The sequence below is a fragment of the Sphaerodactylus townsendi genome, linkage group LG08 (assembly GCF_021028975.2).
Source record: "Sphaerodactylus townsendi isolate TG3544 linkage group LG08, MPM_Stown_v2.3, whole genome shotgun sequence".
NCBI classification, from domain to species: Eukaryota; Metazoa; Chordata; class Lepidosauria; order Squamata; family Sphaerodactylidae; genus Sphaerodactylus; species Sphaerodactylus townsendi.
This window is the reverse complement of record NC_059432.1, coordinates 64401068-64526172: the sequence shown is the minus strand read 5'-3', so window position 1 is coordinate 64526172 and position 125105 is coordinate 64401068. Positions and strand designations below refer to the sequence as shown.

The window sequence follows — 125105 nt, the reverse complement described above, 5'->3', positions numbered from 1 at the left end:
ATTGTGCCTTACGTCAGGTTTAAAGCGACTTGGATTAGCTTTAAAAGGGGCTTGGACAGATTTATGGAGGAGAAGTCGATTTATGGCTACCAATCTTGATCCTCTTTGATCTGAGATTGCAAATGCCTTAACAGACCAGGTGCTCAGGAGCAACAGCCGCAGAAGGCCATTGCTTTCACATCCTGCATGTGAGCTCCCAAAGGCACCTGGTGGGCCACTGCGAGTAGCAGAGACCTGGACTAGATGGACTCTGGTCTGATCCAGCTGGCTTGTTCTTATGTTCTTAGGGACCATGATTTCTTTTCCCGTTCCACTTGTAAGCACTGGAAAGCTCACCTTCAGAGATATCAAAATGAGTATGTTTTCCTTTATTTTCTAAACCAAGTAGGACTTCCAGCTTCAGTCAGAAAATTCACATGATCCTTTGAACATGCCAGCCACAAATGCAAGCAAAACGTCAGAAGAAAATGCTACTGGAACACAGCCATAGAGCCCAGAAACCCCACAACACCCTAGTTCACAGATGGCTTCTTTTAAAACCAGTCAGCCCTTGGAATTTTGATGCTTGATTTGCAAGTACATTTATATGTGGCTATGCTAAACTCCGCTGCTTCATATTGATGTATTTGGGGCTGTGTAGGGATGGGTGGAGGAAGGGGAAAGTGAGGATGTTGTATGAGTCTGAAATTGTTGGCATCGAGGAATGCTGCTGTTAATTTCGTTGTGCGTGCACAATGACAATAAAATGCTTATGCTTATGCTTATATCAAACTGTCAGGCAAAAACCAACTTTTGCTCTTTTATTAGTGGCACAGACGTTACGTTTACACTACAGAAATAGCTAAGGAACTCCATTTCCTTTCTCACATGGTGAATTGCCAGTGGAGTTCAATGACACATCTAAGGATACCCTAGTTGACAGCATATATCAAAACAAAATGTTTGGTTTCCTGCCATGTGTGGTTTGGAACTGCCTGAAGATTGTTTTAGAAAGACAGCTGGGGAACAGTCATCTATGAAGAATAAAATACATCTGCTGTACCCACCCCAGTGTAGAATTTCTAGTTGCGGAAGTCTACCAGTCCCCCTGCACTTTTGGTTTTCTACAAAATTATTAACAATATTTTGGTTTCCTATAAAATTATTAACAATATCTAAAGGATGGAGTGACTCTACAAAGGTAGCCATGACTACCAGTATGCAAGATCTGAACAAGGCTGTTAATGATAGTGATATTTATTTTAATTCGTTACACCGTTGTAACAATAGGCGGTTTGGGAGGACATTAATTGATAGGGTTGTCATGAATTGGAAGCGACTGTATGGCACTTTGCACACAAGACATAGTTATTCTTTAAAAATTAAATTTGTTTTGTCATCTATACACTGAACATTGTTGGATAATACATCTCTGAACATTCAAGCATATTTTTGCTACTGTTTATTAGGATTTCCTGCTGTACCATGCTAGCATTCCCTGAGCTGAGGGTATAAGCATTTCACAGGAAGGCTTTGTTTGAGAGAAACCAACCACCAGAAACTGATGCATCTCAGGCCAGTATATTGTCCTCTGCTGGATGGAAAGCAACATTTGATTGGAAGGGAATCTTATATCTCATCCAAAATTGCTGCTATAAACAATAGAACTAGAAATGTCTGCCCCAGTCCAAGACTGTCAGAAAACACTGCATCTCAGGCTTTCCTACAAAGAACAAACCTACCTGTGGGACTCCTCTCCCACTGTGGTCTGCTGCAACAACTTTGCTCATCTGAGCAAAGCTTTCTAAAGTGAACACCCTGAAAAAAGGTAGTATCAGTAGTGGCTCATTCATGTCATTTGCAGTGGTGGAAACAGCCTGCCTGAGATCATGAAGGCACCAACTGTCATTCCACAAGATGTGAAAAACTGTAATGTTCAAGTGCACATTAAAAAAAACCCACTTAACTGTAGAGGAGTGAATGGCCCAGGAAAGCCTTTTTATAAACGATGTAAATAAAACAAATAAAATAATAGAATAAGACTGTATTGCAATAATGACTATAGGTATAGCCTGTTTTTACTGCATTACCTTTACCTTGTAATTCACCCCCCAGTAATTTAAATGTATTTATTTACAAAGAGTACTTAAGAAAACAACATAACCAAAACAAAATCTAAAGCTTGCTACATATAATGACAAAGCTTTTCTAATACAGGTTTCCAAATCAACTGTCTGCTTATCGTCCTTCCCATTCTACAAATCAGTTAATTTTATCAAATACAACACTGTACAGCGTAAAGCTTTCAGAACCTTAGGGACACAGTTGAGCAAGAGCCTTGCTTGACAAAGGTGAGTTTAAGCCAAAGCCAGCTACCATTATATTTGAGCAAGCTTTCCAGCAATTCACTTTCTGTAGGGTTTATAGTACACCTAGCCTTAGATAATTGTTCATATTATCTATATATCTATTTCTCAAGCATGGGTTGATCTGCAGGCATCACAATTTGCAGATAGGAAATTTTTATCCAAACTTGGAGGACACTCCAGATTTGCCAAAAATCTTAAGTTTCAAAAAATACATTGGGGGTGTTAGACTCCCCCGCCCCCAATGTGTTTATCTGTATGTAGGCATGACTTCCAGAGGCTTCATGATGAATGTAGTGTTTCCTGATGAGCAGGCCACAGCAGCTCCCAATGGTCAGCATAGCAGGTCCTGACAAACAGGTCCTGACAAACTGTGGTGGTTCCAGGGGCTGCCACCACTGCAGCTCCCAACAAGTAGGTCATAACCACAGCCTGTTCCATGGGCCCTGCTGCAGGCACCATGGCTCATAAGGTAGGGGGAAAAGAAAGGGATAGAGGAAGGTGGAGAAAAGGGGAAAGAGGGGAGATGGGCATGTGTAGTGGTTAAAGCTTCACAACAGAGTTTGGGAGACTGAGGTTCAAATCCTTATCAAGCTGTGGAAGCTCACTGGGTGATTTTGAGGCAATCACATACCTTGCAGCCTAACATATCTTGCAGAGTTGTTGTAAGGCTTAAAAAGAAGAATGTGGAGAATAAATGAAATAAATGTGGGGACTAAATGAAATAAATAAAAAATATAACTGAAGATGGGAGGCAGATAAAAGGTAGGTTTTTGAATGGGAAGAGAATGAGACAAGGAAAGGAGGGAGGATATGGTGGTTGCCAGGAGGGAAAGAATAAATAATGTTGAGATGGGGATACAGGGGAAAGTGAAGAATCCTCCCAAAAAGATGTCAAGAGTTCCCTGCCAAATAAATATGGAGGACAGAAGGAAGGAGGAGAAGCTATGGGGATTGTCAGGCAGTGGGAAGAGAGAATACTGGGGGGGGGGGGGGGGAATGAGATGCTTCCCACAAATTCTTGCAGGTTCCTGCTTGTTGTTGTCTAATTCTCTAACCCTAGTCTAGCTGCATTGTTAATTAGTAATTTGATGCTATCTGCACTATTTATATCTTGTAATCCATCTTGATATCAGTGCGAAAGACAGACAATAACTAAAAATAAATACAAGTGCACTTTTCAATTGAATGATGCTGGAACCTTCAAGAAACTAGAACCAAGCAAACAAGCCTGCTGTTTTTACCCGATGTTAATAGGACTGTGCTAGGCTACTTGAAACTTTCCATCTCCAGTCATATTACTGATTAACTGCTGTTTGATCCTCCCTTTCTTTATTACTTCATTTTTAAGCTGTTCCTTAGACCTTTGCCACTTTCAAAGTTCAAGAATGAAAATGGGACACAATTGCCATCCTAGAACAGGAGCTAACGTGCAAGTACAAGGCCATAACTAACGCCTTTTTTCACCTCAGGCACACCACAACTTCAGAATTCAAGAAACAAATTCAAGGTTTTGGGCTTTGTTTTTAAAGCCAGTATACCATCATTTTTCTCTTACCTGGGTCTTGCATGCAGCTGAATCTTGACTGACAGCCCATGCTGCAGAGCTCTCATAAAGGTAGGTAGCTACTAGCGGCCCCCACTTTGTTCAATATATTCCTTAGTGATCTAGTGCCAACCCTCCAGAAGGCCAATGGGCATGTTCCCAAACTAAGTGCTAAACACGTGCCCGCGCTACTTTATGCTGACGACACCGTTCTTCTTTCCCACACTAAAGTTGGTCTCACTCGTCTCTTAAATTGCTGTGCTGAATATTGTAAGAGGAACAAACTGGTAATTAACTATGAAAAAACCAAAATAATGGTCTTCGCTAGAAGACCCCCCAGTCATACATGGACCATCAATAACAGACCCATAGAACAAGTTAACCAGTTCAAATATTTGGGCATAACTCTTACCAGCAACCTTAATTGGGCAGTACATAGGAAATTAGCACTCGCTGCAGCTAACAACAGTGCCCTAGCAATTCAGCGTTTCTTTTTTCACTGTGGGCCACCAGTATATACCATCCGCGTGAAGGTGTTCAATGCTAAATCGCGACTCTCATCTGCTCTATGGAGCACCAATTTTGATCGGATCTATAAACAAAAATATAAACACAGCCCAGTCCCGTTTCTTCCATAAAATTATGGGCTTACCAAATTGTTAGCTTCATATGCAGCCCTATGTTTTAGAACTTCGGGCAAATATCATATACCACAATAGCCTGGCTGAGAACTGTCAGATACTGACTCACGTATCCACTATTTGCAGGATTGCTCCAGTTTGCTACACCTCATGCTTTCCGACTATGCAAATTCTAGGTGGCTGAAACTGGTTGAGGGAAAAATCAAGCACGTTCTTGGCTTTTCATTAGAGTCGTTAGTCCCTCTTTCCCTATCAAGAAGCATATAGCTGCTTGAAAACAAAGCTATTAGAACAAAATTATCGGGATATGATATGATAGCGAGGAAAACGTGTTCCCCCCTGACCCTGCTTATTCCAATTGAACAAGGACACATGGCCAATTATTTACATTGGATCACCAACCCTAAATTAAGAAGAGCTTTAATGCTGGCCAGATTCAATCTAATGCCTTCTATGCTGCTCTATAGCAGATATCAACAAATTGATAAACAGAGGAGGCTATGTCCATGCAACATGGGTCAGGTGGAGACACTCGATCATACCCTCTTTCATTGTGTAAGGTTTGCAAAAATCAGAATGTCACAATCTGCACTTATCCCATTTCTGTATAATAATCTAAACGATGCTCTTAAGATACCTATGCTTTTGAACAACATGGATCCCACAGTGTGCGAGAATGTAGCAAAATTTCTGCTAACGATAATAGACGTAAGTCTAGATGAATACCAATCAATGTCTATGTATTATGACCACATATAGCCAGCAGTAATTTTTCTAGCTTCTATCAGTATCCAGTGACGTTTAAGTGAGTCAACATAGCTGAAAGAATGTTTTATAGTTACAGAAGGACCATGTATATATTTTAGTACCAGTGTCTATGACTGTGAGCAATGGTGGGCAGGTTTTGTATGCTTGTTTTGTATGTTTATTTTATGCCAATAAAGGCTTGTTACTTACTTAGGTAGCTACTAGGGAGGTTGAATTTTTTTAAAGAAAGCAAAAGACACACAGCACAGTAGACCTTTACTCACCTGAATAGTTTGTGAAAACAAGCAAAGAAATTAGGCTCATGTGCTTAGACTGGTCTTATCAGAAGGTTCTGAAAAAATAAATGTAGACCCAAGCTGCAATCTTAGAAGTTTTTTTCCCCCAGAAATAATGTCTATTGAAGGGCCTCTACTTCAGCACTATTGGCCTTTTTTGCATAGAAAGTGCATGAAACTCGCAGAATCTGCCATCTGAAATATCCTTGTTTGAGGTTAGCAGCAGGTATATGGAAAATCAGCTTTCTTAAAGAATGGAAATTGTGGAGCTGAGCTATTTCTCCAACTAGGTGGAACTAGTGGACATACATTAAGTTATATGAAGCAGTGAAGCCACAGAAAATAATATTGACAGGGGAAATTACTTGAGTATAGAGCCCCCAAGGCCACCTACTTTCTCTCTTTGTGCCAGGAAAAAGGGGCAATTGCCCAAAGAAAATCTTGGCCAGAAAGGTTTAAACAAATATGGGCATATTTCTATTGATTCCGGAAGCCCAAGACCAGCCTTATATCACCTGTAGCTTCTGCTACTAATAAGTACTAGGGGGTAGGTATAAACATCATGCAGAGCCTTAGTATTATCCTTAGCCAAGGAAAAGGAAATCTCGAATTAGGTGAACTACTTTAAGTTCATAAAAAGGTCCACATTTCCATACACCTCATGCAATCAGTAGGATTACTGCCTTAGCTTAATCTACTTTACATTAAAACTATAGCAGGTTGGATCGATGACAGGCATGCCAAAACTTAATACAGCATCTGTTTATATTCCTGACTCAGCCACCAGATAGGAACACACACCTCAAAGTGTATTCACACATTACTGCATTCAGTAGTGGTTGAAAGTAAATTGCATCCCTATTAGTAGCAGCTGAGACACAATGTATGTTTTAAGAAACCCAGTCCATCATATCATTTTCAGGATAACTGACTTTGTACTTTGCCTCTGGAATGTCCATCCTGCCCCCCCCCCCCTCCCATCCCAATGTTACTTTCTTTTAGGTATCAAACTAAAACACATATTTTAACCTAGGCTTTTAATTAGATGCCTCATTTCACCAGCTTTTTAAGTGGTGTTTCCGTTTTATGGATATTTTTATACTGTTTATATTCAATGGCTTGTTTTTACATTGTTACATTGTTTTAGTTGCAAGCCTTTTTGAGCAGGATCCTGAAGAAGTGGCAGAAAAATATCCTACTAAATAGTTTTTGCAGGCACACAGTAAAAAATGTGCTACAAAAGCATTTTGCAACAACTGTTGCATTATTGAAGAATTCAATGTATGACTTGGGGCAAGCGTGCTAGACTGCTAGGTTCTAGTGCTCATTAGCCTTCAACTTTAACTTATGATAAAAAGGAAGGAACAATTCCTGCTTCGTCTGACTGAGAGGCAACTCTCTGATGACGAATTCCTGCTTCCTTCTCCTTCAGGACCCATGTATTTAGAGAAAGTAGAAACCATAGTAGACGTTTGAATTCAATTTTTGAGGCACAGCTCAAAATAGATGCCAGGTTAGAGCATGTTGTATAGCCCCTTCTAGAGCAAAACAACCCCACTGACCCATCCGCCACACATAAGCAACTATCAGTATTTACACAGACAGGAGAGGAAAGGATATCACCTAAAAATATAGCTTAGTATAACTCTTGCCATGAACCTCCAATCTGGCAGCTTGTTCTTTGCAAAGCAGGACAGCACACTTACTACCTAAAACATCTGCTAGATTTTCACTGTTAGGAATGGCGTATGGTGCTGAGCTCTACAGAAGGGATAGGGAGAACTGCGCTTCCAGTGGTGGTTCACCAGGTGAGGGTTGGGATCCCAAAGCAGATCTTCAGTCTCTTCCAGATGGGTCTCAACAGCAGAAAGGAAGAGGCACAGAGTAAACTGGGAAAGGAGGCTGGAGGTCAGGTTTGGGTTTGCTAATGCACAATGTGCAAAATGATCATGAAATCCAAACAGTTGCTTGGTAACACTATATAGTTATGAATACTAAGCATAAAAATGTATGTTTACTCAGTAGTAACTTGTAATGGAGAAACATTGTAGTACTTTGTATCAACTGAGTTCATATCTTAAGGACCGTCTGTCCCCATATGTCCCTGTTCAACCTCTGCATTCTGCAGAGGCAAATTTGCTGGTGGTCCCAAGCCCCTCCATGATACGACTGGCCTCTACCCGGGCCAGAGCCTTTAGTGCCCTGGCCCTAACCTGGTGGAACACTCTCCCCCCAGCCATCTGGGTCCTGCAGGACCTAGAACAGTTCCGCAGGGCCTGCAAGACGGAGTTGTTCTGCCGGGCCTTTGGGGAGGTCAGCCGTTGAAAGTGCCGCCCCTGCACCTCATATTCCACCTTGGGGGCTTGTCCATATTATGCTGACAGCCCAATGAGTTTTTCATTGTTTATGTTATCATCTGATTTTAAGATGGAGGTTGATGGTTTTATTGGTTGTACACTGCCCAGAGCCCTTTGGGGATGGGACAATATATTAAATCTGATAGATAGATAGATAGATAGATAGATAGATAGATAGATAGATAGATAGATAGATAGATAGATAGATAGATAGATAGATAGATAGATAGATAGATAGATAGATAGATAGATAGATAGATAGATAGATAGATAGATAGATAGATAGATAGATAGATAGATAGATAGATAGATACTAAGTTAACTTTGTGAGCATGTCTCGAGAAGCACAATACATTTAGAAGTGGGTTCAACTTTTCAAAACAACTTTTAAGGATTGCTGGCTTAACAGTATTATCCAATTTCAGTGCTGCCACTGGTCTGCTTTTGATTTTTTTATGTATACTGCCACCAAGTGGCGAGTAGGGTGAAACCCATTTGCTGCAGTTTGTCTTGATCATCTAGTCCAGTAGCTTTACAGACAAGCTACTGGACGAATCAAAGGAGAGTGAGAGACTTGGAAGAGCAGCAAGTTGAGACCCTTGTACAGAAACCTTTTCTTTTAATCCCTCCAAGTTCCTGTATGCTGTTTTTTCCTTCATGAGGTATAAAATAATTCATAGGGCAAAAATGTAACATGCCAGACCCTAACCTGAACATGCTGCCGCTTAGATCAGTTGGCAAACACAATCGTTTGCAAAGTACAGACCCATTTTGGTATGTGGCCAAAGGGTGCAAGATGCAAAACTGCAAAGTTTGGGAGAATGTGGAAAATTCTCAGAATGTTGCGATGAGCAGAAAAATCCAGCTCTGAGAGAATCAGATTTTTTGTTTTCAAACACGTTTACGCACCCTGAGCAAGATTTCTGCCACTCTGGTTCAAAAATATGCTATTGCAGTCCTGGGTGTAGTCCTGGGTTCAGCAGTTGCTGAACAAATTTTTCAGTAGTCAGGGGCAGATCTTCGTTGCATCTCACTAAGGCTAATAAAATCACAGTAAATTATGCAAATATACAGAATATACACTGGTGGCTAAACTGAGCTTCTCTGAACCTGCTGACATTAAACGATAGATGCCACACATCCATTTTCCTTTTCTGACAACATTTTAGCTTAGAAAAACACATGATATTTTCAGAGCTGGTGAAGTATGTGGACACAACACACACAGATTAGGCAGACAAGGGTGTGACAACAAGTGTGAGTTGAGCAGGAGAATAAAGCAGCGCACTCAAGGCCTCTAGTGATGCATAAGAACATAAGAACAAGCCAGCTGGATCAGACCAGAGTCCATCTAGTCCAGATCTCTGCTACTCGCAGTGGCCCACCAGGTGCCTTTGGGAGCTCACATGAAGGAGGTGAAAGCAATGGCCTTCTGCGGCTGTTGCTCCCAAGCACCTGGACAGTTAAGGCATTTGCAATCTCAGATCAAAGAGGATCGAGATTGGTAGCCATAAATCGACTTCTCCTCCATAAATCTGTCCAAGCCCCTTTTAAAGTTATCCAGGTTAGTGGTCATCCAAACACCAATCACACGTTGCGTGAAGAAGTGTTTCCTTTTATTAGTCCTAATTCTTCCCCCCAGCATTTTCAATGAATGCCCCCTGGTTCTAGTATTGTGAGAAAGAGAGAAAAATTTCTCTCTGTCAACATTTTCTACCCCATGCATAATTTTATAGACTTCAATCATATCCCCCCTCAGACGTCTCCTCTCCAAACTAAAGAGTCCCAAACGCTGCAGCCTCTCCTCATAAGGAAGGTACTCCAGTCCTTCAATCATCCTCATTGCCCTTCTCTGCACTTTTTCTATCTCTTCGATATCTTTGTTGAGATGTGGCGACCAGAACTGAACACAGTACTCCAAGTGGGCTCGCACCACGGCTTTATATATGGGCATGACAATCCTTGCAGTTTTATTATCAACTCCTTTCCTAATTATCCCCAGCATAGAGTTTGCCTTTTTCACAACTGCCATGCATTGAGTTGACATTCCCATGGAACTATCAACTAAGATGCCCACATCCCTTTCCTGGACTGTGACTGATAGCACTGACCCTTGTAGCGTGTATGTGAAGTTTGGATTTTTTGCCCCTATGTGCATCACTTTACATTTTGCTACACTGAACGGCATTTGCCATTTCTTAGCCCACTCACCTAATTTATCAAGGTCCACTTGGAGCTCTTCGCAATCTTCTTCACTCATAGTATCTACTACAGGCATTTTTTGGCCATTTGGCCAAGCTGAGGTGGCTTTTTCCATACTCCCTGGAGCTGCTTTAGTGAACCAGGAGTAATCAGACAGAGCCTCCCTGACTGAGACAAAGAACCAGGACTGCAGCCCTACAGTTATTCTGACTTCTCAGAAGGCAACAGGTCATGACTTGGACGCACCCAAGATGGATCCTAGAGCTCTCTGCCAAGTGTGTAAAATTGTAAGGAGCAGCATAGTTTTTCATACCTTTGATCTTCCACCCCCTCCTATGACAGATGAACAAACAACACATCTGGCATTTCTATAGTGGACGTTTATTTCTGCATAGTGATTACTTGGGAAGAAGGTGGTTGGGGGTTATGATTCCAACCCCACTATTAAAGAGAAAATGTCCTTCCCCTTAAATAGTCCCTAGAAAAACAAATCAAGATAAAAATTGTTTGTGGGGGTTTTTTTTGCATTTCATTACAAAACCACGCTGGACATAGCAGCTAGACTGAGGGGAGGGGGGTGGCACCTGCCCCTGCAGCCCATCTGAGGTAAGGCTGGTGTAGGCAGATGCCCACTGGGCACACTGAGCCCAGGAGAGCCAGCGTTACCTCCGCAGACTCCGCTGAGCCTGCTTTAGTAAGGTGTCAAAGTCAAGGGAGTCAAACTTGCTCTTCACAGGGGCAGGCTCGAACTCTTCTCTGTTTAAGTCTGAAAACAGAACAGAAAAAAGGCATTCACTGGTAGGTCATCTAGGACAAGCGCAGTGGTTCTAAACCTTGTGGCTTCGCAGAGAGGTGCAGTTGCAATCAACCAAATGTGCCATATTTACTTCCCTCTGTGGCATGAGGCAGCCATCTCAGGTAGCTCACAGCTTACCCGTTCCTCTGATGGTGGCTCTTTCAAGGCAGGAATCACCTGCCAGAACCAAGCCCCACTGGGCAATGGCAGTGACGAAGGGAGAGGAAACTGCGCACAGGACATGAACTGCCTGAGCAACCCCTTCCGCTCCAAAATGCCCCACTCCGCCCATGACACGCCCCTGCCCCCGATACATGCCTGCAATGGCGGTGTGTGGGGCGAGCCGCCCCAGATGTCCTCACTGCAGCTCTGCCTCTGGGTAATGGCCTTACCCACTTTACTAAAATGTGGCTGCATAGGGCACAGCAAAGTGCTACATATGGCTCTTGAGCCACTGAGTATCACTGGACTAGAGAAACCAGAAATAACCCTGAAATGGAAAGGCAAGCACACCATTCCCTACACGCCTCCCCCCCCCCCACAAATATTGCCCACCAAGATCATGTGACAGAACCCCAACTGACAGCCTCACTGTTTGAATGACTGAAGCCAAGCTTCCCACTTTCTGTACTTAAGTCACTACCATGTGTGCTGCAGGGCTACTTAAACTGACACAATTTACGAAGTCTGCAGGAATGCAAAAGTAGAATGCTCCACTCCTGCACAAAGTTACCAGCGGCTTGGATGGCACATCAACGTTACAAAGCCTCAAAGAAAATTCAGGCTAACTCTGTTTATCCACGCTCACAGTAAATGTCTCTACAAACTCACCCAAGTCAACATAGCTCCTTTTACAGAATTGCCGACGCCCTCCAAAGCATAAGTCGAATGGCTGCTCATCAGAGCGATGAAGTGTATGTCCACCCTCTATGGCAGCAAAGGCTTCCTCAGCATAGCGGTATGTCACAAAACCATAGTTATCTCTGCCGGGCAGGAAGAGAAAAGCAGTAAGACTACTAGACACCCGAAACACACACACATGGAGAAAGGAAAATGGATCATGTGTTGCAAATCCCACTTCTCATTAGACCAATACTGCTAGGGAAGATGTGGATCCTTCTCTTTGGGGCGGCACCTCTTACCCCTGTTCACGGAAGTGCAGGGTGCAGTCCTCAATGTCTCCAAACACAGAGAAACGGTGCTGAAGCTCCGAACGAGTCATCCTGCTAGAAATCTTCCCAATGAAGACAACACGGCGTTCCTCCTGGGGGGGAGGGGGGTGTTTAGTCACAGATTTAGGACGCAACCTTCTTGCTCCTGACAACTCCTCCCCTCAGAAACACTCAGAAGAGACTATTTTTCAAAGTAGTACTCCCTGATCACTGATGTGAAAGTTACTTGAGGCTTATTTGTCCTAATCCTTTCCAGGGTGCCTCTCCATACCATACAGAAAATACAGGAGAATTCTGAGTTAGCCTTGAAAGACTTTACTGAAGCTGATCAGTTACTGAAGGATACAGTGGACAGAAGGCAGGCAGGCAACCCTGTGATATTGCTGCAGGAGCACCCCCCCCCCCACACACACACACACACAGCCATGCCCTGACCAAACAGAATGCTAACTACTACAATGGGCTCTGATAATGTTGAGCATTCTTTGAGGGAAAAGATCAAATAAACTCAAGCAGGAGCACATTCCTTCCATATCTTAAAAGGATGCTTGTGAGCAAACAGATAAGGCCAGTTGCAAGTCTATACCTCAGGTTCAGAGAATCTAAACTCCATGCCAAGGAATCCATATTTTGCAACCTGCACACATTTTGAAAATCTACATATTTCTTATTAGCACAATTTTATTCTTTTTTAAATTAAATTTGATTCAGTAATTTTTTCTGGATTTTAGATTTCAAGCAGATACTTCCCACACTCAATCACAATGAACTTTGAAATCATAAGAGTGAGAAATGAACATTCTTGAAAAGTTGAATTCATTATCATGTTCTGCATAATGGCCATAATTATGTTCTGCACTCTCACAGTACTGCGATTTGTACATGCACACACGTGTCCCTACACAAAGCTAAACCTCCTAAGGAAGTCGATCTCTTCCTTTCTGGATAAGCAATCTAAGAGCTTCTGGCCCAGAGGAGGGAGGCCACAAACTCGCCCTGAAGCAGCCAAGACAAAAGAAAGCCCAGTAGACCATCTCCATCTCCCATCATTCCTTTCTGCTCAGAAATACTCACTATTGCATGTTCTTTGTGTCTGAATTTCTGCCTTTGGTAACGTTCCCGGGAACTGCTGGAGTCATATCTAATTTTTTTAAAAAGACACCAGAACACAGGGAATTAGGATTAGGCTTCTTTGTGTATGTTACTTTTGATTACATCGTTACCTTGACAATCTTGTGGGTAAAGATGGAACAGTCCCGGAGGGGAGAGGGTGCAGAAGCCCCCTTAGTCCTGTGTCAGGGATAAGATTCTGCAGACTGAAAGCAGCTTCCAAAACAATGCATACTTCAGGGTATCAGGTGGTAGGACAAAGAAGTGAGAATTCACAGAGAAAGGAACGTGCAAGCATAGCTGCAGTGAACTCACAGCCTTGGACTGGCAGCACAGACACAGATACAAAAAGCTGCTCAATTCTTAAGTTTTGTCTTCATCAGGCAGCAGCCAATATGCTGTAGTGAGGCTAGAACATTACGCCTGGCAAAGAAAACCAGGATTCAAACTCAGTTATGATGCTCAGCAAATGATATGGCCAAACCATTGCTTCTCAGCCCTCCTACTTCAAACAGAGTTGTTGTGATGCTGAGAGCACTGTTCGGAGATTCTCAGAGAAAAGATAGGATACAAACATAGCACGTAATGATTTTTAAAAAAGAGAACAGGTCTCTATGGGGATGGGCTGTCAGTTACACTAAGAAACGAGAAGGCCAAACTGGTGGAGGAGAGCATTTTAAACTAGGCAGGATTGTATGGTATAACAGGGACATCAGACTGTGCAAAACAGTGCAGTGGTTAACTTTGAGATCTGCACACTATTGTAAACAAACAAGAAGGCAAAAGGACCCAAACTGTACATCTTGAACTCCAAAACTGAGAACCAGTTACGAAACATTTGCTTTGTAGGGATCTAAAAACAAAGGTTAGGTGACCGTCCACATAAGGCTGAATGGACTCCTTCTCCCCTTTGGTTAATTTTCACCCACAGAACACTAGAAGCAGAGATATTTATACTGGTAATTGTTTAAATAGATATCAGGGCACAGAAAAGAGCAGTGGCATGGATGTTTCACCAGGATTTTGAAAGCTGTCCTGGATACGAGGAATGTGCTAACACAAGGGCTGTGAAGTGAGGGACAGAGCGCTGCTAGACTGCCTCACCTTTTCCTGCAGGTGCTCCTCCTGTGCAGAGACGGCGAGCGCAAAGATGACCTTGATAAATAGGAGGAACATGAAGATGAGCGGGAACTGCTTCTTGACCGGCTCCTTACACTGGAAGAGGAGCGGGAACGTCTTGAGCGGTGTCTAAGGTGGAGACAAAAGTATCTTTGTCTAAGGAGATGGCATCTCTGCGTGAGTTCACATATCCACGGATGTGCATGCAAATACACTCAGAGATGATTTCTGAGTACTCAGACTCCTGCAACAGTGCAGTGTGATTGGACCTGGGCATTTTGTCACTCCCCAAAGCCTGACAGGTAGTCAAAATCTTTGGGGTGCCCACCTATGGTGATCAAAGACTAAGATGTAATCAGATGCTTCTCATTGAAACACTCACCATGACAAGTACTAAAGAGGCTTGCAGACTTACTCCCCACAAGAAACAACTTGCGTTATCAGCCAGTTCAAAGGATTGTGGCTCAGCAAATTACCAGTTTTTGCACAGCTGTACTTAACTCTACCCCAGGAATAAAAGGAAAGGCCAAACACAGTAAAAGCTAAAGAGACTTGTCGAACCTGATACTGAAAACCTGAGACTATCTGCAACCTCAAGCAGACTGAGAAGGAACAGCCGTATATTAACCCTCAGAAACACACCTAGGGATGAACGGAGCAGTAGACATAACCAACAGAAAAGGACCAACTTGCTCTGAAAACACAGGAAGCAGATTTTTTCAAAAATCCAGCCTAATGGCTGCTCTACAGAGCCAGAGTGATGCAGTGGTTAAGGACAGCAGACTCTAATCTGGAGAACAAAGTCTGATTCACCACTCCTCCACAAGATGCCTGCAGGGCAACCCTGGCCCAGTCAACAGTTCTTGCAGAATTCTCTCGGCCCCACCTGCCTCACAGGGTGTCTGTTGTGGGTAGAAAGGAAGGAATTTGTAAGCCACTTTGAGACGCCCTTAAAGATTGAGAAAAGTGAGGTATAAAGATCAAGTCTTCTTCTAGAAGGGAGTGGATCAGAACAATCAGATCTACTTAGTGAGAGATCCTTGAAGTTACTAGCTTTGGCAAAGGGGACTAGTCATTCCCCAAAAGACAAGTAGGTCTGCCAAGGGAACAGAAGCCTCGCTTTATGGAGAACTGAGAACAGAGACCACAAGACAGGGCCAGTCAATGTAAACTGTATCAGCCATCCTACTCCCACCTGCTGACTTCCAGCCACAGCAGTACAACTGAACCTCCTCCAAAACGCCCACCCCAAATGGTTAGCTGCACATTTTGACAGCAGGAAGAGAGTTTCTAGTCACACACCTTCGCCAGCGCTTTGATGGGGGAGACAGAGACCGGGAGCATGATCTTGATGAGGAAGACAAGGAGGAAGAAGGGGAGGAAGAGGAGGAGGAGTCACTGTCACCATCAGAGCTAGAGCTGAAGGACTGGCTGGCATGGTTTCGGCGGCCTCTCCAGCTCCTTTTGCGGGGACTGGTTGACCTCTGCCTGCTCTGGCAGCATCGCAGAGAGTGTTTGGAAGCCAGACGCTTCTGCTGAACGTCAGGAGGTTGTTGCAATGCTGGTTCTTCTGCATCCCGGTATGGGGATGCAGCTGGGGACAGAAGTACAGAACATGGCCCTTCTCTGCCCCTAGTCATGGACCTTGGTGTACTAGTCCGGTGGTCCAGGGGCTCTGTGTGTAGCCTTGTACGCATGCTCTCTGACAGCGGAGACACTGATCTGCCAGGGTTTGAGCTGGCTGCAGCATGGCTAAAGGCTTGGGTCTTGTCCTGACAAGCATCAACAGGGCTGAGAGCTTCTTTGGGATTCTGGCAGGCAGCAACCAGGCTGACTGTGCCTACAAGGCTAGTTCTGGCACCAGCAGCAGCCAGAGGCTGGTTTGTAGCAGACTGATCCGGCTCTTGATCCGTCAAGGCCTTGATGGGCTTGATAGTGATGTCCATGTTGTGTTTGACATTCCATCGGGAGCCCCCCTTTGGTGGGGCAGCACTGAGCTGACAGTAGTCATGCTCACCGGAGCCCACATGATGACGCATTAGGGCTTTTCTGTGAGGTTTGCTCAGGAATTTTGCAAGCCTGACACCTTTGGGTGAGCCAGCTTTGCTCAGAAGTGAGACGGCTGCTAGAGGCTTCCACAGCTGGTGGGGTGGAGTGGCTGGAGGGGTTAGGCCTACAGAAAGACACAAAGAAAAGATATCAGGAAATGCAGCAATACCCATGAGCTGAAGAAGACAAGTACAGCATTCTTTGTTAGGGTAGATTAGAAATCACACTCCCAAATCTATGAGGAATGTCTCCCTTCCTGAGGAAGGACCATTCACACCTCATTTGCTGTAATAGTGCAAGCTCTTCATAGGAATGACTTGAGGTAGGTCTCTTCATTCTCCTCAACAAAAGGACAATGGGCAATGAAAAAGGTGCATGAGTCCATATACCAATTTGACAGTCAAGCACTCCTCACACAATGCCCATTAAGTAGAGAAAGGCAGCCTGCAGGATCACCTGACAACACTCAATTCTAGAGCTCTTAATTCTAGAGCCCCCACCTGCAACATTGGTGAGCTCTGGAGCCTGAAGCCAATCCACCATCTTCTTTTCCTGTGGCGTCTCAGAGCTGAAAAGAGGACAACAGTGCTTTGTTATCAATAGCTCATAAGTACAGAGTGCTTGTTGCCAGTGGTGTGGGGGAGGGGGAACGGTGGCTGGGGCAAAATACCACCACCACCACCACCCCACTTTAGTTCTGACAGCTGCAGCCAGCTGAAAAAACAGCCTGGCTGGGCTGCTGCCTGGCTGGTGGGGCAAGGCCAGCCAGGGGCACCCAGCAGCAGCTTCTGTCGGGCCTGGCGAAGCGGGGCAAGGGGCATGGGAGAGATTTTCCGCGCCCCCCTTGTGACCCCAATTGCACGCGCTTAGGGTGCGCTGTCCCCACCCCCCTAATGGTAGCTACGCAAATGTTTATTGCACTACTGCAGCTTTTAAGAGGCTGTAAAGGCCAAGATACTTTTGATCTAGCAAGCAATGCTCCTCAGCTCCATGTGTCGCCTACCTCCAGAAAGGCAGTGCGATCCATGAACCAAGATAAATACAGAAGACAAGTCTCAGTCCTGGCCAGGTACTCACCTGCACTTCCCGGCAGCGATATTTCTCAAGGATTTTGCCACACTAGAAGTTCCCTCTTTGGCTGAAGAGATCAAAACCAGATATGTTAGTAGTCATAAGCAGAACAGGCAGTGGGGGCCCCAGAAACACTTCCTAAATCATGGTGCCTGGACAAGTGCAAGACCTCCTGGACATTATAGCATTATTTAGGCTATGAGATTACCCAGCTTGAAGCATAGCCATCGACCCAAGTTTTGACAGTTTAAAAAGTAAATGTCAAATCCAAACCCAACTTTAAAAAGCAGGAAACAGACTGCTAAAATTGCATTAACACATGCTTGAATGAAGACATGGAGCTGAAGTGTACTGAATCATACAACTGCTCCACTGCGCACAGTACTGACTGGCAGCAGCTCTCCAGGGTCTCAGGCAGAGTTCTTTCATATCACTAACTGCCTGATATTTTGGCTGGAGATATCAGGGATCACACTGGAGCCCTTTCTGCATGCAAAACAGATGTTCTGCCACTGTGCCACAGCCCTCCCCCCCCCCCCAATGCATTCAAAGGGGCATTAGATGGGGCAATCATTAAAGACAGGAAGATTTTGCCTACAGCTCTATCTCTTGGCTTGATTTCAAGCAACCGGCCTGGACACTTTGCCTTACTTGCCCTTTCTGATTTTTTAAAAGATGCAACAAAAGAACTAATGCTGTGAAACTCCAGGAGCCAACTATATTAATATGCATGCTGAGCAAAGATCTACCAATTTGCTGCCATGCTACAAAGCTTGTACTTTTTATGTGAAGACCAGGGATGTTTTTCATGAACTGAAGCCAGTGAGCGCACCTTTACACCTGACCGTATCTTCAAAGGGGACTGTTTCTCATTCACTTTCCAAGGAATCTTCTATACTTTTCTATACTAGACGAAGCGTGCAATAGTGTTTAGAGACTGGGAGTTACTCTACTGCCCCTTGGGAACTCTAGGCAAAGAAACTGCAGGATGTGTCAAGGCAGTGCAGGGGTCAGAGTCCTGAACTCCTTTTCCACTATTTAGCTCCTCACCTTCTGTTTTTTCAAATTGCTCAAGGAGGCTGGACAGGTCAGAGGCCTCAATTCCTGAGGAAGAAAAAAAAAGAATTACTCAAGTATGCACAATCTATACATGCCTTTGTTCACTGGCAATAAACTGTATTACTAATTGTGCACAATCATTGGGACTTGGGAGAGGCAGCTCCCTTAAGCTACACCAGGCCAGGGTGAGGTCATGAAGACCAGGGACTAGGAACTACAATCAATTTTTTTTGGAAAGGATGGAATGTGGGGAATATTTTATTCAATAGACGAAAGCTATTCATAAACAGCAATATGTTAACTTAACAATAAATGGAAAAATGACCCCTCATTTTAGAATAAGTAGAGGTTCTAGACAAGGATGTCCCCTTTCTCCATTATATTATACTTTTTATTATATTACAAATATTTATTATATTACAAATATTATATTACAAATATTATATTACAAATATTGATTAACAATATTAGAGAAGAGATGATAACAGGACCAAAAATTAGAAATGAAGAATCTATGATTAAAGCTTATGATACTGATTTGATGGTAATTTTGGAAGATCTCATAGAAAGTATACAAATATTTAATATTATATTAGAAATACAGGTTTGAAAATGAATAGAGAAATCTAAAATTATTGTGAAAAATATTGTCCAGAATTGGGGGCAGAACCCCTCCCCCAACCGTGACAGCAGGCCTGGCATGGAGGGAGAGGCCAACGCCACCCACAGCCGGCACCGCAGCAAGGAGCTGGGTGGTGCCACCACTGCTGTGCGAACAGAGGAGGGAGGGGCTGGTGTGGCTCCTTGGAGCCTCCGCCAGCCTCCCACAGAAGCCACAGGACCTGGGTAGGGCCGCCTGGCAGCCCGACAATGTCCCCGGCCGCCTGGCACAAGGCCAAGGTAACACCGGAGGGGCCGATAGTCCCCCATCTAAAGGAAAGGAACCAGGAGGTGGTGGCAGGCTGACAGGATGGCTCGTCGACAATTTCGTGGGAGTTTGCAGGGCAGGCAAGGCAGGGCAGGGCCTGGCACTGGAGCATGCAGGGCTCGCTAGAAGCGAAGAGGGGAGGAAGCCAATTGGGCGACAGAGCTAGGAAGGGCCAGAAGGAAGCAGGAAGGGGATAAAGGGGATAAAGGGGAAAAGGAGCAGTCTTCTAAATGGATATTATGATCAATATTTCTTGCCCAAGTTATCATGAATTCTTTAATAAATTCCGTTTCAGTTTATAAAGACATTCTTTATATATTCTACCAATCATTTTTTCATCACTCTTCATTAGCTGTGTTAGTAATGTGGTGAATTTACTTTCAAATCTATATTTGTTTTTATCTTTTAAGTCAAGGAAGCCATGACCCTCAGTTTGCAAAACCTGAGCAAAGCTGTTAGCTTTGTTGTTCTCTTTCTCTCACTCTTCCACTAAGCTTTCTCTAGATAGGACTGAAGAAAAGCTAAGGCTCTCTTCATTGCATTTGCCGTCCAAAAAAAATGCATGTGCTGTATGTTTACACAAGACTGGATATAAAAAAGGACACCCTAGCATTTCAGAGGAATTGCCTCCCATCCAGAGTGTTGAACTACTGGGGCTGTCTGCCATACACTAGTAAAAAGGTACTGGTAGAGCTATATCCGACATAGCATGTGAACATAGGGATGGAATAAACACCAGCATTACTCCACCAAGGTTAATTCCCACTTCTCTGCGCCAGCCTGCTTGGATCATGGGTGCCAGACATGCTAAGTAACCAGTAGTAGAATAAGCACTCACCAATCTCAGTGACAAAGGCCTGAACAATATCCTTATGATGGCTTTGCTGTGCAGTGCTGATGAGAGGCTGTATCTTCCACATATGGGTGGGTGTCTTGTGTGGGTGGATGTCACCTGCTGTCACAGGTGAGCTGGGAACTACTGGGGCAGTTTCCTTAGCATCCACCTTTACTGCAACTGACATTGTTAACTTTTCTGGCACCAAAGTGGCAGGATGGGGAAGAAGTTCCTCTTGAGACTGGGCAGCAGCCGTGTCTTTGGCACTTTGAACTGTGACAGGTACAGTAGAGGCCTTCTCCACAGGCTCAGCAAAGCAGGGCCCTTTTAGAGATTTCACTGTGCCAGTGGAGTCCTTGACTTGTGGGGAAGGAAGCACAAAATTGGGCTCCCCTGAGAGCTGCAGATCGGAGCTGTTCCTGACAGACTGAGTCAGTGTTAGTTTTCCTGAAGGTTCCACCACTGATGGAGGGGCAAGCAGCTTTCCCAAGGGCTGAGGTTTTCCAGAAGTCCCTTCTGCTTTAGACTCAGCAGTACAAAGCCACGGTTGCCGCCTTGGGTCAGATATCTTTCTGGCAGAAATTTTGGCTGTTGAAGGCAATTCCATGCAGAGTAGCGGGGCAGGTCGGCCTGCCTTCTCAGTGGCTGTCAAGTTTTGCATACCAAAGTGGGAGGACTCTAGTGTTGGAGCTATACTCTGCTGGTCTGGGGTCTCTTCAGAGAAGGGCGGCGACAGGAAGGCACCCACTGAGGAACTCTGCATGAGGACTCCCCGATCCGCATAAGGCACAGGAAGTACTGGAGGTGGTACTGGGATACCAGGCCAGCAAGGCAGCTGTGGACCTGCAGCCCACTCCATGGAATTGTAAGGAAGCCCTGGGCCAAAAGAGGGCATGGGGACAGGTGGGGGAGGCCATGTGGGAAGGGGCACCGGAGGAACTGTATGGAAGGCAGCGGAACAAGCCTTTGTGGCCAAAGGTGGAGGTGGCAGGTTTTTGTAGCCAGCTGGAAAAGGGGCAAACGGAGCCCAGGGAGGCACTGGTGGGGGTGTGCTCAAGATGCTGGTAGGGGCTGGTAGAAAAGCTCCAGGGACTGCAGGGAGATATGGCGGAGGAGGCATCGGCGGCACCTGAGCCCCAACCAGGGGAAAGACAGCTGCTTTACTAGGCTGCAAAGGGACAGCCAGAGCAGGTTCTGGGAGAGGAAAGGTGCTCCCAGTGTTGTTCTGGGAACAAGGAGCAAGAACTGGTGCAGTTGTGCTTTGCACTGAGAGGGAAGAGGCAGTTGCTTTGCCAGCAGGAGCAGAGGTAGAGGCAGTGCCAGCAGGCTTCTCAGTCTCCCTTTCCGACCCAGGCACCAGGAGTTTGTGGGGAGGTGGAGGCACCGACAGGCAAGGAAGGTCAGCCAGTTCTGTGGGGAGCTCAGGCAGACTGGGCCACTTGCTGGCACCCTGCTTCTCTGTGGTACTACTTGTACAAATGCTGCTGGCCTGGCGCTGTTGTCTGCGCTGCCGGTATTCACTCAAGCTGAGAGGTCTGGGTTTAGCCTCCTTGGGAGGGCAGCTGACTTCCTCGCTGCTGAGAAGAGTCGCAGGTGGCCACCCTGCAATGTCTGCAATAGTGCCAGGGAGCAAAGGGGAGGCATCTTGACCAACCACTTCATTTGCAAGTGAGCCAGCCTTGTTCTTGTGGTTGGATTCCGGGACACCCCTCTGGTCTGTGGGCAATGTGGTGTCTGCATCCCCCTGGTGCTGAATGGATGGACATTCCTCTATACATGGCAAGGCCTCTGCACTCTCCAAGCCTGGAATCAGTGGGTTTTTGGGCTTCAGCTCTGCCTCATGCTTGAACAATTCCTCCTCCTCTGCAATGCCCAGCTTCTCTTTTGCATGGGATGCTTGATCTGGAGAAAGCTCAGATCTTCCCCCAGCTTTCTCCTGCTTCTCACCATTGTTTGGGTTAGTCCTGGCCTGCTTTTGAGGCCTGCTGTTCCTGGCATCCTTGTACCTCCTTTTCCCTTTGCAGCATTTCTTCCCATTCTTCCTAGTATTGCCACTTCTCTTATCTGATGCCAAGGCACCGAACTTTATGTTTACTTGTCTTCCTGGACCACACTGAGATGCACTTTCATGATCATCCACTGATCCCAAATCTTCTTCCTTTGATGTCAGATGAGCACCTTCCCATCTTTGGAGAACAGACGTGCCAAACCCGTCAGCCTGGCTGCCTAAGGCAAGATCACTTTCCAGGCCTGCAGTCTTGGTATTGTCTGAAGAGACGTTGTCCAGGGAAGGGACCAAGAGGTCTGTCTCCTTTGCCTGGCCAGATGTGTTGCTGCTGTCAGTTCTGCAGGAGAGCTCTGTGTCCACATTCTGAAGGACCCCTGAGGTCTCCATGCTCTCCCTGCCATCAGGTATGATTTCTGAGACATCTGGACAAGCAGCCAGCTTCCCAGCAAGGGGCCGACTTTCAGGACTCAGGCAGATGGTGAAGGCAGGCTGGCAGTAAGAATGCATTGACCTCACTAGCTCACTGAGAGAGATTCTCTCTGGAGCAATGATGTAAAGGCCATCACTTGGAGGCAGGTCTTTTGCCACCACCTTTACTGCTGATGTTTCAGGGATCTCTTTCACATATGCCACAAAACTCTGCCCACAATCAGTTATTTCCTCCTCCTCCTCCTCCTCCTCCTCCTCCTCTTCTTCCTCCTCTTCTTCTCCATCACTACATTGCAGTATAGGAGGCTCTTGCTCTCTGTGCCTAAAGACCCTCCGTTCCCCACAGGGCCCTTTACTATTGGCTTTGTTTGGAGAAGCTCTGTCTTTGGGACAGTTTGGAGTCACTGCCAAGGGGAGGCTGGTAGCACAGGCTTCAGCCTGGACAGAGAGAGAGAGAAAGATAGAGCGCAGGTTACACAATAATATCTACTGCAATTGAGGTGTCTGAGATATTTAAAAAGAGATCATGGCTACGGCAGAGCTGCAGTAGGTCACATTGCACCAAACACATTATTATGAAAGATAATCTCCACAAAGAAGGTGTAGACACAGCAAATAGCCCATGGAAGGGAACAGACTAAACAAAGGAATTTGACTCTTCAGCAAAAGGCACGGCCATCTGATCAGGACACTGTGGAACTTAGAACCCCTCCTAGAAAGTCTTTCTGTTAGTGGGCAGAGCAAAATCTTTGCTACTCCTCTACAGAAGTTCCCTTTTATCTATCAGCAACTATTGCTTAAAGAATGATTTGATGCTTACACTGTAGTAGTAATAAGGGGCAGGTCAAATAGCCAAAGGAAGCCACAGCCACAGCTTGATTAAATTTACTGTAAGCCCATCATGCCTTTCTTCCAGTACGCACAGTTCTCTTCTCTGTTTTTTTCACCCTTACAAACATCCCTGTGAGACAGGTTGAGATGAAAGGCAGTATGAACAGCCCAAAGATTTGACCTTGGGCCTCTGCAGTCCAAATCAAGTACCCTGGCCAATATATTATTTATTCTAAATAGAGAAAGAATGCCCAACAGGTCTAATTCTGCCTGTGTGCCCACAACACACTAGGAGATCAGCTACACTTTCAATTCTCCTGGCTATTAGCCTTTTGAGAACCCTCATGTAGTCTCTTACCTGCTCAGTTTTTAATTCTCATAAGGGTTGGACTGTATTAAAAAGTGCATACTGTACAGAAATACCTTGCAAATCCTACAATAGTTTGAAGTATGCTGGATTTTTGTAAAGAAGCTGGGAAAGTTTCTATTTTGCACATTAGTAAAACATCTTTAATACTATGCATTTTAAAAGCCAATTCTGGAGTTATTCCTAACCAAACCAGAGCATTCAAATTTAGATATATGTGCATAAAAGTCTTCTCAGGAAAACAACTGGCCATTGCAGCAGCTTCCTTTTTTCCCCCAGAGCATATCACAGGTACAAAGTTACATTTTTACACACTGACAGGAATTTTTTTTTGAAAGAAAAAAAATGAACACTGTGAAATTAGCTTTCAAACTAGGAGATTAACAATAAATAAACACATAACTTCACACCTGGCGAGCCACAACACCTCGAGATCAACTGCATTACATTTGAGTTCACTGTGTTACCCTGACATCATGGAATAGCAATAGCAGAGGTCATTTTCTCACACAAGCTAACTGGAAACCAATCAGGGTACGTCAGAGTCTCTGAAATAGATTTTGTTTCCAGAAAATGGAAATATTTTTCGGTGTAGAAGAAAAAAGGCAGAAGGTCTGTAACACGAGTGAAGAGGATTGGGTAGAAATTTTTTTCTCATTTTTGATCTCTCTTGCTCTCTTATCAAAGGATGTTTGAAACACAGCTACAACCCTACAAAAGCTGAAGCACAAGAGAATGACTTTTGCTGGATATCTATGGGCTTTTTAGGATTGCCAGGGCCTAACCTAAGGATGCAGCTGTGCCTTTCAATAGCTAGGTAGTAGGAAGATCACCAAGTGAAGTTTTTCCCATCTGCAATCCTGAAGCAGATGAGCTTGCACTTAGCAGCTCTTTTCTTGCCGTACCACAACCCAGTTCTCCGCACATCTTGATATCAGACCTGTAGCCTGAGAATGAGGACAGGAGAACTTCAGGGAAACGAAAGCCGGAAAGAATGGGTTGCTCCTGGAAACATTAGTGCTCATTCCATGCAGAAGGTCCAACATCTCTTACCTTCTCAGTCATAATGGTGCAAATTCTAGGTTCTTGGAAATCCTCAACGGCGCGAAAGTCTTGTTTAGGGGGGGTCCTGGACAAGCTGAGAAACCTTTGAAACTGCCAGGAGAAGAAAACAGTTTGTAAATAGGGAGCGAATTCCTCCATAATAAGTTTCTCAGTGGCTGCCCCTTAGCTGTGGGACAGGCTTCCCAAGGGGGTAAGGAACACTCCAATTTTGCACAGGTTTCAGAGGCTCTCTGAAGCAGAGTGTTATCCATGGCACGTGGGTGGAGAAGGTTGTGGTCTGCTCCCTTTTACTGGTATTACGACGGTACCTGTTTTAATTTATTTATTTCAATCTAAAATGTATTTATTATTTCAAGCTATATCCTGCCCTCTCCCCACAAAGTAGGGCTCAGAGCAGCTAACACTGATTAACAAAAAGCTTTTGGTTCACCATAAAAATACAATAACAATTTTAAAACACTGTAAATAAATACTATAAAATACAATGTAACATTTTATAGGACAGTGTAACACATTTCAGAGTTCCATTGACTGGGAGGACAGCAGGATAAAAATATTTTAAAACAAAAAAGTATTGGAAAATGGCTGAAGGTGCCCACCAGAGGGTGATCTAATGCTACAAAACTGTTACAGTGCTTGACAAGTTACATATCAATGCCAGTTTTCAGGGACCCTTGCCAGAACTTGCTGAACACTCATACACCTTCCTCAATCCCCCAAAGTTGCAGGTAGGAGAAAACAGTGTCAGTCTCACCAAAACATAAAAAATAATGCATCCGTGAGGAGGCTTTTCATCCAATGCTGATGGAATTATGAGCTCATAAGTGCGCAGAAGAGTCTCTATTATTTCCAGACCTGATGATAATAATGGTGCTGAACACTGTCATGGAATGATCTCATCTACAAAGAATGAAGGCCACTAGCTGAGAGCAAGAGGCTGTTACTCACGCATTGCCTAACGTGGCAATAGCAATGAGATTAATTCAAAAATGCCAAACAGTGCCTATATACTACCAAGGGGTTGTTGAAAGCACCTGTACCTAAATCTGCTCTCCATGGGAAAAGTATATACCAGGCGGGACACCCCTAACTGGAATAATGTAATCCAGGAATCACAGGTAGCATTTGTCTATGATCTCTGGATGAACCTCACCAGAAACAGGTGATAAAACAGGCTTGGCTTCTAGGGTGACCCAGCATTCAAATGCCTGCTCCAGAAAAGGCAAGGAACATCTTATAAGGTAGCTTAAATTTCATAAGTCAGATGACTATGACATCCAGCTCAGTGCTGTGTATTCTACTGCGTTTCCCCCCCAAAAAGACAGGGACTTATATTAATTTTTGCTCCAAAAGATGTGTTAGGGCTTATTTTTGGAGTAGGGCTTATTATTTCAAGCATCCTCCAGAAATCCTGAAAAATCATGCTAGGGCTTATTTTGGGGTTTGGTCTTATTTTCAGGGAAACAGGGTAACTAGGACAGAGTCCCCATAGTCTCAAGGACATAAGAGTTCTTCCCTGCACATGAGATCCTTTAACATCAGGAACTTCAAACCTCCTGCACCCAAAGCATGGCTTCCAGAAGGGAACCAGGGCCCTCTCACACAAGGAAACTTTCTCCTCTGATGCAATGCCAGAAAACACATCATACCGAAGAATTATCAGGCTCCTTGGATGATGTCAACAATTCAGAATCAGGAATAGTGTCAAAAGGAGACAGAGACTCATCATCGGTGCTGTCCAGAATCTCAGTGATTGCAGTCAACAAGGAAAGCTCATTATCCGGATCTGCACGGCCTTTTGCCTGTTTCAGTAAGAGAGTAGAAAGTAAACCTGAACTGGAAGAAGCACTCCATTCATACACAATATTCATAGATGCTTATGCTTGTTTCAGCACACCTGGGGCAAACCAGAAAACAAAATACAGCTATGCTGATGGAGCTCATTTACAATATAGATTTAATTTAAAGGAGCAGCAATGGCATAGTGGTTAAGAGCAAGTGCATTCTAATCTGGAGAAACCGGGTTTGATTCCCAGCTCTGCCGCTTGAGCTGTCTGGGGAATTCAGATTAGCCTGTACACTCCCACAAATGCCAGCTGGGTAACCTTGAGCTAATCACAGTTCTTCTGAGCTCTCTCAGCCCCACCTACCTAACAGGGTGTTTCTTGTGAGGGGGGAAAGGAAAGGAGATTGTAAGCCCCTTTTAGTCTCCTACAGGAGATAAAGGGGGGATATAAATCCAAACTTTTCTGCTCCTAGTTATTTTTAAAATGACACAAGAAAGAGACCAAGCAAACAAACAAACTTCTGAAACCTAGGAACAAACCAAGCAAACTAAACAAACCAGGACCAGCTTTAAACTGCAGGTTTCCAAGGTAGACCCTCTATTCCTATGGTGGCGAACCTTTGGCACTCCAGAGGTTATGGACTACAATTCCCATCAGCCCCTGCCAGCGTGAATTGGCCAGTGTGCATGGCGTGAGTCCTGCTTCCTGGAGTGCACGCCTGCCTTCTAAAGGTGGACCACCAGCCCGGGCCGAGGCCCAACTTCGAATGGCTTCTCTCTGCCACCAATTGGGCCACAGCAGAGATAGGAGAGGAGGAGAGAGAGGCAAGGAGAAGGAGGACAAACAGCCACAGGCTGGATTAAATCATTTGGTAGGCCAGATGTGATTTACGGGCCATATTTTGGAGACCCCTGGCACAGAGCATTCCATACCTCAGTCAGGCCACTGAAATCCTCAATGATGGAGATGACAGAAGAGTCTAAGTAATCTTGCATTGTTCCCAGGAGCTCTTCTGCTTCAAGGATGGTTTCTGCCTGCAGTGCCTCCAACGACAAGTGTAAATTCTCTGCCAATAAATACTAGAGGTGGAGGGAGGGAGGAAAAACAGCAAATCAGAGCAGCAGAGGAAACAGTTGAGGGGCAACAAGTGGATATTGCAAGAGCTCTCCTAACAACAGGTCATCATCCAACTGTCCTTTTTAAAAATCCCATGCGGCACTCTCTTCTTGGGACTCTCAGGACCCCCGCCATTTTCTTTTCCTAAACCCTACTGGAACTTCGATTGGTCAGATTGCTATCAAGCAACGGCTGGAGGAAAGGCCACACTCAAGATGTTGCACAAAACAGCCACTGTAAGTGGATCTTACCCATAGACAGCTATTTTTAAAAAGCCAAGCTCACAGAACCTAGTTCATCATTTATTTAAAAGACCTGCAATCGGCTTCTGTGTGATGCTCAAAGTGGCTTCCAAAAGAAACAAGAATTTGAGGCTGCAAGGATCTCCTTTCCATTTCAACACAGCAGATTCAATGGGAGCAGTATTAATGCTAACAATTGGGCAGTATTCCCCTGGCAGTGGTTAGTGACTCTGAATCAGAAGTAAACAAATCTGTATCATCACCGGGTGGAGCCACCCCTTTTCTCATCACAAATGTTTTTTGGCAGCTCAGCCAGTACATTGAGATGGGGAGCCTGTCCAGTAGCAAAAGCAGGCCTTCTTCACTCCTCCAACAAAGCTCACTGATTTGAGAGGTCTTGGTCTAAAAGAGAACCTGAAGGTAAAGGAGCAAGAAAGGATAGTTGCCTTGGATGGGCTACATCAATGGAGCAGCAGTGGCATAGTGGTTAAGAGCAAGTGCATTCTAATCTGGAGGAACCGGGTTTGACTCCCTGCTCTGCCGCTTGAGCTGTGGAGGCTTATCTGGGGATTTCACTCCCACACATGCCAGCTGTGCACTCCCACACATGCCAGCTACCACAGAGTGACCTTCAAGGCTGCAGATCCGGGATTCTTCGAGGGGGATCGAGGCGATTATAGCAAATTTAAGAAATAAATAAATAAAATAAAATAAATAGTCACAGCTTTTTGGAGCTCTCTCAGCCTTACCCATGTCACAGAGTGTGTTGTTTGCCAGAGGGAAGGGGCAAAGGAAGGTGTAAGCCTCTTGAGGTCTCTCCTACAGGAGAGAAAGGGGGGATATAAATCCAAACTCTTCTTCTTCTTCTTCTTCTTCTTCTACATGCAAATTCAGATGGCCTCATGCATCAGATGAGCAGCAATGACAATTCTATTTATGTCTCTTTACACGTTAGGAATATCATCATATTCCAGCCTAAACCCATCCTATACAGTCATCAATCGAACCACGAACATGTCTGTTCTATGGGCAGCACGAATGTAGCAGAACGTATCTTTAATTGCTTCTTCTATAGGTTTACATAGCACCTCTCCTGTTCTTCCCAGATGACAGAGAGATGCCTTTATCAGTTTCTCTGAGTCTGCACTTACATCACTATCACAACACTCTTTTGAGGGGCATGTTAAAAACTTGCAAAGAATTCAAGTCCACCAACAAAACTGCATCCTCCCAACAAGGCTGCAACCTATGCTTACTTATAGCAAGCTGATGCAGCAAATATTTGCTATTTGCAGAAGCAGTGCAGGGAGTTAGGACGTGTAGAACACCTGCACCTTTTCAGTACTATAAATCAATCAAGGCTTCACAATGCCAAGCACTCCAGCAACGATCAAAGTTCTTCATCAGATCTGTTCTTAAGTCAGGTGTCAAAAATCCTGGATTTCAGCCTGCAGCATGATATGTTGTTCGTATGTGGGTAACTGTTTTCTCAACTATAGTCTAGAGTGCAGAGACCACTTCGCATACCCCATCTGTGGAAATCTAGTGGAATCTTAACTTTGTGTTTCAGCAAAGTGCTAGACTAGATGGTCTTTTGGTCCATGTCAACACTGCTATTCTTAAGGGACTCTTATTCAGCTCCATGCCAGCATCTCAACTGCACAAAACAGACAACCGAGACTTTCATCACAGACTCCTACCTTTCAGAAAAGCAGGGCTAGACACTGATGCATAAACAGTCAGCTGCAGGGAGGGGAAGAATGTGCCAAGCTGGTTAGAAAGTAGTCATGCAACAAATCCTAACCCAAATCATGTTTAGCAGCTTCCCTCCCTAGATAAATTGCACTGAAATTACTGGGCTTTGGACAGCAAGATGAGGCTCTAATTACAAAGCGTTGGCAGTGAAGGCCTGGGAGACTCCTTTGGATTTTCGGCCACAGTCACCAAATTTCTTCATGGCAATTCCTCAGCTAGTCAACTGCAATATTTTTTTCACATTCAGCAGCCAAAGCAGAGTTACAATGAGCTTCTTCGTATTTCTATATGGAACTGTTAGAAGGGCAGAATGCTCAGGTGTTGAAGAATTCCCATAGCTAAGTTTGGAAACAAATATGGTGGGCAAACCAGCTGTTTCAGAGGTGGTCAAATGGAGACCAGCACTGACCTTGGACACAGGTTCAGGGTTGGACTTACTGTGTGGCCCCCAGCAAACCCCTTGCTCAATTAGGTGTATAAAATGGCAATTACTGACTTTTTCCAAAGTGTAGTCATGGCAATAATGCACTCAAGAGCCCTATAGAAGGGTCTCTTCGTTGGGCAGCACACCAAAATCTTAATTAGCTATTAATCAACTTCTTAGCCAACAGCAGCAAAAAAGCAAGTGATTTATTGCTCCCTTCAATGCTTTTTACTCTGCATGAAGGGCAACAGGAATAAGTGTATTATGCTTTGAAAAGTGAGAAGTGCCAACAACATGGAAGAGCAAAAGAGATTTCACTATGGGATACACTACACCAGTGAAGTAGTTAAGAGCAGTGAACTCTAATCTGGAGAACTGGATTCAATCCCTCATTCCTCTTCCACATGAGCAGCGGACTCTAATCTGGGGAGCTGGGTTTGTTTCCCACTCCTCCACATGCAGCCTGTGTGTGATCTTGGGCTAGTCACAGTTTTCACAGAACTCTCTCAGCCCCACCTACCTCACAAGGTGCCTGTTGTGGGAAGAGAAAGGGAAGGCCACTCTGAGACTCCTTAAAGGTGGAGACTTTTCAAACTTTAAAATACTATGTTCTCTTCCACCCTATTTTTGATTGCCACAGCACAATTTCACATATTGATGTAGTTATGAGTGGCATCGCTGGCTGAAAAGTCATTTCCCACCTTACAAATGAAAGCGGCGACCTGAAAAATGGGAGCTGCATCTGAATAGCTTGAAGGATTGCTAATACATCAACGTACACACACACACACACACACACACAATGAAGTGGAATGAATCCAGGAACAACGGAATATTGTTTTTAGGAAAGCAGATCAGCCAAGCAGAGAAACTTGGGCCTTTGTGTTATTTTTATTTTTGACATTTTGGGTGGGATTAGACCCGCATTTTGAGCTAATGAGACTTATCGTCACTCAGTCCTAAACCCCAGACATTTGCTATGCCCCTCTATATCCTCCACGCTGAGAAAAAGAATGGCAAAAGACCAAGGAGCTCAGAGTACAGTGACTGTAGTAGAGTCACTGTACTCTGCCAATGACCAAAAGGCATGGCTAATGATATCCCCGTATTAGTCATATATGAAAGCAAACAGCCAATGCATGCCAATAGTGCAGTGGTGGCGAACCTTTGGCACTCCAGATGTTATGGACTACAATCCCCATCAGCCCCTGCCAGCATGGCCAATTGGCCATGCTGGCAGGGGCTGATGGGGGTTGTAGTCCATAACATCTGGAGTGCCAAAGGTTCGCCACCACGGCAATAGTGGCATGCTCCATCATCCATTCTGCCCTGCCCAGATACAGGTCACAATAAGGGAAGGAAAACAGGAAGGACAGCATCCTCTGTTGTAGGGAAGACAGCTGGACGTTCTGCAGATGATGGAAGTGGACAACTGTGTTCCATTTTGACAGAAGAGTACACAGGGAAGGAAGCATGGCCAATTACTTTCACAGCTCTCTTGGCAAAAGAAACCCTGTTTAAAGTCCAGGACCTCTTCTAGGCAAGTGGTCCGGTCCTAGGGCATCTGGAGAGCCACAGGTTGCAGACCCCTGTCCTAGGGAATAGAATGCCCCAGAAGTTTTTTCGCAAGGCACAGTGAACACAGACACTAGACAGTCGTATGAGTACAGTCACAAAAGACTTTCCTGCCAGCCCTCCAATGGATTGCAATCATGTGAGAATCAAAAGTAGGGGGGATTGAATCTACCAAGGAGTGGGTTAACAGCAATACTCCCTTTTTAAGCAGCAACAAGCTGATCAGCAGGAAAACAGAAAGAAGAGGCAGGATTAGAACCCACAAGTCACAAGCCATTCCTCTAAACACACACACAACTGGGGACACAGGTAGAAGACTCATCACAGAGCATTTGTGCTCCTTCACTGGCCTGGTGTCAAAATCAGACATCTACACACAGAAAGGCACAGTACTGTGGAATTATACATGATTAGCATGCATGAGATCCTGGGCATAAGTTCTGCATGGGGTTAGCCAGTAAACAACCAAGGACAAAGTTGAGGCACAGCTGACATTTTGTTCAAGCAGACTGGATGAAGGCTCAGTCTCCCATAAGAAATTATCATCAATTAGCATACGGGCGGTACAATGAAGGTCTAACAATACATCTTGCTACCAAGGTTTTAAATACAGTCATAAATGCAGCTTTCAACGATGTACAGCTAGCCATGTACAGCTGGCCATCAAGCCCCTCATCCCAGAACAGCTATACTTAAAATCTGGACTATCCATATCACTATATGACCAGACTGGAGAAGCTGGGGATTGAGGTATCCCACAAGCTCGGAGTCACTTCCTTATGTTCCCCAGTCTCTGATGGCAGATAATCCAGGCATTTTCAGATTTGTTTTCTTCCAAGGGTTGACACAGTCCAGCCCATAAGATGTACACCACAGTAACATCCTTGAAACATATAGTATTTCATTTAAATTGGGATAAACTATTGTAGAGAACTAAGAAAAGAGCTATGGTTTTAAGTTTGGAATAAGATGGAAGTGAGCTGAGTTATAAGGGAAAACATGGAACACAAGAGCAGTTAACAGTTCAGGTGGGTACAGTGTTATCTGTAGCAGCAAAATAAAAAGTAAGTCAAGTGGCACTTTAACTTTTTATTTCACATAAACTATCATAGCTTTTATTTTCATAAGGAGACACTAGACTACTGTTGTACTTAAAATTTCACTAGGTATTCCTTAAGTGAAGGCAACACCATTGCAAAGGAGCACTTGGGGTCAAGTGTCCATTGTTGGGCCCCAGTCCACTGTGATGATGATGCCTACTTCTGTTGTGAAGTCTAAACTCTGATACTGCAATTCATTTTGCTTCCTCCAGAGGTTTGCTCTCCCTCTCTGCACTATATTCAGCAGGGCTATTTCCCTTCTCTTTCCTTTACGCCACACCCAACAGAAGAGGGAGGTTTGGGGGAAGAAATCATCACGCCTAATAAGAATCTACAGAACTCTTCCATTTTGCACTGCAATGTAACACGTGGGGAGGACTCACTACAAACACACAAGCACAAATCTTTGGCCAGAAAGCCCTTTGTTACACAAGACAAAATAAACATACTACTTCTGACAAGTCAGCTTCACCTACTAATTGTTGTGGTAAGGAAATAAGCAGGCTTCCCCACCCAAAATTAACCAAGGCTTCAGCACAGCGATAACTGAACAATGCAAAATTTGTAAGCTGCCTTGCCTTTACCCCTCCTTGCACAGGACACAGGGATCAGACAAGTTGCTTCTTTTTGCATGGATGGGGCACATCTCACGGAACCTAAATAGAAGAGAATTCCAGCTAGAGTCCAGGCAGACTTTTCTAGGGAACAGACTACAAAGTAGCCAGAAACTGTTATTTATCATTCGCAATTCAAGCGCACAGTCTGGGTTCCCATAAATGGTTTTCCTTTTCAATTGCTTGCTGAAAGGGAAAACCTTACTGCAACTTATCCTCACTGAAGGGGGGAGCGTCAGCAAGGCTGGTAAAATCAGATTCAGAACAGAGAAACACGAGGCTTTGAGAGACGTGCACAGAAAGCTCCTTGTCCCTAACGAACAGAAGCTGAGGAGACACAGCACCATCAAATGGGGCTGAACAGGATCAGCGAGTGGGAGGGCACAAACACACCCAGAAATGGGGGGGGGGGGGGGGCAAGGCGGAGCAAGGGTGGAGCCGAGGCAGGCAAATGCATCAGGCCCCACTTACATCAGAGAACAGACCACGGAATGCGATCCAAGAATTCTACCGCCACTGGGATAAGGCAGCCCTCTTAGCATATGGGTAGAGCGAGAGCAGATACAACATACATGTTTTCCCATAAAGCGGAAAAAACAGGCCCATTTACACACCCCATGCCTAGAAAATAAAACATGAAGTGGACACAGAATAGTTCCGAGGTCGGTGTAAGTATCTCGCACTCCAAGAGAGGAATACAGATTAGGGATGAGCGGACCCACAGGCAGCGCCTTCCTCGCTCACATTCAATGAAACATCACGCGCTCTTATTCTCAGTCCAAGTAAATCTACAGCGTGATTAGTTTCTTAATTCCAAGATCCCCTGACGAATGGATGCATTTCTTCCTTAAAAATGCCCAAGACCCGTAAACCGCTCCTTCCGAATGTCACTGCTTGAGGCCTTGCACACCCCGGAATCAAAAACTTTCGAAACCCCCAAACTCCTCTACTGCAGCCTCCCTGTCCCCTATATCCCTATATCTATAACCCAAGTCCAACAACTCTGTCTCTAATGCCCCAACTATATCGCTCAGCGAATGCCGCTCCTATGCGTTCAATCTACCATTGCCAACTGTCCCCGCAAAAGCCTCACAGCTTGGCTTGCATCAACGAGAGCATTCCCATTCATGCCCTTCTCTGATGCCACCTACTACTTCAATAGGCCGAGTCCCCAAGCAACCACGAGCCTGCATTTCCCGGCCGCTCGAGCCACTGCCACCTCCCGGCGCCGGCCACGCCATCTCCACGTGTCCACCCAGCGCCAGCCGGCCCAGCGGCTGCAATCGATCCGCTTCGTTTCCGAGGACCCAACCAGGCCGATACCTGGGTGGAAGGAAGACCATTTCCCACCGCGGGCTCCACGCCACCTCGCAAAGGCAGGGTTCCCCCGGCCCCGGCATGTCCCGCGCCGCCGCCCCACAGCGCCGCCATTTTGGTACCACCTCGCAAATAGTTTCAGAATCCCGGCCGGCACTGTAGAACTACACTTCCCAGAATGCAATGCGACGATTACCGGAGGAACTCGTATTTTTCCTGGCGCGAAGCATGTTGGGAGTCGTGTTGCTAGAATGTGTTATGGACTTTGTGGTTTTTCCTGCAGGAAAAGTGTGCGCAGTACAAATAAATCATTTGCGCGTACAAGACGTGGTGTGTTGTGGTAGAACATTGTCTGGTCCTCCCTTGCCCAGTGATAAACTGCTGCAGTGTTATGTATTTGCTTATTCAAGCTATTGATGAACTAAATAAAAAATCTTTCGGATGCTTTTGGTACGACTGGTGAGGGGGTATCGTGTCAGAATTCACCTTGAGTTCGCTCACTGGCTCTTAGGGGCACAAACTGAACTTCGGTAACAGTCTTGCAGTGCAACATTATGCATGTTTACCCAGAACTAAGCCCCACCCACTGTTTTCAATCAGGCTTATTATAAGGATTGCACTGTTGAGTTATGAAAAGTGTATTGAAAAAACAAAGCATTTGCTATTTTTTACTTGCAGTTGTGTATGCTCTCACAGACGAGAGCAACCTGAACAATAAACCGCAGAATCCCAACGCAGATTATTAGGCATTTGATGATGCATACCGCGCAATAATTAATCAGTTTCATATCTGGATCAGAGTGCTAGATATTACAATCCATGCAACAGAGGAAGACATCTTGCAGCTGGATCCAGCTACCGCTACAGGTCCATCTTAATCGCCCGCAACTCCCTCCTATTCCGAGAAGAGCTGACATCATTCAGCCCCACCTCTTTGTGGCTTTATTTTCCCGCGGTTAGAAGCCGGAAGTTTCTGCCCACATGATTTGTTTCTTGTCTTGGCGTCACTCCTGCGAGGTGACTCAGCCTTCGTTTTATCGCTGCCAAGAAGAAACAAGTTAGAGGCCCCTATAATAGTTAAACTGCAAGAAAACGAGGTTTACAGTCCTAGAACTTGCCTAGTCCCGCTAGGGTTACTTGGCTAACTAGTATGCTTGCACCATTTATAGTATGAAGATACCATAGAGATCCTAAGTATGCTTCAGCTTTCTCACTCCATGTGAGTGCACAGGGCTACTACGATTCACATGTAACAAAGTATAACACTGTGGAGCAGATACTCTGTGCAGTTCAGTAAACCAGTCATCTTTTGTATGTTTCTGCTACATGGAATCTCAAAATTCTGACTCCTGTTTTATTTTTGTGGAACAAACACAGCTGCTCTTCTAGAATTGCTGCTTGTATATCAAACTAGACTTCCAGCACCAGCACCAATTATTTAAAATGTGTCAGGAGATGTTGAGGCATGATGAAAATTTCCTGTCTCTGGGGTCTGCCATGATATGATCAAACTCTGTGCCCTGCTTGCTATTCCCGATTCTCCCAACATGGCACTGTCTGAACTGAATTTTCCACCAAGATCAGATGTAATTATTTAATTTATTCATTTTATGTACATAATTTGTATTCTGCTTTTCCTGTCACAGGAGCCACCAATGCAGCTAACAATTTAAACCATATATGAAAAATTTACATTTTAAAACCATTAAAATTACTCCCCAAAATGAATAAATAAAGCAAAATGAATTTTTAAAAGAGTTGAAATACTGTGCTAGGTTGAAATACTGTGCTAAGCCTGAGGAGCCTAGGAAGCCTTTCCAAAGGGTTTAAATGTAACAAACAAATGCATTATTTTACCAAATGCAAACTGTTTTATAGATTCCATTTTTTTATTACTGCATTTCTTGGAAGCCTGCCTTGTTGCCATACGTATCTAGAGTACCACCTAGGAAAAATGCTGCCTAGAGCAACTGAAGAATTTGGTGGCATATTGGGGAATATAATCAGTTGTCCTGAAGTCAATACATTTACAAATCTGCAAAAAAAAATCCTTCTTTATAGAAGGGGGAGTAGAGGAGCAGCAGTGGCATAGTGGCTAAGAGGAGGAATCCAGAGGAAGAGGAGGAATCTAATCTGGAGCAACCAGGTTTGATTCCCTGCTCTGCTGCTTGAACTGTGGAGGTTTATTTGGGCAATTCAGATTAGCCTGTGCACTCCAACACATGCCAGCTGGGTGCCCTTGGGCTAATCACAGTCCTTCTGAGCTCTCTCAGCCCCACCTACCTCACGGGGTGTTTGTTGTTGGGGGCGGGGGGAGGAAGGAAAAGGAGATTGTCAGCCCCTTTGAATCTCCTTACAGGAGAGAATGGGGGCATATAAATCCAACTCTTCTCCTAGATACCTTCCCTCTGAATTGGATATAACAGACTTTATTAGCATGTCCATAGCACTGTCTGGCCAGTCATTTTGAATTGTTCTAGAAACAATATAAGTATCATTGTCCAGTGACTTTATTGGCAAGACAAAGATGCCCCAAAGGGAAACAATCTTAAATTTCAAATCCATTAAGAGTTTGGATGTTTGCTGCTCATCCCAGACAGCTGCTGATTGGAAGAAATATCAGTTATACAACCACATGTATCAGATGTCGTCTCCTGATCAATCTGTAGGTGGCATACCTGTGCTTTCTGCCCAAGATGTCCGCTAAAGTTGAGGACCTGATTGTTGGTTTGGGGCATGATGGGAGAACAATGCTGTAGGGCATCAGTTGTTTTGTGATAGAGAGGCATCACTTTGAAATCCTTTGAAGAAATACTTTCATGATGATCAAGGAGTGAAAAATCCCTGTTGTGTGTTTTCCACCTTTAATTTCTACTACTGATGATGACCTATACACAAACCTTTATGATCTTCTGACGTCCTGTTTGGTAGCTCACTAGGAGAGGTGTGTAGATCAGCTACATAGCTATGGTAACAATTTCTAACAAGGAAGCCAGTGTTGTACATAATGACTTTTCCTACCTCAGAACAATGCTGCTCAAAAATCATACATGAAATAATTAAGTACAAATATTAGTTCCACAAATAGGGCTGCTCCGTACAAGCAAGTAGTCAGTGCTGTTCTGGCATTAACTGTATGTGGAATTATAGCAGAGAATTTACATGACAGTGCATTTTGCACAACTGAAATAATCCTCCTCCTGGATTTTATCATGATTCAGACTCCTCCTATTATTGGCTAGTGACAGTTGAGGTATGCCTCTGCAGTATATTTTTTAATGCAAACCAGTCTGAGATGTTGGTTCATGGCACTATATCACTATTATCCCAACCTGACACTATTATTAAGATGCACATCTGCTAATCCAATATCCAACTCCCCAAAAGCAAAGTGTCATCCTACGATCTAGGAGACCAATGTACAAATCCACACTCTGCCATGGAAGATCACTTACCTTGGGTAACCCAATTACATACTCACAGCCTAACATTTCTCATAGGATCACTATGAGAATATGTGGTGAATAATCTAAGCCACTACATGAGTTATAAATGAAGTAAATGGCTGCACTCATATTTTAGCTAACTGTCTAGAAACTCCAGGCTGTCCCTCTCAAACTCTAAGGTCACTTATTAATAGTGTTACAGTCAGTATCTTTCTTTTTTAAAGCTAATGTACTATATGAAGAGATTACAGGATAGGAAGTTGCAATGAACAAGAAGGATCAATAAGAATATTAATATGAATGCCATCCACACCACTGAAATCATATTTCTATTCCACCCCAATAAAAAAAAACATTGCAACAAATTCATTGCTGGAAACACTGATAGCATAACAAGGAAAGAATAAAATAACTGCTTCTGTTACCACATTGTCTGGAACCACCATGATAACTGAACCTATGATCGGTAGTTGCACCACAACTGACTTCAGACGGTTCTTTTTTACTCATTAGATTATGCAATCCCATAAAGCATTGCTTTTTCTTCTTTCTTCCAACATACATTTTATGGACAATATCTATTGCACTGAAGTGACAGTGGAATGGAAACTTGGAAAATGAAAGCATATTTCTAAAATATTTGCACTGCAGGATAGATAGGACCGCATACATTTTAAACTGCTGATCACTACTGTTTGTGTGAAGGAGGTATTCTTACCATTAACAAAAATTTCTACTCTCGTGCTTTCTCACACACTACCTCTATACGTTTTGGCATTGAGCATGATGCCATCTGCATATGGATCACAGCAGGGTAAGGACAGCCTTGTTATGGAGGATTTATTCTGCTCAGATGTTTTAAAATCCGACAGAGGACAGGAAGAGCTTTCAAAGGGATGATAACTTCTGTGCTTTTGTCTATCTGTGACAGATAGTCAGATGATCCTGCTCGTGATTTTTCAGGTTCTTAGCAGGGTGGGATACTGATAGATTTGCTAAATACATATAAGAGGGCAAAGTGCTACCTTTTATTTTCAGTGGTGTGTCCAGAGCATATTTACAATAGCACCTTAGTATCAATGGGTACATAAAGTCAAGGCTTTGCCACGATATTGAAAGAGCAATGGTCAGAGGCTAGAAGAATGGACACCTTTGCTCTCTCTCATACTATTGGGTAAGCACAGCTCCTACGGATAGCTTGGGATGAGGAAATAAAGACCCCGTGTGTAAGCTCGCATATCATACCATTTCCCCACTCTTGACCTCAAGCTTCCTCCCTGGCTAGGCATTCTATGGGTCTCAAAATAATAGATCTAAAAATAATTTTCCCAAGCAAATCATTTCGATCAGCATGCATGTAATTATTAAAAGAGAAACTGAAGTCAAGGGAGGCATGATTCCAAGGATTCCTGTATGAAACTGACTGAATCCTTTCTAGTCTGGATTCAGGCCTAATTGTAGGATAGAAATAGCCTTGGTCACCCTGGTAGATAACCTATGCTGTCAGACAGATGAGGGAGGGAGAGTGCAACCATGTTGTTTCTGACTGGCTTCAATTATAGTAACTTTCTGAACGATCTTTTGGGAGTTAGGTACTATACTATAGTGGTTTCAGTACTATTGGAAGGTAGGTTTCAGAGGATGGGGCTGAGAAACTGATTAGACTCTTAGCCTGTGGCTCCATTGGTTTAAAAGACTCCATCTTGTCCTCAATGCTTTTAAACATGTACAAGAAGCCTCTGGAAGAGGTCATCCAGAGATCTGGGCTGGATTCTCAGGAATATGTGGATGATAGTGTTACCGCCAGGAAAATAAACAAAATATTTTCCTGAGTCAGGTTGCCTGGCTACACTGGCTCCATGCCCGGACGCGGAGACTTGTATGGTTCAGAAGCCTCCATAAGGCTCATAGAGAACGCTTATGTATGATTGTACCAATGCTATATGGTTTCCCTCTTGTTTATGCCATTCTAGGATGTAATAAAAGCCCCTCTTTAGTTGAATTTATGATGTGCCCGCTGTTTAGGATTTTAGTTTGACTAGGTTCTCCAGTTAAGTTTAAGGTTTTGTTATTGTTAGGTTTAGGAAAATCTTGCCTATAAGTATATGTGTTTATCCCTTTACGGTTTCCCTAACGTTTAAGTTTAGAAATGTTATTTTTGAAATTTGTGTCTGATGTGTCTCTTTGGACTTGCAAATTGAATCTGTTGCCAGCACCCAAAGGTCCCCAGCCGTTGGAAGACGTGCAGGGACCCCCATTGGACAGTTTGAACTTTTCTTTGTTGCAACGAAGTGAGGCGGGAGCCTCGGGGTATTACTGAAGGAAACAGCCATCTGATAAAGGAAACAGCTGGGTGCGGTAGCGAGCTCACCTGGATTTTGTGAATGGGCCTTATCTGCTTTTCCTTCAGTACCATTGCAAGATCTCGCAGGAAGACGTCTGACAGCGGGACTTGGTAATCCCATTCAGAAATTGTAACTGTATCTTGTTTGTTTTCTTATTGGTGTTTGATGAGGGACTTGCCCCCTCTCCTCCCCTTTTCCCTGCCCCTTTGAAGTTTGGGAATAAAAGTTCTTGCACTGGGTTGCAAGGGCGCGATTTTCCTGCCCGAGCTGTAACCATCACTTCCAGATAAAATCCTTTGATTTGAAGAACGCCGGCTTCCTGCGCCTCATTAAGTTGCTGAGCTGAAATCACTTATTGTTACCCGAGCAGCAGCGGTAACAATAGCTCATGGATGATGGTGGATGATAGTCTTACAGTTCCAGCAGATCCCAGGGAACCTGTGGAAACCATGAACCGGTGCCTGGAGGATTTTTTGGGAAGGATGAAGATTAACAAACTAAACCTCAATAAAATGAAAGTGCTACTGGTGAGGGCAGGTTTGAACTAGGAATCGGGATATCCCCTGTTCTGGTAAGGTGAGGTTGTACTCTCCCTAAAGTGGAAGGTTCCTTGCTTCGGGCAGCTGCTGGACCTGGGATTCCTGTTGTTTAAGTAGATGGTAGCAGTGGCCAGTGAATGTTTTACCAGCTGTGGTCTTTTATTTATTTATTGTTTGGTTTTCTATACTGCCCTATCCCCGAAGGGCTCTGGGTGGTGTACAGCAAAATTAAATCATAATACAGCTAAACAACAAAATCAAAGCTAAATAAATAAATTTCAATACAAATATACTACTAAATCCCTTTTAAAAAACAGCGATTAATACAAAATTTAAAAGTCAACGGCACCCAGCGAGACCCAAATTTAAAAAAAAATTGCCACTGCTCTGCATGCTCTAGTATCATGCTTATTCGGTTTACTCTCTATGAGAGTTTACTCTATACTAACTGCAATTTACTCTACATGGAACTGCTCTTGAAGAGTGTCCAGAAGGAATAATTGGTGCAGAACACTGCAGCCAGTAGTCTGACTGGAGTGGTCCAAAGAGACCACATCACTCCAGTCTTGCTTCATCTGCACTGGCTTACAATTTGCTTCTGAGACAAATTCAAGTTGCTGGTATTGACCTTTAAAGCCCTATAAGCCTTGGAGTCAGCAGCCTTTAAGGATCACCTACTCCCCTTTGAACTTACCCAAGCACTATTGTCATCTTCAGAGGCTCTGTTTTGAGTGCCTGCCATCTGTGGCTAGATGGGTAGCAACACAAGAAAAGGCCTTCTTAGTTGTGGAATGAAAACTAGGCATTTACCTCCTCAGGAAAATTCATTTGTTCTCTTTTATCACTGCCTTCTACAAGAGGAGGAAGACTTGTTTAGTTTATTTTATTAATTCTGTTCCACACCTAGCTCCTTCTTAATAGGAGGTAGACCTGACCTCCAAATGGCTGTGATTCTTGTCAAAACAACAGCAACAAATGGGAAAAACAGCACGAGTTTGGGATCACCAGGAAAAACAAACTTTACTCATCAACCTTTTATAGTGAAATGGCTATCAGATATAGTGAAATGGCAAGCAGAGGAAACTCCTGGGGACATTTTGCAACTGGCAATGGCAGCACAAGGGCTCCTGAAGCCGACACAAAATGGCGGGCACTAGAAATATGAAAGTAAGAGTTCTAAGGTGGGGAGGAGGCAGGAAAAATGAACCATGACTTTGTGTGCCTTTCCCTAGCCTAATCCTTAATCTCCTGAAAAGTGGTAAGAGTGATTTTTTAAATTTCAAATTGAGGGGGGTGGAAAACAGAACAAGGCAGGCATTAGGATCCCACAGAGCATTCTACTACAAATAAGGTCCAGGAAGAACTGGCAGATGAATTTGCAATATTACTTAGATCTTTTGGTGGGAAAAGGTATAAATAAAATAATAATGATGTATCGGTTTAAAATAAAATGGAAGAGACAAATAATTTTCCCCTTGAGGATAAAGTGACATTCCAAAATATTCAGGATGCATGTGCACGGAGGGCAAAATTTAATGGAATCTGCTGCTAAGTTACAAGAATGTTTACTTGCACATGTTATCAATATAGAAACAGTCAAATGTCATAAACAGTTAAGTCATTTACTGTTGTACTGATAAAATTGTACTTGGTACAATCCATATCCTTAATAATCTGTAGTCTAAACAATGAAGAGCTGTAGCTTCATAGCAAGCAAAGAAGGAAACTAACAATATAAATGTTAAACATGTTTTGAAAGTAAAGTAATAAATTTGCACAATAATTTCCACATTGCTCAAAACGACACATCTTTCAATTGGGGTGCTATAAGGTTTGTCAGTATAATGTAATCCTGTACCTTTCATGTAATGTCTCATTACATGACAGGTGCTAGAAAAATGAAAGTAAGAGCTCTAAGGTGTGTGTGTGGGGGGGATGTTTTACTGATAGGCGATGAACTATAAATGCTCTTTTATCAAACTGCCATGTTTAATATAGCACAGAATGGTGGTTTTGACAAAGGCTGCACTTAAAATTGATTCTTGAATACTCATAGATATTTGGAACTATTTTCATCTGCGGAAACTTTCACTTCTGCCGCACCACAACTGACCACACTGAGGTCTTTTGGTGGAAAATAATATACGGTAGCAAGTTTCCAAGATATTAAAATGCAAATAGTTTCCAGTCTAGGAGCAGCAGTGGCGTGATGGTTAAGAGCAGGTGCACTCTAATTTGGAGAACTGGATTTGATTCCCTGCTCTGCCACTTGGACTGTGGAGGCTTATCTGGGGAACTAAATTAGCCTGTATACTCCAACACATGCCAGTTGGGTGTCCTTGGGTTAGTCACAGCTCTACGGAGCTCTCTCAGCCCCACCCACCTCACAGGGTGTTTGTTGTGGCGGGGGGGGGGGGGGGGGAAAGGAAATTGTAAGCCCCTTTGAGTCTCCTACAGGAGAGAAGGGGGTATAAATCCAAACTCTTCTTCTTCTTCTAAACTGGATAGAGATTCAAACCTTGTTGATAGATTAGTTTTCCCCTTTACAGATTTCAACCTCTGTTGCATCCTGATCCAAGGAGCAAAAACCAATTCCATTCTAAATTTTTGATTTTATTCCAATTCAAGCATTATTTTTCCAGCTCCCTCAAGGCTTATCCTAGGAAGGTATATTTCTGCTGTGAAAGCTATTATGTCAGCGTAGTCATAATCATTCTCACCATTGCCAGTGTGAGGACCACATGTTCATGTACCAGTCATGATTTTAGTCTGTAGAAAATTTACACAGTTTCAATGGCAAGGAAAATTACTTACGATTTTGCAATCTGCATGCATATCTAAGTATCTAACTCTTTAAGGAACCCAACAGGAAATACATTAATTCCTCAGGTCACATTCTCAATTAACGACCTTCCAAGTTTAAGTGCTCTGTACATATTAAGCCCTTGTTGCTAGGTAAAACTGATTTTATTATGGAGCCAGAGCATCCCTTAGAGGATTGCATTACTTCTTCCCTTGCAATAGTGTCTGCTGCAGAACATTCTGATCTCCAAGGATGTACAATTTATATATTTACTTATCTATTTACCTATTTCATTAATAGTTTGCCTTCTTGTTGAAACTCCAGGCAGATTACAAAATTATAAAATAGTGAATAAAATGGTATAATAAACAAACAGCATAATAAAGTAAATAAATTGTATAATAAATCAATAAACAATATAATAAATAAATATTTCTTCACAGACATTAAAATGACAAGTCTATATATTAAAAATGCCCTCTTGAATTGTTGGTCCTATCCCAGCTTGATTCCTAACATGGCAAAAATATCATCTTTAGGAAAATATAAGACAATTAGCTTGAGTTTCTGGCCTCTCATTTTGGAAGACAAGAAAAGCTCCATAAGGACTATCTCTATGTTCATGCTAATTTGACAGATGATAACATCACAGCATGATTTTCTGCCCCGGTACACTGAGATGAACTCATCTTTGAAAATCTTGTCTCTCCTCTTCCTGCTGACTCCTGTCCCGTCCCCCCATCCCCCTTGTTATCAGCTCCTACTCAAAACATCTCCCCGGTTTAAAAAAAAATTACTAAGGTGGCTGGAAAACGCCCAACTGGTTCTCTCAACAAACAATGGCCTGCTGTTATTTGTGTCTGTTGACAGAATTCTGTGGGACTGTAATCAACAGACCTCTTGTTCACCTCATTGCATGTTTTCTAGGTTGGTGGGCACATGATGCCAAATCAATCTATTTTTCTGCTTTGATGCAAAACATATCTTCCTGGTGTCTGCGTACTAGAGTTGTGAACTGATGAGAGTATTTTCTCATTATCTAAGTGTGCTACAGTTGCATTTTAGCAATAACTCAATTTTCACATTATTATTATTATTATTTGTGTGTGCCACAGTTGCATTTTAGCAACAGCTCTCTATTTTGTGCTGAAAGAATGATACGTAATCTGCATAGGGATTAGGGAGATAAGGATAGCCTAGCTGTGGAAATGCTGCTCTTCCCAGACCTTTCAAAGAATGGGATATTGCACACTCCAGCACAGGACAGGAGGAACATTCAAAGAATGGAACATCTTCATGGTTTTCGTCTGTCTGTGATAGTCAGTTGATCAGGCCTGTGATTTTTCAGGATTATGAGTTCTAAAATGGGTGGGTTACTTATAGATTAGCAAATACATATAAAGAAAACTATGGAGTAGAGGACTTCTCTTTGCAGGAAATTCTACATTTACACCTTTCAATCATGAAATTTCCAGCTTCTTATTTTGATATATAGCCCTGGGTTTGTCCTATTCTAATGCCTTACATTTCAATGAAGTTATTAGAATAAAATTGTGAAAGGACTGAAAAGGAAAAGACTGAAAAGGAAATGTTTTATTCTAATAATGGTACTGAATATAATAATGGCATTGGAATTGTCTGCACTTAAAGAACTACGTGGTAAGTAAAATTAATGGAAACCAGGAGGATTTTTTCTATTACAAATCATACAAAATTGTTCTGTTCTTTTCCTTCTGAAAGCCAAACTATTTCAGATGAAGCCAATAAATCGAACATATTTGTGTTCAACAAGTGTCTGCTGTTGTTTGCCTTAGCTGTATGACACCCTCATGAGGAAGAAATGAGTTAAAGGCATTTACAATCAAACATTAGTTAGATCAATCATCAATCAAACAGTAATTATATAAAACAGAAAATGTGAACTGGATTTTTTATGTGTCCTTAAATCAAGCCTTTATATATGGTATGGATGAAACAAATCATATCAGGAGGGAACATAATGGAACCAAAGAGGAGAAAATAAGAGGGAAAACAACACTATTTTACTAATGGCATTAAAGATCGTTACGGGGAGGGGGGTTAAAGAACGTTGAACCTGCCAAGCTTATTTAACCTGCCAAGCATAAGATGAAATGGTAGCCAGTGATAACTTAGTAGAAAAATTATGACAAAATGTATGGAAGTTAGAAATGTCACTGGTTACTAAGGAATACGATGATCCTAGTCCTATTTATCCAAAGATAAATACCAATGGGTCCAATAGGTCATCATAAGAACATAAGAAGAGTCCAACGGGATCAGATCAATGGTCCAGCTATTCCAGTATCCTGACTCATAAAAAGGCTAACCAGTTCTTCTGGATGGCCAACAACAGTCATAGAGGTTGAGGCCTTCCCCTGATGTTGCCTCCTGGCACTGGGTTTCATAGGCTTACTCAACTGCCTCAAAATGTGGTTCCCTTTAGTCACTACGGTTAGTAGCCACTGATAGACCTCTCCTCCATGAACCAGTAATCCCATTTTAAAGCTGTTTGTGCCTATGACCATCACTACATTCTTTGGCAATGAATTCCACTTTTTTAACCCTCAATGTGTAAAGAAGTATTGCCTTATATCCATCCTGAATCTACTGTCCATCACCTTCATTGGATGCTCTCGAATTCTAGTATTTTGGGAGCGGGAAAAGTATACTTAGGATTGCAACCTAAGATATCAGTGTGTCCAACAATGCTTGGGCTCTTCAACTGCTATGTCTCACCCAGACCTAAAGTGAGCCCAGTGCAATTGTCCTTGTTTTTGGATTTCTGTTTAACCTCTACTTTAAATTAAGATACCAGGAAGGGGTTTAGGAGAAAAAGCAAAATAAGGGGAGGGGGAGAAAGACAGGTGTAGCTCATCAAAAGTTGACTCCATGATGCTGGGTAGAGTAAAAAGTGAGCATCTGGTCTGAAAAAAAATTAATATGCTTGGTTTATGCTATTTATTGCTCAACTGTAAATCAACATAGCTGAAGGGAACAGTATAGTACATTCATATACCACCCTGGCATAGTCAGAAACCTGTTATTGTCCTTCATTTCTAAGAAGAAATTGCTGCCTGAAAGCCAAATGCTGTGTGTGGGAATCCTTGCCCCTAACTTCATATATGTGGAGAACAGGCTGCAGTTACTCTATTGCTCTTATTGAAATTATGGGCTATTGACCTGAATTTTATGGAGTGATATCCATTTCAATTATGCAGATTGCCAAGTGATGGAATGCAAACAAGATTCCTTACCAACATTAAAAGCAAATTTCTATTGATTAAAAGCTATCAAAACTGAATAAATTGAACAACTAGATTGGAGAACTGCAGTAGGAAATACAGGAAGAATGCTTGTAAATACAGCACAGGAAGTTATTGGCTAGAATAGATGACAGCTCTCCTCGGAGGAAAATCCCATACAGTTTGGCCACAAATTGATTGACAGTAGGCACTAATGTGACTCCCTCATAAATATCATAGACACATAGAGCCATTTTGTGTTGCTTTAGCAGACTGTATCCAAGACACAGGAACTGTTGGCCTTAACAGTTGGGCCTCATCAGAAAAATGTGTCCTATTTTGACTGCTTGGTTGTGAAAAAGATGCAATGGATCCGAATGTAGAGTGTCAGAAACAAGAGGATGTAGAAAGCAAAACAGAGAAAATCTTAATTAACTGGAAATATTTATCCTGCTGTGTGGAAAAAATGCAAAAGGTGCAACCCTTCTGAAGACTCCTGACCCCTGGAACGAAGGAACTTTTGCAAAGGATGTTACTAAAAAAGAAGGGAGTTCTCATTTGATAGCGAATAACCAGATGAATGTTTGTAACTGATGGGAAGAGCCACTGGGTTGCACTTCAGGAAGTGCTTCCTATTTCCAGGATCAATTACTTAGACATATAGACAGAGTTTTTTTATTTATGGCACGTCCAAACAAAGCTCTGGACTCAGCTAACTTGAACCTATTTCAAATAACTAGGGCTGAGATCCTGACCGTGTGAAACGATAGTATTAAAGTGCCACAGACCCTTACCTAATGCTTCACAGAACCCTCCCCACTCTGTCCCTACCAACCTAAAATAGAACGGCCACCGTTTACAGGTTAGAAGGCAAGCTTCGTGGGCAATCAAGTCCACTGAATATGAACAAACAAACGTCTTTGGGAAAGCATGGCCTCCGGAGAGGCGGGCCAGCTATGACTAACATAAAATAGGAATCCTACCACGATGCGCGGGGAACAGCAAGGGAGGGGAACAGCGGCTCTGGAGATTGTTTTAAGGTTTTGTGAGGCTCTTCCAGCGAGCGCACACACGTGGCCCAGGCTTTTGCGCCCTTACAGACGCACATATGTGTGCGCACACACGTCTACAAACGTGTCAGTGCATGCCTCCACACGAGCCCAGGGCGCACACAGCACATATGCCAGCGCGCGCCTCCCAAGCCCCTCCGCCCCCTCCCCGCGCGAGCCCGCCGGAGGTGGCTGCTGTGGCGGAGATTGGTGTGTTTTTCCCCATCTGCGTCACATGGCTCCCCCTCCCCCTTCCTCCCTTCCCTCCCCTCCCTTCCCTTCCCTGTCGCGGCTCGGCTCGGCTCAGGTCACTTTGACAAGCTCGCGCTCGCTCTCCTCCCTCTCCTCTGCGCAATTAGCATATTAATCAGCCCCGGGTCGGATTCGGAGGCGTCTCGCGCGGCGAGGCCAACGCAGCAACAGCCCAGCCCTGTGCGCGCCGACGGGCGCGGAGCGAGAGCCGGAGAAGGAGAGGGATCGGGCTGCCCCGCTCGCTGCGGCTCCTGCGCTTCCCTGCGGGGAGGCCCCGCGGTCGGGGGCGGCCTTGCTCGAGGCCTGGGCCGGGGTCTCTCCCAGGGCGGCGGATGCCAGGGCCCCGCCGAGCGGGCACGTCGCACCTCCCCTGCGCCAGGCCGGGCATGTGAAGATGTCAGTGGGCTGTGCGTGCCCAGGTGAGTCTCTGAGCGCGCTGCTAATGGGGAAGATCGGGCGGGCATCCTCCTGGAAGCAGGGGCGGGGGGAGGCAGGTTTCCTTCCTGCCCCTGTTCGGGCCCCTCTCAACTGGAAACAGCCAAATGGGGGGAAAGCCCCTCGCACCCCCCTCCCCAAATAAAACCACGGGCCTAGGGATCCTAGCCGAGCATGAGGCTGTGGGGGCATCTGGCGTTGGGGTGGGATCGGGTACTCTGTATTCGCGCGCGTGGTGGGGTATTTTGCTGGGTCCGGATTACTGGTATCGGTTGGCAGACGAGGAGCCAGTCAGATGTGGCAGAGGCGTCCAGTTCTGGGGTACCTCTGCTGGAGTAACACTCTTGACAGTGGGTGGGTTGAGGGACTAGCAGTGGGCCATTGTAGCTAGAGACATGCTGGGAATTATCCAATCCGGGCTAGGATAGCTAAATCAACATTACAGAAAAAAATAGTTGTGGGTGGGATGTGTCTTATGTGACAGTGGCTGTGTGCAGTTTGTTTTGGGTATGTCTCCTGAACCTTTGGAGGCTGCCCTATGGGACTTGCGTTCAGACTGAGATGTTGACATCGTAAGGGGCATTGTTGTTTTTCAGTCTGAGAGACTGGCGTGCTGCCCCATCTTTATGGGGTTCAAGAATATGAAATACTACCTCAGTTTAAGAGTGGGTAAATACAACTGTTGCAGGAATCCAATTCCCATGGATGGTGGGTGGGGGGCTTTAGTTTACTGAACATAGGTTTTGTTCCAAACTTGAAAAGAGGCTGCTGGAGTTGATGATTCTTGGCACTACTGGTTTGGCCTGGATGGCTTTGGTTTGTGTGTGTGAGAGAGAGAAGGGGGGGGGGGAGGGTTGGGGGAGCTCGTTTATATGGAGGCTGGGCCAGCACCCTTTAGCTCCAGTCTCTTTTTAAAAGGCTGTTGTGGCCACATGGTTGTTTTGTTCCCCCACACCACCTTTCTCTCTTGCTGTTGAGTGGAAGCAGGAGGAGGAGGGTAGATAAAGAATGGTTGGCATAGGTAGGCCAAATAATTTTATGCCAAATGGATTCACATCACCATCTCTTCCATTTCTGTGCTTCCAGGATGGGAAAAATATCATTATTCAGAAAGGCTACTTCATAGTTAAGCTGTCTTGCAAATTGTGGATGCTCCCCCAAAACATAAGGTGTACTCCATAACCTTCCCTCCAGTCTTTTGGAATTCTTGTCCTTGAGCAGCTGCAGCTATGAAATGCAAAGCCTAGGGTTGGCCATCCCATTATTATTATTGCTTAGTTGGTAGTTGGGTGAGTGGGAGCAGGTTAAGAGGCACCAGTAGAAGCCTGTGTAGCCCCAGTAGGGAAGGTTGTGATCTGGGGGAGGGGGTGTTTCAGTTGCAGGGTGCAGGATATACTCAGGACTACTGTTAGGAAGGAGTTGAAGGCAGACAGGATGACTCGCTCTGACTTCTGTAGACTTGTGGTAGTCATCAGTAAATGCTACACAGCAGGATCAAACAGATTCCTAATCTAGCTTTCCATGTCCTGACCTTTCCATCCTGTCTCCCATCAGGAGCACTGCCTTGGGCTCCTTTACTTCAGTAGTCCTTGACTCAATGAAACATGTCAGGGGGGGCCTCACAGGGCTGTATGCAGCAGGTGAACCTGCTTTCTCTTGCATAATCAAGTTTTAGTATGGAGGGGGTTTCTGTTGAAGGGGCCTAGTGGGCAAGGGGGTTCCTTGGGGACCAGGACCTAAAAGTAGTGTGGTTTGCCCTGTGAGGATCAGTATTTCTCAGCAGTGTTCCATCCCAAGCCAAAATGGGAAGATTTCAGTGGGAGGACAATAGCCTGACAATATCTGACTGTCCTGTCTCCTGTTGCCATAACAGTCTGGGCTGGACTGACTGGGCGTGGGGTAAATTCCTGCAGCTTGGGGCACTAGAGTATCTGCCAGGACATAACCGCTGCTTGCCTGCTCCTGCCTATCAAACCGCAGAGTGCCTCATCTCTAAGGTTACTTCATTCCCCCGCTACCTGTTGTCTGCAGAGACCTACTTCCCAGGCCTTGCAGCAGTCTCTGTTTCTAAACAACCCCCTTCTCTTTCCTTCTGCTTCCCTTCCCCCACAACCTCCTCTTCCATCTCCCGCTGGAAGCTGCCAGAGCGGCTGCTGCTTCCTCAAGCAGAAAGTCACGTGCTCTCCCTCCAAAGCCAGGCCAAACATTTAAAGCACCAGGCACAGTGTGGGTTCCTTCTCTCCTTCTTCCCTCCAGGCTTTCCCAGTTTTGTAGCCCTGCCTTGGCCCACCCGGCCTGCTGGCCAACACACGGGGAGAGGGGGAGGGCTGGCCACTCCTTGTCCCAAGGAATCTGCAGTCAGCATATGCAAAAGGTGTGCGGCTTCCCACTGCTCGACTTTTCATCGGGAATTTTACATTAAGGATCGCTCACGGAGATGAATGTTGATCCTTGCTGTATCTTCAGTTTGATGGTAGTGTTGATGCCAGGAGGCATCCTGCACTTTTAGGGGGATAGATTTTATATTCCTATCCTATCATATGAGTCAAGAGATTTTCTTAAATTTCTCTCCCCTGGGCTGTGGGAGATGACAAATGCAGTGGGGTAACCGTGACTTATCCCTGAATTACCGTATGAAGATATTTACAGATAAGGTCTTGAAGTTGGCCTGGGGTTCAGAAGGTCCCCCCTATGAGAACCGAATCTCCTTCTAGAATGAAAGCTAGCTATTTCCAAGGTGGCAAAGGATAAGAAAGCTGTGAGGATTGTGTATCTGTGCATGCAAACCTTATTTCTTGCCGCAACTGTAGATTTCCCCGTGATCTTGCTCCCAGAGCCCATGACAGACTGTTTATCGGAATATAGAACAAACAAGCTCTAGTTCTGGCCTCCTGCCAGCTAGAAACATTTAATGAGCCTCTTGCGTGGCTGCTCTTATTGGGAGGGGGGGCCTGCATTAACTTGGAGGAGTTTCCAGCTGTGGATGCCTTTGCCTTTAAAGGGGAAGCAGTGGCATTTGTAAGTTACAACAAAAGAGCTACCATTGCATGTAGTGTATGTGTGTATTTCTTCAATTTTTAGGGAATAAGGCAAGACTTGTGCTTCTGTGCCTCTCATTCATCTTGTACAATGGCAAGAATATGACTCCCGTGCCTTCTGAACATCTTGCCCTGCTCTTCCTCCTTGCCTTTCCTATATCACACCTCCACACTCACAGCATCAGAAATTCTTTTGCTACTTAATTTTGAAAAAAGAAAACAAAAAGCATTGCTTAAATAAATTCTGGTACCATCAGAACACCGCAGTAAGGTGTGCAACTATTGTACATGCCTACCTTTCTGGTAGATATGCTTCAAAGCTGTTCCTTATAGTATCATTGGTTCAGATTATGAAATCCTGGGAAAATTTCTACATTTTAAAGTTTTATGGATATGTTGTGGTTTCACAATGATTGGCTGAAAAACCTGGTTTCCTTCCCTTCCCACGGGTCAGTTGCTTGAACCATCTGGATTAGTTCTGACCTTCAGGCATCTTGAGCATGCTTGCTTTTCTTGTCTGCCTGTCTGTGTGGAGCTCATCTTAGTACAGTATGACCTGTTAGCAGTACATAGATTATAAAAGTGAGCCCTTGGTGCAGAAGGGTCTTGTTTTAATCATAATAATATTCTGACTAACAAGAAATGACCTTTGGGAGATACTCTGTGCAACAAGACTGGGACCACACTCCCTATATGCTGTATGCAAATCTGTACAACTACAAAGGATGTGGTTGGTGTGTTTCATTCAAATTGTGCCTTTGAACCGTCTTCAGCATACCAGGTCAAGGGCAGGTGGCTCTATAGGAAATTTCAGTGTAAATGCTGGACATGTCATATTCATGACGTAAGCTTTTTTATTTTGACATAAGCTTTTTTTCTTGTCTTCCAGGCCTACTTAATGGCAACTACAAATATCTATTCTGCCCTTTTGCTAGATATCCAGGCTGGACTAGGCGATTTTGAGTAGCTTCCACAGGAGCTTTTTCCTCTGATCCTAGTCATTTGCTCATTTATTACCAGATAACATCTCTCCTGTCCCACTGCATTCCTGCATTTTCAGCATGATCTTTCTTTCCCCCAGAGCTAGTTTTGCTTCCAATGCAGTTGCAGTGCAAGTCTGGCACACGTGGAGTAGCAAAAAGCTGTTGTGTCACCTGGCGCTGGGGAATGGTTTCTGATGCTGCTGGGAAGGCCTACCTGTCTGCATTTCTTGCCCTGCATTCCCCCACTTGCCCTGCTGCTATAACTTGTCTCAAAACTTTGTGCCTTTTGTCTTTACTTGTTCAACATCCAGGTTTTGCTGCTTTTTGTTTTATTTTTGTTGACTATGTTTTAATTTTGTTTTTTCGATGAATGTGCACATGCACAGAAAAGAAACAGTTTGCATTTATTTCTTTAAACATCTTTTCCAGTTTTGTAACTGGGTAACTGGGTACGCGAGGCTGCCTGTGTGTATTCCACCAGAGACCTCCTACTTGTAAGGTGCTACCTATTCCACCAGTGCTATGAGGTCTGGTGTTACAGGATAGCAGGGGAAATAGCCACGTGTTAAAGGCAGTGTGGAACCACAGTATTAAAATTGTTTCCAGTTGTTTGCAGGAAATAAATGTACTCAGCAGCCTGAAAGGGCCCTCATGTGGTCACTCCAGGCCTCTGCTCTGTCCTGGCTAAATCAGACGGGTATGCTTTATGGTAGGTGCCTCATTTTATAAGTCATTTGCTTGATGCTGCCTTTGAAGTCAGATGTGCAGTCCTCCCCTTCCTGCTCTTTCACAAGCCAGTGTTGCAGCTGCCAGACACTCTTCTGCTAATCTCTAAAGGAGCCACCACAGCAGAAAATGGGAACCAAGAATGTTAGGCCATCTGGTCCACTAGCCTTCTGGAGCCAGTCAGCCTGGGTGTATTCCTTGAAGGCAGTGCATATTCTAAATTATGGCAAATGTTTCCTCAGAGTTGATTACCCGCCCTGAGCCAATAGGATGGGATAAAATAGAAATTCAGCTAATGAAATAGGTCTAGACTATGCATGCTTTGTTAATGTTTCCACATGGTTCAAACAGGAAGTGAAAAAGATGCAGGCTGTGGAATTCTTTTAAGTTGGGATGGTGTGAGCCCGTAGTTTGAATAAGTTGCTGCACAGAGCTGAAAAGTCCACACTGCTGCAATCTCTAGGCAAGATTATTTTTGTTTTGTGAACTCATGTTTCCTTTTAAAAATACAGTTAAAAGTTGAAATTCCCAGTCTAGATACCATGCATTAAGGATGCAACTTTACCCATTGCCCAATCCTCACAAACCAGTGTCCTCCTTCCCACTCCCTCACTTCAGGCACCACCTATTGCTGCTGCCTCCTGAAGGAGATTCTCTTCCTGCTCATGTTCTGAAGTGTAGCCTAGCTCTCTTTTTGGATCATCAATGGACTCACTATAGGAACAACAATGAATTAGAAGAATGTAAAGCATGCAAGAGACCGGAATTGTTTCAGGGGACAAGTATATACTACAACAAAACAAAAACAACCTATAATAAATATTTTATTTAATGGCATGATCTCTGATTGGAGCAGGCTAGTTTTATATGTGTGTGTGTAAATTATCACAAGCAACATATCATAAGCAACATATGCTGACGTGATACATGTGGTTGTGGAGATTTGTTGACTAGATATACCTTTCTTATGGGATTATTCTGACTTAGAATTGCCTCCCACAAATTCCTGTTGCTCCTGTAAAGTGAAAGTGGAGGGCCGTTCTGTCCCTCAGTTCCAGGATTCCTGGCAAAAATCTTGCAACAGGACATCAGAGCTCTTTGCTGATTTTTTGGCAACTTCTTTCTGTGAAAATCAAGGATCCGTATTCAAAGTGGGGACCCCCCCCCCCAATTATACTAGAGCTGCGTAGCTTTGACTACCAAGGGATCCCTGATATGGGGATTCTGTTATGCAGCTCACCAGAAATGGGATTACTGTTACGGCTATTTGAGTTGAGAAAGTCTTTTTTTAACCCTTTGGAATACTTGCAGACGAAGTAGGGATTCAAAAACAACTCTTCTTTGCAAGTGAAGAGGGAGTAGATACCAGGGCAGATCCTATACTTCCTGGTGATCCATGGATCAGGAAAAACAAAATAAAAGAGGAAAGGGAAATCACTGGTGCTGGGAGATGGACTATCGACATTCCACAGAATGTAACTCTGTAGTCAGCAACTCAGTTGCATGTTGATTCTTTGGTGATAAGGGTCAGATGCAGGTAGAGCTTTGTATATACATGCACACACATGTATGTCCAGCTTTTGCTTTTCTCTGGGGTCAGAACGGGCTTTGACCTCTGCAGACTCTGTCCACAAAAACTCTTCACATACTTATTCATCAGTAAAAAGAAAGTCAATTGCTCTGAGGTTGTTTTCCTGTGCAGCACTTTAATATGAGGAAGTCACCTATCTGTGGAGCAAAACAAATACCCAGGAGCTGGTGTCCCTCAGATCTCTAGGTTCAGATGAGTCTGTGAATGAAACAGGAGACTTGAACAGAGCAGATTAGTTTGTGCTGCAGAAGAGCAATTAAAGATGGGAAACTCTTGTGTATTATTCCTGGCTGTGAAAGAGCTTTAGGAGGTCCATAAAGCAGAGACTGGGATAATTGTGGCGCCTCAAACAGCACGCCAGATGTGGCTTTACGGAGATGGATACTTAATAGTGAGCTAGTCAAGAATGAAGTGCTCAGCTATGAAGGAGGGCTTGAAGGGCACGGCTGGAAAAGGGCTGTTGCAGGGCAACATTGTTCAATCTAAGAGGGGGCAGTAAATGTTGGAAGGATCTGTTGCTCAGGTGAAGGTATAGAAATCTTAGGCAGGCTGCTTTTTTATCAAATAAGATGGGTGTTTGTTAGCACAGAAGCAGCAGAAATTGCTGGATGGAGACAATGATGGTGAGTGGGAGCAGAAGCAGTGTAGACTGCAGGAGGGAGGCAGTTGTGTGGGGGGAAGGGTGTGAGTGAGTTGCAGAGTCATCCTGGGCCATGTTGGTTTCATTGTGTGTGCACAGAAATGGAGCAAGAGTTAATTGGGAGCTGCGTCACATGCTGGGTGCATGTGAGCCCCTGCCAGCCACGCTGCAGCATCTAGTTCTGTTCTGCCGCTCGGCTGCCCAGGGAATTCACCAGCCAACCAGCTCTGAGACAAACACAAAGGAGCCTCCATGCTGCCAGCCTAGGGGCACTCGCAGTGCTGCCTGGGCATGCATCAGCCCTGGGAATAGGGAGGGGGCAGGCAGGGCCTTAGAGGGAGGACAGTGCAACAGAGGATGTGCTTCCTACTGGGACAGGCTGGGGCTAGAGTAACTTGGAATTCCCCTCTGCCCTCCAGCCAGCTCTCTTGTGCCCATTCACACATCTCTCTCTGCTAAGACAGGTTGGGAATAAACAATGCACAGCTTCCCTGACAACCAAAATATCTGCCTGCATGTTTTGAGAGGACAATACTGCAATTTTCTTGAATCTTGTCATCTCCTCCTCCAGCATGTAGTTTATCTGTTTGAATAGTATGGTGTTTGGGGGGGGGGGGCACAGGGGGAGAATAGATGGTGTGCAGAATGGCTGCTTTGTCTCGGATAAAGGAGTTCAGGATGGAATGTTTTTTAGCAGAAAAATAGCAAGGGCAGGTGTGTGTGTTTAATCCTTCTCTCCTCCCTCTGCAATTCAATTGCAACTTTTGCCCTCAGTTGCTTTCTCTCTGATACGGTTATATGTTGGCAAAGTAAACACACAGAAGCTGGAACTGAAAATAGAGCAATTGAAGTGTTTTATGAGATGCCACAGAAAAGAGACAGGATAGACTATATATTTCTCATCCCATTCCTCCAGACCACCTCTCTTCCTCAGATGCTTTACACTAATAGAATTTATTACATATATTTGCATTGATAGTGGCTCCACCTTAAGATTTGACTGGGAGGATTCTTCCCAGGAACTTATACTACTAGGAAGAGGTGGATTGAAGCATGACTCTAAGAAAACCCGAGTGTGCAATGAAATGCTGGGTTGTTTTGCTAAGAGAGTATCAGCACTGGAGATCAAAGCAACCTGGTTGTGTCCTGTGCCAAGATGGATTAATTGGAAAAGGCATTCTGCAGTCCTAGTAGATGGGTTTCGAAAATGAGAGATCATTGTAACAAATCCAGTGAGAAAGACCTCCTGGATGCCAGGATTGTTTCATCTGCTGCGGTGGAGCAGCAGGAAGAATACAGTAGGCACCCAGATGCCCTCTCAGAGCTGTCTACACAGGAGATATATGAAGCTCTGCAAGGCACGTCTATGAATGATGGGTGGTGGCTCAGGATGACTACTGGGAGATGCAGCATGTCTGCATCCCACACAAATCACTGAAAGTAACGTGTTGTCTTCTGAAAGAACTATCTCAGCACCCCTGTGGCAAGGTTGTTTTCCAGGCCTTTGTGCTTTGCATGAGACTGTATACCCTACCTTTTCCACTGGTACTAGGCATCTAGCTCTGTGAAGTAAATCTTATTGTACTCCTTGTTACTGTCCAATCAGTTACCTCCTTTTTAAAAAAAGGATTATTATTGATATTTTGGATCTAAATGTTTACATGTATTTTACAACCTTTTATTACATCCTTAATATCATTTTACCCCCTTTTCCCCCTCCCTCCCTCCCCCCATATTTTTCTTCTCTTCTTCAAATGTGCAGCAGCAGGTTCATTGTTTCAACTCTTCTTTTCCATTTATCTTCTGTAATTCCAACTTCAATCAACCAGTCTGTGAATCCCGTCCAAATCATCATCATGTCCATTTGTTTTTCTTGCCATATCTGGTTTCTTGACATTATTCCAAATATTTCTAATTGTATTTGTTCCCATACATATTCCAGCCATTTCTGTATTGTCCATATTTTCTTATCTTTCCATCCCAACACTATTATAGCATGAACTGCTCTTATCATTATTTTAAACCAGTGATGGCGAACCTATGGCATGGGTGCCAGAGGTGGCACTCGGAGCCCTCTCTGTGGGCACGCGTACACAGAGTTCATCATGTGGGGGGCAGAAAATCACACATACACATCTAGACTGACCTGGTTCACTGAGTACAACGTGTGCACACCGCACTGAGCAGGGAGGACTCAGCTAGCGGGCCTGGTGCCTGTGCTCCGGGTGGCTGCTGACTGGGGAGGGGGGGTGCAGAGGAGGCAGAGATGCTAGAGAGGCACAGAGCGCCGTGCAAGGCCAAGTGATGCAGGACTTCCCAAGCTGGGAGGCTAGGAGCAGGCTAGCCCTGCTCGAGCCAGGTGGAGACTGGAAAAAAGAAGTTGAGTGAGCCAAAGCTTTTTTCTAAACTAAAACCTCAGCATTCAGGTTAAATTGCTGGGTTGGCACTTTGTGATAAATAAGTGGGGTTTGGGTTGCAATTTGGGCACTCGGTCTCAAAAAGGTTCGCCATCACTGTTTTAAACAATTACCTCTGTCTTTGTTCTATTTCAATCAGTTACCTCCTTTATCGCCTTCAGCTGGGATTGTTTATCCCTCTTCCCTTGGCCCAGGGGTCTGTAGCGTGTGGCTCTCCAGATGTTCATGGACTACAATTCCCATCAGCCCCTGCCAGCATGGCCAATGGGAATTGTAGTCCATGAACATCTGGAGAGCCTCAGGTTGCAGACCCCTGTCTTGGCCACTCCCAGTCCCTTCTTCCCTGTTTCTACTCCTGAGCAAGTCCTTCTCTCAAGGAGGCCTTTAGTCCAGAGGAGGCCTCTGCTCCATAGGGAGCAAGTACTTGTTGGCCTCCCTCCTGGCTAATCCTCCCGTGCCCTTGTAAGCCCAAATGGCTCTTCCTTTACCTCTGAAACTGGACTGTTTTCTTCTTTAGGGCTTTGTCCCAGTTCCACCCCTTTCCTCCCAGTGGTAGAGTGCCCCAGGCTGTGATGGTCATTAACAGGCATTAGGGAGCCCTCACTATTTTATTTTTCCCTATTATTCAAAATGCCTGACATGATGGTCATCTAGTTTATCTCTGCCCTGATATACAGTCTATACTTTTTAGTGTTGAACTACACTTTCCTTAGGAACTTTTTACTTTTATGTAAATTCACTTGTGTACAGTTTAAACCCATTACTTTTCAACCTCTTTGATGTTTAGAGTGGATAATTATTTCAGTTTCTGAGATCCTTAGCAATCCAAAGTGTTCTGTCCATCCCCACTCCTTTATCTTTTTCCTTAGGAGGATTTGCAGACAAGATCTAAACACTCCACTAGGATCTCCCTGCCAATTTGTATACAGTTAGTGAACTAGAGGCCCGTGGCTGTCTACAGATCCTACACTGGACCAATTCAGCTGCCTCTCCCTAGACAATGTCAACAGAGTCCTGAGCGCTGTAAAGCCTATCACATGGTCCTTGGATCCATGTCCACCTTGGCTGGGGAAGGCCCGTGGAGATGTGGTGTAGACTTCCTTGGGGAATATTATTAATTATCAATCTGCCCCTAAATTCAGGGACCTTCCTTGAGGGATTCAAAGAGGATGTGGTAAGGCTACTCTTGAAAAAAATCTGTCTTTGGATCCAACAGATCCTCGCATCTACTGCCCAGTGTCCCATCTTCCATCCCTGGGTAAGATAGTTGAGAGAGTGGATCTATTTCAATCTGGCTTTCACCCTGTCCATGGGATAAAGATGGCTTTGGTTTGCTTCTTGGATGACCTCCAGATGCAAATGGATCAAAGTGGGTCAGTGCTTCTTTTATTAGGGTGTTGTGGGTTTTCCAGGTTGTATGGCTGTGTTCCAGTAGCATTTTCTCCTGATGTTTCGCCTGCATCTGTGGCTGGCATCTTCAGAGGATCTGTAATGGTGTCACTGGCATGACCCACCGATTACAGACTACTGGTATGTGTCTAACCAGATGTTCCAGATACTGGAGGACACTTAGTTTTCTTAGGAGAGGGCAATGATTTCTGCCGATCTCCCTCCCCCCTTTTAATCACCTATGCAGTTTTGCTTATTTCTCAGGAACAAAATTATGGTGGGCTGCTGCAGGAAGGAGGAATCAGCAGTAAGTGCCATTCCCTTTTAAGAAAATGTGTGAACCTTGAAGTCTTAAGAATTGCATTTCTAAATACAGAACAGTGTCTTAAGCCTTTGGTCATCTTTGTAGCATTCCTTCCCTGTTCATACACCCTTATTGGACTGTGATGCACAGAACTGTAGCCTTCATCTGAGAGAAGAGTTCCCTTCAGCTCCTAAGGCTGTCCCTGTGTTTTGGGAGGCTTTCTGGCCTGGAATTTAATTCCCAAAGCTGGCTGGTAACCTTGAACCAGAGCCATTAGTGGAATAATTTTCCTTTGTTCTTCATTGTAATGCATACTCCTATTCTAAGGCATCTCTTCCTTTCCAGACTTTTCTAACCATTATTTATATCTTGCAACAGACTTTGCAGTTGTATTTGGGGCAAGAAAGTGCACAAGAGAGGTCGGCCATATGAACATAACTCATTCTCTACTGCAGAAAACTTCCAAATTTTAGGTTTTGCAACTTGGTCCAGATCATTTTCTCATGCCTATTAAGCTCCAAGCTCTTCTTATATCACTCAGTAGGGTCGGAGGCAGAGAGGACTCAGCTCTGTGACCCCCCCCCCCCCAGCAATTTTACCCTTCCTGAACTAGAACATCCCACAAGGAAATTAAAAAGAAGACAAAATCTTTCTGCTTGCCAGATCCAGTTCCTTTCCCCAGTTAATTTTCCTTCTCTTATCAGTGTCTTCCTGAAACTCCCAGAACTCTTCAAATCTTTTACCTGTAGTTGTTCATGTTGCTGAAGCTGTGGTCTTACTAATTGACACAAGAGCCATGCTTCCTCCTTTGTCAAGGAAATCTTTTGGTCTCAGGTGTCTTAGTGGAAATGGCACTCTGTATATTCTCAAACTGTCCATGTGTAAAGGTGATGGAGATCTGTATGGGAAACCCAGTAAGCAATAAAATCCAGCTGAAGTAGTGAAATCCAACTGAAGCTAAACCCACTGAAGATGGAGGTCTTCACCAGTAAAAGTTATGGCAACGATTTGTGTGTGCATGTGTGCTCAGATGTGCATAATGAAAGTCGTTGTGTGGTTTTTTACTGTTGCATTTACATCATGCAATGTCCATTGGTAAGAGAAGGAGTTGAGAATACAGGTATGAAAGCCGTAGCCAGAGGAAGTCTTAGGCAATACTTATAAAAAGTGGCTAGAGGTATTTATTGTCTCATATTTGTTATCCCTGTCTGCTGCCATTCCTCATAGGAGCCCAACACAGTATTTTACCTGAATAAAAATACTGTGTGGTAGAGAGAAACACACTTGCCTGAGGGCACCCAAAAAGTTTAATCCCCAAGGGTAATGGGATCTTGGATCACCTCTCTTCAGATATAGCATTCCAACCACTGTACTACACTGTCTACAGTGACAGGGAATGGCTTTGAAAATCCAAACACCTATCCTGGGGGCAGGGGGGAAAAAACTACAGTTACCACATACTGTGTCTCTAAATTGCTTTCTGATTGGCTGGGATGGGACTGGCTGGGATGGGGTGTCGTGCTGTTGTTCTCAGCATGCACAGCTTCATTGAGTACTGTGGAAAAAGCATGGCTCTGAGAGAGCTGGGTGATGATGGTGCTGGTGTGGAACTGAATGTTTGGCTAGGTACGGGAAAGCAGAGAAGGAAAAAGAGTAATAATTATATGGCCGGCTGATACTGAACTGACATTGGCAGTATGCTCTGTGTGGATCATTCTGTGCTTACACTTTTATAGAGAAAGCCAGATGTGTACTGACCTAGGGACATGGGAATATCCATGTCCCCAGGCAACACCTTTCAGTCACGTGTGGGCTGCCGGAGGGCCCCCCACGTGACCAAAAATGTGCACCTACATCCAGCACCCCACCACCCTCCCGGGTGAGGGCCAGCAGTTGCTCTCCCCACGCTCTGGGGAGACCAGCAACTGAGCTGCAGAGAGCCCAGTGGGGCTTGGGGGGAGGTTTGGGGGTGGTGCCTGCCCCCGAGCTCCACCCCAAGCCCTGACTTCCGCCCTTGAGCCCCACCCCTAGCCCTGCCACCGGCCTCTGGGCGTCATTTTCTCTCTGTATACCTTTGGAGAAAGCCCTATTTACCTCACTATGAGAATGGCATCCGGTTCACTGTGAGTTCTTAGAGGAAGAAATGCAGGGAAGAAATTTAGAAAACTTATGTTTTCTAAATAACAACAGCCTGCTGCAGTGCACAGGTTTCCTTCTTAAAACTCTATGCTGTACTTGAGACTCTGACTAATCCTCCATTTTGAGCCTATGAAAGAAGTTTCCCTGAAGGCACTTTTCCTAGTAGCAATTACTTTATTTATTTTATTGTATTTATATTCCCAGTCATTCCCAACCATTGTCAGGCTCAGGGTGCTTACTGACACATAAAACATTACATATAAATATTGTAATTCTACAATAAAACTAATAATAATACTAAAATTTGACTTATGTCAATACATGGCAAGTAATTTAATTTCTGTTGTGTCAATAGATGGCGAGTAATGCAATTGCTGTTAATTGTGTTCAGCAAGGTGGGTCTCGGAGACAGATTCTTTTTTCAACAGGAAAGTGGTCCTGTGCATGGATCCCACCTTCATAATTAAGGTTAACACACCTCTTCACACCTCACAGGAGATGTGTTAGCCATGTGTGACTAAAACCTTCCCATCCTAAGGAGAATAATTTGCATTCACTGGACATTTGTTGAACATTTTGCATTTATACGAGAAGGACTAAGCCATTTAGGAAGTCTCCTCCCCCTTAAGAGAAAACAGAATGTTGGCCTTAATGTGAAAGTTCTTGAGAGTGATGAGGACTTTCTAATTCCATCCTACTTGGATAGTCTCTTTTCAGCATTTTATAATTTCCTAAAGGTTGATTGACTACAGTGTTTGTTGGTTTTTCTCTGTTTCAACAATTTGTTGTTTCCTGAATGGTTCATTTTTGTAGAGGTTCTGTAGATCTTGTCTCCAAACTGAAGGATGGGCTCCTCCTTCCAAGAGATGGAAAGTGCAGTCAATTTCCTGCCTCCAGGGATTGTGGGAAGAGGAACCCAAACATATTAGTGTTCTCCTCACCCATAAGGAGAAGGAATCTTCATGGTAAGCTTAGTGTTTCTACAAATCTACTATAATAAAAGTCTACAAATCTACTATAATAAAAGTGATCACTTGCCATTTTTTCAAGTGGACCCAAAGTAGACATCAAAATTTGTCTCATTGGTATTTTGTTGAGGAACTACAATGAGTTTTGAGGGATCCATCTAGAATAGCTGGTGATGTGTGAGTGCTTAAGTGGTCAAGCACTTCCAGTGCTGGGAAAATTCCTACTTCACTGGGAAAATTCCTACTTCACTTATAAACTGGGTTGCAGTGTATGGAAGATAAATCAGGGAACAGTTTGCTCAATATATTGCATTATTCTGAGCTGGTCTTTCTACCACTGAAAATTCCATGTAGTACTCAACTTCCACTAGAGGGGCAACATTGAGACTAATAGCTTTTCACTTCTGCTCCACAACTAGAGAAGTAACAGGTTTCTCATGAACAGTAGCAACAGAGAACATAAACGTTTTCAGATAATAGAATACCCTGCACTTTTTGCATAGTTTTCAGACTGTTATTGTGATAATCTGAGGGTCAGTCCTTAAATGTGAGCTTTCCGCACTTATGGTTCACCCGGAGGCGACTGAGGGCATTTTGGATGGGTGATTTCCCAACCCTTTCTCAGGGAGGCAGGAACTGAAACTTGCTAGTTCCCGTGAAAGGCTTGGGCATCCATCTCGTGCTCCAGTATTCTTCCTGCTTCAGCAGGGAGAGCAGTGATTTTACTGAGCTCCATAGCCAGTATAGGTTTTCTCTTCTTTTTAGTGTTTTTTGTCTGTAGGGTTTTTTTTGGTTTGCTATCTTGTTTCTAGTCAGTCAGTCCAGTTTTGTAATATACATAACATTTTGAGGATATTTAATCATGATCACAATTTCTGTTAATTAACAAAAATAGGCAAATTGTTTAATCTCGGAAATTTAGTTTGGCTGTCTTGCTAGTCTAAATAAAAGGGATGGGCAGATACTATTTTTTGCAGTGTTCTCCCTGAAGACAGCAGAAATAATGCCTGATCTTTTTTTTTTAAGTAAGCCCACATTTTAAGATTGAGCTTGATTAATTACCACTTTAATTCATAGGCAAAAGTAATAAAATAAAGCGACAGAAAATATCATGAGCGTTAGAAACTAGAAATCAGATAAAAGACTGCATGCATGTAGCATTTCAGAAATGACAGTTACAGAAGTTTAGCATTACATGGTCATGTGAATTGGATATGCCCAGTTGGCCAAGCTGTGACTTCTGAGTTTTCTCTGAGAGCCAGCTCCTCTGAGAACTTGTAGCAGTCATTACACATTCCTTTCACTTTCATTTTTTAAAAGCAGAGATGGAAGCTTGCAAGAACAGGCAGAGAGAGACAGCACCTCAGCATATCGCCATCATTCTTTTCCACAGTCCAGTTAGGCAGCTTGGTCCTGGTTAAGTGATGCTGTTGGGGTCAGATCATCGTGGCGAGGAGGGAGTCTGCTACATTTTTGGCACTTGGAAAACTCCAATAAAGTTCTTTTTCTGAGCGTGACAGAAGTATAACAACTGCACATAGGAGTTGGGGGAAACACAGGGGAAATGGAAATCAGGAGGTCCCTCCTTCATCTTTCTGCAGAAGACAGGCCTCCCAGAGCAGAGCTCATGAGGAATGAGACTTTGATAGGACACCTTCATCTGTGTGTTGTGGTTTCCTGTCAATTGCTGGGAAGTAGAGATGGTCTACATGACTTTTTGCACATGATAATGTCTGGTGGGAGTGGTTATTTTCCCTGTGCATGGCTTGAATGACACAGATCTGTTATTTGGTATATAGGCGTAACTGCATTTGTTCATCTGAACCTGCTCAGGACTTGCATGGAATTATTAGACTCATAGAGGGGAAATTGGGGTGGGTCAGGTATGCTGAGATATAGTTGCTGACTGTTTTACAGCATCAATATGCATTTGGATTGGGTGGGAGGCAGTTGAGCTTAGGTGTGTCCTGCAAATGTACATCTTGAACTCAAGTAACCCAGACATACAAGCTTAGTATATCAGTCATGTACATGCATAAAAAGACAATTATATAAAAACAGAAATGTATAATAAGCCGCAAAACCATCACTTGCTCAATTATATACGAAAGCAGGTAAAACACAATTTCATTCTCTCCTACAAACACCAGTAACAAAGATAATGTTTTCCAAATCCCAAGTGAACACCATATATCCTAATTTTTTACTCAGATGTTCTGTCAAGAAAAAGAGGGCAACATGTTAAATTCACATGCAAATTAAAGTTATAAATGGTATTAAAAACCTTTTTGTGTGTAACCTTTTTAGGGGGATCATCTTACATGCAGAGTCATCCTCCTTGTGGGCAAATGTGGGTATGTGTCTACACAAATACACAGATGCACCCTATTATTAACACCAATGCACAGTGGCTCAGATACACTCTTTGCCCTGTCTTCTCCATTAGCTGCAGCAGTTGGATTTCCAGGGGATTGCTGAATGCACCAGGAATACAGTTTCTCCTGCCAATTCCATCCCAAGGGATCAGCACAGTCCAATCCAGTCTGGCTTACATTCCCTGCTGAGACTCTGCCTAGTTAAATAGATAGCTCTCAATGGAATAGGTATTTTGTCATCTCACCCTCTTGATTCTCCAGCCCTGGGTGGCTAAGTTTTAGCAAGAAGGATAATTTAGTAGGTTTTAATCTGGGTTTTGCAGATCCCACTGCTCCTCACTAGCTGTGGTGGTAGCAAAAGATAACGCTTCCCAACAAGCTTGGGTTAAGAAACTTCCTGCCCCCAACGCAAAAAATAATGCTCAGCAGCAAAGTCTTAAATGTACTGCGAAAGAGTTCAAACTTAGCCTGTCATCTAGCCCCAACTGAAGTTTGTTCTTAACTGTAAAAATTCCAGTTTGTTTTTACCAGCTTCTTTCAATAGTGCAGTCAGTTTAAAAATACAACTGGGAGTTTGTTTGCTGCAGAAGTAAACTATGATCAGTAAAGGAAATGGCATCAAGAAAAATGCAACTCAGATGCAGTCCAGCTTCTGAAAGGGATCCTGGTCCAACCCTGTAAGAAGCAGGGTTTGGGAGCCTTTGCAGGTGAGAAAAGCTGGCCGGCAGGTGCCTTTACAGTGCCATGTGAGTGAATAGTGGCTTGCAATTTGCTGCATCTTTTGCTGTCTGTCCACTGCTGTCTGTCTGACAGGAAAGGAGGGAAGAATAAAACTTTTCAAGGAGGTGGTGATTATGGTGGCACTGTATTGGCCCAGCTGACCTTGGCTGTTCACTCTCAGGAAGATATCCATATGCCCTTCTGTCAGACTGCCAGTGGAACCAGAGATGCTGCAGTAGGGCCCAGTTCTTCATCCACATCTGCATCGGCTCAATCTGGCCATGTGGAAGTTGAGCAGCAAAAGTTCCTAAAACTGAAATACTTTTAGGAGGTATGCCATTCTCACCTCCAGATGTCCTTCCACTGCATGTATATATAACATTACCAGGAAAGCTTTTTGTAGGTAATACAAGTGCAAGAATATTGACCCCTTGAAGCCCCACATATCTAACATTTTACTGTTTTGACAGGACATCTATACTATTTAGTGGGGACCCAAGGCCTCTACCCTGCATCATCAAGTAGCAGTGATCTCTACAGTACTGCCCTTATACAGGGGGTCCCCACTGTCCAAACATCCTCACATTCTAAGATTTGTCAAGGCAATGACTCAGCCACGTTCTGGAAGCTCACATAGTCCCCACCTGGAGTCTCCACACAGTACTGACAGCTCTAACCAAATCTCCATTCAAGTTCATTTAGAAGATATCACTAAAATGGATGCATATAAACTCAAGTAACCCAAAGTCCTGTTTTTTATTACTGTGACATCGGCTAGATGGATGTCAGGACTAGAAGCACTGCCTGCTAAATCTGAGCTGTACATTTTCCATGAAGACAAAGTCATCTTGAGATCAGATCCTACTTTTATATCCAAGGTCACTACCAAATTCTATGTCAATCAGGAACTCTGTCTACCTTCCTTCTGCCCTAACTCCCCTTGTCCCAGTGAGAAAATTTGTCACACTCTAGACCACAGGACTCAGAATCTCCACAGAATGGACTACCTCTTTATAAACCCTCCTAATCTAGGTACCCATGTCAAAGATAGCAATCAGCTCCACACTGAAAGCTTGCATCATTAAGGCCTAAAAGGTTCAAAAGCTTCCTGTTCCTGAAGGCATTATAGTCCACTCTATCCTAAGCATTCAGTTGAGGAAATCTGCAGGGCTGCAACATGGTTGCGCATATCAACATTTGTGGGGCACTGTAAGTTAAACACACGTAGGTCTGTAGAGGCCACCTTCAGCAAGAGGGTGCCACAGCACATGTTGGACCAGTGGTGATGAACCACTCTAATTAAGGGAACAACTTTGGGAGGTCCAAGCAAGATGTCTCCTTGCCTCGGGAAAAACGACTCGTGGGATATGCACCATGAAGGGGCCTTCTCTCCTGAGGACAGTAGGACAATTTGCCCCTCCCGATGTCATCATCTCATTGGTCTAGAGTTCTCTGTACAAAACTGTTTTTTCCATTCTTCTGCTTCCTGTTATATGTCACTGTATTAACATTCTGATTTAAAGTTAGAAGGTTAGAATAGCAATACTGCTAAGCAAGGCACTCAGCTCATTAAGATGACTCCCACTATGGGAGATGGGAAGTGGGAAAAAACACATTCCTGCCTCCCCCAAGGAAGGGGTAGGAATCACCCAAAGATGTCCTCAAGGGAGAAGGACCCTTCACTGTGAGTATCCAGTGGGCCGTTCCCTACTCCTACGCATGAAACCTGCTGGGTGCCCTTGGGCTAGTCACAAATGTCTTGGAACTGTCTCAGCTTCACCTGCTTCACAAAGTTTCTATAGAGGGGAGCACTAATCCCAATACTTCTAGTGCCACAGGAGCGATTTAATTAAAATAATTACATTATCAATAATTAAAATACCTATGCTGCCTTTGCAGAGACCTGCTGAACTTCCCCTTAATTACTCACTGGAACTTTCTCAGACAGTTTAATCCTCCTGGGGAACAACAAGACTTTTTTGCTTTGAATCCTTCAGTTCTCTGATACCCTTTGCGATAAAATATTGGTTGGAGTGTTGGAACTAGAATCCAGGAGACCCAGATTCAAATTCCCATTCTGTCCTAAAAGCTTCTTGAGAAATCTTGGGCCAGTCATTCTCTCTCAACCTAATCTACCTCACAGGGTGGTTGTTGTAAAGGCGAAATGGAGGTGGGGAGAACAAAGGTGTATACCTCTTGGTTCCCCATTGGGGAGAATAGCAAGGTATAAATAAATATTCTCACAGTTGCTGAGCCAGTAAGGGAAGTTTCTTCAAATATTTGGCAGTTTGAATTAGGTTCTTGGGCAACCAATTGCTGAATATTAATGCAGGGTATTCCCAGTCACATCACTGTAACTTTAAGAAAGTGTAAGACTTGGGGTTGGGGTGGAGGGAGGCAGCACGGTGTGTCATGCAGGTAACATAAGTGCTTTATTTGGTTTCCATCTTTGAAATTGACGTGGAGTCTAGTAGATCAGAGCAGGAACAAGTGATAGTAACTATCTGTCTATGCCGAAACATTTCACCATGTTGTGATCACAATAAATATATTCCCACTCTGTGTACATGACCGAACCTCCAAGTTAGCATAAGCCCCTCTCAGAATAGTCTTTAGACTGATGCCTCCGTAATTGTATTCTGGGGCCAGCTGGGGGCCAGCTGGTGGATCATCTCATGACTTATAGTGCACTATGCAGATAGTGAGAGGCAACATGTTGTAGTTAAGGTATTGAATTGGGATGTGGAAAACCCATTTGGATCCCCACACGTGTCTGGGAAGTTTTCTGGGTGACCTTGGCTTGTTGCATACTCTCAACCCTGACCCCGGCTAATATTTGGATTGGAGGCTCCCAAGGAATATCAGGATTGTGACGTGGAGGCAAGCTGTGGCAAACCACTTCCAAACCTCTCTTGCCCTACAGGATTGCCATAAGTCTGCTGTAACTTGATGGCAAAAAAAATGCAGATGGAATTCAGGGTCATTTACATCTTGTGATTCCATGACCATGCAGCACAAGCACAGAATCAGTTAATGGATACAAAATTTAGCATTCTTAGAATGACACATTTCTTCTTTTTCTAGCTTTTAAGAATGCAAAAGCAGAACAGAAAGACCTGTAAGCAGTGCCCCCAAATACCTTCAAAGCTGGAGGGATGGGGATTGAACCAGGAATTCTAGTTGTCAAGGCTTCGGTGCCCGTTATAGCTGTTTAAAGACAGATTTTAAGAAAAATAATTGATACTGCATAATTTAAACGAGTCACAAAGTTTAATTTCTGTAATGCACACCATTGAAAGTTGGGGTTTTTTTTAGCACACAGTATACCGGTATACAAGGGGAGGCGGCCCTCAGCATCTGAGTCAACAGGGGCACACTAGACCATTCTGCTTCACAACCAGGGTCAAATCTTTTCCCAGCAACTGAGACACTAGCAGAATTGCTGGACCAGCAGTGTGCGAAAAGGCAGCAGGCATGCCTTATTCTTGCCATCATCTCCCAGACCTGCACAGCCACCAGCCGAGTCCAAGGCAAATTCATAAGATGCTGTCAGTTCAGCTGGGCTTAGCTAGCGTCAAGCTTGTCTCACTAAGTACAACCCTCCTCTCTCCTCCCTCTCTGGATTGTGTCTGCTGGCACACTGACATCTCCATGGGTGCGGATGCTGATGTTTTTGGCATTTGAGCCAAAAGGTTGCCTATCCCTAGTGGTGAAGTCAAATTTTACTACTTGTGTATAGGCAAATGCCATTACAAACTAAGAACAATAAAACATTAAAATTAAAATGGCAAAAAATGGGTTTTATCACCCCCCACTGAAGCTGCCGCTTTCCATCTGGCCGGGCCCTGGGTTCCATCTTGGGTCCTACCTATCCCCTCCCTCTGCTGGCCTTTAGATCGGGCGCTTTGTTGTTTTAACTGGTATGTAATTTAACTGGTATGTTATGTAAGTTTTAAGTTTTAAAGTTTTAAGTTTTAATGAAATAAGCTGCACTCTTGTATTTGAAATGTTTTGCTGTTTGTTGTTTAATGTGCAGCCATTCTGTGAGCCGCCTCGAGCCCTTCGGGGGTGAGGCGGCTTATAAATCTCATAATAAATAAATACATACATACATAAATAAAATAAAACAATAAAATGAGCATTTCACAAAATATTAAAAAGAGACAAATTACAAATTAACTAAAACATCCACACTGATAATTCTGTAGACTTGCTGTCTTTGAGATCTCATTGGCCCTTATTGTTTTTCCTGCACAAGCAAACGGAGACATTCTGTAAGTAACATAAGAATCAGTGTCTAATAGTCAAAAATATCATCTTTTCAAGGTCAGATTGCCAGTTTAAACTTCTCAGTAATCCATCAAGAAATTTGGCCCTGGGTTCCACATATGGTGGACAAGATAAAACGTAATGTGGAAGATCCTCCACAACAGACTCCCCATGAATGCAATGCTGCTGTTCCTTTGGCAGTTTATTATATCTTCCAGGCAGTACTGCCATTGCCACGGTTTGGAAGTGCACAGAGGTAAAGGTTACTCTATCCTTTGAAATAGTAAGATTAACTAAATAAGGGGTTTGAGGTGGTCATTTTTAAAATAGTTTAAACCATGATGAAAATTGGGATTGCAGAATTGTTGTTCTGTTGATTAAATTATCAAAGCTGCACACCCAGTCCTTCAATGGACTCCTGTCCCTAATATACACAGTCTTGATTAAGTTGTGCTACAAGCAAAGAACTGGACAAAGAACTGCAGCCCCCTCTAGGCTAAAGATGCCTCCAGGGCAATGAAAAGACCTGCACAGCCACCAGCTAAGTCCAAGCAAATCTCTAAGACGCTGGGCAAGAAGGCTGGGTAAAAATGGTATTTGTGATCCCTTTTCAAGGAGCAGCACCCCACCAGGAATCTGGACATAAATTGAATAACTTTTGCAGGCTAATAGAATCCACCTGGAGGTTATAGCTTCTAGCTTCATCCCCTGCCTTGAGGCCCTGATACAGAAAGAACCATGTGGCAAGGGAATGCTGTGTGGAAGATTAATGGATGGGGGTGGGGTTGGCTTGGAAAACTCATTGAGATCTAAAGACCGTGGCATCTTTGCCTCCAGAACCAGGGGTATGAGGAAAAGATAAGGGGGCCTAGTTTGACAGGGTCTGAAGGGAGTGCTTACTGTCTAAAATGTTGACAAGAAGCACTTGCTCGGCAGTGGCCTGTGCATAGGTTCACCTTGACTTTCTGTATCAAAAGGTCCTTGAATCTACCTTGAAGATGGGTATTCTCCCGCCCCCCCCCCCCAAAAAAAAACAAACCACTGACAGAACTCACTGACTGTTAACTGTGAGAATTTGGTGGGCTATCCTATACCCTGTTCTGTTCCTTTGGAGATAACTGCTGGCTGGGTTTTCGTAGGGCTTTCAGCCAGAGATTTTATAGCACATGGTCAGGAAATTAAATCCAACCTGCATCCTTCAGGTTTCCCAAGATATCATAGCCCATTACTATTCCAATCTCAGTGAGTGAACATGGGGAGGGGGGCTTAGCAAAGAGGCTTGAATTTCTGAACAGCTTCGTCTCTTAGCAAGGGGAAGTGCTCCTTGTCTGAGAGTGACATCCGCTGCCGTGTGGTTGGATCAATGGCCATAAAGCTGTGTCTATATGATTTACAACTCCCTGAACACCTATGTGAGCTACACTGAGCACAGTAAAAGGGCTAGAGAACTAGGACATGTAAAAGGGCTGGAAAGAGAGCTGCAAGGGCAGCAGGGGGATGGGCTGTAAGGGTTTTTGTTTTTTTAAAAACTGCTGGACTCCTTGTTAGTGCAGAATTGGGACTGAATGGGACTTCCGCCAGCTGCATCCCAGTCCCACTTGAGCGTTCATCCAATGCCTCTTTAATTATTAACTCAACCATAATCAGAACTAGCTGGAGTTGCTTCTTCTCTGTGGGGCTGCTCCAAAGAGCTCTGGCTGGAAATACACTTCCAAGATTGTAGTACTATCACATGACAAATGTAAGGTGCATCCCAGAGTATATTTTTCTTCCCCCAGTCACTGCTGAAGATATGTCTGTTGCTCTGGACCTGAAAGAAAGACACAAACCTTGTCAGTGCTGCTTGGAATTCTAAAGCTTCCTGAAAGCTTGCTAAGCCTGCCTTGCCAAGCCTTCTTTGCTCTCCTCAAAAACCTACAGAAGAATTTCTAGGCTGAATCAGACTTTTAGTCTGGTTTTAAATAGTGATCTAATTTCCAAGTGGAGGGAACCCCACATTGAGCAAATATATAATTAGATATTCTTTGCTAGAGAAATCGTTTTCATTGCAGTTCAGATGTTCTCTGATTTTACTGTATTGATGCTGGGCTGGTATTGGGTGGGGTGTGAAGTGCAAAATGCATTTATACTAAAAAAGCTAGTATATTCCACTGGACTGATGGATGTGCTAGTATTTGAGAGATCTTAATCTCTTTTCTTCAATGAATTCATTATGTAACTTTAGGCGATACAGATTTTGATAACCTGTCACACAAGGGTATGTAAGCAAATACAATAAAAGCTGCAAAGCACTTTTCAAATTAAAAAGTGTGATAATTATCAGTTCCTTCCAATGTCTACTTTTCTAGTTGTCAATTCTTGCAGGACAAAATAACTTTAAAGGAATATTAGAATTTAGATCCACTGAGGTATCATGCTATACCCCTGAAGATGTGGTATCCCAAAATTTGGTAAGCTGACTTTCTGTACCTTCTATGCCCAAAAATTTGGGGATGATTCCAGCACTTTCCAGATGTCAACTGTACAGACAGAGCAGGTGGACACACAAAATGACTGTGCTTCTGCCAGGGGAAAAGCTCCATGAAGGCCCTAGAGATTCTGATCCATTAACTTACAACAATTATCTTGGGAATATCTTTGTATCTTGGGAATACAAAGAGGTGATATCTGGTAGCCTTGGAACTAGAACACTGGGTTCCGCTTCTTTTTGTGGCTTAAGTAGTGGCACTGGAATGGCCAGGGGGAGAAAGTCTAACCAACTCTGCTTTTATTTATTATGCTATGCTTGCAACATTGTGATCTGGTAATGAGACTGCACATTGGGGAACTTGATAGTGGCTATAGCTTTAAATCCCAGTTTGACCATTGTGACCATGGTTATTTACTTGTCTATTATGTTTCCTGTTGAGTTCATCAGGGTGCTCAGAAGAGGCTTCTCTGTAGGTGTTTGAAATATTCATGTTATATTTTTCTGTTTACCATCACTTTAAAAACTAGAAGGTTAACCAGTAAAAGGAACATCATAAGTTTAAAAAAAAAGGGAGGGGGTGAATGCAGCTTAAGTGTATCATCAGCTTTAAGAATGCCAGAATCTGAAAAATAATTATAGAGGCCAGACTTCTATATTAATTCATTATAGAACTCCTATACCACGTCTGAAACTGGTCCCAGTTAAAGGTAAAAGATACTGACCAAAGTATCTGATTCGCTGATCTTAAATAATCCAGATCCAATCCCCTTTCTGTTCCTCTCTGGAACTTGATGTGTCTTGGGTAGTTTGTGGCCTGCATTCTATAGCTGAAATCCTGATAATTAGATCCACTCCTATTTCCTGTGCCATTCCCTGAAGCGGAGCCTCTGTTTGTTCCAATAGTAGTTTGTTATGCTACATTTTGGCTAAGCTGTATGTGTAGTATGGTATTTCATCATATAATCCAAGCTCCAACTCCTATGAAAAAGGAAAACAGATATGCGTCCTTTCAGTTGCAGTTAATAAGGCTTGGAATTTGCAGAGTACATTCTTCTGTATGGTTCTTCCTTTTCTTACCTGCTTAGATGAGTAGCTGGCATTTTAAATGTCATGCTTGTTGATTTAGAGAATGGGACAATTTTGATTCTGGCTTCCAGTGCATTTAGGGTAATGGTGCTTTACTGCTAATCCCTTCTACAATTTGAAGCCTTCCTTCATCATAATTAAAGATAGAAATCTAGCTTTAGAAATCCTGTACATTTCCTGGAGAGGTTGTTTCTAAATAAACACATAAATATAGCACTGAAATAGCCACCCAGTGTTCCAAGGCAGTTGTGAATCTAAAGCTGTACGTATGCACAAACTCTTAACCACTAAAAGGAAGTGCCTCATTCTGTGTTTTGTGCTCTGGGTGCTTTCATGGGGCATATGTCTCAAAAATAACATGATTATTTGCTGGAGAAGTTAAAAACAAAAACACCATCAAAATGTAGTTATACAAACGGAACTTGCATGGCTATGATGTGCAACACAATCCTGAAGGAAAACATCCATCAGCTCTTATTTGCTAGGATTATACAATTCCACAGAACACTGAATGCCCCTAAAACAGATACCAAAAACTCCATAGTGTTCACTTTTCTCAACCTGTCTACGGTTTATTTATTTACATTTTATTTACATTTTATTTATTTACATTTTTAATCTCCACTTTTCTCCCCAATAGGAACTCACAGCAGGTTGCACCATAATTTCCCCTCTTCCATTTCATTCTTACAACAACAACCCTGTGACATAAATTGGCCTGAAAGGGACTAACTGCCCCAAGATCATCCAGTGAGCATCCACAGCAGAGGGAGGGTTTGTACTGGGTCTCCCAGATACTAGCCTGATGCTCTAACCATTACACAGCACTGGCTGTCACGGTGTCTTGCTCAGTGTTTCATTACACTTTTACTGTGGGACTTATGATATTTACTGGTTGTTTTGATTTCTCTAAATCATAGGATTGAGAGGGTATTCTCCCTTCACAAAGTTCCATACAAAATTGAATTAAAGTCTTATCGGTACCGAAAAAATGTGGATAATTCAAGCTCCAGGAACCAATCACCAGATAGCTATGGAAAACCTTCAAACCTGAGGATTTTAAATTGCTGTTGTGAGTTGTAATAAGAAAGACATCTCTGTTTAGGCCAGATGTGCGAGGTTGTGCCCCAGGTCAGCACGCTACCAGACTAAGGTGAAAACATGGTGAACTTGGATTGATATTATACAAATGTTATAGAAAGACTTGTAATTGAATTCACTTTCTAAAATGAGAGAGAAGATTGTTCAAGCACGTCTTTATTGGTCTCACTTCCACACTCCAAAGCTTCAGCCTATTCCTAGATGTGTACTTGGCGATTGTGATTATTCAGAAATAATGCAGGCATTCAGCACATGTTTAAAGGTACTCCCTTGGCATATTTTCCTCAACTTGAACTCTACACCAGGTTGCCAGCCTTGTTCCCAGTGGTGGCTCAGTGCTGCTAATAGCTGCATGGCATGAAAATATCCAGAAGAAGCCAAGCAACTGTCACCACCCCAAAGATTCCCTAGCAGTAGTTAGAACCACTGGTAGGGGAAGAGATGGCAATCTCAGTCTTGAATCGGGATGCCAGCCACCAGGTGGGACCTGGAGATCCTCTGGAATTACAGATCTCCAGACCATAGAGATAAGTTCCCCTAGAGAACGTGGCTGCTTTGGAAGGTGGATTCTGCTGCGTTGTACCCCACTGAGGTTGCTGTTCTCCACAGGCTCCATCCTCAGCTCTCAAGGAGTTTCTCAAACTGGATTTGGCAACCCCACTCCTACCTCCCATGAGAAGGGCAGGGAGAATGGACACCTGGCAACCCTCGTCCTAAATGCAGGCTCAGGGCCAAGTAGGGGCCTGCCAAAGAGGAAAGACAGAGTCGTCATGTTATAGACATTTATAAAAGACCCCAACTCATAACATATTTTGGGATTTGTAATCATGGATTAGATGATCATAGGATGCCTCTTAGCACCAAGAAGCCTGTTTACAACTTTGGGCTTTGGGACTATTATAAACTATTAGAAACCAAATTGTTCAAATAAGCAGGAACTGGAATTCTCAAACACCAGTTTGCTACACACACACACACACACCCCAATACAATTGGATTAGTCCTTGGTTTCTGTTATTAATTCAAAACAAGCCCCAGCAAAATCCCATGCATCTTTATTTGAAGGAGAGTCTCACTTCAGTACAGTTCCCTTCTAGGTATTATGAGCAAAGTATTCATAGGGAAAAGAAAACGCTTGCTTTTATGCTACTCAAAACCTTTTTGCCTCCCCCCACTATTTAATTAAAACTATTTGGGCGCTATACTTGGAACGGATGAAGCCTCCCAAAGTAGCAAAGTTGCCCTGTGATGTGGGTTTTTCATATTTCAAAGCAGAAGAGTCCCAAATCCCGTTTAGACCGGAGAACTGGCGGCTGCTGGAGCAACCCGAGGACACTCATGGTGGAAGGCGGCCTGGCTCTTCCTTGCAGGTCTCCTCCGCCTCGGGCAGCTCTGCCTGCCGAGGATGGCCGGCATCGCCTCCCGCCTGCGCCTTCTCTTCCCGGCTGCCTCGCATCCCCTTTCCCTCCCTGGGATTTCCCTGTTTCTCTGTCTGGATCTGTCTCTCCCTTTTGTTTTTCTCAGGCTAGGCATGGCAGAGCCCTCCCTCTTTCATGCGATCAGAGCAGCCCCTGGAGCGGCGGAGGGGGGGGGGGGAGGAGGAGAGAAGGGCCTCCTCCCTCCCTCCTCCTCCTCGGATAGCTTCTGGGCCTCTTTCTGAAAGGCACGGGGAGGTGCGTGTGCGTGTGTGTGTGTACGCGAGAGCGAGCGTGTGTGCAATAGCAGAGCCTCCTCCATACCCCAACAGAGGGCCTGAGACAGCAGCAGGAGCAGCCATTGTTCAGGGAAAACCTTGCAAACAAAGGACGGGCTTCCTCTTTTTCGCTGAAGCCTTCCTGTTCCTGCTCGCTGCCATTCGCTCAGCTAGGCCTCTCGGCAGCTCCCCGACTCCGGTCCTGTTGAAGCCCGGCTCCTGCCTTTTATTATTTTCATTTTAAACTTTTTTCCTCTCTCCATGGCTGGGTGGGAGTAAAGCACCCGCGGGCGGCGATGTGCTGAGTTGCTGTCCTGCATTCTCCCGCTTCCCCAGCCCCGCAAGAGCGACGCTCCAACACTTCTCCCCAGGTAAGACTCCCGGTCGCTTCTGGCAGTCAGATCAAGTTTGGGGACACCGGGGATCCCCGGTTGCCAGGAAAGGTCGGTGGCAGCTAACAGGCTGCGGTGAATTTCAATGGCTTCTTCCCTAGCCATGGGCTCTTGGATGCAGGGGTGAAGGGGTGGTAAGTGATCGGGGCAGGTTTGTAATGCCAGATCCCTGTGAGGGTGTGCAAGTAACTGGATAAAAAGGTGACACTAACTCCAGTTCGTGCCTGAGGATTGCTGTTCATGCTTGAATGGGGGAGAAAAAAGAATCACCCACAAGGAACTTACTGTTTCTCTCCTGTGTTTCTTCTCTCCCTCTCCCTCGTTTTCTTCGGGTGCTGGTGCTGTAAGATAGTTGTGTGTGTAAAGTGTCTTAGTCACAGATGAGTTAAGGCAGCTCCAGCAAGGGCCTTTCAAGGCAAGTGATTAAGCAGAGGTGGTTTGCTATTCCTTTCCTTTGCAAAGTCTTCCTCGTTGGACTGACGACAGCTGGCTATGCCATGCTGCCTTCCCTTCTGGTAAGACCACTGCAACTTGCTTATTAAGAAAAAGGGGAAATAAAGGAACTGGGGGAAATTCAGCAGTCACCTGAGACTTCCACCCAAAGCCAAACTCAGAAAGTTTTTGACGATCTGTTCCTTTGGTTCCATGGTCTGGGATGTGTGAGGTGGCCAGTGTGCAGAGTGCTGCACCTGCAGCACTACCTGCTTCCAAGTATCTGATGCATCGAGGGTGGAAATTGTCGGACTTTGGAAAAGAGTGGTGGAAATAGGTTTATGAGGTGGGAGGGTAGGTCCCTGGTGATGTGCCGCACTAGGGGTCGCAATGTGAGTGTTGTGAATGTTCTGGTTTTCTGTTTATCTCCCGCTGTCAGTCTGCACTTGCCATAGACATACCCCCCCCCCCATTTCTTTTACAAAGGAAAAAATAGTTTACAATGCTAAGTCGAGAACTCCTTCCACTGGAAACCCCATTGCAAGTTTTTCCAGTTTGCACTCTACCACTAGATTAGAAGTGGACTGAGGGGGTGGAGGGTGGAGCTTGTCTCTCTTCAGAAGGTATCTGTTGGAGTTATAGCCAAGCTGGTTGGAGGCTCTTTGGTTAAACCTCCTGCTCTACCAGTGTTCCTCCTCCCAGAGATTTTTCTGAATTCAGGATAAATGTATTTGAATCTCTAGGCTCATGAAGAAGAGGAGTTTGGATTTATGCCCCACTTCTCTCTCCTGTAAGGAGACCCAAGGCACCTTGCAAACTACTTTTCCCTTCCTCTCCCCAAGCAGACACCTTGTGAGGTAGGTTGGGTCTGAGAGAGTTCTAAAGAACTGTGATTAGCCCAAGATTAGCCCAGCTGGCATCATGTGTAGGAATGGGGAAACAAACCCAGTTCACCAGATAAGAGTCCGCCGCTCATGTATAGGAGTGGGGGATCAAACCCAGTTCTCCAGATTAGAGTCCATCTGCTCTTAACCACTACATCATGGTGGGTTGTTACTCTGGGAGTAAGCATAGATACTTATTTCATCATTGCCATGATAATTCTTAATATCTTTCAGTCCCAGCATTCTGGTCTATCTTGGTGGGTGGATGACTTAAATGTATATTGTGAATGAGCAGTTCCCTGCAGCCTCCTATATTCACTGTAATACTTCCATGAGGGGAGCTCAGATGCTTGGAGGCTATCAGATTCTGGCTAATTCTGAACATTTGGATGGTTGACTTGAGCCAGCATAAAGGGAAGGGAATAGTGATCTATTAAGGAGTAAATCTCATCTGCATTCAGCTCTAAATCAAAGTTTGAGTTGTTTGTAGGGCAAGTGGTGGTTAAACTAGTTCTATATAGCTGACCATTATCTTAATGTGTGTTGAAGCTACTTTAGAATAGTAGAGCATCATTTTTATATAGAGTTTTGCCTCAAGCTGGTTGTATGTTCAAATGTTAGAACTCCATTTGGTGTGCAAGGGCTCCACTAGAGAACTTGAATTTCCAGTCTAATATCTCCCCTTGTTTCTTGCCCAGAACAATAATTTGTAAAAACCAGTGGTTAGGAGAGGGAATTGTTCTAGTTTGAGGGTATGACTGGGACACCTGCAGAATTTTAAGCTTGATGATCTTCCCTTCAAGATTCTATTCTTGTTTTTTTGGGGGGTGGGGGGGGAATTTAAGGAGAATTTTTGGATTTTTGTTTGTGCACAAAGTTATCACACTCTAAGAAAAGTTAAGGCAATGAGGTAGAATAAAAGTTTCCCTAGAACAGGGGTAGGGAACCTTTAACACTCAAAGAGCCATTTGGACCCGTTTTCCACGGGAAAAGAAAACACTTGGAGCCGCAAATAATTTTTGACATTTAAAATAAAGATAACACTATATATATATATATAGAGGTTTTTTTACCTTTTACTCCGCTCATTCTGAGAAGTGCATGAAGCCAGCGGCTCAGCTCATGGAGCCACAGTGCAAGGGCAGAAGAGCCGCATGCGGCTCTCGAGCCGCAGGTTCCCTACCCCTGCCCTAGAATATCTGGTGACTGGTTGCTGTACACAAGAACTACCCACCATCTGCCCTCCAAAGCCGAGATTTCCTTCTCTGACTTTGAGGATTGGATGTCTTCTCCGGCACTAGAAAGCAACAGTAACAGTCTCCAGCACAATGCTGTGCTCAGTAGCAGAATCTTTTTAGAAGGTCAAGCGAAGTGCATAGGTCAGTTCTCTAGTTAGTCAATTTGTTTATCACACCACTTATTTGGAATGCCCTAGCTCAGGGGTAGGGAACCTGTGGCTCTCCAGATGTTCAGGAACTACAATTCCCATCAGCCTCTACCAGCATGGCCAATTGGCCATGCTGACAGAGGCTGATGGGAATTGTAGTTCCTGAACATCTGGAGAGCTGCAGGTTCCCTACCCCTGCCCTAGCTACTCTCTTAATTGTATTGTTGAATAACTGTATGATTTGGAGCAGTATAATGACAAAGCACCTCCTTTTATGGTGTTTGCAAAATAAATATATGTTTACTTTTATGCTATCCCATTCCTGATAGCATCAATGAAGAAATCTCTGTACAACTGATATTGGTAACCTGAGTGTTTGCTGGAAAGTAATGTATGAATGTTGTGTCTCACTTGGAATTCCAAGGGTCACTTTAATCTTTGGCAAGATAATAGAGTGGTGTATTTCATACTTTTTCCATCTTTAAGCTTTAGATGGAAAAAGTATGAAATATACCACTATATCACTGAGGCGGATTGAACACGCTGTCCTGATTAACTGTTGTGTTGTGTTGGGAATTTTTTTAAATTTTCAAACTTCCAGATCCACATCTCTGCGAGCATGCGCAGAACGACCCTATGTGGAAACGAAGAAATGGGCAATTAAAGCGAAGCACTGTTTCCACACGCCTCCATGTAGTTGGATCCAATGTGTAGCACTACTTTGTATTGCCTTCTATTCAGTCAATCAATCAAAACTGGCCCCATGTTGCTTTGTATCCACGTGGCTCTCTGGTCTGCAAAATTTAAAAAAAGGCTGCGCGCATATCGCTCACAGCCCACTGCGTTCTCATTGGATGGGAGGCTCCACGTCACTACCAACGGTGGGACAAACGAATCCGTATTAACCCCCTCCCCAACTTCCCCACCGCTCCAGATTGCCCACGTGTTTTTTGAAAAGGTCTACTTTCTTGTAGGTTCTAAAATAACACGTCCTGGGGGGGGCGGGGGCGGGGGGGGAACGCCAGAAACAGGATGAAAGCATATTCAGCGCTGGTGCAGTGGGGAGTTCTGCTGGAAACCTGGATATTTTGTGTGATGAGAACACATCTAATCCTCAGTGGGGAATCATCCTATGATATAGACCAGGGGTAGGGAACCTGCGGCTCTCCAGATGTTCAGGAACTACAATTCCCATCAGCCCCTACCAGCATGGCCAATTGGCCATGCTGACAGAGGCTGATGGGAATTGTAGTTCCTGAACATCTGGAGAGCCGCAGGTTCCCTACCCCTGATATAGACAAATCTCTTGAGTAAGCTGCCTATCTCAGTATGTTTTCTTTGTGCAGTGAAGGGGGCAGTCGTTCTGTAGGGACATAATTTTTTGCTAAGTTACTTAATGTTGCAACGGGTGGTTGGAATGTATTGAACTTGGAACTACCATTTAAAGCTGGCCTTTATTGTGGTTTGATTGTCCTAACTGAATGTCACAACCTGGGTGAGCACAAGGACCTGTCTTTTCCGGTATCTTACCTAATAAAGTCTGCTGTTTCAGAGGACAGTGCAAAACCATTAGTGTTTAGGCATGATTTGTCTATTTCCAAGATAATTTTTTTTCTTTCTATTGATTTCATTGCTTTTCTGTTTCATTCTGTTGCTTTTGGAATCTGATCTAATGGCAATGTGGCTTTTCATTATGCTTCTTCATTTAGATGTCGAATTCCACAGCAGAGAGTCCTAGCCCAGACTCTGCAGGCCCTTGGCATTACATTTAAATCCTGCCACCCACTCTCTGAAGCTCTGTGCTGATGCCAGCCCATGGAGGCTCAAGGTTACACAACATTTTGCTGATCAAGCTGACAAGTACCATTTTAAAAAGGATGCAAATCATACTTCATTCTCTCTACATCTTTGCCAAGGCCTTCAAGCTACTCTGAAGAATATGATCTCTTCATTTTGTTAAAATACCTGCTTTTCTTTTTGTAGATTACACTTGCAGCCAAGTATTATTAAAGGGTTAATTTGCTGAGAGTTTGTGTTATCTTTGGATGGACAATTAACTGGCATTGGGAGTATTAAAACAAAATAAGTGTGTTTTGCAAAAGGGAATTTGTCCATCTATTCTATTGTAAGTTGTATGAGTTCCATCTGGTTATACAGATGGTACATCTTATACTGAGAAGTGATGTGTAATATCCCCTTTTGGACGTTACACCAGAAACATAAATGACCATCATATATGCTTTTGCTGTAAACACAAAACAATCTTGTGTCTTGTTTCAGTAGATTTTGAAATGGCTAAAATGAAGCAGACATTTAGAGTTATTCTTTGACTTTATATTGACTTTAACAGGCTTCTCAGCCTCCTTGGTTGCTTTGTGGTTCAGAGCTCATCATGATTTGGCCAGGAGATATTGGTAGTCCTCGGACTTTAAAAAGTGAGAGGACTGTTCCAGTAATTAGATCTTCTTGGTGTCCTCCTCCTCCCCCGAAGAGAACTCCACCTCCTCCCTTTCCTCGAATTCTGAGTTTTAGGACTCTAGTGAAGCTCTATCAGGGCTAAGCCTGACTCTTTTAAGGGCTGCCTTGGTCTTCCATGCAAGGGGTGTGGGTGGGGCTTTTGTTATCTCTAGAAGGGGGGGGGCAAGGGGATAGTCAGAGTCCTCCTGGGGCGGGACAGTAGCACTGTTGCTCTGAATATTGGCTCTGAAGAGATCGATAATCTCTTCCCTATTTGTGGTTCTCTCACGGCTAAAAGAATCCTGAATAAACACAGCCACCTCAAAAGTAAGCGTGCCTGCCCGGTCGGATTGTGTCTTATTTAGTCACCTTCAGGTGCCTTGCTTGCAGAAAACTCCTTCGGAGCTGTGGACAGACCTCTGGTGCTCTGCTGTTCACTCCCACTGTGGGCCTGGAGTTTCTCTGCCGTTATGCACGCTTTGGCGCCATCTTGGGCGCATGTCTCTTTTTGGCACCAATGTTCTCTTGGCTGGGGGTCTTTCTGGCGGCATCCTGGGTCTGGGCAGCCCTCTCGGGACGTGTCTTCTCTTGACTTGCATGGAGGCTCCAGCCATGGTGGCGCTGCCTTCCTCATTGGAGGAATGCTCGTCTTGGCAAGGCATTCTCCTGTTGTCTCTTCTCCCCTTTCAGTACTACTGCAAGCCACTTTGCCTGGAAAGCATGGACCTGCTCTAGTGCAAAGGCACTAGTGGTTGTTGTTCCAGTTCTCAAAATGGAGGACTGTTTCCTCTTCCCACGCCAGAGCACAGAGACGGGGAGGAAAAATCCCCCTTTGCAGGTAGGAGGAGGGAAGGAGACCATAAGATGAACCTCAAGAAGAGCTCTTCCTATTGCTGATCACTACAGCTCAGAGTCCAACCCAGAATTTCTCCTGTCACAGTGCTATAAATATAATTGAAACAATAGTTCAGTATTCTTTAAAATGATGTCTTAAATTGGTGAATGTGTACGGGTCACTATTACAAAGAATAAAAATGCTAGTTGTAAGGAATTTCTATCTCAAGCATAGCAAGCCAAGTGTAGCAAATTTTGAGTTGCTTAGTAGATCATTGTAAAAAGTACCCAATTTCAGATAATTACAGTCAACAAACTACCTTTTTTCAGGCAATAATCCCCTCAGATGGCAAACATTAATATACATCTGCTCAGGTAGCACAGGGTGCAGATGTTTTTTTCAACTCTCTTGCAAGTATGGGGTATATTTGCAATTTTTCCTTCAGAAAACAAAGACATTTATACTTCTACATTCTATAAGTAGTACAGTTTTATATGTTAGGTTATAAAGTATACATTTTAAATTCGTGAATTGGTGGAATACGTTGAAATTTGGCTGGAAAGTAAGTATCACGTACACTTTTCCCCTAAAAAATTTCCCCCAAAATTTGTCCAGCTTCAAAGATTTTTCAACTTTAAATTTTTTGGGAAATTTTACATCTCTGCCAAGGACCATCTCTACCTAGTAGTTCAGTTCATCATTCGAAGCTTTGTTTTGAGGGTCAACTGTTAGGCCGTTTCCGCACGGGCAGAAAATGACGGCCTGGAGACGGTAAAAACCGTCTCCAGGTGTTTCGACTGGCATCGGGCGCAGCTGCAGCGCAGCCGCCGCCTTTGCGCTTCACCCAGTTGGTATCATAGCCGTGATTCCCAGAACGCCAGCGCCGGCTTCGGAATATCGCCGCCGGAAGCCGCTGTCAACGGCAGAGGCTTTCCACGCACCTCCCCACCCGGCATTCACCTTGTCCTCATTCGTCACAGGCCTGGGGACACGCCTCTGCCCTGGCGCCGGCCGAAGCGCCAAGAGGGTTAGGGTGAGGTCCCCAGGCCTCGGGCGACCGGAGGCCCAGGGACAAGCCGGCCTGGCGAAGCACCGATTCCGGCCAGGGCTGGCTGCCTGCGTTTCCCGGACCGTCCGCGGGCGACAGTCTCAGCGCTCTTCGGTCGGCCCGGTGAAGCGCCGACCAACCAGTCAAGCTTCCGCTGCCGTGCGAAAACGGCCTTAGATTGGTGAGGACACTTTCTACTTGGACAAGGGCATCCTTGGTGGCTATCTTGTTCCATGCAGTGGTCTCTGAAGCTGTGAAAAAGGTACCTATACCCTTGAGGCATTTAAAAATTATGTAAAACAATACTGTTTACATGTGGTTTTTTGATCTGTAAGAGACATGTTATCAGGTGATCAAGAATGTGAGATCTAAGAAGTTCTTTGTGTTTTTTATGTATTATGGTTTTAGGTTTGTGAATATGTTAATTTTTATTTGCCACTTTGAGTTCTGCAGAGCAGGAGAAAAGTGGAATATAAATAAATGTATTCTCTTCTGTATGGAATGCCTACACGTATGGTTAGTCTCGGGTGACAAGGATCTTGCTGACAGGAGTTGGAAGGCATGGAAGTCATGTATAGAAGGCAGTTCCCTTCACTTTTCTTGGGAATACTCACCTATAAGGAGCAGGGACTGGCCCTATAGCTCAAACAGTTGTAACAGAGACGAGCAGTAAGAAATTAACTGGTTGGAAGAGGAAATAGGTGCCTGGTACTCTCCTTTCTGACCAAGCCGTATTTTGGCAAAGAGACCCATGGTACAGAGCGGTAAGCCGCAGAACTGCTGTCAAAGCTCTGCCCACAATCTGAGTTCAATCCTAACAGAAGTCAGTTTCAGGTAGTCGGCTCAAAGTTGACTCAGCCTTCCAGCCTTCCAAGATTTGGTAAAATGAGTGGTCATCTTGTTGGGGATCAGTGCCTTGCTGGGGAAGGCAATGGCAAACCACCTTGTATACACACTCTGGCTTGTAAAAGTTGTGATGGAACCCCATAGGTCCGTAATGACATAGTGCTCGCACAACCTTTATGTACCTTGGAAGAGGGGCTACTGGATTATCAGAAGATGACAGCAATGAAGAAGAGTTGGTATACCCCTCTTTTCTTTCCTGTAAAGAGTCTCAAAGCGGCTTACAATCACCTTCTCTTCCCACAATAGGCACCTTCTGAGGTAGATGGGGCTGAGAGAGTTCAACAAGAATTGTGACTTGCTTAAGGTCACCCAGCAGGCTTCTTGTAGGACAGTGGTTCCCAACCTAGGGTATGTGTACCCCTTGGGGTACGTGCCAGAGTGTTTGGAGGTATGTGGGGAAAAATTACGTAATGGGTTTGCTAATATGGGGGGGGGGGTACAATTGTAAGGAAATGGGTAGCCAAGGGGGATGCAAGTGGGAAGAGGTTGGGAGCCACTGTTGTAGGAGAATGGGGAAAACAAACCCAGTTTGCAAAATAAAAATCTTCTGTTCATTTGGAGGGGTGGGGAATCAAACCCAGTTCTCCAGATTTAGAGTCCACTGTTCTTAACATGCCACTATGCTGACTCATGGAGGTGCAGGCACTAGTAACCAAACCACCACAGAGAATTTCATGACCAAAATAACTTATACCAAGGATTTACAGTTGTTGACTGGTTCCATCTTTCTAATGTCAGGATGCAGGCATATCTCCTTAGTTCTACCATCTCCCTGAGGAGCCAGGAGGGTTATAAAGCCAATCTGACAATTTAATGTCCATTCCACCAGAGGCTGTTGAGTGCTGTAATACTAATTAATAACAATATTAATACTAATTACTAGTCATATTTTCATTTTGAAACTTTGAAAATATTTAGATGTTGGGCAGTCCCCTCCAAGGGGCCAGGCGGCTGGCTCCCACTTCTCCTGTAGAGGCTTCCTGGCACAGTGGAGAGGCTTGAAAAGCAAAAAAAAAAAAATCTCCCTGCTACAGAAGAGCCCCCATTGGACTCAGTGGATTCACACCACCTTTTTGGTGGTGTAAGCCTAAAACCCTAGCTGCCAGGGTAATGGGGTTAATTGCTAGGAGGAAGGTGACTAATGTCTGCTCCTCCCCTATCCCGTCTCTGCTCTGCCAGCAGCAGGGGCGCTAGGACGCTGGTGCAGTATCTGGTGCCACATCCCAGCAGCGGGGAGGGCAGCAGTGGGCACACGCTGGTGGAATAGCTCCTCCATCAGGGCAAGTGCCCTGAGGAGGGCAAATCTGCTGACGTGGTGCTACTCCCGCAGGTGTATTAACCCCCCCCCCTTTTGGATAAGATTGAAAATGTGACTAATACTATAAATAACTCATGCTGATCTTTAGAGGTGCTCAGACTGCCTGACTGATTTGAGTAGGAAGCAGGGATGGGTTCATGTCATGCTGTGATTTCCTTCAAAGCCTAGTGCAACTGCCATGGCAACCTTTCACCACCACCAGCAGCAGCTGCTGAGGGAGATGACCTTGGAAACTTCATCTTGGATTCTTTGGCATTTGGTGCAATGCATGCTCGAACTTGTAGCCCTTCCATCTGTCTGTTTCTATTGAAATAGTTTAGATAAAATGCTACTGTGCACCATAACCCTTGTGAAATTAAAACTTATTCACATTAAGCAAGAGGGCAGTTCTGGGTTCATGAATACATCCTGAGAATCTTGGTTCCTGATCTGAGGATCTCTTAGATCCAAGATGTCTAGATTTTATCGCTTCTTATCTTGTTAGACTGTATTATTCTCATAGAGTTGATGACAGAATTCAAGGGCCTAGCCCCAAGCCAATTTGTTGACCTGGCTCTCCCTGGTTTTTATTGTTAGGTGGTAAACAAGGTGGATAAAAACACATTACTTTTTAATTTTAAAAATTGGATTTTAAAATTTAAATTGGATTTTAAAAAATTAAATGCTTTTTGAGAAAAAGACTATCTAAAGATATTTCAAATAATTTTTTAAATTAAAGGTACATTATAGTCCAAAGGTTTTTTGTCATGATATAATGATTAGTTTTTAATTATGTAGCATGAGACTATATTTATGCAATGTTTAATTTGGGGGTGATGGTAAATGTATTCCATTAATCCTTGGCTGGGAAAAGGGTGGGGTATTACATTTAATACAATAAAAATAAATTCACAATATCATGCTCTTCCAGAGGTTTCTGTCAGATTATTTTGGGCAGTATTTCCATTTAGAAATTATTACAGATGCTTGGGTTGCAGTTCTCAAAACTGTGAATTTGTGTGTGCAGAGATAACACGCCTCTTCTTCACAGTAAAAATGTTATAAAATAAACATACAGAGTTGCGAGAAAGACCTTAATCTCATTGTTCCTTTGCAAATCTATGTATGGCGAATCAACTCCTTACCTCTTAAGTGCTAAGTTTCAAGAAGTTCAGTGAATAGACGATTGTTCAGAATGGATCAGATCTGCACAAGGAGTTAAATGTGCAGAGGGAGGGGCAAGCAGTAAAAATGGAAGTGACACCCTTTGAGCAGAATACTCCAAAAGTCTTGGGATCTTTGCGTGTATATCCTGAGCTTTATCATATTATTTTCTCCCTGGAGGAGAAAATCTATAATGATACCAAGCCGTAAAAGAGACCCAGTTTTGGAATACTTTCTATGGGTAAGGTATGCAAAATGCAAACACTGCAACAAAGAATTTAACTAGTGATTTAAATCAAATCCGCCCTGGTGGTGATACACCTGTGCCTTCCTTTCAGTGATGTCCCTTTCACAAATTGCAATGATGTGATTCAGTCCTTCCTGAACACTTGTCTGCTGCATTCACCAACTGTTCCCGGTGAAGCTTTTTATGATGCAAACTCCAACAACAAGTCTTTCTTTAAAGTTCCTTTATTGTATTGTATCTTTGCCACAGAACAGTCAATGCACAATTTTATTAGTGATACTGTGGGACTGGTGAGTACAAGAGCAAGCTGCATCCACATTAGCTCAGATAGTCGGTTGTACAAGATGCAGTTGCCCTCTGTTCTAATGCTGGATAGCCTCAGGTGACTACATACTTCAATAGTATTTAGTTCCCTTCCATGTTTGAGCCAGAGGAGACCAACTCCCAGATGAGTTGCATGTTGGAACCTGTTATCTGCAACTTCCTCTGATAAAAAAAGAGAGAGGCACCAACTGTCCTCCTTGCTCAGACTGGTTAGTAGTAGAATGAAGATCTTAAAAATGGCTGTAGGCTGATCTGTTCTGGCTTTTCCAACAACCTGTGGAGAATGTTACCCATTTATTTCTCACACACTTTCCCATTTTGTGATTTCTTTTATTCTGTGGCTGACAGAACCTTTGTGGGAGGAGGGACAATGTACCCAGTTATCGTTCAAGCTTCCCTCCCGGTTTCTCCTTCCATCTAGCAATAATAGTCCAGTCTGGAGCCTGCTATCAGCTTCCAAAATCCCTGTGACCAGGTAATAGCTATGACTGTTAGTATTCCCTGTGGTGTTCAAAGAGTCTGAACTACAGGAGTTAAACTATGGGGCAGGTGTTGGAAAAAGACTGCCAATAATAATAGGAATCTAAGAAATGGTGTCCATCAATTTTTGCTTCTTTTTACATTGGAAGTTGTACAGAAGTTGATTGTGCCTTTCAGGAAGGGTAGATTTTCTAACTCTGTACCAAGGGCTAAAGGAAGTCTGTAAGTGCAAAATCAGTGGAACCACAAGAAATCCAGGCCCTCTATACTGTAAAGTATCCAGGCCCTCCTTCCCCAAGTTCCAATTCTTTACAGTTGTGGCATGCGCAAGTACAAAATTTAGGGTATGTGTTCTGTGAAAGGGAATTACACAGGTTTGTCACAGATGTGCTGTGAAATCGATTTGTACAAGTTAACACTCATAGGTGGTTGAACTACTGAGAGAGCAAGATTGTAGAAAGGCATCCCACTTTAACTGGTATGGAGAATGGGGTTGCTGTATGCAGAGGTAGTTTAGGATTAAGCTGACAGTGTAACTGATCTGGCACAATTGTCAAGTGATCTGAGAATTGGATCTCCTAAGCATCTGTTTTGGCATTATAAATGAAAGTGATTGCCAGTGTAAATATCTTGCCCTGGTTTTGTTGACACAGTTGTCTATTCTAATTTAGTGAAAAATACTTGCATTCTGTAAAAAAGAGTATTAGGCCTTCTCGTAGCTCATTACGCATTCCAGGGCATTAAGTGCCGTATATACTCATGTATAAGTCGAATTTTTCAGCACATTTTTAATGCTGAAAAAGCTCCCCTTGACTTATATGCAGGTCGTTAAAAAATTTTTGTGTTTTTACTTTGCCGGCCAGCAGGGGTGCAGTTTTGAGGGTATGTAGAGGCTCTCCAGATACCAGGAACTGGTTCTTATCAAGCTTACCAGCATGGCCAATTGGCCATGCTGACAGAGGCTGATGGGAATTGTAGTTCCTGAACACTGGAGACGCAGGTTCCCTACCCCTGTGCTAGTAATCTCAAAAATTTCAGGGTACCCCTCAGACGCACTCCTGGATGATACGCCAGCCAAGTTTGGTAAAGTTTGTCTAGGATGCCCAAAGCAGGGACCCCCCCAAAGAGGTGCCTCCATTCCCATCGTTATGGGAGTTGACAGTAGATGGGGTTTGAGGGTCCATAACTTGAACTTCTTGAATTAGCTCATTAAACCCGGCTGGTCCTTAAGTATCAGAGAGTCTCTTTATGATACCAGCCAGGTTCGGTGAAGTTTGGGTCAGGGGATCCAAAGTTATTGACACCCAAAGGAGGCGCCCCATCCCCCATTGTTTACAATAGAATCTAATAGTAGATTTTCCATTTCTGATAATATCCCTCTTAAAATCTAAGTTGGGTTACATTTGGACATACAGATGATGAGGAAGAATCTAGTTTTGAAGGATTTTAACTCTTGTGTCTTAGCTTGGTTGCTGCTTGAGCTAAGGTTTTTGTACTTTTAAAGTTATTGTTGATATCATATTGTTCTTGTTCACCCTCTTTTCCACTTACAGAGCTAGTTTACTGTTTTTGTTTGAAATAAATATTCAAAAACATTTAACCTATTGATGCCTCAATTAATGTAATTTTATTGGTATCTATTTTTATTTTTGAAATTTACCAGCAGCTGCTGCATTTCCCACCTTCGACTTATACACGAGTCAATAAGTTTTCCCAGTTTTTTGTGGTAAAAATAGATTCCTCGACTTATATGTGGGTCGACTTATACATGAGTATATACGGTAGTTAAAATAGTATTGAGGATAAGCAAACCAGCTGTATGACACAGAGTGATAAGCAGTATTACTGCAATCAAAGATTTGCTCATGACCTGAGCTTGATACCAATGGAAGTCAGTTTCAGGTAGCCCGCTCAAATTTGATCCATCCTTCCAAGGCTGGCAAAATAAATACCCAGTTTGCTGGGGGTACTGTGTGGACAACTGGGGAAGGCAATGACACACCACCCTGAAAGCATAGTAAATGTCACGATGTGATATCACCCTATGGGTCAGTAGTGACCCAGTGCCTGCACAGACCACTTCGGTTTACCTTTAAACCAGCCAAGATGATATCATACCTTTGGAATGTGTTTTATCATCGGACATGTCACTGATTTAACCCTAACTTTTTAAACTGTCCCTGCCTCCCTCATTTACATCACTACCTTTTCCATCTATGTTCTCCTTCAGGGATCAGTATTTTACCCGGATGTCAATATCTCATCACTGCTTCTGAAATATGTACAGCTACACAAAGACAATGTCTCCAGTTTCTGTTTGTTACTTCTAACATGTGGAGGCCTAATGCTGCTGCCTCAGCACAGAGAGCAGAGTTGAAGTCGTGCACAACTTTTAACCCAGGGCAGCAAGCTTCTCCTCCTCTGCCCCTTGATGAATTACAAACTTCTCCATTTAATATCTTCATGCCAGTCAGTTTTCCTGCATTCTTTGGTACAATGCCTTTGGTGCTGTTGGCTCTGTTTGCCTTATGGCTGAGCTAGTCCTTACAGATTTTCCAAACTATTCAATCATTTGTCTGTGCTTTGGCTTTCTTTCCTGCTAATGTTAAACAACCGCTGTATTGTTGAAGGCTTTCACAGCCAGATTCAACAGTTTGTGGTGGGTTTTAGGCATGGCCTGGTGGATCTTTAGGCCTGAGTCAGATGCCTAGGCTGGCATCTTCAGAGGTGTATCCCAGAGGGAAGTCTGTTACACACAGAGGGAAGTCTGTTACTGTGTAACAGACTTCCTTCTGTGATACACCCCTGAAGATGCCAGCCACAGATGCAGGCAAAACGTTAGTAACAAGATCCACCAGACCACGGCCACACAGCCCGGAAAACCCACCTTAACCTGTTAAACAGCCACCTTTATTAATCTTCAGCAGTGTATTCAGTAGTGAAGCTCTGAGCCTGTGTGTATGTTTGTGCACTCACGTGTGTGCACATACACATAGTACATTCCTTTTAGTTAGCTGAGCAGGAACCTTCGCCAGATAATTAGGGTCCACTTCATTTCATGGCCAATTGGCCATGCTGGTAGGGGCTGATGGGAATTGTAGTTCCTGAACATCTGGAGAGCCGCAGGTTCCCTACCCCTGCTCTAGACGTAACCATAATTTCTCTCTCCCCAAAAGGAATTCATCCCCAAACACAATTCCTTCCTCTTCAGCTGAGTTGTTGCTTCATGTTTATGCTAACATGTCTCTTCCCTCTCAGATGACCAACTCTGGGACCCAGGTCTCAGGATGTCTTGTGGGACTATGACTCTCACCATATTAATTTCTTTGTTCTCCAGACATGAAGCCTAGAGCCATGTGACTGTGTTCATCACTGTGATAATGGTGCCAGCGTGGCGTAGTGGTTAGAGCATAGGTGTCAAACTCGCGGCCCTCCAGATGTTATGGACTACAGTTCCCATCATCCCCTGCCAGCATCATGCTGGCAGGGGATGATGGGAACTGTAGTCCATAACATCTGGAGGGCCGTGAGTTTGACACCTGTGGGTTAGAGTGTTGAAGTAGGATCTGAGAAACCCACGTTCCAAGTTCCCATTGTGCCATGAGAGCTTTCTGCGTGACTTTGGCCTAGTCACATATTCTGAGCCTAATCTGCCTCACAGGGCTGTTGATAAGAGAAAGGACATGGTCAAGGCAGTCTGAAGTCAAGGTTCAGGCAGGCAGGCATAGAGCCAGAGGTCAGGGGAAGACCAGGCAAGAGGAGCTTACCATGAATTACACTCATTGCACCCAGGCAGAGCCAAGCCCAAGGCAGGGTTTATATAAGAGGTCTTGGCTAATGAGCTTGCCACTAGGGGAGGTGAGAGGCTTGAGCTGGGCTTCTGTGGTAGACCAGGGCTGTTGTGACTGGTGGACTGCACAGGAGCAGAGGGAGGCGGACATGACACACATGCTCCAAACCCTACAAGTTCTGACCTGCGTGGCTTCCTCATCCTCCCCCACACAGAAAAGGCACACTCCCTCTGGACCGAATATTTTCAACCTGGGCTGAGGAAAGGTTGCTGGGTTGGTGGCCTCCTGGATTACCCAGTTCTGTAACAGGAGGTGGGGGGAGGGATCTCTCTAACACTGATTCCCTCCAGCTTTGCAATTTTAATTCTTTTTTATTTTACAAAAAGAAAGAAAGAAACTGGTCACTGGGTGGGTGGAGAGGCAGGAGCCACAGGCTGCAGAGTGTTCTGCCACCTAGGAGTGGGAACTTCCAGGCAGGTTTGAGAACTTGTCATGTTAGAACCCACAATTGCATACCTTTATATGAACAAAGGCTAAGTTCTTGCGGCCAGCTAGGCAGGGTTAAAGTTATTAATTGATTTCAGCCTGATTTTAATATTGATTTCTAAATTCATTCAACATCGTCATTAAAGCCTGAGATTATGCTAAGTACTATAGTAGGCAAGGGTTTTGTCGGTTTTGAGGGGAAGGATTAAAGCATGTGAGTATTCATGGATGCATTTCAACTAGTTGGATTGTTAAAATCATGGACCAGACTCTGGGAGAAAAAAGAAAGCAAGAAAAGAAAGTTACATCACTGCAATTCCTGGTTGTTGGACTATCTGTGTTGGACAAATGGGAGGATAGGATACTCCAATAAGGGAAGAAGAAGAAGAATGCATTACTGACTATTAATAAACCAGTTATTTATTATAGCTATTTTTGTACCAACTCTCCACCCAATTCAGAGTTTCCCATGCAGCAAACATTAAAGACGATTGGGGAAGGCAATTGCAAACCACCTTGTAAACAGTCTGCCTAGAAAACACCACCCCATGGGTCAGTAATGACCTGATGTTTGCACCTTTATCTTTTTAGATGGAACAAGACTGAAGTGATATGGCGGCAGTACCTCTCCTGTCTCCTGGTTTAGGGTGCTCACAGGTGCCAGATGTTGGGGTGTGCAATTTCAGTCTTGCCCTGGGCAACATTTTCTGTATATATGCCCCATATATACAGGCCACAGACAGCTTTCTCCTCCTTTCCCCCACCACCTCCAGAGAAGTTGACACGGATGTTGAATTCTCTGAGTAGCAGCCAGAACACCTAATATGAAGAAAGAGGTGTGTGTTCACATGCGTCTGTCCAGGTCTGGGGAGGCACTAGGAATGCGGCCTGGGAGACAAGGGAGCGGTAACCCGAAAAAGTTTGGGAATCACAGGTGTAAGCAAAGTAAAATAAATACAAATGGATGACAGCTGCTTTTCACAACCAGGATATAATAGATAATCTATTGCATGGACCCATAATCCATCAAATAAACATATATTGATCAGTTCATCACTTGCCATCACAATAACTAATTATATGTATTGGCAGCATCAGGGTGTTGGTCTAAACTCTGGAAGATTTTTGTTTGAACCGTGCATATAGTGCAACCTCAGCAATAATGTCTTAGAATGCATATGGGGAATCGTGCATTCAAATCCACTAACAGCTTCTTGTATGTGGAAAACTGGAATGTCAGGGAGAACAATAATTAGACTAGGTTTTTTTTTTATTCTAGTAGATTTTCACATGGAGGGAGCTTTTGATGGAGAAGTCCTTATCTGCATTCTGTGTAGCACAGTCACCGAATAACTGAACCTTGTTCTTCTGATTTTTTTGAATCAGTTCTTACAGTGCCATCCTAAAATGAGTTATACCCTTCTGAGTGAACTTAGGAAGATGCAACTCTGCTTAGAACTGCACTGTTTGGGAACAATTCTAAGCAGGTATACTCGGAATGTCCTATTTTATTCAGTGGAGTTTACTCACAGGATTGCACAGTATGTCTTTGTTTGGGCATGCCTTCAGTATAGCCAACTAAAAAGGTAGACTTGATCCACTGAATTTGAGAGTCTAATGTTGCTGACAGTGTTACTTGTTAATGCTTGGATCTGTTTACATAGACAGTCTTCATATAGTACATGATAGAGATTCTATAGTAGCACTGACATATCAGTTTGGAGGTTAGCTATAAGAGCATCTTTCACTCTTGTGAAGGAACTTTGCATGTTCAGGAAGGGAGAAAAGGGTTTGCCAGAAATTCCATTCTGTGTTGTTGCTGTGAGATGGTGGTGGTGTATTGATTCTTGATTCACAATCAGTTTGCTCGCATTGTTTAATCTTCTTCCATCAGAAATGGAGTCCATTCTCCTCACCCCCTTTACACAGAAATATAAGGTACCTGGATATTTGAAGGCCTTGGCTAGTGATATTGTCCTCTGTGTTGTCCTTGGCTAGTGATATTGTCCTCTGTATTGTCCTCTGCACTAATGCCTATCTTGCCCACTTAACTTGTGTCTCATTTAGCATCTTCTTGTTAGCTGTAGGATTATAAGTATTCTCCCTGGTGGCATCTCAACTTACCCCAACACGTGAGCCTTATAACAGAAATTGAGCCTATGTCTAACTTGCCTACCTCTATCAGCTAGTGTTCTATCAAAATGGCTATAGTCATTGTAGCTATCTGTCAATCATAACTTGTCTCCACACACTCACAATTAGGTTGGATTGAATAAGATGTTAGACAGTCAAAAACTCTTGTGCTGGGGGCTGTGTGTGGCCTGGCATAATAGTGGTCTGAGCTTATGTGCCACTGTTCACATTCATTATTTTCATGCCGGCCTGAATTCACCCATGCTGGAGAGTAGTTGCTATGTGTGTTGAGATTAGTTAGCATCTTTAAATCAGGGCTCAGTCTTCTACTGGGCACCTTCTTTCAAAGGCTCTGTTTATACATGCAGTGGAATGAGATGGTGGAACCCTGAGGGAAGAGTGAATTGCAGGTGATTGGGAATGCTATTTTTGAATGCCCCCCCCCCCCCCCCCCCATTAGTTCTTTACTTGCAGGAAGTCTTTGCATCAGGGAGAGAGTTTCTAGTCTAGCTTAGTTTTCTGCCTTTTGACAGGTGGGTAGATTGGCCCATGGAAGCACTGTAGACAAGTTAAAGCTTCAGCAGAGAGGAGGTATATCAGCAGTGATCAGTCCCTTTTTAATACTACTGTTAGAAAGGGGATTGAACAAAACATGGGGTGTTCGAGAGTGCCTTCGGCAGTTTGTAAATTGGTAGTTTCCAGATTGTTTTGTTCAGAAGCTAGAATTCGAAGTAGTGCTTGAAACCAGAATGTAACAAAGCAAGATTTTTTAAAAGCATATTTGTTTGATTTGTACAATTTATGTTGGGCTGTGATGAGATAAAGGGATTTGGTGCAGTTATGAGTAGTGTGGTGTAAGCTATAAATGACATTTTGGTAAGCAGACCACTTGGAGGGATAGATAAAGGGAGGGAAGGGTTCTTTAACACTCATCCATATTGGTAACATAGTGAATTGTCCATCCAAAACACAATTTTAACCAGGCGGAGTAAAATGTATGGAAAGTATAGATCTGTTTTAATAAATCTTTACACATCAAAATCTTTGATATGTATCAAATAAACAGAGAATCTATGCTATGGAGCTTACAACCATTTTCTCCCCTTCCCTATTTTATTATTACAAGAAGAATCCTATGAGATAGATAGGCTGAGAGGTTGAGTGGCTGGCATGAGGTCACCAAGCAAGCTTCCATGGCAGAATGAGGATTCTAAAGTCTCTCACAGTTCCTAGTTGGACACTATACAAACTACACCAGGGTCCTCAACTTTATTTAGCCTGTGGACTTATTTGAAATTCAGAAATGGCATGGTTGGTGCAGAAATGGCATGGTGGGCTCAGCAACAAAATGGCTGCCACAGGAGGCAGAGCAAGCCACAAAATGACTGTAACAGCTTAACTTTAGTAGTACGGTGTAGGTTATTGTGCTGTGGTAGCAGTTGATTCCAAAACAACATTTTTGAAAAATCTGCACAGCCAATCACATCTTCAATAATCAGTCAGAAGACTTGCTGAGCAAGAGCCCTACCTGGCGCCACCTACTTCCAGAAAACACCCATAGGCACCATGTTGTGGACATGCTGGCTTTCAGTAGCAGCATTGCATCACATTTCTTGTGCATGGAGAGAGGCCAACTTTGGCAGGTCATAATTTCCTTCTGATATCTCCCCTCCCCCCTTGAAATATGCTTACCACTGAGCAGATGGATGTTTCCATTTCTCTTGTGGAAGGGCAGGTTGCTCTGGGATTGTAAGGGACATTTTCTCATGCTTCAGGTCTTGCCCACACCCCTAGGCATTGGACAGCACACCAGTAGCCTCACCTTTGGGCACTGGGTTAGTAGTAGAAATGATTACCCTTTTGCCACAAGAAGTGGACATTTTCTACTGTAGTCTTGCTTCTAGATGTCTAAAGCGATTTTGGTCAGACTTATGCATATATATGAAGAGTCAATTGATCTATTGTGAGAATGACAGGTTTCCACTGAAAATCAATGTATGCTACAGACTTGTAGGTTGGAGTGTTTCTCTGACATGTCCTTGTGCTAGCACTACCTCTTTTAATTATTGTTGTTTGTTTGTGTGTTTGTTTACTAGACCGCTCTGAGCAGTGTACAATAGATAAAACACAATAAAATCAGAACAAATAACAATTAAAAAACAACATAGTTGAATGACCTCCACAGCAAAAGGTCAACAGTTATGGCTGCCCAAAAAATCCACTTCCTCCCTCCTTTAGGAGAGGACAGGTACAACGCATTTACAGCCAAAGACGGTATGGGGTGTGTGGGTAGATGGAAAAGTAAGTGGCCCACAGATGTTTGGTGGGATGGAGCTGTTCTCTGCCGTTAGGTCTGTGAGACACATTACCATCATTGTGTGAAGCCCTGTTATGATGTTTTTGTGGGTGAGGCAGCCATACAGCTACAGTAACATATTCACTGGATCTGAATAGTTGGACAGATACTGTATATGCAGACTGTGAGTGAGTAAGCAACCAGAGTTGTCACAGCGTTGTCATCTGCCAGTATATTTAGCTTAACTGGGCTAATATGAAAACTCCTACTTCTGGCTGCAGACCTGACCAAAGAATAGCTGTTCTACATATAACACATAATTAACTTGCGCAGTTTGCCACCACAAGATGTGATGAGGGTTCTGAAAAAGGACTACACTGATTCATGGACCACAGTCTGTCAGCAGCTGTTAGCTGTGATGTACATTCGAGCATCAATTGCTGGGAGTAAACTGGGTGGCCATCATCTTGTGTCGCTTGCTAGCTTCTAGAAACAGTGGGCTGGCTGCTTTGCAAATAATATGCTGGATTTAAAGGACTTTGATCTGATCCAGCAAGGAATCTTTCCAATTTTTAAAAATGGAGTGTAATATTCCTGTACATATACTAGGCTCTGGGGCTGAATGAGAGATACTTTCAAATGATAGTTGCAAGGGAGAGTTTTCATCTCATGCTTTCAGGATACCTGGAGAATGGTCCTATGCCAAGGGTTGGTTGTTAAGCTGTCTTCATGGCCACAGTGGGCTGTGTGAGAGAAGGCATGGAGGAATATAGTGAGTAAAGCATGTTCTAGAGAGGAAAAGATCCTGAATATGGGACCTTTTGCTGCTGACTGTTTTTAAATTCAGTATATTGGGACTGCAGAAAGTCAGACTTAAACATTGAGAGCAACCATTTCCTTGGAGATGGAGCAAGGTTTCCAGGGGAGGCTGGAGAAGTATTATAAAAATATGCCACATGAATCTCTGTCAGGAATGGCTTAGATGTAATTAAGCAACCAGAATAGAAAAAGGTGTTAGACATCCCTGTGGGACCTTGATCCTGTGATCTCAGTCTAGTCTTTTCCTCCAGCTGCCAGAAATCCTCTCCCCGTATATGAACTTGAAACCCATAGGGACTTGCCATCCCATTACAATTCCTTCTTTTTAAAGCTTCCTTCTGTACAGACCTGAATGCAGCCGCATGGAGGTGCTACTTTGCCGCGGTTTGCTGCTTTGTTTCTTGCTGGACTGGCCAAAAGGGGCACCTAAGCAGTTTTGGCAAATTCATCTGACTTCCTGAAGTTTTGGATGTTTGAGCACTGCCAGTCCAAGTACTACCAAGCAAAGGAGTTCACATCTTTGGGGATAGCAGGCCTAGTTCTGAGAAGCCCAGACTCAGCGCCTCTCTTGATTAAGCTGGACTGAACTGGGTTTGCAGCCAGCCTGGGGAACTCCATTGCTCACCCAGCAGCAGATGGTGCCTGTCAGGGGATGCTGGGAGGGAAGGAGCAGGGCGGTTGCCTCGGTGATTTCCCCATCACCACAGCAACGGAAAGGTCACTGAGAGGGTCCCCTCGTCCTCTCCTTTCCTGTGTGTGAAGAGCCAAGGTCTGTTAGAGAGTGATCCCAGAGGGTGTGATGGGAATGAGGGGGTGGGTCTGCTGGTGTGGGGGTAGGGGGCAGTCAGTGTAAAGAAATGAAAATTCTCTTGAGAGCCCCACCTTTTTGGCTGCAGGAAATACCTATTTCAGATGTGTATAGATTGATGGCATTGTAGTCTAAACTGCACATGAACAGAATGTAGCAACCTAACTTCTGGGTTATATCTCCAAAAAAGAAGATATTGTAATTGTTGTGTATGTTGCATGTATCAGTTTTTTAAATAAATGCAAAATGAAAATTACCATCTGCTTAGCACTGAGTAAAGGGAAAAAATGACAAAGGACACATGTTAGTTTAGCCCTTCTTAGCCAGTGCAGAGTGTCTTTCTACATCCAGATGGTCAGGATCAATAGGAATAGCTGTTATTCCTTACACCCATGTCTGCTGAAATGAAAGCTCCTCGGAAGGAGGACAAACTGAGCCTGATTATCACCAGGCCATCTTAGGTGTGTGTGTGTGTGTGTTACCAGTAGTTTTGTGGCAAACTGGTTCTGAGAGACAGTACCTTGTTGCTAGAGCAACAACCTGCCATGGAATGACAATTTTTAGTCCAGAGATTCTCAGTAGAGAAACATAATCTATAGTAGGAATGCCTACTTCAGTCAGTTCCTTCCTTATCCTTCCTATTGCACTCTGGCCTTTATGGGACAGGAATTGGGGGTAGGGCATTGTCGTTCATTTTTTCAAGATATCTTAGCCTCTGCCCAAGGCACAGGGTTGCTGAAGATAAATGCTCTCTCCTGTTTTCTGGCTCCCTGGCATTTGATCTAGCCTTCCCAGGAGTGTTTGCTGCTCAACTGGATAGAGCCCCTCTCCTTAAATACCTCCCGTCTTTCCTTCTGCGGAGATATCAAAATGTCTCCAAGACTGATCCGAAGTTTATTGTCAAAGGCTTTCATGACCAGCATCAACGGGCTTTTGTGGGTTTTCCTGCATCTGTGCCTGGCATCTTCAGAGTCATGTCACGGTGACATCCTCTGAAGAGAGCAGCCACAGGTGCAGGTGAAACAGTAGAAGCTAAAGCCACCTGACCATGGCCACGCAGCCTGGAAAACCCACATCAGCCAAGTGTTAGCTAAACATTCCTGGCTTGAGTAAAGGGCTAAAGACTTTCTCTGTTTGGGTGGGGAAGGTGAGGTGCTGCAGCACATAGTACCCAGACAGGATGGCACCTGCCAGAGGAAAACTGGTCTTTCTTGCATAGCAGGAGTTGCTGCTGTATCTGTCGATGTTCCTGTGAGGAAACAGAGTCAAGTTTTGGCTCTATGATTTCTCATTCGGAGGAGAGAACAGAAGGTAGACTCAAGGAGACAGAAGAAAGTGAATTGAAGCTGTATCACAAGGGATGGGTCATTAGGGAGCCAGAGGGAAGGAAAACCTGTATGTGTGTCAATAGGGTGTAGCATTGTGGCAGCAGATCCATGGAACAGCAAATAGAGCCCTCTAGTGACATGTGCTGGTTGATTTTGGAGAGTTGGGGTGGAAGTACATATGCATTTTAAAGTGCTTTCATTATGACTTAGAAGCCTTCTTTCACTTCAGTTAAAAATACTTTGGCAGAATACATAAGTTATTTTTTAATGTTTTAAATGTCAAGACATCCCCCCCCCCCTAGCTAGTACATGAGAAAATACCTCCACAGTTTCCTCCCTTGGATGCTGGGCCGTAGTGTCTAGCTTCTAAAGGATCAAATGCCATTCACAGTTTTATGGTGGTGGTTGGAGAGACTAAAAATACACTTCCAAGTAGTACATGTTGGTTTGCAGGTGACACAAACTTTCAGGAACGTTAAAATTCAATTTTCTATCCACCCTACTTCAAAATCATCCAAAACCTGATCGAATAAAAGTGTATTTCTGTTCCCACCGAAATGTGGGAGAAGGGCTTCAGAGTTTAATCAATGCTGGGAGGTGTCAGTGGATACTGAAGCAAACAGGGAACAATTCTCTCCACACTGAGAGAGGTTCAGGCAACCTTGAGGCCAATGCTAGAAGGAAAACTAGTAAGAAATAGTTTGGCACTTTATTATGACATGTGGAGGGGAAGGATGCTAATTTGACACAAATGACTTTGGTTGGTGAAGTTTGGGTATTGTTTCTGTTAAAGGGAATGAAGGCCTGCTCAGTGTAGTTTTGAAGGTTATGTACTGGAAGGTGAACATGCTGAGGATGGGGTTTATTAACTGGGCATCACTTTTGCAATTTGAAAACTTCTGTTTAAAGCAGTGTGTTTGTGTTTATTTTGAAATATTTTCCTTTTCATTCAATTACAATTTTCCAATTCATTCAATTATACACCTTGAATTTGATTCTGTTAAAGGCCCTGATTCTAAACCTGTTGAGTGACAAGCCCTGTCTATTTGGGGGAGCCAAGAAGATTAACCAGAGTGTTGGATTCAATGTCAGCATCACCCTGCACAGAAGCTATGACTTTGTACAGGACCTTTCTCCTGGAGGCGATCTCGGGCATCTTGGATGGGTGATTTCCAACCTATACTCAGGGAGGCAGGACTAAATGATGTCACTTCCTGTAGAGGCTGGAATCCCTCTTAGATCCCCAGTATTAGTTCCTGCCTAGCAGGGAGCGCAGTGCTTGTGAGAGGCTCCAAGCAACTTATATTTTCTCTACCTTATTCCCTCTCAGCTCTAATTCTATTCTCACCGCTTCTTTGTGTGTGTGTTCCTATCGTTCCTGTCGGCTCCGGTCCTCTTCTAAACGGCTATCCCCTTTTTTCCCGCCTAAACGGGCCGCATTAAAATGGCCGCCCATGGCGTCTATGCTCGCTCCTTCTCACCCCCGCCTGAGTCTTTTGGAAAGACAGTGGCAGAGAGCACTCGGGCAGCAGTCCGAAGGGGGCAACAGAAGATCGCCAGTCAGGAGACCTCGGCTGAGGTTCCCTCCACTTCTTCGTCTGCCGCATTGAGCACAGCAGCGGCTGCCGCGGCTTCGACGGCCCCTCAGGAGACGGCGCAGGCCGGAAAGAACAAAGCCCCTGCCGCCAAGAAATCGCGCCTAGAGCCCTCCGGGGTCGTGCCGAGGCGCAGGAGCACCAGCGTCCCAGTCCGGGCCGCGGAAGGTGTAGCTCTGCACTCCCCCCCACGCTCCCAATTCTTAAGTGTTAGCCACGCCAGCGGCGGCGGCGCAGGGGAGCGTCGTGGGACTCAGGAGCGAGCGGACGGCCAGACGGCGTCCCAGCGATCTCCCCGTAGATCTTCGCATCTCAGGCAAGATCAGAGGGACCCGATGGGGGAGGGAAGCCCCCAAAGTGAACCTGCTCCCACCATTGCAGACCCTGCATCCTGGGCTAGCATGCCTGCTCCCCAGTTGATGAATATGTTCAGGGCTGCAATGAGGGAGGAGATCTCCCTCCATGATAAGAAAAAAGAAAGTAGACGCAGAGGGAGACGCAGGTCCCGTTCTAGAAGGGGATACAGACGCAGACGCTCGTCTAGCTCTTCTTCCAATTCCCCTCCCCCCCAGTCCCTTCTGCACTCCTCCGCTTACAGAGACCCCTCTTAATGAGTATGGGGAGGAGGAATTCAGCCGAAGGGGAAATGGTGACATTCCTCAGAGCATTTCTCTGATGGGGAAGAGGAAGGACATTGTGGGAGCCCAAAGAAAAACTCATTAGATTTTCTTTTTTCCAGAAAGGAGGATTTAGCCTTAATCATGGCTGCACAAACCATTTCCACATTAGGAACTGCAGGGATTCACTGCAGATGCTGAGGGACCCGGAAGGGGCCTCCCCATCCTCCAAGAAATAGTCAAAGGCGTCCCTAAAAGGGACCACTTCAAAATTTTTCACCCAGACGGAGGATGTCCCAGAAGCCTTTCCACTCCCCTGAGTAACTTTGAAAAGAACTTAAAAAAAAAAGCAGTAGGTGGGTAAATCTGGAGGCTAGCAAGAGCTGCCCTTCACAGCTCAAGAGTCTATATATACTACCTGAGCACATACATAACATCATTAAAACCCCTCTGATTGATGCACTTGTGGTTGCCCTCCAATCTGGTGGATTAGTCACCAAGGACGGGGAGGGTTCCCTAAGGGATGCCGCAGACCGCAGGGCTGACGTTTTCCTAAAGAGGCTTCATGACAGACTTGCCCTCACCATCAGGGCCCTGGCCCCTTCTTCCACTATGGCCCGGGCCTCCATCCTATGGCTTCGGAGGCTTCTTACAATGATCCCTCCCGAAGCGCAGGGTTTAAGGGAGGACCCAGAGCGGGTCCTCACCGCCGTTTCATACTGGGCAGATTCCACCTTCGATTCTCTTCTGCTAGTTTCACGTGCATTAGCCTTGGGAGTAGTGGTAAGGAGACAGGCTTGGCTGAGAGCCTGGTCCGCAGACTTCCACTCTAAGCAAGTGGTGTCTACTTATGACTATCATGGATCCAGGCTCTTTGGCAAAGATTTGGATGCGGTCTTGGTGGAGACCAAGGGAAACAAGAAATCTATGCCTAGGTACGTTAGGCCAGATCAGGGCTCCTCCACCTACAAACCTTACACTTCTTTTCGCACTCAGCGCACACTTGCACGAACTCCCAGAGATGGCAGAAGGTGGTTTACTCAACAACCTCAACCACAGCAACAATCCTTTCGCAGACGGGGGTTCTTTGGCAGTTCCTTTCATCCCAACAATTCTCGACAGAACAATAAAGGTGGAAAACCCTTTCAACCTGAACGGCCGCCCAGATCTTGACTACAATCACATTCCAGTAGCAATTTTTTCAACACCGATGGGTAGGCGACCATGTCGACCGCTGGACAAAAGAGGTCGTCTCACACGGCTATCTCCTAGAGTTTTCAACCTTTGCAAGATCCAAATTCCGGATCTACCCTCCTCAATGCAATCCAGACAAATTGAAGAGAACACAGCAAGCCATTCTTCATCTACTGAGTATACAGGCAATCGAACCCGTACCCACCTCAGAGCGTTCTTGCGGTGTTTACTCACATTTCTTTACAGTACCCAAGAAGAACGGGGACTGGCGTGCCATCCTGAACTTGCGGTACGTGAACAGATTCATGCGCCTACGTCACTTCAAGATGGAAACCTTGAGATCCATCGTGGAGGCTCTTCGTCCAGGGGATTACTTAACATCCCTCGACCTGACTGAAGCATACCTTCACGTCCCCATCAATCCACTCCACCAACGGTTTCTCAGGTTCACGGCACATTCAGAGCGCTACCAATACAAAGCTCTTCCCTTCGGGCTCGCCACAGCCCCGAGAGTTTTTTCGAAGGTCCTTCTGGCACCCATCATGGCTCTTCGGGAACAAGGTCTCCACATCCACCCATATCTGGACGACATCCTGATACGGTCCGGTTCCAGAACACAAGCCCTTCGAGACCTGGATGGCGTCCTGACCACCCTTCGACACTACGGGTTCATGGTCAACTTGCAGAAGAGTTCTCTGATTCCGGCCACTCGAATGGAACATCTTGGTGCGACCATAGACACAGTGCACAACCGTCTCTTCATTCCGCCGTCCAATTCTCAAGATCCAGAGACTGGTAGCGGTCTTCCTCCCGGCCAGGAGAGCTTCCCTTCTTCAGCTAGCCAGGCTGATGGGTCTCTTCATCTCAGTCATCAATATGCTTCAGTGGGGAAGGTTCCATGCGCGCCCCCTCCAACAGTTTCGCCAACCTCACCAATACCGCATTATGAGGAAGGAGGACAGGTCCCTCCAGATCACCAATCAACTTCGCGACAGCCTTCGCTGGTGGTCTCATCAGAAAAATCTCTCCAAAGGGAAAGTCTTTATCTACCCTCATTGAATGCAGCTGTTCACAGATGCGAGCCTTCGCGGATGAGGTGCATCCTTGGAAGACAACGTGGCACAAGGTCTCTGGATGGTGACCCAAACACGTCTACCCATCAACTTCCTAGAGTTGCGAGCTATTCTCTTAGCGCTTCAGACCTTCCAACCTCAGATCCAGGGTTGTCATCTTTTGGTCCGGACAGACAACATTGCGGCAAAGGCCCACCTAAACAATCAGGGTGGATCCAGATCCCCTCGTCTTCATCTACAAGCAGTAGAGATACTAACGTGGGCCGAGAAGCATCTCCTATCGTTGTCGGCAGAGCACATACAGGGGAACCTGAACGTACAGGCGGACTGGCTAAGCCGACAATCGGTGATCGAAGCCGAGTGGAAGCTCCACCCATCACTCTTCCAACTGATCACGCAAACCTCTCGGCTGTTGCTCCCCACCATCGTAATCTCTTTGCCTCCGCACAGAATGCACAACTTCCTCGAAACTTCACCAGGTAACTTTTCATATTCCCAAGCACTTCAGCAGTAGATGCGCTGACGGGCTCAGGACTGTAGGGAACTCACTCTGTATGCCTTAATCAAAGCCGCCCCACTCCAGTCATCCCGCTAAGCTCATAAGGAAGATCTGGTCAGAGAAAGCCGACATCGTAATTCTAGTGCGGCACCATGGTGGCTCCAGGCGCACCATGGTCTCTCCCTCAATCAACTTCAATTGGCAACTTCTCGCACTCTCCCTGAGGCTGCCCACGCCAGCGGACATGCTATCTCAGGGACCCATAGTATCCATCCCAACCCCAGAGTGGTTTTGTCTGACCACATGGCCATGCTTTGAGCTGTGGGGCTCCTAAATCTCAAAAAGGCTATTCCCAATCAGGTCATCAACACACTATCATGCGGCGTCCCGAAGACCATCAACCTCTCGGATCTATGACTCTTTCGGTGGAGGGACTTTTTCTCTCCTGGGCTCCAAGAGGCCCATACAGGCTCGATCCACTCAAGCGTCCTTTCTGTCCCTCGGGTCTTAAGCAATTTCTCCAGGTCGGGTTCGAGAAGGCCTTAGAAGTGCTAATACTCTCTTTCGCAGACAGCTGGCAGCTCATGACAGTTTGGCCCAAGGTTCGTGGGTCTACCGTTGTCCCGGCACCCAGATATCCTTAGAGATTCCCCTCAAAGGAGTCTCTACAAAAACAACCTCCAATAGTCCATCGCATTCCCTTCATGGAGGCTTAACACCTGCTCTGCCAGCTCTCACCAAACCTCCCTTCAAGGAGCCTCCATCCGTTCCGTGCATCTGAAATACCGGGTTCGCATGAAACTTTCTCTCTTCCTGATTGCCATCACTACAGCCAGAAGAATCTCAGAGTTGCAGGCCCTATCGGTTAACTCCCAGCTCTGCATCTTTCATAAGGACAGAGTAGTTATGCGATTGGATCCCACCTTTGTCCCAAAAGTTGCTGTCCCAGGTTCCACATGAAGCAGGAGGGTGATCATCCCCACCTTTGTGGTCCAAGTCCTTCCCATCCTAAAGAAATCATTTGGCACAACCTTGATGTCCAAGTAGAGCACTCAAAGTCATTTATCATCAGAACAGAGAGAACATCAGACCTAACTGAATCTCTCTTCATAAATGTTACCACGCCTAATCTAGGGGAGCTCATAGATGTCCAAAAGCTGCACTCAGTTACACTTCCTCAGGAATGTGCATTACCGAGGCATATAAAAGCCTCTCACACACCTGTGCTCTAGTGGCATCACCGGGCTCATTCCACTCGGAGTGCTACAAATCGAACGTGGTATCTCAGATCGACATATTCCCTTGGAGGATGTATGGTAGGGGCGGCCACATGGTCACTCCCTCCCTCATCCTCTTCCATCAAACATTACAGGTTACATCTCCCATGGCGGCTAATGAGACCGCTTTTGGAACATGAGTGCTTTCGAACATATATCATTTGGAGACTAATATCCCCACCCATTTCGGGACACTGCTCTGGGAGGTTCCCATCCAAGATCGCCCGAGGATCGCCTCCAGGAGAACGGGTCCATTTGGTACCTTACCCCTGAAGGGGCCCTTCTCCTGGTAGGCTGCATGAGGGCATCTTGGCACTCCCTAGGGGCATTTTTTATGCAGTCTCCAAAATTATTCATTGCTTACGTTTTTAGGCTACTATAGCTTGGGGTAGTTAGTTACAGAATACTTGGAGTTCCTCACAATCTTACATAATTGTTGTACGTTTTTTCAATGTTATTCTTCGTTAATATGTTATTCTCGTTACTTCCTGTTATACTTCTTAAGACAATAGAGTTTTTTTCTCTCACTGCTGTGTCAACGGAATACTGGGGATCTAAGATGGATTCCAGCCTCTACAGGAAGTGGCATCATTTAGTCCTGCCTCCCTGAGTATAGGTTGGAAATCACCCATCCAAGATGCCCTCATCGCCTACCAGGAGAAGGCCCCTTCAGGGTAAGTACCAATGGACCGTTCTCCAGTGTCCTGTAAAAGAACTAACAGTCATGCCTTTTGCAGCAAGAAGGATGTAACTTAGCTGGATGTAAGGGTATTCAGTTACTATGATAAAAGAGGCTGGCAGTCTTTCACCAGGTTAAGCTATATAAACTCATTGGAGTGACTTCGTTAAGCAAATCTGTATGTTATCCTTTACTCCACTCCAAATCGTGTTTCTTTTCACACTTCCTTCTGCAAATGCCCTTCGAGGGTCTAAATGTTGCACTTTTTGTTTCAAGAAGTACTTGTGCCTTATTCCTATCATAATGCACATATCTGCATGGTTGCCCTTCTCTGGGCTTTATTATTAAGTGCCATTTTCTTGAAGAAACTACAGGATCATCTAATTGTGTCCTCTACAGTAAATAGAATGAGAACTTTGCATTAAAGAGCCAGTTTTCCCCATGAGTTTGCACCTTGTAGGAATTATTTAAAATTAAGGCAAACAATGTGCACTGTAGTTCTCTGTAGGTAAAGGGGGTTACTAAGCTGTCAAAATGTCTGCAAGCTTCAAGGGGCCACATCAGTATCCTTCAAGGGGTGACAGTATCCTTAACTCACCTAGTAATATTGTTAATTCAGCCACAAAGTGAACCAGTCAAAAGAGTCTGTCCTGTCTCAGGGACTGTTCATTTACCCTAACATGTCCACACAAAATGCCGTTCTGAGGTGACCTGGTGAATTATCCACCATCCCTTATTCAATGAATACTACACAATGGACACACAATAAGTGTTGCAGAAATAAAGAATCTGTTTGTACCTCTCTTTATGGTCACAGTACCAGACTGGAATTTTGTGTAGAGTCTCCTGCAGTCTTCAAGATTAAGTTTTCCTATATAGACGGGCCGAGAAAGATGTCTTCAGTATCACATTATTCTGTTCTTAAATCTCACTGAGGGGCACCAAAGGGACTACTAAACCTAATGGAAAAGCTTCCAGACTTATACAGATAATTCCAGAAGTTTTGCCCAGAGCAGCTATCCATTGTGTTTTTGCTACTCAACCTGCCCCCTGCCCCATGATAGATGCTTACTGGGGTCCCATTCGACCCTGTTTATGTGCATTTTTATTTCCCTGGGTATAATTGATACCACATTCACCTCCACAGGGGATGGGGAAAAGCAGATAGCTTAGGTCACATGGGTACGTGGTGGTCACCTGCCATGGGATAGGCTGAGCAGAAAAAAAGTAATGGGACATCCAATTGTCAGCTAATGCTCTCAGCATCATCTTCTTCAGCACGTCATGTATTTGCAGCCCATCCTGGAGGATGATTCTTCCCCCTCAGGCCTTGGGCAGTAGCCCTGCCATTCCTTATGGACAGCACCACAATCAGAATATTCTGTTCACCAGCAACAATAAGGCGCCCAGTAGAGTTGAAAACCTTGGTGCCCTGTCCCTAAGTTTACTCAAATGACACTGTTATAAAAAGCAGCAGAGTCAACTGCCAAAGACTCATTCATCTACATATCTTTTAACGTTAAGTGCTCCATTACTTGCTAACAGTGCCCTTCTGCCATTTATGTAGACCAAACAGGTTGCTTGGTCTCTGTATAAGTGAACACAAATTGGATAATAACATAGTAACTCAAAAACTATTGGGGAAGGGGAGCATTTCACTCAAATTCCTAGGATATTCTGTAGCAAACCTGAAAGGATGTTTATTGTAATAAAAAAAATTAAAGGGAGACTTCAATCTGAAGCTGCCAAATTGGAATTCACTAGCAAAACTGGCTCCAGGGAACATGATCTCACCAAATGCTGAGAGTGGCTAATCCTTTGTATAAAGTAACCAGCCCCTTTAGTAGATCTTGCTATACCTGGGGTCTGCAACCAGCAGCTCTCCAGATGTTCATGGACTACAATTCCCATCAGCCCCTGCCAGCATGGCCAATTGGCTGGTTGCAGACCCCTGGGCTATACCTATTCCTCACCTGCAGAGGCGAAGGGGGCAAATGGCGCTCAGGGCAACACCTGCTCCAGCCGCCTCCCCACCCCCCCTGCACCCCACTCACCTTAGCCTGAGGGAGCCTGCCGCAGGCCACTCCTTAGCCACCCCCTGGTGGAGCCTCCGCCAGCTGAAGGAGCAACCTGGTGGGGAAGGCCCAAGGGGAGGGGTGTGGGAGAAATTCTCCCCCCCCCCACATGACCAGCTGGCATGTGCCTGGGGACATGTAACCTCACATATCCCCATGAGCTCTCCACCTCTGCCCACCTGTACCTATCAGTTAGAAATGGGTCACTCATATCCTGAATGGATCTGGTATTCATTTGCATTCTTTCATAGTGCTGTTAGACACACTGCTATGGCTTGTGTTGCTTGACCTTTTGACTTCAGTTTGTTAAAAATATTGTTCTCGGGGAGTGTATACTTACCTACTTTTGTGAAAACTTTATGAATCTAGTGAAGTGGACTATGACCTGTGGAAGCTTATGCCACACTAAATCTGTTAGTCTCTATGATGCAATTGACTTCATATGTTTCTTATTCAGAACATGACCCATATAAGTGCATTTCCATCTTGATGCTGGAAGGCAGTCTGCCAAATCAGTTTTTCAAGTGGTCACCTTTCCATATTCCACAAGCTTAGCTGGCTTCTGTAGCACCATTCTCTGACTAGAAAACCCTGTGCAGAACTATAGCAGCAGCAGCAGATCTTGGCCCCTGCCACCAAATGTTAAATTCAAGGAAGAGATAAAGAGAAAACACAGCATCCATAAATGTAGCATTTTGGTTCCATAGCTGAATATGGCCAACACTGTGCTTTGACAGCTGTCCATCTCTTCTTTTTCCATCCATCCTTGAATTTATGGCATACTGGGGCCATAACCTCTCACTGTGTCTCTGTAATAGGACAATTACAGCATCTCTTGTCATGGTGCTGTCTGACAGCCCTTTAAGGTTGGGAGACTGACCCAGAAGCACAGCCACTATAGTGCTTTTGTCTCCTGACCTGGGAAAAGTAGCACAGCGCTATGGCAACAGTGGGAACACGACCAATTCAGTTTGCCAGTTAGCTCTTGTTGCCCCAGGAAAATGGCAAGTTTGAGTGATCAGTTAAGTACATAGAGCCTTTCTACTGGGATAAGTTGAGTCAGTATCATACTGGGGTAGATGCTCATGGGGTTACAGCATTTATAATGAAATTAGACCTGTGTTGTCCTTGTGTGTGACCTGCTCCTGTCAGAGTGACCTTTGCTGATTTATGCCTTGTTCCTTCTTTCTCTTTGTGTTAGGCTGTTCCTCTAAGTCATTCAAGCTGTACTCTCCAAAGGAGCCCCCAAACGGCAACGCCTTCCCCCCTTTCCACCCAGGCACTATGCTGGATCGAGATGTCGGGTAAGTGAGAGGCTTTTTGGTTCAGGACAGGTATAGTGTTAACACCAGCCAAACCCAAACTTGTCATCTCTGTTATCTCTTCCTAGACTCTTTGCAGCCCAAAACTCACATGGAAATTCTGCTTTCAAAATGAGGAAAGACTAAGTAGATGGAGCTTGATGTATGATTTGTTATTGGGCATGTTGATTGCTGCAGTCTGTGAAACAAAATGATGACAACCTATTTTCCCCCTCCAACCGCTCTTTGAAGCTATAAACCAAGTACAAACATGGTTTCAATCCTTGTTAACTCAGAACTCAGCAGAGTTTCCCACATTTCTGCAACATAATTTTTCTGAATTAAAATTGGAAGGACATTATAAGCTCTTAATTCTGTAAGAAATTACTTTTGCCTACGCTCAGAGAATCTCCAACCATTCTTTCTGCACAAGTGGCCTTGGGTTGCTACTGAGAAATAGCATGGTGTTGTATAGCCTATTGGACTAGAATGGGTGAGGGAGTGAGCAAGCCAGGTTCAAATCTTCACTCAGGCCTGGAACTCACTGGTTGAGCTTAGTTTACCCAGAGAAATGGGCTGGTCCATCTCACACACTTTCTAGTATAAAATAGCAGAGGGAGAAATCATGTATACAGCCTTGAGACACTGGGGTAAAAACAGTATTAGGAAAGAGGCACGTTCAGAACAGTGACTCTCACATATGAAGATTAGGAATGAATGGTCTAAACAGAGGGCCATGCCAGCAGGGGCTGGTGGGAATTGTAGTCCATGAACATCTGAAGCTCCAGTGTTGGACACCCCTGGTCTAAAGCCATCAGTCATTGGTCCAGAGTAATTGGGTTTCAGAGGCCATACAAGTGGCAGCCTGTTCTGTGGCAGTTCGTTTTCTTGGCCATTAGTGAGAATGCAAGCTGTTCACACAGTCTTCAGAAAACACGTCGGGGTGCATGGTCTTGTGGTATAGGGCTGCTTGACACAGGACCATACCCTAACTGCAAGGCCATGTGCCCTTATGTATTCTCCCAGTGCTGTGTAAATAGAATGTATTCTCAGTATTGGTGATCAAATACACAGATATCTCTGTGTCAGAGATGGATGCTCTAAATGTTATAAATGTCAGTTTTTCAGGCTACATTGTGGTCTACTTCATGGGTCACAAAGTGTGCAGTACCTATTCACCTGAGTCAGCCTTGCCAATACTTCCAACCCCATTGATTCCAACTTCTAGTTCCTTTATTCCTGTCAAGTAGCTGGCGTTCATTGGCTGCCAGTTATATCAAATGAAGTAATCTTAGCAATAGGTCAGTTTCTGTATTGTAATATGACAGGCTGATTGAAAAGCATCCATACATGACACCACTCCACAGTATTATTACTGCTCTGAAGCTTGAAGTGCAATCCCCTTTTCTGCAGGGGCTTTAATACAGGCCAAACCTGACTCCAGTAAATTTCAGTAATAGCATAAATGCTTGCAGGGGTGGGGGGTGGGTGGCTTCTAGAACCGGCAGAAAGGAACACACACAAGAATGAAAAGGAACATAAAAGATCAGTAGCTTCTTTCTAACAAGAGTGGGGAGAAATCTCTGCCACTCCAAGTTGTATGACTAGCATTTAAGTTGAAAAAAAGAGAAATAAGAAAACAAAGGATGGATAGCAGTAGTAAAAAACATGTTGGGTACCAGCAAGGAAAGAAAAGGAGAAAAGAATACCGGTCAAGAGAACAAAAGGAAGATTTTTTTAAAGGGCTAGAATGCAAATGAATATTGAAAGGAATGAGTTTCCAGGTATATCCGTACAACATAAGAGGCAGGATATAACCAAGAAATAATTTGTGAGAGAGAAAGTTTTACAAAGTAGGTTATGGTGAGATATATAGAGAATTCAAGGAAGGGAAATGAAGATTAAATACAGAACACATAAGGTGGAGAAGTTTAAAAGCAGGAAGGAACTTAAAACATAATGTGAAACAGAGGAGGCTAATAAATGATGCTGAGGCAGCAGAAAGTAGTCCCCTGTTGTTTTTCAGCTTTACTCATCCAGTTTAACCTCTGGAGTCTAATGAAATGGTCTTGGGTGGTCAAGAGCTTTTGTTACCGGTAATCACTCCTGTCTTGATGTATTTCTCCACAGACCGACTCCTATGTATCCACCCACGTACCTGGAGCCTGGAATTGGGTAAGAATCTGTGCTGCTCTTTGTTCTGGCAAGCGTGAGTTTAGCAAAGAGCAAAAGGTGGGCCTAACATTTCAAGTGTGCTGGGAAGTGGTTTGAATGTATATTTGCCACCCTAAAAATGCATCCCTTGGAAAATATTTGTTGAAGCTGCTTTCACAGCATGAAGGATGCCTGCCACAAACATACATGAACATTTGTGAATGTGTACAGAATTTTCCAGTTGAATGAAGTCAGAACTCCACAGTGTGTTTTTGTGGGAGATAGGAGAGTCTGAAATACAGTAATGTTTAAAGCCAATAGCAGGTCAGTGTGTTGTGTATGCCTCTTGAGCTTGAGAATATCTATAAAAATAGGCACATTGGTTTCTGCACCCAGCTTTGTGCTCCTGATTTCTTTCTAATGTATGTGGTCCAGCAGCTACCATATTGGACATAGATGTGTGGGAAATCTAGATTTATGTCCCTACTCAGACTTTAACTTGTTAGAGGGCAAATGGTATCTCATTCCCTACCTGCGAAATGTGAATAACACTAGTAATGTTTGTGCTTAAACTGTCTGAATAAATGGGGCTTCCCTCTCAGCCAGGTAGGAAGTCTGATTCCATTTCTTATTTGATTGCTATGGTTGATTAACAGGAGGCACACACCATATGGTAACCAGACTGACTACAGGATATTTGAGCTCAATAAACGGCTGCAAAACTGGACAGAGGTATGACTTTCTAACCAGGGGAATTAAATTAGGGAATAATTCCATGATTTATAATGAATGGAAGCTACTGTTATGCTTGTAGAAATGGAGGGAGATGTTATGTCAACCCAATCTCCTTAATCCTGGTGCCCGGGTTCTCTAGTCACATATTTAGTAGTAGTGGTGGAGGATATTAGCTTCAAACCCATCTATATTTGTCGTAGACCAGTCCTCAAGAACCAACAGACAGTCCTGACACAGTGATTCAGCTGGTGCAGTTGTTTAATGAATACACAAAGCTAGGAACAGAGACAGTGACCTGCAAACTGCTGCAACCTCTCTTTTGTAGCCAGCCTCCCATTCCCTAGTGCAATAACCTCTTGCAGCTGGTTTACTTTAGTCTGGCTCCTGTAAGGAGTAACCAAGTCAGCTTGCCCCATGGCTGCTAACCTGTTACTGTGTCTCCTCTGCTGTAACCTAGCACACAGTCTCATGGGGGTGGGGATCCCTTCTGGCTCATTTTGAAGAGGCTGGGGAAGAGCTAGACCCTGGCTGGGGAATCTCAGAACTTGGACCTGGCTGTGGATTCCTCCCTCATGCTCCGCCTGAGCCTCTAGACCTGGTCCTGCATTTACAGGCAATTCCTGGGGATCTGGAACCAAAATTGTCCCCTCCTCTCCATTTGAGTCTTCCTCCCAGGGGAACCCCAGTTAGACCAGGCTGAGCCATAACAATATTGTTCTGCTCCTCTATTTCTGCAGGAATGTGACAATCTGTGGTGGGATGCATTCACCACTGAGTTCTTCGAGGATGATGCCATGTTAACAATCACTTTCTGTCTGGAAGATGGACCAAAGAGATACAGTGAGTCCCGGGGCTATGGTGGGTCCATCCCCTTAGATTCCAAACCCAGTATTCTGTAGGAAGGAGAAGTTTGGAAGGGGTATAAGTTGAAGTTGTGCTTCAAAATATTGTAGCCTACAACAGTAGCTTCTGGATCATTTCCCCAATAAGTAGTCCCCATTTTCAGTAATGGTTGTAAAGTTGGGATCTGGTACATGTTTAGTATTTACCCTCTGAACTCTGTATAGCTGAGAGTGGTCCACAACAGTCTATAGTGTTTGGATATCAAGACTATTGATTACAGATTAAATAATTATTACTACTGCTACGCTATAGAAATATACCACTTTATTATTATTATTATTATTTATTCGATTTATTAGACCGCCCTACCCCCAAAGGGCTTTATCTCCTACAGAAGCACAGGGACTCCCATCAAACATTTTTTCTATAGTTTTGCTTCGGATAACCTACACTACTGTTTACCAGTCCAAATGGCCATGAAGTTTCCAGCATGGAGAACAGGACTTCTTAGGTACACCCCACGTTTTTGGAAATTTCTCCATTACTGCTTGGATGCAGAAGCATTTAGGCTCCTAAAGAAACACCTTTTCTCTCCCCATCCCCAAATTAAAATGAAATTAATCCTACATTTCCATGATTTCTTTCTTATTCCAAAATCTGGCTCCTGCCTTCTCATGCAACTTTGTTGACATAGAGTTTATACAAAGCCTGCCCACTATGGTGCAGATTGTGTCTCCAGTTTTCTGGTCAAAAGTGTCCTGATGCTTTCATGTGACCTCCCATGGCAGCTTTGGTACATGATTACATTTTGATTACATGATTGCATTTTGAAAATGATTACATTTTCCTTTGGGTACTCTCCAACTTGAAAACACAAATGTTTTCGAGGCATAATAAATAATAACATTTAGCCTAACAAAATAATGATTTGCAATTTGTGAAGCCTCCTTCTGAGGACTCTTGATTTCACTAAGGAGTAAGCAAGTTTCAGTGACTAGGAGGGTAATCATTTGTATACCCAGCATCCATCCATCACCCTTCCTCAATTGATTGTATTCTGGAGAACAATCATAATATTTCAGGATGTGACTATGCCTTGTTCTTGAGAACAACTGACCCATCTTTCATATGAGACAAGCTGGATTGCCATTGTCTAAGTAGATGTCCGAATACCTATCTTATGACCAGATAGTCAGTGTGTAACATTTACCACTGTAATCCCTTCGCTGTGAGAGCTCAAAGCCAGATCTCTTGGCTTACTGTCTCCTAACCTGCCACTAGGCTATAAGTAGGAGGCTATCCTTTCCACTTCTGTCTACCTTGACCTGTCATCAGCCTGATTTGTACTTACATAGACTCAAAAGCCTAAAAACTACATGGAATTTCATCTGTCCCCTAGAGATTGGGAGGGGGGGATGCCATATTTTTAGATCCCCAACGCTTCTTCACTCTGAGGTTACCATCAGTTAGGAGAGACTGTGTCTCTCATTTGCTGTACTTTGTGTGGATCCTTCACTCATTAATTCATAATGTAATTTTGTTTACTTCATTGGCAGCTCCACAGCACAATCATCTTTTCTCAGTATAGATGCGTCTGAGCTAGCAGGAGTCCTGAGTCTGCCGTGCAGAGGCTGAAAAACAATTGAATTTTTTGTCTTCTCTTTTTCCAGCAATTGGCCGTACCCTGATCCCTCGCTATTTCCGCAGTATCTTTGAAGGGGGTGCTACAGAGCTGTACTATGTCCTGAAGCACCCCAAGGAGTCCTTCCACAATAATTTTGTCTCGCTCGACTGTGACCAGTGTACTATGGTCACTCAGCACGGCAAGCCCATGTTCACACAGGTAAGAGGTATAATAGCACTTCCCCTTCTCCTGGTTACCAAATGAGGATGTGCTATGCAGAGCTAATGGGAACCTGTTTTGAATTGCTGCTTAGAGAAATTTAGTCTTGTTCCTTATGGTGTCCCCTCCAAAGGTTTGTGTCAGAAAGGAGTAGCTAGCTATGAGGCCATCCATACTTCAAGGCTAGTTATTTGCTTTTCTCTTGCCCAGGTTTGTGTGGAGGGTCGCCTCTATTTGGAGTTCATGTTTGATGACATGATGAGGATAAAGACATGGCACTTCAGCATTCGGCAGCACCGGGAGCTCATTCCCCGCAGCATCCTTGCCATGCATGTGAGTTCGGTACTTTGGATTAGCCATTAGCTTGATTTGCTTCAAGGTATTTTGCCAGGTTCTCTCTGGAGTCTGAGAAACTTCCTGTTGTTTTCTTTTGTACAATGTTATTTCTTGTGACCAGGATTTTTGGGCTAGCAAATGTTGACCTTGGTTTGGACAACACACTTTTGCTTAAATTTAAATTTGTTTAAATTTACCTCAGATCTATAGCTTATAAAGCATCAGTGGAAATTTCAGTTCTGCTTTGTGGTCTCTGCAGACAGATATAGAAGTTTGCCACCTGCAAGGCCCACTGCAGGAACATTCTGGTGCTCCAACTTGCACTCCTGCCCCTACCCTTGAGTAGGCAGTCACAGAATCTATGTCTCTGCGTATGCCTGGAACAACTGGACGTCCCTGCTTCAGTTACCCTCCAACTACAGCAACAGAAAAGCAGCTCAGACCGTTTTCTCAGTGGACTTTCTCTGAGCCTTAGCTATTGTGTTTTGCTTGGGGAGTGCTTTTTTCCTACTTCCTTACACGTTTTGAGTTTAGATTGGCAACATTCCATTCCCTTTTGGCTTTTTAAGGGAGTTTTGCTCCATCCACTGTACTTCTTGAGCATCTATCATAGTGGCTACCTTCACCAAATGTTTCTGTTACTGTGTTAGGCAGAGCAATCTCTTGGTCCACACTTCCACGTTTTACTGTATATTATTCTTTTGTCATGCAAGAAAAGGTGCGACCTTAGAGTAGTTCTTTGTAGTTTGCTTTCACTGGCACCCTTTTCAGGTACGTCAATAAATCACTTACTTATATATGGGATTCAATTGAAATCACCAAGAAAAAAACAGGTTGCTTGCCTGTAACAGATGATCGCCTGTAGAGTCACCTAACCCACTCCCCTTCCCTACGGTGTGCATTGCTTGCTTATTAGGGTGTGGATGTCATGTCACCCTGACAAAGAGTTGGACAGAAAGTCACTAATAGAAAAAAGCCAAAAAAACAAACAAACCCTGACTCTGTTAAGGAGACAGGTAGGAGCAGCAGTTGGTGGACTACAGTTCTAGCAAAGTTAGAAAGTTAGCTGTGTGCAGCCATTGAGCTGTATAGATAAGCAACCTGTTTATCCTTTTACTGTAATCTTCTTGAATGATGCAGGCTCCAGGGTTTTGAAATAAAAAATATTTGATTAAGTCCCCTATTGTTGTTTGACTGCTTCTTTCTTCCCCTCCCCATTCCCCCAGGCACAAGACCCCCAGATGCTGGACCAGTTGTCCAAGAACATCACCCGATGTGGGCTTTCAAACTCCACACTCAACTACCTCCGAGTAAGTCCTTTTCCACAGTGTTTATGGCAGGGGTCTGCAACCTGCAGCTCTCCAGATGTTCATGGACTACAATTCCCATCAGCCCCTGCCAGCATGGCCAATTGGAGAGCATGGCCAACATCTGGAGAGCTGCAGGTTGCAGACCCTTGGTCTATGGGGAAAAAATAGCTAAATCCCCTCCCTTCTTAGTCTGTAGGAAAATGTATTAAAACTGCATTTTTAAGATGATATTTGGGAATAATGATGTGGTGTTTTCTCTGTTTTACAATGGGTTTAAATTGTTTCTAGAATTTTTTGAACTTACTAAATCAAAATACTAAGTCCACCATTATGGCTTCAGGATTGTATGTTTAGCCTTGCAGCTCATGGCTAGAAATTAATGCCATCCTTTCTGTCCAGCTAAAAAAAGGCATGACTGAACGTAAGTGTGAGAAGAGCACCTTTGAAGATGGCACAGACTGCCTGATTATCTGTATCTGTATCTTTCTCTCACTTCATTTCCCACTGGGACATATTATGGCTTCAGGCGGCTGCTAGCCCCTTAGTTTTCATTGCTTAGGACAGCACAAAAGTGTTCTCTTTTCTCTTTTCTGTTGCCAGCTTTGTGTAATCCTAGAACCAATGCAGGAGTTGATGTCACGGCACAAGACCTACAGCCTCAGCCCTCGGGACTGCCTCAAGACATGCCTCTTCCAGAAGTGGCAGCGTATGGTAGCACCACCTGGTGAGAATCTTGCAGGGAGGGGCTGGGGGTTTGAACACAGCCCTGTGAGGCTGGAATACTAAGCTTCGTGCCTTTTCTATCAAAATCGCCAGAGGGTACTATGGACAGTTTCCTTGTGAGTTGCGACTCCTAGTGGATTCTGCCAATTTCACAAGCGTTTGGGAGAATGCAGCTTGGCTGGGAGGACCAGAATTCCTGCAGCCTAGTCTGGTTTTTGGAAGTACAGTGTGGGGTAAGAAAATGAAGCTCCTGTGACCAAGATGTGGAAGGTGAAATCTAAAAAGAAGTCCAGAAAGATTTATGTTCAGTAAACTGGAGTTTAACCCAGTTGTTTTGAATCTTTACTGAAAACATAAACAAGGAACCAGTTCAAAACAAATGGTCCTCAGGAGATTCTTGAGGAATGGTGTGGGCGCCTCTCTGCTCCAGAGATATTTCAACAAAGCAGATTCCTCACTGAGTTGTCTGAAACAGTGAGGTGCTCAAATTGATGTTTGACTATCCACAAGCTGAACCATTCTAAATAGTGTAAACTTTTTTCTCTTGTTTTTCCCCCTTTTCTTTTTGACTAGATAATGGAGCTTTTTGAAAGAAAAGATAGACCCTGAAGGAGTTGGGGATAAGGGAGTTGATACTTTAAAAGGAGGGCAGAGAGCAGGCTATGAGACGAGGAGGAAAGGGAGCTCAGTTTGAAAGGTGGAATGAGATAGCACTCGCTGTTTTAAGCTGATTAATAGAATATTCAAGGCCTCTGTGACTAAGCCTAAAGCTTATTTTATCACCTCTGACACTACCTAAAGGGAGACTTTCCTCCTAAAATGGATATTGCTTTCTATAGGTTTTTGTTTTTTCTTTTAGATTTACAGGTTCATAGTGCAGAAGCTAGCTGTTTGTTTTATTTTTATTTGATGAGACATAAGCAAAGTTATGTTAAAAATCAAGGCCAAGGGAAGAAAACAATTGGAGGCATTATGGTGATATTGTATATAGTTTTGATATAACTAGATTTTACACCAGGGAATTGTGAACAAAGTTTCAACTACTACCACCACCATTGCTACTACTATTAATGTTACTAGCATTGTATCCTTGGAGGAAAGTCTCCTTTTCTAGCAGACACATGAAGCTACCTTATATTGAGGTAGTAAGTAGACCACTGCTCCATCAAAGTCAATATTGCCTATTTAGATTGGAAGCAGCTGTTCAGGATTTTTTAGGTGGAGGGCTTTAGATCCTCTTAAGCAGAGACAGCAGGGATTGAACCTGATACCTTCAGCACGTTAGGCAAATGCATCACCATTGAGTCGACCCAACTATTTAGGGAGGTAACATAGTGGTTACTAACATAGTCAGGCTAAACATGATCTACCTTTCCTCCTTTTAAAATTGAGCTCCATTTCCTGCCCATTTTTCAGAAAGGAAAGCCATCAGTGTGGCGATGTCCATAAAATATATCCAGAGTAGTTGAAAGCATCTGAACCTACTGCTTTTGAAAGTTAGGCCCATTATGCCTGGAGCGCTTTCCCCAGAGGGATCTCCTCACATTTCCTTGTTTACACATGAGGAGGAGACCCTTTGCCTGCTGTGCATCTCACCTGCCCTCACTTCCAGGTTGCTCCCCATCAATCACAACTTTCAATGTTTTATTGATATTCTTTCATGGCACAGCCTTCCATACATCCCTGAGCTGGAGAGCTTGGGAGGAAGATGAGCCAGGCGTAATTGATCATTGGTGGCGAAGGAGGAGGCCATCCCTGGGCAAGCCCTTGCTCCTCCTTCCCCCTCCACCAAGAAAGTAATGGGAGCCTGGAAGGTGGGGAAAAAGGAGGGACGAAGAGTTGGGAGCACACGAATGAGGCTAAATCAATGTTCTTCGCAGGATCGCAAGATTGCCAGCTTTGTACTTTTGAGCCCTTTATATTTCATACCAATTTTCCTCATGTTGCTATTGCACAGGCTCATTGTCATTCATTCTTGTGTTTTTGGGAAAAGCTGGCCATTGATTCCCAAGAAATATCTGGGGGTGGGGGAGAGAGGCCAGAAACCCTGAAACAAGGGGAAACATTAGGGTTTACCTGCTTTCAGGAACTGTGGGGCTTCTAGGGTATGCAGCGCAGTTGTGGAAGTTAGGACTGGTTGTTGGAAAGTGTGCTAGTGAAACCTAACAGATGTGCAGTGTCTAACAAGCATGTATTGAGACAGTTACCAAAAAAACCTGGGATCTCTTGGGGTCTGACCATTTCACCAACACTGCCTTCCCTCACACCTTCCAGCTGAGCCAGCACGTCAAGCGCCCAGCAAACGCCGGAAAAGGAAGATGTCGGGGGGCAGCACCATGAGCTCTGGTGGTGGCAACACAAATAACAGCAACAGCAAGAAGAAGAGTCCAGCCAGCACCTTCGCTCTCTCCAGTCAGGTACCTGTAAGCATCCCATTTTCATTGTCTCTTTTTCTTTGCCTGTCTGCATGGGGACCTGTGCCCTGCAGCTGGAGAATCCTAGGAAATGTTGGCTCCTGTAGTATAAACCAAGGGCTAGAGAGCTCAGTTTAATACGGCAGCCATTTTCAAGACTCAGTGGTGGCTGTGCCTGTTTTCTTTTGGTGCTGCTTGGTTCTGGAGCCAAAGCCTCTGTGGCCAAGAAGATTGTTCTGGAGGCTCATGGCACCCAACTTGGTCTTCTTTTTAGGTGATCCCTATGACAACAGTGAGTTCTGGGGCATTAGACTTCTCCCTCATTGAGTTGAATTGGAAATGATGGGGGGGGGGGGCTATGTTCATCTAATTTTTGGCATATCTGTAGACATGTCAAATGACTGTGGGAAGCCCAAGTCCAGAGTAGAGATCAAGACCAAGCAACAGAAGCAGCAGTGTTGCAAATAGGGAATAAGACGGGAAGGGAGTGGAGTGAAGCCTAGAGGAAGATACAGCAAGGGACATGGGGAGGGAGGGTCTTCCACTTCCCATACGAGAGGCTATCCTTGTTTCGGGAGCTGGCTCCTCTGAATGTTGTGCTGTGGGTCAGGGCAGTCTCCACCTCGATTATGTTTCGGGAACCTCTTCCCTCCTCAGGATGTGATGGTGGTGGGCGAGCCGACCTTGATGGGCGGGGAGTTTGGCGACGAGGACGAGCGCCTTATCACACGGCTGGAGAACACTCAGTTCGACGCTGCCAATGGCATTGATGATGAGGACAGCTTCAACAACTCTCCCGCACTGGGCGCCAACAGCCCCTGGAACAGCAAGCCCCCCTCCAGTCAGGAGAGCAAGTCTGAAAATCCTACGTCGCAAGCATCGCAGTAAAGCCCCCACCCACTGCCCAGCCTGGCCTGGTCATGACTTGGCTGGTGCCCCCTCGGACTGAGTCAAAACCGTTCTACCTGGACATTTGTGAAGAAGAATGGCTGGCTGGCTGGGAAGGTAGCAGGGCTGATGGGCACTGCATTCTACCCACCCGCCTGCCTTTGGTTGGCCTGACCATCACTCCCTGTTGTCTGCACTCTTTGCTGGGCCCCTTAGGGCAGACTTGGGGCACTGAGACCTGATGGAGCTTTGAGTTCCCTCTAGCTCCAGCAGAATTTTAATTCTTTCTCTTCCCTTCCCCTCGTCCCATGTATCCAGAGCCCTGGATGCCACAGGCTACCCTCATGGGGAATGGGGTTCTATGTTCATTACATATGCAGCTCCTCAGCACCTGGTCACTGTGCCTGATTTGGTTAGACATGGGCCAAGTGCTTCTGCTGATTTCACAGAATGTCTACTTGAGCACGTTTCATCTTCCCTGTTCCATATTCAACCTCCAGTGGCTCCCTTCCAGCAAGAGAGTCTGCTGACCGTGAGCTGACAACTCTATGACTCGCAATGGGGGCAGCTAAGATTTTGTGGGACAGGTCTCAGTCAGTCCCTGTTGGCGGCTGTAGGTGTGGTAGAGCAAGTATTTTTGTTCTGCTTGAAGAACCCAGAAAACCAACGTAGGGGTGGGTGGAGTTGGGGGTTTAACAACTCCTGAAAGGTTAGTAAACTACCCTGCAGTCACATGGGATGGGCACATGTCCCGTCAAGTCTGATCTTTGGATGTAGCCTACTGCCCAACCTGCTCCTGCAGAAAACTGCTTTCTTGACCCCCCTCCCAGTACTTGGTTTTTTTAAAAAAATTATTATTAAAATTGTAAGTTAAAATTAAAAAAAAAAACAGTAAGCAAATCTGCCCTCCCTCCCTGTGTCCCCCAATCCTGATTTTTGTACAGGCTTGTCTACCAATCCGGGAGTCTTGGCTTTTATATACAGTTCTGAGAGCTTCAAACCAAGGAGAGACTTTGCAGACTTCCTTTATACACCCTTTGAGGACAGCATGGCTGCCCCACTTGCCCCCCTCTGTGTAACTCGTGTGTGCTGCTGTCCCTGCTCCCCCCTTCTCTACCACCCCCCCTTTCGGGTTTGTGTACCTTGTGCTTGTATATTTCTGCGATGTAGGCCGTGTGTATGATACTGTTTTTCACTGTGTTCTCACTAATGCAGCCACCCCAACAGTGGTTGGGGGAGTTCATTCTGTTGGGCATCCTTCTTGGGAGGCAGGAGAGTTCAGAGGGGTCTGTCACCAGTTTTACAGCAGTGAGACAAATTGAGGAACAGGGCTGACAACAGGATCCCTCAGGAAGCAACATCTGGGGAGCTTGGTCCCCGCCCCCCATGATCTCTCATGTTTGAATTTCATTTATGCTCTTCCACCTGCATTTTGTGCTCCCAGTTTTGTCCTGTGTGTCCTGGAGGGAGGATTCTCTTACGTCACGTGGCCTGGAAGACATAATGTGGGGAGCGCTTTTTCCATTTTGATAATGAAATACAGAGTAGTGTGAGGTGTTTTGGTCATCTCACGACATGGGCTGGTTGTGAGTTTGGTGGCATTTGGGGGACCTCGTCTGGACTGTCACAGCAAGCACCCCCTTGCCTCGTTGAGGCTGTTTTTCCAAGCTGCAAGGGTATTCTCCTTTGCAGGGTTGTTGCCATCCTTTCGCCCTCGAGCTGCTGATACTTCAGAGGGGTCTGTGGACCTCTGGGGCAGAGTTTTCCCTCTGAATCATGCCCAGGAATCCGAGAAATTCTTCTCTCCCCTGAGGGAGCCCAGCTGGGTCAACGTGAAACATGTTCATGGGAGGCTGGTCACTTTTATGTTACTGGGCCTGGACACTTCATCCTGCTCCATCCCTGGGAGCAGGCAATAGTCAGTACTATGATTTACAGGATGTTTTCTGTATCTTTTTGTACCTAAAGATATGAGTGTCACGTCCCCCATTGCTGTGGCTCGGCATGAATTGGTGACGTGTACTCCGTCCCCTCTCCCAGCCTTTGCTCTTCCCACCTACCCCCACCCTGGGGCACTGTAAAGCCTTTTTTTTTTTTTGCATAGTTTGTGCCATTTATGGTCATGTATGGTACCAATAAAACAACTTTTCGGTTTGGTGCTCTCCTGCCAGAGTTATTTTTGCATCTGTGAACGGGGATCTAGTCGTTCCTACTAAGCCCGGTTCAGAGTTGGTTCTGAGCAGGGAAGTGAACAGTTAATATTGGTTAGGTGCTGTTCCTGTGGTGCTGCATCGGAACCTCCAATGCAGAGACTTTTCTGTCAATAAGGGCAGGAAGGGAGATTTCTGCCAGTTCGTCCTCATGCTTCAGTCTCTCAGTTTTCTCCCCTCACTGTTCCTTTGGTTTGCCTGACCCACAGAGGCCCAACTTCAGGTGGCACAGATGGACTGTAGTGATAGGGGGAGGCAGGGAAATCGTCTTCCTCTAGCTCAGGGGGTCCCCAACTTGAGTCTGTGGACACCTTTGGAATTGTGATGCTGTGGTGGACTTCTCCTAAAATGGCTGGCACAGGAGGCAAAGCTAAACACACAGAAGAAGCCCAAGAGCCGGACTGAAGAGAGGTAATTTTAATATATATATAAATGCTGGGAAAGAGAAGCAAGAGAGACTAAAACAAATATTGTGGTGGCAGCTACCACCCAACCAACAATATTTTAATCTGCATAGCCAGTTGGATCTTCAGAGGCCAATCATAAACCCTGCTGGGCAAGGACCTCACCTGGCCTTGCCCAAGTGCTTCTAAAAGCACATGGTGGGCACCATGGAAGGTATTGGGGGGTGCCATAGTGCCCAGGGGCACAACATTGGGGACTCTTGCTCTAGTAGGAGTTATCTGAGATATAAGCCATTATGTTGTCAGGGCTAATCCTTGCTCTCTCATATTAGCATGTTTGAGTCTTAACATCTCTTCCTTCCTTCATGTCTCTCCTTCAATGTCCATGAAACTGGAATTAGCTGGTACAGTGTATTCTGGAGTCTACACCTCAAGCAACAAGGAAATTATGGCCACATGTAAAAATCACAGAGAAGA

At 44.4% G+C, this 125105-nt stretch overlaps 2 protein-coding genes across 5 annotated transcripts; one reads left to right on the top strand and one right to left on the bottom strand.

Moving 5' to 3' along the window:
- Nucleotides 1–10496: 10496 nt before the first annotated feature.
- Nucleotides 10497–35033, bottom strand: PPRC1 (PPARG related coactivator 1). Of its 2 annotated transcripts, none has more exons than XM_048506599.1 (14): nucleotides 34910–35033; nucleotides 27693–27839; nucleotides 26623–26775; nucleotides 24962–25063; nucleotides 20277–23148; nucleotides 18502–18555; nucleotides 17458–17518; nucleotides 16881–16948; nucleotides 15634–16504; nucleotides 14317–14460; nucleotides 13177–13243; nucleotides 12073–12194; nucleotides 11762–11913; nucleotides 10497–10900 (listed from the first exon to the last, which is right to left on the bottom strand). In XM_048506599.1, exons 1-14 carry the CDS (start codon nucleotides 35015–35017, stop codon nucleotides 10797–10799), a joined length of 5025 nt encoding a protein of 1674 aa, XP_048362556.1. In that variant the 5' UTR covers nucleotides 35018–35033; the 3' UTR covers nucleotides 10497–10796. The 2 variants fall into 2 exon arrangements, with proteins under 2 accessions (XP_048362556.1, XP_048362557.1); XM_048506600.1 differs by lacking the exon at nucleotides 34910–35033 and adding an exon at nucleotides 34738–34899.
- Nucleotides 35034–48605: 13572 nt separating this feature from the next.
- LDB1 (LIM domain binding 1) lies at nucleotides 48606–124169 on the top strand. Of its 3 annotated transcripts, none has more exons than XM_048505345.1 (11): nucleotides 48606–49019; nucleotides 110669–110771; nucleotides 112899–112943; nucleotides 113579–113654; nucleotides 114395–114497; nucleotides 116171–116343; nucleotides 116554–116676; nucleotides 117906–117989; nucleotides 118590–118713; nucleotides 120987–121129; nucleotides 121784–124169. In XM_048505345.1, exons 1-11 carry the CDS (start codon nucleotides 48995–48997, stop codon nucleotides 122012–122014), a joined length of 1230 nt encoding a protein of 409 aa, XP_048361302.1. In that variant the 5' UTR covers nucleotides 48606–48994; the 3' UTR covers nucleotides 122015–124169. The 3 variants fall into 3 exon arrangements, with proteins under 3 accessions (XP_048361302.1, XP_048361301.1, XP_048361303.1); XM_048505344.1 differs by having other exon boundaries at nucleotides 48607–49019; nucleotides 120987–121135; XM_048505346.1 differs by lacking the exon at nucleotides 48606–49019 and adding an exon at nucleotides 76885–77315 and having other exon boundaries at nucleotides 120987–121135.
- The last annotated feature ends 936 nt before the right edge of the window (nucleotides 124170–125105 follow it).

Excerpts from the sequence above, each read along its gene's own strand:
- PPRC1 (XM_048506599.1), bottom strand. The coding sequence starts at position 35,017 with ATGGCGGCGCTGTGGGGCGGCGGCGCGGGACATGCCGGGGCCGGGGGA. Across the intron at positions 17,519-18,501 it reads GCAATTTGAAAAAACAGAAG|CCAAAGAGGGAACTTCTAGT; the intron begins GTGAGGAGCTAA and ends TGATCTCTTCAG. Across the intron at positions 10,901-11,761 it reads AAGGAGCTATGTTGACTTGG|ACTTAAACAGAGAAGAGTTC; the intron begins GTGAGTTTGTAG and ends TTCTGTTTTCAG.
- LDB1 (XM_048505344.1), top strand. The coding sequence starts at position 48,995 with ATGTCAGTGGGCTGTGCGTGCCCAG. Across the intron at positions 113,655-114,394 it reads GGCTGCAAAACTGGACAGAG|GAATGTGACAATCTGTGGTG; the intron begins GTATGACTTTCT and ends CTATTTCTGCAG. Across the intron at positions 121,136-121,783 it reads CTCTCTCCAGTCAGGTACCT|GATGTGATGGTGGTGGGCGA; the intron begins GTAAGCATCCCA and ends TTCCCTCCTCAG.